The sequence below is a fragment of the Mobula birostris genome, chromosome 3, assembly GCF_030028105.1.
Source record: "Mobula birostris isolate sMobBir1 chromosome 3, sMobBir1.hap1, whole genome shotgun sequence".
Lineage (NCBI taxonomy): Eukaryota > Metazoa > Chordata > Chondrichthyes > Myliobatiformes > Myliobatidae > Mobula > Mobula birostris.
The window spans coordinates 69,139,974-69,269,844 of record NC_092372.1 but is presented as its reverse complement, the minus strand read 5'-3'; the positions used below and the strand labels follow the sequence as shown (position 1 = coordinate 69,269,844).

Sequence of the window (129,871 nt, the reverse complement as noted above, 5' to 3'; positions counted from 1 at the left end):
CTTTGCGCTGGCTGTCTACTCCCTTTCCCTCTCTTAACAGTCACTTCAGTTACCTGCCTCCTGCAACTTAGGGGTGACTACCTCCCTGTAGGCCCTATCATTTTCCCATGTGAGCCAAAGGTCATCAAGGTACAGCTCCACTTCCTTAACAGGATCTCTAAGGAGCTGCAGTTTGATGCACTTCATGCAGATGTAGTTAACAGGGAAACTGGAAGTCTCCCACAGCTCCCACATCTCACACAAAGAACAATATCTCTGGACTCATTCTCAGCGCACCAGCTATGTACTAACAGGGGGGGAAAAAAACCTTACTAGAAACTTACTTAGAACCTCTGCCTGTGCTTGCCCAAACCTCTTCTCACCTAAGCCTGTTGAGCCAAAGCCAGACTACTCTTACACTGTCCTACTCACACAATGACCGCAGCCGCAACAGCAATCTTTCTTTTTATTGGCCGAGTGCAGTTTGTAGCCTGCTGAAAAAGAGCCAAAAAGCACCTGAGCTCTTTTTAAACCTCGCTCTGTGTCACCAATGAATGACCTCTCGCACTGATTGAAGCCTGCCGAAGTGCCTTTGATTAACTTGTATAAGACATTGGTGAGGGCAAATTTGGAATATTGTGTGCAGTTCTGGTCACCTAACTATAGGAAGAATATCAGTAAGATTGAAAGAGTGCAGAGAAGATTTACTAGGATGTTGCCGGGTCTTCAGGAGTTGAGTTACAGGGAAAGATTGAATTGGTTAGGACTTTATTCCCTGGAACGTAGAAGAATGAGGGGGGATATGATAGAGTAAATGCGAGTAGGCTCTTTCCACTTAGATTATGAGAGATAAATATGAGAGGACATGGCTTTAGGGTGAAAGGGGAAAGGTTTAGGGGGAAGATTAGATTAGATTATGAGGACACACTGTCCTCTTTTATTGTCATTTAGTAATGCATGCATTAAGAAATGATACAATGTTTTTCCAGAATTAGGGGGAACTTCTTCACTCAGAGTGGTGGGAGTGTGGAATGAGCTGCCATCTGACGTGGTAAATGCGGGCTCCAAGCTTCAATGCTTGCAACTGCAGTGAACGAAACAGTTCTGAACTGTCTTGCTGCTCATTTCTCACCAACTATCAGTAACAAGAATCACTGCTTTTTGAACACAAACGCACACAATTGATGAAAAACATTCACTCGAAGCACAGTGTAGTGTCTAACAATCACACAAGTGCGTAACAAACAAGCCCAAAAGCAGGAAATGAATGGGTGACTGCCAGGCAAGGTAGAAAGCAGCAAATAAAGAAGTCCCCTGGAGCTGCCCCTCTAAATGACTTGGCCTCTACAGCCATACATGGCAATTAATTCCACAGATTCACCACCCTCTGGCTAAAGAACTTCCTCCTCATCTCTGTTCTAAGGGGATATCCTATTCTGAGGCTGTGCCCTTTGGTCCTAGACTCTCCCAGTTTTGGAAACATTCTCTCTAGGCCTTTCAATATTTGTTATGTTGCAAGAAGATTTCCTCCTCCCCCCCCCCATCCCTCCACAACTCTTCTAAACTCCAGTGAGTACAGGCCCATACACCCCTTAATTGTTAAGCATTCCATTCCTGAGATCATCCATATAAACCTTTGCAGGACCTTCTCCAATGCTAGTATATCCTTTCTTAGCTAAAGAGCCCAAAACTTCTTACAATACTCCAAATGTGGTCTGGCCAGTGCCTTATAAAGCCTCAGCATTACATCCTTGCTTTTATATTCTAGAAGTCTTGAAATGAAATGGTAACATTCCATTTGCCTTCCTTACCATTGACTCAGCCTGCAAGTTAACATTTAGGGAATTCTGCACGAGGACTCTCAAGTTCCTTTGCACCTCTGACTTCTGAAATTGTTTCCAATTTAGGAAATACATCAAGGATTCAAAGATTCAAGATTCAACATACATTTATTATCAAAGTATTTATACAGAATACAGCTCTGAGATTTGTCCTCCCATGAGTAGCCACAAAAGAAAGAAAAACACCTTGGAATCTGTTCAAGAAAACATCAAACATGCAAAGTGTGAAAAAAGAACAAATTGTGCAAATGTCAAAAAGGGAGTGAACACAAAAAATATCAAACATCAAACCAGGTGTCCAGAAGTATTCAGTTCATTGCCGTCGGCTACAGGGCTTTCTTTGCTGAAGTGCCTCAGTCTGCACCGATCGCCCAGATCAAACAACTCAAAACAGCGAAAAGAAAGTGACCAGAATGCTAGGCTTTGCCTTTATCCCTTCCACCAAAGTGCATGAGTATACACTTACCTACACTGTATTCTGTCTGCCACTTCTTTGCCTGTTCTTCTAATCTGTCCATGTTTTTCTGCAGACTCCCAGCACCTCAACACTACCTGCCCCTCCACCTATCAGCTTGTCAGCCACAGTTAAGATAAGGAAGATAAGCTTCCTTTTAGAATGCTTCTTCTTTGGGATGAACTGATCCTGTGTCTTCCGAATTACTACGAAAACCCCCACCATTGCTGTTCTGATGTCATCCCTGCAGGTATCCCCTGCTGATCAACCCTGGCCAGCTCCCTGCTTTTTCCCCTTTATTTCATTGTCATACCGATACATCTGATTTTAGCTTCACCCTGTCAAACTGCAAGGTGAATTCTATCATGATCACTGCCTCCTAAGGGTTTCTTTACCTTAAGCTTCCTAATTAAATCTGGTTCATTACACAACACCCAGCGCAGAATTGCCTTTTCCTAGTGCACTGACCCATGACCCAAAAGTAATCTCATTGACATTCTGCAAATTCCTTTTCTTGGGATCTAGCACCAACCTGACTTTGCCAATCTACCTGCATATTGAAATCCCCCTTGAGCATCATAACTTTGCCCTTTTTCCTGCCTTCTCCAGTTCCTATTGTAATTTGTACCCCACATTCTGGCTGCTGTTTGGAGGCCTGTATATAGTTCCCATTGGATCCTATATGTTCAATCCTTTGTCAATTCTTTCAAAGGACTTGATTTCATATTTTACTAACAAAACCACTCCATCTCAATCAGATAACATAAGTTCAAGGTGAGGTTGAGGAGGAGCCAGAGGAATATTATTTTTCACTGAGAAGGTGGTTGAATTAAAACATAGAATATAGAACCTAGAACAGTATTACACAGGAATGGGCCCACAATGCCGAGCCACATAAATTAGTAATCAAGTGGCTAATTAATCTAATCTCCTATGTCTATACAATGTCCATATCCTTCCATTTTCCTCTTGTTCATGTGCCTATCTAAACATCTCTTTAAAAATCTGTCATGCATTTGCCTCTACCACCATGCCAGGCAGCACATTCCAAGCATCCACCACTCTCTGTCTAAAAACCTTGCCCTCACATCTCCTTTGAAATTACCCCCCTCACCTTAAATGCACACTCTTTGGCTTTAGATATTTTAACCTGGGGGGAAAAGATACTGTCAATCCACCCTATCTATGCCTCTCATAATCTTATAAACCTCTATCAGATTTCCCCTCAGCTTCCGTCACTCCAGAGAAAACAACCTACGTTTGTCCAACCTCTTGTTATGGCCCATGGTCTCTAATCCAGGGTGCATCCTGGTAAACCTCTCTGTAGCTTCTCCAAAGGCTCGACATCTTTCCTATGATGGCGCTACCAGAAATGTACACATCACTCCAGATGCAGCTGAACTAGAGTTTTATAAAGCTGCACTATAGCTTACTGATTTTGAACTCAATGCCTTGACTAATGAAGGCAAGCATGCCACATGCCTTCTTAACCATCCTATCAAGCTGTGTAGCCACTTTCAAGGAGCTGTGAGATTGGGTCCCAAGATCCCTCGGCTCCTGAACAGTAGTAAGGATCCTTTTCTTTGTAGTGTACTCTCTCTTTGAATTGACCTACTAAGGTGCAACACTTCACATTTGGCTAGGTTAAACTCCACCTGCCATTTCTTTGCCCATATCTGCAACTGAACCATATCCAGCTGTATTCTGTGCCCGTCTTCCAGGTCATCTACAGCACCACCAATCATCATGTCATCTGCAAACCACCCATCTACAATTTCATCCAGGTAATTTATATATATCACAAACAGCAGAGGTCCTAGTACAAATCAGAATCAGGTTTATTATCACCGGCATGTGACATGAAATTTGTTAACCTGTGTAACACCACTAATCACAGACCTCAAGCTACAATAAGTCCCTTCCACCACTATGCTCTGTCTTCTATGAATAAATTAGTTCTAAATCCAAATTGCAATTCACTGTTGATCCCATGCATTTTAATCTTCTGATGAGCCTCCCATGAGGGACCTTGTGAAATGCCTTACTAAAATCCATGTAGACTAGACAATCATCCACTGCTCTACCTTCATCAATCACCCTCGTCACTTCGTCTAGAAACTCAATCAAGTCAGTATGATATGACTTGCCCTGCACAAAGCCAAATCAGCCCATGGTTTTCCAAATGTTCATAAGTCTTTTTCGTAACAGTTCTCTCCAGTAACTTTTCTGCCACTGCCAGAAGACTCACATCGGTCTATGGTTTCCAGGATTATTCTTCGATCCCTTCTCCTTTTCCAATATTTTTTAATCGATCCCTTCCTGAATGGATAAACATTAGCAAGTTGCCAGTCTTCCTGGACCTCTCATGTGGCAAGAGAGGGCACAAAGATATTGGTCAAGGCCCCGGCAATCTCTTCATTAGGCTCTCTCAATAACCTGGGGGATATCCCACTTTAATTCTCTTTAGGAGACCCAACACTACATCTTCCTATACTTCAAAATACCCTAGCATATTAATAATCTCTGCACTGATCTCCCTATCCTCCATGTCCTTTGTCTTGATAAATATTGATGTAAAGTACTCACTAAAGACCTCACTCACATCCTCTACAACCAAGGAAATGTTCCTCCCCTCCCTTTATCCATGAGTGGTACTGCCATCTTCCTAGTTATCTTCTTGCTTTTGATGTATATATAGAATGCTTTGGAATTCCCTTTAATCCTACTTGTCAAGTACTTTTCATGGCCCTTCTGTCTCTCGCAATTCCTTTCCTGAGTTCTGTTCTGGCTTCTTTATAATCCTCAAGGCTCTGCTTGTTTTTAGCTTCCCTAGATTTACATACTTTTCCTTTTCAACTAAATTCAACACCTCCCTTGACATCCAAGGCTCTCTTACCTTGCTTTGCTTGTCCTTCCTTCTTACTGGACTTAAACAAAAACAGCTTTTCTTTATTAACTTTCCCTAATTCCTGCTTAGTGCTCTCTAAATTTGCCCTGCTCCAATTTAATACTCTCCCACTAGGTTCATACTTAGCCTTATCTATAGTTTCCTTAAAACTTAAGGAGCTGTGGTCACTGTTCCTTAACTGCTCATCCACTGAAAGGTTGGTCACTTGCCCAGGCTCATTACCCAACACCAAGTCCAGTACAACCCCTCCTCTTGTTGGACTATCTACATATTGATTTAAGAAATAATCATGAATGAACCTAACAAAATTTGCACCACATAAACCTGTTTCACTAAGGCCCTGTTTATATTAGGGGAACTGAAGTACCTCATGACAACAACCCTGTGGTTATTACACATTCCTGAACCTACCTGGATATCTGTTCCTCGATGTACTGGTGGCTATTGGGGGTCTGAAGTACAATCCCATCAGAGTGATTTCACCTTTCCTATTTTTGATTTCTACCCATAGAGACTCAGTGGATGAGCTCCCCAATATGTCCCCTCTGACTGCAGCTGTGATACTGTCCCAGAGGGTTAGTGCAACTCTGACCCCCCCCAATCTTCTCTAAAACATGAAACACTGGAGCATTAACCACCTATTCCCTCTCCCAACCAAGTCTCTTCACTAGCCACAACATCATAGTTCCATGTTCTACATTCATCACCTTTACCCATAATATTCCCAGCAATAAAATACAAACACTTCAAACTATCCATCCCATCGTACCTATTACTTTGCTCCTGTCTGTTCTTATTGTCCCGACATCTGCCTTCCTCTCCATCCCTCTGCTTGCTGACTTGGTGCTTTGGATCCCAACTCCCTGCCAAACTAATTTAAACCCTTCTGTGTAGCACTGGAAAACACCTAGCCAGGATATTGGTTCCCCTCCAGTTCAGGTGCAACCCATCCCTCTCGTACAGGTCACTGCTGCCCCCAGAAGAAGTTTCAGTGATCCAAGAACCTGAAATCCTGCCCCCTACACCTGTTCCTCCAACACTCATGTACAGTATCTGTGCTATCATCCTATCCTGACCTGATTAGCACGTGGCACCAGGAGTAATGCAGAGATTACTACCTTGGAGGCATTGTTCTTCAGCCTCTTTCCTAACTCCCTATACTCTCGCACAGCACCTCTTTCCCCCTTTCTACCTATGTCATTGGTGCCAATGTGTACATTTGTACATACTGACTGAGAAGATGGTTGAGGTAGGTACTCTTACATTTAACAAGCATTTGGATAAGTGCCTGAATTGCCACCATTTTGTAGCCACAGATCAAGTGCTGATAAATAGGTTTAATACAGACAGATTGTTGATGATCAACATCTAAATCTTTCCTATCTATCCACCAGTCCACATGTCTTTTAAATATTGCAATTGTACCTACCTCTACCACTTCTTCTGACATCTTATTCCTTATACCCACTACCTTCTGGGTAATAATGTTCTTGCTTAGGTCCCCTTTAAATTTCCCCCCTCTCATCTTTAACCTATGCTTTCTTGTTTCCCCTTCCCTAGGAAAAATAGTGTAACCATCCATTTTGTCTATGTGTCTCATGACTCTATAAACCCCTATACAATATAGTCACCTATTAGTCTCCTTAACACCAGGAAAAACAGTCCCACTCTATCCAGTTTTACCTTATAGCTCAAGTCCTCCAGTCCCAGCAATATCCTTGTGTATATTTTGTGTCCCGTCTCTAGCTTAGTTACATCTTTCCTAAAGTTTGACAACCAGAACTAGGCACAATACTCCAAGTGTGGTTTACCAATTTCTTGTATAACTGCCACATGACGTTCCAATCTTGTATTCAGTGTCCTGACTAATGAAAGCAAATATGCTCTATGCCACCTTCCCCACCTGTCACCACTTTCGAACTATGTACTTGTACCTCAAGGTCTCTCTGTTCTACAACACACCCCAGGGCCCGTTCATTCATTATGCATGCCCTGCTTCAGTCTGGTTCCTAAAATGCATCACTTCACACTTGCTTGAATTAAATTCCATCTGAACTTCTCTTGTCCACTTTCCCGGTTGATTGGATCCTATCTTCACTGTCGTCTTCACTGAAGAAGCCTTCTTCACTGTCCACTACACCACTGATTTTGGTGTACTGCACAAAAATACTAATCATGCCATCTACATCCTTATCCAAATCATTATTATGTTTGACAAACACATATAGAAACTGAATACTATGCCCTTGGATAATATTGATAAGAGGAAAGCATACAATTGTGAAATTGAAAGAGGTGAGATTGAACTTAGAAGATAAATGGCGCATGAGTCAAAAGGGACCCATTAGGAAGGTCAGAGTGGAAGCAAATGAGGTCCGTCTAATTGAGCTGGACAAGAGAAGAGTGAAGTTTGAGGTGTGTGTCAATGTTGCAAAGGTTCCAAAGAGGGTCATAGAGGACGAGGAAGGAAAGAGTCAGTAATGGTGGAGAGCAGTGGATCTCTTTGTTAACATCAAAGCAGTCCTTGAGTAATTTCACCAGTTACTGAAGAGGATGAGAGTGGAGGATACAGGGAAGGTATTGAAGGAAATGTTCAGTAGTGGAAAGAAGAACTTGGAAGTATTTTGCTCTGTAAAATGATCCTGAAATATTGAATGATTTTGGCAGAGTAGAGTTTAGTTTGATAATACTTACCATGTTGCAATTTTTAAAAATGGTCTCAATTTAGAAACTTTCAAACGACCCAGCATCCAAGCGTCCCAGGTTTCCGCAAATGTTCATGAGGAAACATGCAAATGACTTCACTCTTCAATGGTATTGCTCTAATTTTCTGTTTGTGCTTCCTTGTTCTACACTCCTGCAGCAGAGCAAATAATTTAGCTGCATCTACCCAAATGAATTATTTTAGATAGTACAGTTCCAACTCTAAACAATCTTCTAAATTCAAGAGCGCATAAACCTAATTCAGACAATCTGTCCTCACAATTACTCCTTTTATGTATATTATCATTGGTTTGACTTGTCCTTAAGCAACTTGAGGACTGAGATGAAATTCCCTGATGTGGATATGTGCTCCATTTGATGCCTTTTGGAGGACAGATAATGGGAAGTAATTACCACACATTTACAGAGGGAAAATAAAATGAAATTTAAGTTTAGAAAATATTTGAAGTGATGGTTGCCGAACAAGGTTCCCTCTAATTTTTTTTACAGTTGCGCGGACCAACTATTACTCTGGGCAGGAAATTTTTACAGGGTCTGAAAACTGCGGTATTTTAAACGTTTTCTTTTGTAATATGCATACAAAGTTACTAATCATGCCATCTATATGATGTTACTGGTTATATTACAGATTGGAGCATTTGCTGAATAGCATAATATCACTCACTTGGTCCAGCATGATGTTTACGTGCAGCGCTGACAAACTGCTATATTATCTGAGTGCTGTCTTTTGAATAAGACACTGGCTTCTAATTTAGATACAATTATTAAACCCAATTTAGCTAAACTATAAAGAGCAGGGGAAATACTGATTCTCCCAACCTTACAACCTTTTGTTGTATGGTTTATCCATGCAATGTTAAAATAGTGAAGCCAAAGAATACTGTATCCATTTCTGGGCAGCAAACCCCCTATGGCATGGTATCAAGGGCTGGGAGATAGAGAAAGTGAGTTTACTAAAAAGACATCGATAATTATAGACTGCTATTGGTGTCTTTGTAGTAAGGAAGGGCACATTAGGATGAATTGGAGGTTAACATTTTGAGAAATTAAGTCCATTGAATATTGAATGCTTTGTAAAGTGTTGCAGATATGCAATAACATTTCAGGTGTTCTCATTTTACAACCTTACAAAAGCTGAACTGGTTAAAATATAGAATTTGTATTTTCGTCCTAAAGTCAAGATACCATTAGTTTTCACATGGTTTAGTTACACCCACAGATTTAGTGAATTATATATTTGTGTATAAAGAAATGACTCATTACTTAGAAAAAGGTCATTTCTAAGGAAACTATTAACTGGCATGAGTGCTTATGAGTGGATAATTATGATGATGTCATAGAGTACAACCTAGCTCTAGCGGGCTGTCATGCTCTGACTTCTAGAATATTTCAAAACTCAGCTGATTTAAGAGATTGGAGGTAGATAACAAGTATAGATTTGATTTTTTAAAATATTCTGTTAATGGGTTTCATTGGCAGTGCCTGGATTTAATTCCTGTTCATTATTTGCTCTTGAGAAATTGTAAGCTACTTTCTTGTACCTCTTCTAAACTCATGGTGAAAGTACTTCCACAGTGTTGTTATGTAAAGAGTTTCAGGATTTTGTAGCTCATGCTGTTGTAGTTTTTATTTGTGAAATATGAGAAGCTGGTAAAAAGAGTCATGCAATAACCATGCAGGATTTTACAATTCATAGAGCAGGCATAACAATCTGGCAGAGGTAGTGGGGAAACTGAAAGCATAGAAAGCATTCAAGCATTAAAGGGAGCTTTTAGCACATTGGTCTTCATAAATCAGAGTTTTGAGTGTAGGAGTTGGGATCTTATTTTAAAGTTGTATGAGACTTTGGCGAGGCCGAGTTTGGAATATTATATGCAATTCTGGTCACCCACTTATAGAAAAGGTATCAATAAGCTTGAAGGAGTGCAGAAAAAACCTACAAAGATGCTGCCATGACTCAAAGACATGGGTTATAGGGAATAGTTGGGTAGATTAGGATTTTATTCCCTGGAACACTGGAGAACGAAGGTAGATCTTATAGAGGTGTACAGAATTATGAGGGGTATAGATGGAGTAAATACTGTACATGCAGGCTTTTCCTCCTCAGGTTGAGTGAGATTAGAATTAGAAGTCATAGGCTTAGGTGACAGGCAAAATATTCAAGGGGAACTGGTGGGAAACCTCTTCACTCAGAGGGTGGTGAGAATGTGGAATGAGCTGCCAGTGGAGGTGGTGGATGCAGGTTCAATTGCAACATTTAGGAGAAGTTTGGATAGGTACGTGGATGAGAGGGGTATGGAGGGCTCTGGTCAGGATTCATGTAGATGGGACTAAGCAGAAGAACAGATGGCTAAAGGAACTGTTTTTGTGCTGTAGAACTTTATGACTTTATGACTCTATTGACTGGACAATTATGGAATCAACTAGACAGCAGGCTACTTTTTATATGGTTTTGTGAAATATGAGTTATTTAGTAATCTTATAAGTGATCCTCTGGACAATACTGATTGTCATATCACATGATAGAATTTTACACACATTTGAAGCTGATGTCTGGCTTAGAGTTAAATCTATTAAATACATGTATATGAGGGGCGAGTTGGCTAATATAGAGTGGAAAATTAGGTCAAAGTGACTGAATGACTTTTTTTTAGGTGATCCCTTGGGTTCAAGGGTGGTGACTGCTTATGTTGTGGTTCTGAGTTCAATCTGGAAAAGGTAGATTGTTCCATTGATGGGGCAAGGGGTAGCTGAAAAGCTGCATAGACTTCATAGTTTATAAACTGATGTGCTGCTTCTGCTGTCTATACAGGGTCCCCTTGTGCTTCGAATGCATGGTCTCAATGCCATCTAAATGCTGCTCCTCCTCTTTGAGAGGTCATGGACTAGAGGTTCCCAGGACTTAGTGGGGATGTTACGTTTCTTCAAAAAAGCTTTAAACATACCCTTGATTTCATTTTCTTTTCTCCACTGCTAATCTCTTCCTTCAAACAGAGCTTGGTGTAGAGTGACACACACAAAATGCTGGAGGAACTCAACAGGCCAGGCAGCTGACTGACCTGCTGAGTTCCTCCAGCATTTTGTGTGTGTTACTTTGATTTCCAGTGTTACGTACCCCGTAACTGGGTTGCCAAACCAGCAGAAATGGACCACTCAGTTGGAGTCTGGATTACTGGAACTAAGAAAGTTTTATTAAAGAAATAAGCCACACAGTACTCTAATAGTAAGGATATAAATGTAACCGGTTAGCAATGAATAAACACACATGTACACAGAACTAGGATAATAGGATCAATCAAGCTCTATCGCAGTCTAGGGGTAAATGACCAGTTTCAAGTGACGCAAAGTTCAGTTCAATTGAGTTCAGTTCAGTTCGCAGTAATCACTGTTGTGCCGTTGGGCGGGGAAAAGGAGAGAGAGCGAAAGAGAATGAATATTCAAAACGGATTCCACACAGACCTTCGATATTCCTCGCAGTTAGCTTTCGGGCGAGCCCTTTGTAATGTCTTCTGAGGTCACCGACTGTGACCCCTCCGTTCCAGACACGATCGTTCTTCAGCGATGAACCCGGCACCCAGGCAAGGGCGGACACACACCAGGTTCCCGCCGACCGTATCTTTCCACCCTGTGCGTCTATGGCTGCTCCTGCGATCAGACCTCCAAAACTCCCACCGACTTGTGGGGGCGCACCGCTTCCAGGGTCTCGTTACCTCGTGGTGTCGTGTGTGGTGTCTCAGCGAACCTGCCCCTTTTTATCCCCCTGCTGGGGTATCGCCTGCCCATCACACTTCAAACAGTTCAGGTTTCAAAAGGAGCCGGTCTTGACAATACTCAGACCGGTGTCTCCTTCCGTTAAACTCTCTTGTCTCTTCATTAACATTTCCAAATGCTGCTCCATTGTCTTACTTATCTCTCTCTCCTGAAGACAGGTGGCAGATCAACTGTTGATCCCACTGGTGCCAGCACAGGACAGTTAACATCTTAATCTATGTGTACTTTTGTAACCCTCTTTCGTCACACCAGCATCTGCAGATTTTCTCTTGTTTGTAGGTATGGTGTGTCTGCTTTTGGGAAGCTAGTTTGGCGTGCAAGTAATGCCAGACAAGCAATGGCTAATATTTAAAGAAAAATCTGACATTTTGTAATATACAATTTTTACTTTGACCACCTAGAAGTAAGAAATCTCCACAGGAAGTGAATCATCAGCAGCTAATTCAAGAAGCTGAGTTTAGTATTAGTGTAAAAGAAAAGGCTTATACTGTTGACAAGAGGAGCAGTAAGACTTAGTGCTGGGAGATTAAGATAAAAAGTAAAGAGAATAAAAATAAACCAGAAATAACTATAAAAACAGAACTATGAACACTTCCACAAGCATATAAAATGGAACAGATTGGTTAAGTAAATGTGGGTCATTTCGATGCAGATGACAGAAAATGCTCATCGGAAATATAGGGGTCAGAAAGGTCAAATGAGAATGAGAATTTAGACAAAAGACCATAAGACATGAGCAGAGTGAGGCCATTCAGCCCTTTGGGTCCATCATGGCTGATTTATTATCTCTCTCATTCCTGCCTTCTGCCCATAACCTTACTATCAATCTCTGCTTTAGATATACCCAGTGACTTGGCCTCCACAGCCACCTGTGGCTATGAATTCCACAGATTCACCACTCTGAGGCTAAAGAAATTCTTCCTCATCTCTGTTCTAAAGTGATATCCCTCTATTCTGAGGCTGTGCCATCTGATCCTAGACTCCCCTCTATAGGAAACATTATCTCCAGGTCGACTCTGTGTAATCCTTTCAAAATTTGATAGGTTTCAAAGAGATCTCCCCTCATTCTTCTATTCTTCAGCAAGTACAGACCCAGAACCATCCAATGCTCCACATACATTAACCCTTCATTCCTGGGATAATTCACATGAACCTCCTTTGGACCCTCTCCAATGCCAGAATATCTTTTCTTAGATAAGGGGTCCAATGTAGTCTGGCCAATGTCTTATAAAGCCTCAGTATTACATCTCTGATTTTATATTCTAGTGCCAGTGGAAGTGGTTGAACAATTACAATGTTTTAAAGATAGTTGGATAGAGATATAGATAGGAATGGTTTAAAGGGATATGGGCCAAACAAATGGGACCAGATCAGGTAGGCGCCGTGGTTTGCATAGACTTTGGGTTTCAGCGCCGTACAGCTCTATGCCTCTAATATTAGAAAATACATAAATGCTGAATAATTAATGTAAATGAAAACCACCTCAAGACCTGATGACTTGCATATGGATCTATAAAAAAATCTGCAAACTTTGTTGTTACGACACTAGTCAACCAGTTGACTTATCTCTTTCTTGTATGCCACCTCATCACCATCAGTGATTCTGCCCACAATAGCAATGCCATTGGTGAATTTGTAGATTGTTTTGCCATGCAGCTGTAGGTATATAGAGAGTAGAAAGTTGGGGGAGGGGTTCCACCCACAACCCATGTTCAGTGTGAAGGAGGTCAGGCTTCCTGTCTACAGGGATTGTGGTCTCCCAATGAGGAAATTCAGGATCTAATTGCAGAAGGGAGTACAGGGGTCCAGGTCTTGGAGCTTCATGATAAGTTCAGAGAGGATAGTGGTGTTGAATGCTGAGCTGTAGACAATGAACACCAGCCTGCTGTCTGTACCTGTTGGATAAAGGCCGTGCAAAAAAAAAGTGGAAGAATACGTTCTCAGTTTGGCATGCTGCAGCTAGTGGGTTGTTAATAAGGGTCCCAGCAATCTACAATTCATTGTAATGACATAGATGAAGGGACTGTATAATTGATCTAAGTTTGCCGTTGATGTAAAACTAGCTAAGAATGTAAGATGTGAGGACAAAACAAGGAGTTTTCAAAAGAATCAGTTAGAGCGAGTGGGCATGAAGCTTGATAAATGGATTGCTTTGAGATGAATCATAACTTCTAAAGAATTGAGAATCAATAAGCTTGCCAGCTACAGGAAACCAAAATCTTTAGCAGTGCTTTGTTTCAAAGGTTGCAATGACAGGGCACATGATTCAATTTCAGCTTAGTTATGTAAAGAAACATTGCAAGCATTGTACTTAATGTACTACGATGTTGCCTGCTGTAGAGGAGAAGCACATAGACTGTAGACATGTCAAGTATGGTTCTCCGGATGTCATGGAAGATGGGAGAACCTTGCAGCTGACACTAAGTAGGCGTAGGTGAAGGTGGCCACAGATGTCGAAAGCAGGCCTGTGTTCGATCATTCCTCGATTCAGTTCCTGAAATGATTTAGGTTAGATTATGAGGACACACAGTCCTCTTTTATTGTCATTTAGTAATGCATGCATGCATTATTGTCATTTAGTAATGCATACAATATTCCTCCGGTGTGATATCACAGAAACACAGGACAGACCAAGACTGAAAAACTAACAAAATCCACATAATTATAACATATAGTTACAACAGTACAACAATACCATAACTTGATGAAGAACAGGCCATGGGCACAGTAAAACAGTTCAAAGTCTCTCGAAAGTCCCACATCTCACGCAGACAGATGAATTTAGTTCATTAAATCAAGAAAGGAAAGCAAAATGGAACGTTTTCCTTATGTCTTCAATATGCATGTTAATCAAGTAACTTCACTTTAGTTTCTTAACTCAGTTTTAGCATATCATCCCTCAAACCTGCTCACCCTGATAGGTACATCCTCTCAGGCACCGGGTCTCAACTTAATGATGCATTATACCTCTTCTCTCCTCCAAAACCATTCAACCCTGCACCAGAGGCCTCTTCTTACACAGTAAGAGAGCACAGCACGTCATGAAGAGGTGGAAGAAAGTGTGAGGTTTGGCAGCTGTGCTTTGCTACTTGGTTTTCAGTGAACAAGATTCATAAAATGATGTTCCTCCATGGAAAGGAGTGGTGTTCTGTAGCACCACACATGCCCTGCCCTGTCCGAGGGGCTCATGATAGGAATGCCATCTTCAATAGAAATGCAGGCATTCTAGTTCTGTCCACTGGCCTGCAGCAAAGTGCTCTGCATACTTCCCTGCAGCTCACTGCCGGCTGGGAAATGTGGGAGGGACAGAGGGTGTGGATGGGTGGGTCACCTCCCCTGCTCACTCATTGTCAATGATCCCACCTCACAACCTCACATTGTGCTGGGTGCTCTAATGGCTGAGCCTTCCTCCTCACAATTACAGTGGATTATGGAAGGCCCTTCATTTAACACCTGGATAATATTGATCGAGAGTATCATAGCTGGCAGGCAGGATCTGAGCATCTTGCCACTGGGGTTTCAACACACAAGGCTTTTATGGAGGGAAGGTACATCTTAGTACAAGCAAAGCTGATAATTTTACTACTAATATCCTCTCACAATATTCTCTAATGTTTCCAAAGACCCAGTAGAGCTCTTGTTATGACAACCTTTCACAGGGCCATAGAGCGAAGCAGCTATGAAGCCACCACATTTATTGTCAGATTGGAACATCAAACCTGCCCATCTGATGGGGCCCTACTGCTGGCATGGTGAATTTCAAGGAGGTCAAGAAATTTGAAGGCCTTTGTCTAAATTTACAAACCACTGTAACCTTTTCTTAATCAGCAATTAACATAATTAAATTGGAAATCTGTCTCTCTCAAGGAGTAAGTAGGACTTGCTTGCTACCTTGGTTCCCTGGGCTAAATCTCAATGTCATCAGCTTCAGGTTTTTCCAGCAGAACCTGATGTTTCTGTGGATTTATTGAGAAGTTCATCCATACTCTGGGATTAAAACTACCTCCTGCATTTCTCCTGTCCTCATCAAAATCACCACAATGTGAGAAATACACGGAAACATGAAGTTACTTTCATGATGGAAGATCAGAAGCACAGAATATTTTTTAAATGATGAGTAATCATTTAACCTTGGTATACCAGCTTTGGGTCTTGCATACAAAGCACAGGAAGTTAAGATCAGGTATGGCAAACAATTAAGAAAGGGGTTGTTAGGTCAACCTTTATTGTAAGGGGCTTGACTGCAAGACAAAAGAATTCTTGTTACATTTATATACTCCTTTAGTGAGCACTTGTGTCGTTGGGCCTCCATTTCTAAGAAGCCATGCAACCAAGACTCATTAGGTTGATTCAGGGAGTTAAATTGAATTAACCAGTAATCCTTTAACTTTCAAAGAATGAGACATAAAATTGTGACTCAGCAGAGTACATTATAAAGGGCTGCTTACCTTAGCTGGAGAGACTAGAACTGAGGGGCATTGTTTATATATGGAATATGTTTGCTAAAAGACATGACACGTATGGCTGTATCAGTGTAATCAATACCATGCTATACTTAAATCTGCAAACAAAATTTACTCTAAAATTGTTTGTAGCTTTTTTACACCTTTAAAAATAGTGAGCTCATAACAGTAAACTCAACACAAAATTGCTAATTATATTTGTTATTTGGCAATTTGAAATATTTTAATATTTTATGTTCACTGTAAGTAAACTGTAATCACAATTAACAAGCTAATTATTATGCAATTTATTATGTATATTAGCCTCAAATAGCCTCTGACAACCAAGTCCGAGGACTTAGTAGCTAAGCAAGTGAAAGCCAGGAGAAGTCCAGCGGAACAGTTTCTACAGATAGGAGAGGGGGCAAGGGTGGGTTATTGGTGCCTTAAAACCAGTCACTTTGGACAGATGAGGCTTATCAGTCGTGGTTGGCAGCTCATCTAGGAGAAGGAAAACTCTGATCTCAAATCTCTGCTGCCTTGCGGCTATACGCACTCATGGGGAAGGCTTTGGGAGTAAACCCCAAGGGAAAAATTCAGAGCTGGAGTCCCTGAAGCAGTCAGTCTTACACTGAATTCAATATTGACTGGCAACTCCCGTGACGCTGCTGGTACCAAACTGTATCGGTCTTTGCCATTCATTTGGGTTCCTCAGCTGCAAGGAGAACAGGAGCTTGCTACAGGGGCAACAGCTTGCTCTCCATATTGTAATGCCCAGGCTTGCGTATCTGGACAGCTAGGATGCAGTACCTGTGGTCACCTCTGACTGACAGAGGCCTCAACTCAGCAGATTAAATGTGTTAAATTAGCATCCCTGGCTAAAACAAAACTTTGATAGAGGAGAATGAATACCACAAATTTAATTTTGATAGTCCTTGTGTCTGATTTATAATACTCACAATTTTCTGGTCATTATTTATACAGTTCTTATATTAGGTGTGTTAATTTTAGCATCTAAATTACTGATAATGTATTAATTTTCTGAATTTGATATGTTAAATAATGGAATAGTATTCCTCAGACTAATTATTGAATAGAAAATTTAATTATGAGATAAAAATAATAAAAAATGGCTAGATATGGAATATAAAGTCCAAAAAGAAAATGTTGGAAATGAATGGCAAAATCTTCTATAAACTCTATAGATCATAATCCATTTATCCTGTTTAGTGCATTTTGAGTAAGATTTCTACACAAAGTATGAACCTCATTTCAAGTGCAGACTATATATATTCACTATTTTTAAAAATTTTAGTTTTGCCTTTTGATAATGCAGACATCAGTGCGGGATTTCTTCCATTATCGTCTTCTGCTGCATTGATGTTTAAAGACGTAGTCAATTTACTGCAGATGTTAGAAATTTGAAACAAAATAGAAAATGCTGGAAAAATCTAATAAGTCAGACAGCAAGAGAGAGTTAACATTTCAGACCACTGACCTTTCAGTAGAAATGGAAAAAAATAAGAATTTACGTGAGAGTAGTGTTATGGAAAGAAAATTTTACACATTTCAAAGAGTAAACATTCGATACTGCTTCATTTCAATTTAAAGAGTTGGTGAGGGATATTTATTTATTTATTTAGAGTGCAGGTAGAGCTGGTAGGACCAGCAACCCCTACCCTTCCCTGTTGAACAGAGTGACTGGCTAGATTATTTCTGAGAGTCAGTTGCATCACTGTTGGTCTTGACTCACATACAGGCCATTCTTCCCTGAAACATCTTTAGGTGGTAGAAAGAGAAAGCTTGCACTAATATCTATAGTACTGTAATGCAAAAACAATTGAGTTATCTCAATTGCATTTCTAACAGCACATGTGAGCTCCCATAAGCAAAGGTTTGAGATTTATCTTCAGTTTTTATCATGGATGTTGAAACAGCTGCAGCCACTGAATTCAGTTCAACCTTTTGTTTCTTCATTACAATGTTTTCACCTGTTGTGAAGTGGTGTAGTCCTCACCACTGTTCCACTAACTTTGAGTACAGGTTTCAATCTCGCTCTGCTGTTCTGGGCAGGAAATTGGTTAATTTGTCGCTTCTCTCATAAGCCCCAATTATGCCAATGACTATAATGCTAGCGCTTCTGTTGAACAGCTTTGAGAAACCGCAAGAAAAGTTATGCTTAACAGTCAGTTTAACCCACCTCTTGTCAGCTTTTTCAGTAAAAACTGAATTCATGTTTTGAGCCTCCTTCCTGTTTAATGAGGAGGTTAAATAAATCATGGATTTTAACTATTTCACCTGTTTTTTAACCATAATTTATTATTTCTCCTGTTTTACATTACGTTTACCTGCTTTAACCTTTCTCATTAATGAGTGATTCTGCAGGTGCTGGTAATTCATCATGACCTGCCTAAATGACCTTTCCTTTTCCAGGAGGAAGAGGTCAACATAACTGAATTCACCACCCTGGATCAGAGATTATTGATAGCGAAACAAGATCCATAACTGAATTTACCACCCTGGATCAGAGATTATTGATAGCAAAACAAGATCCATAACTGAATTCACCACATTGGATCAGAGATTATTGATAGTGAAACAAGATTATTGCTGAATCTTCAAAATTGCAAGCCTGAAACGTTTCAAAAATATTTGAGAGATCTGTTTTGCTTTATTATAACTGATTGTATATTATTGTGTAGTTTTTAATATCTGTAAGAGTTCAATTCCTTTCATTCAAAGTTATTGCATTGCATTTTACAAACCTCAGAACCAACAATAGAATACTAAAACTAACTAACAGGAGCAACTTTCCTTAACTATTAACAACATACATGTAACTTCATGTTTGTAGGTGTCTGAGTGTACAAGTGAAAAGAGGTATTTGTTAAATTTTCACCTCTGGCATTCCAGCGCATTTATCAAAAGGACAGATCAGGAATTACGGCATTCACTGGTTGTAATTTTCTTTCTAACATATGCAGAAAATGTTTGCCCAAGTTCTCAATATACATGTCTGAACATAGAACATAGAACATAGAATAGTACAGCACAGTACAGGCCCTTCGGCCCACAATGTTGTGCCGACTCTCAAACCCTGCCTCCCATATAACCCCCCACCTTAAATTCCTCCATGTACCTGTCTAGTAGTCTCTTAAACTTCACTAGTGTATCTGCCTCCACCACTGACTCAGGCAGTGCATTCCACGCACCAACCACTCTCTGAGTAAAAAAACCTTCCTCTAATATGCCCCTTGAACTTCCCACCCCTTACCTTAAAGCCATGTTCTCTTGTATTGAGCAGTGGTGACCTGGGGCAGAGACGCTGGCTGTCCACTCTATCTATTCCTCTTAATATCTTGTATACCTCTATCATGTCTCCTCTCATCCACCTTCTCTCCAAAGAGTAAAGCCCCAGCTCCCTTAATCTCTGATCATAATGCATACTCTCTAAACCAGGCAGCATCTGGTAAATCTCCTCTGTACCCTTTCCAATGCTTCCACATCCTTCCTATAGCGAGGCGACTAGAACTGGACACAGTCCTCCAAGTGTGGCCTAACCAAAGTTTTATAGAGCTGCATCATTACCTCGCAACTCTTAAACTCTATCCCTCGACTTATGAAAGCTAACACCCCATAAGCTTTCTTAACTACCCTATCTACCTGTGAGGCAACTTTCAGGGATCTGTGGACATGTACCCCCAGAACCCTCTGCTCCTCCACACTACCAAGTATCCTGCCATTTACTTTGTATTCTGCCTTGGAGTTTGTCTTTCCAAAGTGTACCACCTCACACTTCTCTGGGTTGAACTCCATCTGCCACTTCTCAGCCCACTTCTGCATCCTATCAATGTCTCTCTGCAATCTTTGACAACCCTCTACACTATCCCAACATCACCAACCTTTGTGTCATCTGCAAACTTGCCAACCCACCCTTCTAACCCCACATCCAGGTGGTTAATAAAAATCATGAAAAGTAGAGGTCCCAGAACCGATCCTTGTGGGACACCACTAGTCACAACCCTCCAATCCAAATGTACTCCCTCCACCATGATCCTCTGCTTTCTGCAGGCAAGCCAATTCTGAATCCACCTAGCCAAACTTCCCTGGATCCCATGCCTTCTGACTTTCTGAATAAGCCTACCATGTGGAACCTAGTCGAATGCCTTACTAAAATCCATGTAGATCACATCTACTACATTACCCTCATCTATATGCCTAGTCACCTCCTCAAAGAACCCTATCAGGCTTGTTAGACATGATCTGCCCTTCACAAAGCCATGCTGACTGTCCCCGATCAGACCATGATTCTCTAAATGCCCATAGATCCTATCTCTAAGAATCTTTTCCAACACCTTTCCCACCACAGACGTAAGGCTCACTGGTCTATAATTATCCAAGCTATCCCTACTACCTTTCTTGAACAAGGGGACAACATTCGTCTCCCTCCAATCCTCTGGTACCATTCCCGTGGACAATGAGGACATAAAGATCCTAGCCAGAGGCTCAGCAATCTCTTCCCTCACCTCATGGAGCAGCCTGGGGAATATTCCGTAAGGCCCCAGGGACTTATCCGTCCTACTGTATTTTAACAACTCCAACACCTCCTCTCCCTTAATATCAACATGCTCCAGAACATCAACCTCACTCATATTGTCCTCACCATCATCAAGTTCCCTCTCATTGGTGAATACCAAAGAGAAGTATTCATTGAGGACCTCGCTCACTTCTACAGCCTCCAGGCACATCTTCCCAACTTTATCTCTAATCGGTCCTATCTTCACTCCTGTCATCCTTTTGTTCTTCACATAATTGAAGAATGCCTTGGGGTTTTCCTTTACCCTACTGGCCAAAGCCTACTCATGCCCCCTTCTTGCTCTCCTCAGCCCCTTCTTAAGCTCCTTTCTTGCTACCTTATATTCCTCAATAGACCCATCTGATCCTTGCTTCCTAAATCTCATGTATGCTGCCTTCTTCCACCTGACTAGATTCCTCACTTGTCACCTATGGTTCCTTCACCCTACCATTCTTTATCTTCCTCACCGGGACAAATTTATCCCTAACATCCTGCAAGAGATCCCTAAACATTGACCACATGTCCATAGTACATTTCCCTGAAAAAAAATCATCCCAATTCACACCTGCAAGTTCTAGCCTTATAGCCTCATAATTTGCCCTTATCCAATTAACAATTTTCCTGTCCCCTCTGATTCTATCCTTTTCCATGATATTTCTAAAGGCCAGGGAGCAGTGGTCACTGTCCCCCAGATGCTCACCCACTGAGAGATTTGTGACCTGACCCGGTTCGTTACCTAGTACTAGATCTAGTATGGCATTCCCCTAGTCAGCATGTCAACATTTTGTGACAGGAATCTGTCCTGGACACACTTAACAAACTCTGCCCCGTCTAAACCATTGGAACTAATCAGGTGCCAATCAATATTAGGGAAGTTAAAGTCACTCATGATAACAACCCTGTTATTTTTGCAACTTTCCAAAATCTTCCTCCCAATCTGCTCCTCTGTATCTCTGCTGCTACCAGGGGGCCTATAGAATACTCCCAATAGCGTAACTGCTCCCTTCCTGTTCCTGACTTCCACCCATACTGACTCAAAAGAGGATCCTGCTACATTACCCACCCTTTCTGTAGCAGTAATAGTATCCCTGATCAGTAATGCCACCCCTCCTCCCCTTTTCCTGCCCTCTCTATCCCTTTTAAAGCACTAAAATCCAGGAATATTGAGAATCCATTCCTGCCCTGGTGCCAGCCAGGTCTCTGTAATGGCCACTACATCATAATTCCGTGTATGTATCCAAGCTCTCAGTTCATCACCTTTGTTCCTGATGCTTCTTGCATTGAAGTACACGCACTTTAGCCCTTCTGCCTACTACCTTTACACCCTTTATTCTGCTTCTCTTTCCTCAAAGCCTCTTTATATGTTAGGTCTGGCTTTACTCTATGCACTATACTTGCAGTTCTCGCATGACCTTTATCCTCCTCCACCTCACTATCTGCTCTAACACTCTGGTTCCCCTCCCCTTGCAAATCTAGTTTAAACACCCCAGAGGAGCACTAGCAAACCTTCCCACAAGGATGTTAGTCCCCCTCCAGTTCAGGTGCAACCCGTCCCATCAGAACAGGTTCCACCTTCCCTGGAGACACGGCCCAATTGTCCAGAAACATGAAGCCCTCCTTTCTGCACCAACTCCTTAGTGACATATTTAGCTGCATTATCTTCCTATTTCTAGCCTCACTAGCACGTGGCACGGGTAGCAATCCTGAGATTGCAACCCTGGAGGTCCTGTCCTTCAACTTTGCACCTAACTCGCTAAACTCTCTTTGCAGGACCTCCTCCTTGTCTGGTCTATGAAGCTATAAGCATTGGCATTCAAAATGTGTTAGAGACTAAAGTGAGACTAAACTTCAAACTTAGCTCTTGGGGAAAAACAGCAAATGATTGCACATCAAACTCTTCTTAACCAGGTAACTTAGTGGTCAGTACATTTTGTCTAATTGTTAGTTGAATTGCAAATAAATATTACTATTAATATTTTAATTATAATTTGATAAAATCTGCAAATGTTTCACATCTACCATGTCTAGGTCTTTCAATATTTGGAAGGTTTTAATGAGATTCCCCACCCCCATCCTTCTAAATTGAAACATGTACAGAACCAGAGCTATCAAGCGTTCCTTGTATGATAACCTTTTCATTCCCAGGGATGTTCAATATATACTAGTCAAAAACTCCAAATAAAATCATTATAAAATTATTTATTTTAATTTTCATTAATAATATAAAATCATATTGCAGACTTTCTCTCACTATGCCAACAGTTATTCCAATTTCACTCCTAGGTATGGTAGATGGAAATAGATTTGGAATCACAACTGATTTCTCTTCACTTCTGCCCCATCATGTTCTGTTAGAGACACAATCATATCCTTTCCTGTCTCCTAAGCTGCTACACCTGCATTGTGAATGATAAAGATACCATCAAGGTTCTCTTTATCAGAGATTAACCACACAGACTGAATAAGTCTTCAGGTTGTCATCAACAGTATCCTGTCAGCATTGATACACAGACCTCTAATATTTTTCAGAGCGATCTGCTACTTTCTGAAACTGCTTAGTGAAAAAGCATAATGGATTCTTTTCTGCCTGACCATCCATAACACCAAATACTCCAGATCAACAGCTTTCAGATAACGTGATTAGAAATTAATGTAATATAGAATGACCCTGTGGCCAGAGTAAGGTTTTGTATTGTTGGAGTTGCAATACAGAATGCAAGAGTATTGATCTGGAGATATGCATTTGAATGCCGTTGGGAAATAAATTCAAGTAACTTAAAAATAGAATTAAGAAGTTCAATTAGTGAGCTTTTTTTGGGTTATTCTTTTCTACCATCACCCAACTTATAATAAGTATATAGAAATGCTCCCTACCGAATTTATTTATCTTTTGTTCTTAAAATTCAGATCTGTTGCTAAATTACAATAAATACCTGGCACAAAATAGCATTGCTAATGTTCCGAGTATTTATTTCCTTGTTCCTAGATGCCAGGAGGGGATTAAAAGTCCCATCATAAGCAAGAAAAACTCTGCAGATGCTGGAAGTCCAAGCAACACACACAAAATGCTGGAGGAATTCAGCAGGCCAGGCAGCATCCTGCTGAAGGGTCTTGGCCTGAAATGTAGACTGTACTTATTTCCATAGTTATGCTGCCTGGCCTACTGAGTTCCTCCAGCATTTTGTGTGTGTTGCTGTGGTCCCGTGTAATGTAAACTGGGTTGGTACATGAGGAAGACATAAAGCTGTGAAATATAATTGTTGAGTGTTCTTTCAAAAACCTAGAAAAGCAACAGTTAAACTTTAAAATGTGAAAACAAAGAACTAAAATTAACTTCAGGATAAAATAAACAACAGAATGTCCAATATAATGCATGTAATATACTAAAGCCTGGCTATGCTGTTGGGTGAGGTAATGAATAGGGGAACCAGGTCCTTCACGTGGAGATGGTGAAAGAACGAGGGTACTTGAAACTGAACTGTACAACCCTTCAACCTCCAAAAGATGGGTGACACTCTCATCTACAAGTTGAGAGGTTAGAACATAGAACATAGAATAGTATAGCACAGTACAGGCCCTTCGGCCCACAATGTTGTGCCAACCCTCAAATCCTGCCTCCCATATAAGCCCCCATCTTAAGTTCCTCCATATACCTGTCTAGTAGTCTCTTAAACTTGTAGGTTCAATTCCCACTCCAGAGGATCAAATTCAAAATTCTTGGCTGACGCACCAATGCATTACTGAGGAAGTTCGGTCCAATTTGTCGTGCTCCTCTGCCTATCAAAATATTAAACCATGGTACTATTTCAAAAAACACATAACTTATTCCCAGTACTGCAGTGATAAAGCAGGAAAAGATAGGAAAAGGTAAAATTCATTATTGGCAAAGACTACAGATGATCTAGGAAAAGTTTGTTAACAATCGACTCAAATTCAGCTTATTTTATTGACTGGTAAACAGGACATCAAAAGTGAAGGTACATAATAACAAAATAAATTTTGGAAACTAAATTGAGCAGGGTTTTCCAAGGATTTTTAGAAAATTGTTCCAATTTCCATCTTATTCACTCAATAGAAAGCAGAAACTATGCGTTCATAGTTTCTGAAACAACCACATGTCAAATTAAAGAGGTTAATTTGAACCTATTAACATACATACTGTACGATGTAGAGCCAGAGATGAACTGGTCCATCAAAATATTCTATCATATATGAAAATATGGATTTAAGTCATTATAAAGTCTAAGATGTGGGAAAGATCATTTTACTTAAAATATTAACCCATGTATTTAATGAATATGATAGGACGATCCTAATTGTATGGCCAATTAAATTAAGAAATGTACTTAATCCAAGACTGTCAATTAATATCTCAGTTAATGAAAACAATTCACATGAAGGTGGGATGTATTAAAGGGTTAACAATCGTTTTCATTTGAAAAGTTACATATTTGTATAAAAGTTACAATAAATACGGTTGCATTGCACACTTCTTCAATCCATCAGGCAGCAGGCTAACTCTGGGCTCAATCTTGCAATCATTTGTAACTAAGGGTTTTTGATTGCCCTTAGTTCCTCCATGTTAAACAGTTTGTTTCTTTTTGACTGTTACACAGCAACAACATTAAGTCGCTCTATTTCAATGCTGCCACAATCTGCAGTTCCACTTCCGGCTTCGCTGCAAAACACTTTCTTCCTCCCTTTCAGAGATTACAGACAGCTAATTTGCCTACACCTCCTCACCCTGCTGCCTACTGAGGACTCCATTCCATTCTCCCATTTTCTCCGGCTCTAACATGCATGTTCTGACGATGAGACATTTCACACAGGTACTTCTATGATACTTTCTTTTTTTCTTAACCGTGGTTTCTCTTTTATCATTGTTGATGGTTCTCAATTCTATTTCCCACACATCTGTGCCCTTCCTTTTTCCTCTCATCCAGAGCAGTGAAAGACCTCCCTTTGTTCTCACCTTCTACGCCACATCCAGTAATCATCTTTCAGTGAGACACCATCACCAAACCTGTCTTTCTCTTGCCTTCTCTTCCAGCATTCTGAAGGGACTATTCCCTCTGTGACTCCCTGGTGCACCCTTTCATCTCCATTTATTCACTTTTCCATGCCACTGCAGGATGGTCAACAAATGCTTTTCTCCTTATCATCATCCTGCATCCAAAACATTCATTCCAGATGAAACAGCAATTCACTGCCACATCTTCTAATTTATCCAACTGTATTTGAATGGCACATTGGAGAAACCAAACACAGAATAAGTGACCATCTTGCAGAATGCTACTGTTCAGACTGCAGGGGTACCCCTGGGTTTCCGGTCACCTGTCGCTTTATTCTGCATCTTATTCTCTTACTGATCTCTCTGAATTTGAACTTCTGTGCTGTTTCAGTAAAGTTCAATGCAAATTTGAAAGGTCAGCTTCTCATCCTCTGTTTAGGCATGTCACAATTTTGGAGACTGAGTAATGAGTTCAACCACCAAAGATAAATGATCTCCATGTTTATGTTAAAACCGTTCTCATGTACAGTCATCAACTCCTACCATTAATTCAAGTTTTCCTCTCTCTCTACAGATGCTATCTGATCTTCTCAGTATTTCTAGCTTTCTCTCTTAGTTCTAAGTTACATGAACTGCTGTTTTGTGTCTAACAGTTTAAATGCAGGCAGATAGGACTTGGTCAGGAAGACACATTGTTTGACATTGATGTGTTAGACCAAAAGGCTGTTTCTGTGCTGCATAACTTTATGACTCTGACCAAGTTGAAACCTTATTTTTTCTTTGCTTTACTTATTCTTCCCTCTCTCCAACCCTTCACCAGCTGTCTTGGGCAGCACTATCAGTATTTATGTTATCTACGTCCTCTTGGTCATCACCCTATCAAATATTCTTTTTGCTTTCACCACTCATCCCCCTCTCTGGAATGGGCTTGGTGTCTCACTTTTCCGGGTCTAACTGAGAACTCACCAACATGCAATCCTGTCTCTCTCTTCACTGACAGAACCTGACTTTTGTGGATTTCCAGAACTTTCAGGTTTTAGTTCAGATATGTAGCATCTGCAGTTTTTGAAGATTTGTGGTGATAGAGCTTCTACTGATCATGAAACACCAGAGAAATTCATTGATGAGTTTGCCAAGATCATCGCTGATGAAAATCTAACACGCTGAATGACTGCATCACTATAAATGTGTGGTGAACAAGAGTAAGACATAGACTGCTTACCGGTAACACATAAATTCAGAGTCGGGAACGATGGCAATGCCAAACAGGCACTGACGGTCCACTTGGGTGGCAGAGGTAGTGGTATTAATATTTTTAATTATTATATAAAACTACGTTCATGGTATACGTATATGTAATCTAAATGAAGTTTGTGTTTAGACTTAGGTCCCACCCTCAAGCTATCTCATTATATTGGTGCAAATATTCCAAATCCAACAAAATCCAAAATCTGAACGTTCGGACAGGCATGTGGATAGGGAGAGAATGGAATTAGAATCAGAAACAGGTTTAATATCATTGGCATATGTCATGAACTTGTTGTTACATGACAGCATTACATTGCAATACATAATAATCAAAGCTGTAAATTATGGTAAGAAGGACATATATATTAAAGAAGTTAAATTAGTTAAATTAAGTAATTAGTACAAAAAGAGAGGAAAAAAAGTAGTGATGTAGTGTTCATGGGTTCAATGTCCCTTCAGAAGTCAGATGGCAGAGGGCAAGAAGCTATTCCTGAATCATTAAATGTGTGCCTTCTGCCTCCTGTACCTCCCCCCTGATGGTAGCAACGAGAAGAGGGCATGCCCTGGATGATGGTTGTCGTAAATGACTTATGCCACCATCATTAAAGAAGGATATATAGACCATGTGAAGACAATGGAATTAGTTTCAATTGCCATCATGACTGGCACAGATATTATGGGCCAGCGGGCCTGTTTCTGTGCTAAACTGTTCTATGTTCTATTCTTGAAATCCAGTGTGGCTAGCTTCTGACCAATTGATTGACTCTTGAACTGATGGGTGGTATTGCTGACAATGCTGTTGAGTAGCACATGTCAGTAACGCGCTCACCAATGACCAGGCTGAGCTTCCCTTAGGCCACTCACCTGCACACCTCATCATTGTGTCCAAACATGTATCAGAGAGCTGAGTTCCAGTGGTGAGGGGAGAGTTAGTGCCCTTTGCATCAAGCTGGTATATGGCCCAGTATGGCATCGAGGAGCCTTGGTGAAACTAAATTTGGTGGAATTAACTGCCACACTCAGAGTATTTGGTATCTGGAAATAACTGCCTGTGGAAGTGGTGGAGGCAGAAGCAGTAGCGACATTTATGACCCATTTTGACTGTTACTTGAATGAGACAGGCATAGAGCAGGGACTCCCAACCTTTTTTTATGCCATGGACCCCTACCACTAATCCAGAGGTCCATGGAGCCCTACCTCTAACCGGGAGCTCCATGGAGCCCTACCACTAACCGGGAGCTCCATGGAGCCCTACCTCTAACCGGGAGCTCCATGGAGCCCTACCTCTAACCGGGAGGTCCATGGAGCCCTACCTCTAACCGGGAGCTCCATGGAGCCCTACCACTAACCGGGAGGTCCATGGAGCCCTACCTCTAACTGGGAGCTCCATGGAGTCCTACCACTAACCGGGAGGTCCATGGAGCCCTACCTCTAACCGGGAGGTCCATGGAGCCCTACCATTAACCGGGAGCTCCATGGAGCCCTACCTCTAACCGGGAGGTCCATGGAGCCCTACCTCTAACCGGGAGCTCCATGGAGCCCTACCTCTAACCGGGAGGTCCATGGAGCCCTACCACTAACCGGGAGCTCCATGGAGTCCTAGCACTAACCGGGAGGTCCATGGAGCCCTAGCACTAACCGGGAGGTCCATGGAGCCCTACCTCTAACCGGGAGGTCCATGGAGCCCTACCTCTAACCGGGAGGTCCATGGAGCCCTACCTCTAACCGGGAGCACCATGGAGCCCTACCTCTAACCCGGAGCTCCATGGAGCCCTACCTCTAACCGGGAGGTCCATGGAGCCCTACCTCTAACCGGGAGGTCCATGGCGCCCTACCTCTAACCGAGAGGTCCATGGAGCCCTACCTCTAACCCGGAGCTCCATGGAGCCCTACCTCTAACCGAGAGGTTCATGGAGCCCAGGTTGGGAACCTCTGGCACAGAGGGATATGGAATTAGTGCAGACAAGTATGAATAGGCACTGTGTCTGGCATAAACATGTTGGGCCAAAGGACCTGCCTCTACACCTTAAAACCCTGCGTTTATGATTCCACAGCAGGTATCACACACCAAACGCCGGAGCCATAAACTGATTACCTGCTGAGTGCTTTTCATCCTGCAATGCAAACACGTCTAGGTACTTACACCAAAGTGTATTTCCTGAGATTCATTACTACTGTGCCAGCACACTGGTCCAAACTCTCACTTCAGCTGGAGCTCCTGAAGCAATGGACATGGAGCATAGAACATGGAACACTACCCTTCAACCCACGATGTTTTAACCGTCTCTAATGTCAATCTAACTCTTCCCCACCACATAACTCCCCATTTTTCTTTCATCCATGTGCCTATCTTAGAGAGTCTTTAATGTCTCTAATGTAACTGCCTCTATCACCACCCCAGCTGGTGCTTTCCAAGCACCTTCCACTCCCTATGTAAAAACACTCTGATAGCCTCCTGTGCTTTCCTCCAATCGCCTTACGATTATCCCCACCCCATCATATTTATCATTTACGGCCTGGGAAAAAGCCTCTGGTTGTCCACTCTATCTATGCCTCTAATATTGTGCACCTCTCAGCCTCCCTATCTCCAAAGAGAAAAACCCTAGCTCACTCAACCTGTCCCCATAAGAGATGCTTTCTAATCCGGGCAGTATCTTGTTAAATCTCCACTGCTCCCTGGAATGCCCGTCTCGCTGCTGCTCAGCTTGGTTCTCAGTGAGCCTTGCCTGTTGGCTGGTCCGTGGTGAGCAATGTAGCTGCAGAAAGTGCAGTAAGTGTGGGTGTTGCGGGGAATGACAGTGACTGCCCATGTGTTGATGGGACTGACCAGATCCCGACAGTCTATCACACCAGCAGCTTACATTGCATCTAACAGGAGATGGGGGTGGGGGCGACCGTAGAATCCAGGCTGGGTGTCTCTGCATGTAACTGGTACCGCCAATCCTCAGCAAGCCCCAAAGTTTTCTGAAAATATTTCTGAAAAATTGTCAACTCTGGAAATAACATAATTGAAAAATAAATATAACCAGAAAGTTAGAGCATAGAGCATAAAACATTACAGCTCAGTGCAGGCTCTTTGTCCCACAATGTTGCACAGACCTCTTAACCTACTTTAAGATCATTCTAACCCTTCCTCCTACATAGTTCTGCATTTTTCTATCCATGTGCCTATCTAAGAGTTTCTTAAATGCCCTCATGTGTTTGCCTCTACTACCAGCCCTGGCAAGGTGTTCCGTGCACTCACTATTCTCTGCATAAAAAACCTCCCTCTGACATTCCCCCTAAACTTTCCTCCAATCACCTTAAAATGATGTCCCCCCCCAGATTAACCATTTCCGCCCTGGGGAAAAAGTCTCTGGACATCCAAAATTTTTTGAAGATACTCTATTTCAAGGGAACAAAAGAAGTAGCTAACTCAGTAGTATAGCTACTCAAAATCTCCCTTGAATGAGACTAAAGAAAGCTGTTACTTTCATGACAGCTCTCAAGAGAACAGTTGCTTTTGCTCCAATTCCCTCTACTTATTTCCCTTTACCCTTGTCAGTTACACTGGACAAAGTGCTGCTTCCTGAGAATTTTTTACTGTTTATTACAGACAGCCTGAAGATGAACACAAATATAATTTCAGACTACTTGTATCACATAGGAATTTGGGGAAATAGGTAATTAACTTTTATTGAATTATAATTGCATAATGGTGCTGACGTTTTGCAATAGTTCTACTAAGCTAAAAATGTTTTGTTGATGATTTTCATTTGTATTCAGTGTCTAAGGCTTCTCACTTAAGTTTACAACAATAATCAGCCAGCAATGATGGATTCCATTTGCCCTGATACCGTTTTTCCATGGCCCCAATGTCCTGATGAAACCTTTCACCATGTCCATCACCGACAGCGCCAAGATTTGCAGGGAAGAAGTCTAAGTGGGAAGGCAGAAAATGGATCTTTAGTGACACTTTGCACTTCATAGTTTTATATGCTTGAAGCATGGTTTCAACCAGCTATGCGTAGTCGATGCTCTTTAGTTGCCAAGAAAATTCTCAATAACATCGTTGAATATCTTCCATGCAATTTTCTCCAGTCCCACTAAAAGTTCTTTGAATTGCCTGTCATTGATGACCTGTTTGACTTATGGACCAACAAAACTGCCTTCCTTATTCTTGGCATCAGTTATTCTGACTTGGATTATGAATTAAAATAACAAATATAGACGATTTAAAAAAACGGTGCTTGATAGGGAAATTTCATGGTGATTTTCATGATCAGCAGCCTAAAATCCATAAGATACACCCAAAAGTCTTCAGGGAGCACAATCTTTGTTGTCCATTGTTATTCTCTGGCACATCCCTATCTATTCCCTTTTGATTTTTTAAATGTTTTTAATTTTTTTAATGGGAGGAAATCTACACTCAGGATTAATACACAGTTCCCAATAAACCTGCCAGCTACTTTTGGGATTTTCTTCGAAATAGGAGCTTCCAGAGGAGATCCTCACTGTAAAGGAGAGAACATGCAAACTCTGACACAGACAGATTCATACAGATTTTAAATACTGAAATATTCTTTCAGCTGTTTAAAATCTACCAGTGCCCCAAGATTCCAATTATCTATTGATCCACATTTACTGATTTATTTTATTTAGCAATACAGTGCAGAGGAGCTCCTTCTAGCCTCTTGACCCATGCTGCACAAGCAATCCCTGACAATCCTAATTTAACCCAAATGTAATCACAGGATGATTTACAATGACCAATTAACCCACCTGGTGTGTCTTTGGACTTTGGGAGGAAACTGGAGCATCCGGGGGAAACACACACATTCCACAGGGAAGACGTGCAGGGACTCCTTGCAGAAGGTGCCGGAACTGAACTCTGCACTCTGACACCCTGAGCTGTAATAACGTCGCGCTAACCACTAAGCAACCATGGTATGTTCCTGTCAACCCGCGTTCATTTCCAGCCGCTGCCCGTAGGAGTCTGTACATTTTCCCCATGACTGTGAGGGTTTTCTCCTGGTGCTCCAGTTTCCACCCACAGTCCGAAGGTGTGCCGGCTAGAAGGTTAATTGGTCATTGTAAATTGTCCCATCATTAGACTAGGACTGAATCGGGAGATTGCTGGATGGCGTGGCTCAAGGGGCTGAAAGAGCCTATTCTCTCCTGCAGCTGAATAAGTAAATACGTAAACAAATAAATAAACAAGGTGCCATTTGGCTGAGTAAGGGAAAAAAGTGAATGGATTAATTGAAAATTCTTGAATTATGTATTTTAGAGTAAATCTAACATTGGCACTTGAACAGAAATTATCTTGACAAAATAATTGAATGGATAAATCATTTAATTACCTTGGCAGTACAAACATTTGGAATAAAACAACGTTCAGCTCTTCTCTGATAAAACCACAATATCGACATCAACTCACAAAACTACTCTCTCTTTAAGATTCTTAGTTTCCTTTTACTGAGATAAATCATTCTACCGTTACAGCCCTGCCTGTTTGTTCTCAAGTGTTCCTTTTTTCATCATTATGACCTGATTTAAAATAGATCTTGAATGGATATACTGATCACATTTTAATATCAATCTAAATGTCTTGAGGATTTCATCATTTGCAAGCATCTGTCTGTGTTACTGAAGTATTCCCTGGACTGTTCTCTGACTTTATGAAGCTTCTTCCTTGTAAGTATAAGATGCATGCAGTCTTTCAATGCTGCAACACTTTATTGCTGAGTTTTTGGTCCCACATTAATTACTCTATGAAACTAAAACCAATTATGTTGTTTGTCGTCTGTTCAATATTCACTTTACGAAAAGGTAGCTGCATCTTAACTTAATGGCTCAGATCACTACCAATTTGCCTGAAACTGTTTTCTAGTGTATTGGACTTAAGTGAAATTTGATTAGAAAATGAAAATAAAAAAAACTGTTAAATATTTCATTAGGATTTGTTATAAAACTGTGATTAATACAGTGAACACAATATTTAATGTAAATTTTATTTGAGAGCATATATTTTATGTAATTCACAATACAAACTTCTTTTTCTTTTTTAAAAAAATCATCACAAACTTAGTAAAAATAATAGCTTTCACTCTCTGAAGTGTTCACAAATATATTAATTTACTGCTAAATTAGTGAAAACATCAAGATAATGTTAGATTTAAAAATTATTGAGTAGGAAAGATTGATTGGTAAAAAAGTACATTCTAATATACGTGGTAGTGATAAGCAGTCAAGTTTAATTAACACTGCATATCCTGTAATTCTTGACATGTGTCAACAATTGCTGTAGTGAACTGCAATTACTAATAATGCACATCAGCTTTCTTAAATGATTTTAAATGATTTTATGTTAAAATACATTTTTTGGCATTTTAAAGTAGTGATTAATTAGTGTAATAGTGATTGATTGATTAATTAATTAATTAGTGATTAAAGTAGTGTTATATGTACGTCATACAATAAATGAAGATTTTTATACAAAGTGCTTATGTGATGGCGATAAGATTATTAGTTCATAGTACTAATACCCTACTTCACTACTTCATTTCTTCTGAAATAGCTTTATCTGGATTTGAGAGTTTTATATTTTAAATGATTTGAATGAAATCTGTTGAACAATTAGAAAGAGTATAATAGATAGATGTTAGAAAGAATATCTTTAATGTTGGCTGAGTATTTAGATCTCTCATTTAGGAATCTATATATTTTATTTTCTATCTTTGATAATTAGATTGTATCTATTAAATATAAAGTTTAATTTAGTTATTTCAAGTAAAATGTAGATAATACAGAGTGAAATAAAAAATGCAGTTGCTGGAAATCTAAAATAGAAATAGAAAATGCTGGAAATACACAGCAAGTCGCATCAGTGGGAAACAGTCACTATTACAGTTCAGAGACCCTTCAGATAATATAAAAATCTGCTCAGTTTTAGTGGTCTAATATATTTCAACAATATTTATATTTTCAGAACTTAAAATGATTCATACATTTTTTTCCAGTTGCAGTTTTAATTGAGGAAGTCAAGGAGACTTCTTTCTTGTGCAGCATACACAATGCTGGAGGAACTTAACAAGTCATTGTGTTCTGGTTGTATGATTTGGAATACGTTGGCTGAAAGGGCACTGGAAGCTATTTCAACAGTAACTTTGAAAAGTGAACTGGAAATATAACCAAAAAGAAATAATTTCCAGGGCTATGTGGAATGCCCTGAGGAACTAAAGAATTAGCATGGTGTAGGTTCAGATGTCCCAGCTTATGCTGTATGATGTTATACTACTACAAATATTTTTGGGATCAGAACCTGCTTTTTAATCCCTGACATACAGTATGTCATGTCATTTGTTGTTATGTGGCAGCCATACAGTGCAAGGGATATTAATTAGTACAACAATACCGTGAGTTAAGTTTTCTTTGTTGTCATCCCTCTGTTTACATGCCATTAGCTGGAAATATTTCTGTATCAGTTGCTTTTGTTGCATAACATAATTGCATTCCCATCTTTCATGCTGCTCATATGTTACTAACTTTTTGATAAAGTAACTTGGGAAGAAGCACATAGTCAGCACTTTTATTGACAGAGAGGAATTAGTTTAAATGGTCACTAAAATAGCCAATATTTAAATTGCTTTCACTAATTGTCTTTTAAAGATGAGATGCCTTCTTACACCACTCTGGTCAGTCTGAAGATATTTCCACAGTGCTGCTCTCCCTGCTGGTTTTCCTGGTGGCAGATGTTGGGGTTTTGTGAAATGAGAGTGAAATGCGAATGGCAAGCTGCTATAGAGCATCTCCTAGATGAGCCCAGGTGTGTTGTCAATACAGAGAATGAATATTTAAGGAGGTGGACAGATACCAATTGAGCAGGGCGTTTTATCCAGAATAGCACTGAGACTCTTGTGTGCTATGGAGATACATGCATTTAGGCAACTGAAGAGTATTTCATCACACTGCTAAATTATGCCTTGTAAATGGTCTGAGGTATCTGGAGTTTTGTCACATTTACAAAACACAGAGTCTTTTGCGAACTCTCCATTTATGTGCTGGTGCAGTTAAGGTTCTGGTAAATTGTGACCTCCAGAATGTTGGTGTTGATCTCTAGAGATTTGGCGATCGTTAGATAGTTACTGCAGGTTCAATCTTTTTGGGACTGATTGTTACCTGGCGCTTCTGTAGCGTGAATGTCACTTGGTTGAAAGTTGACTATAAAGAGAATTAAATGGCCGAAGTTTGACAACTGTGATAGCATGGACTAGAGGAAGAGGTTGAGATAGCTCAACCACTCAGAACCTCAGTTTGAAATCACTACTGTGCAAAATTCAAATGTAGCATATTGACTGCAAATAATATATTACAGGTGTTTTAATGTGAAAAGTAACATTATAAAATGTCCCACATTTTATGGTTTGTTAGATGAAGAATATTTTTTCATTTCATTAGAAAAATCTTTAAAAAATTCTCAATGGCTTGTTAATTTAAATTTTTAGAAATGATTAATGTGTTTAAAAGAATTTGTTTTCATACATTTTTAATAATTAAATTAAAAAAAAAATTTTGAATACTTGAGAATTGCTGATAAGTGAGTAAAAGTTATAAGCCTTTGACAATTCCTGCTCAGTCTGTAGATGCCGCTTAACTGACTGTCGATTTATTTCTATTATTTGGATCAGGATGGTTTTGTCCTCACGTTTTGTCCTGTTTATGCCTCAGGTTCCGAAATCATTGAAGGTCTCGGCCTGGTGATTATTCATGTAAGATCTTTTCTAAAACTAATATCAGCAGCAAACAGTGATGGATTGCTGTGCACTGCAAGATCCGGATGAAAATGACTTTTCTACCAAAATTGATTTTTCACTGCAGTGAAGTGTGGATTGCTTTCCATTAAGAAATTAATCTGGACATAAAATGATAGGATTCATGTCTTGTACTGAGGAACATCAGAACAACAATGCCATAACCACTGTAATTTTGTATGAAAAAACATTTTCTCAGCTTTAATTAACCTCATTAGAGTTAACTTTTAAAATTCGATAATTTAACCAAAACAAGAAAAAAGCTAAAAACCATTAGAACCCATTAAATAATCTGCACATTTGATATTTACTTAAATAATCCAGAAATCTGAGAATGCCTGTATTTTACAAATATTTTTTCACTACAGTGTTAAAGCTGTCACAAAGGCTGAATTATTCACATCTATTTGTGTAGTTAAAAGACATGATCTATTTTATGCCTTTAGTTCTGCTTGTTAAAATTTCTTCTGTTACCTACTGTAAACTATTTGTCACATTTAATTATAAGTAGAAATGCAAAAAAAAGCTTCTTTATTTATTGTACATTTACATTAGTAGGGATATGATTTGTAAAATACTCTGCTGTTCACTTTCATAATTAGGTATTCAGTAACCACAGAATCCTTTGCTCGTTGTTATCCTCCCTAATAAGTAGGTGTTTTTTGAACCTCCCCCACTGGATGCTTTCAATGGGTTGGTGACATTTCCTTTTTTGTTACTGTATTTGTGTTTAATTCCCCTCAAATTCATGCTGCCTCAGCTCAATCAGAGTGTATGTTCATTCTACATTTCCCATGGAATGCCCCATCTCATAGACTGTCTTGAATCTTCAACTTTAGCATTTTTACAAACTTTAGGTTCAACTTCCATAAACTTCTGAAATCAGTCCAACATTTTAGGTATAAAGTGCACATGCTTTCTGCTCCAAAATAATTCGCACATTCTACCTTACTCTTGTGAAAGTCTCCCTCTGTCACTTCTTTTTTGTGTATGAAAGAACATTTTGTGGTGTTAGCAAATACTGTATAGTACAAAATATTAGTTTGATCACAACCCAGGTACTAAATTCAGAACTGGGTTTCCACTATGGAAATTACAATACATTTACAAGATGAGCATATTGTACATTAACTAATTAAGGTCAGAAATGATAAGTTATAGTTACCAGAAGAGTTGGTGCGATTGTTTTAAACAGAAAAAGCTAAGAGGAGAATTAGACCAGTTTTTAGAAATCATTCTAAAGTGAATGGGGGAAACCTATCTCTTCCATTGAGGGGAGAGTGATGAAGAGGGAATTTAGATGAAATTTCTTTACACACATAGGAAATGTACTTTAATTGATTTGAAAGGAATGAATTTCAGAGGGAAAGTACAATGCGCTATGCGACTATCCCAGGTGTTTGGCTCTGCCAGCTGGGGATAAATTTCTCGGCACCAACATTTTGCTACTTGAACTGGTTGATTCAGAGACCATTACATCTTTCAGGGAAACTGAGAAATATCTGAATCACAAAAATATGCAGGATTGCTGCAGAAATGCAGGCAGTGCTTTTAATTCCATGGAATTGTAACCGGGTGGCACAATAGCAAAGCGGTTAGTGTAACGCTACTACAGTATCAGCAATCACAAATCAGGGTGCAATTCCCGCCACTGACTGTAAGAAGTTTGTTCGTTTTTCCCGTGACCGCATGAGTTTCCTCTGGGTGCTGTGTTTCCCTCCAACATTCCTAAGGTACACGGTTAAGGTTAGTGAGTTGTGGGCATGCTGTGTTTGTGCCAGAAGCTTGGCGACGCACGTGGGATGCCCAGCGCACTCCTTTCTGATTTGGTTTGACGCAAACAGTGCAGTTCACTCTATCTTTCGATGTTTCAATGTACATGTGACAAATAAAGCCAATCTTTTTTTCTTTCTAATTTGTACTGCTTCAGCATTACTCAAACATACACAGTTTTCATTATTATTAACGTTTCATGGATCCATCGACTTTCAGCAGGTGCAAGTTTTTCCTGACAAGAGTTGATACTACTTCAATGTAAGTTTTTAAGTGGCATTAATTCCCATGGTCAGAGCTTAATTAACAAGTGGTATATGCTCAGCCCTTTCATTCTGCCTGATGTTTTGTAGCAAAACTGGAAATTTAAGATGTGCAGTAAATAGCACATTTATATTCCATAAATATATTTGTATCACACACAAACATCTCACCCTGCAAAAACTCATTTCAGGGAGGTAGCACCATCAATTTGCGGGAGACTCCCAGAACTTCCGGGAGAGGTGAGAAGCCTGCGATAGAGTAGCTCCTTAGCAGCTAGCCAGCTAGTTTAAATAACGTTAGCTATGCTAATGAATGAATGACACCTGTTAAACTCACCTCAACATGTCTTTTACAGTCTTAACCCACCATGGACAATAGAAAAGTCACTGTTGCAAACAGTGCAGCGAGCAACACTGTCATTATTTTTGACCCCTGTTAGGCAGGGGTACACTTTAGTGTAGTCTGTGGTGACGTACGTTTTATATTTTCTTTTTTTGGAACACTCTGCCATGGCACTCTCTCTCTCTTTCTCTCGTGCTCACTCTCTCTTTCGCTCTCTCTCTCACTCTCTCTCACGTGCTCTCTCTCTCTCTCTCTCACTCGCTCTCAAAAAAATCGATTTCCAGTATATTGTATATAATTTGCGGGCATCAGGAAGCCACTATCAATATGTGGGAGACTCCCAGAACTTCCGGGAGAGGTGGGATGTCTGCACACACAAAATGCTGAAGGAACTCGGCAGGCCAGGCAGCATCTACGGAAAAGAGTACAGATGATGTTTCGGGCTGAAACCCTTCAGTAGGATTGGAGTGAAAAAAAAAGGGGTCCGAGTTAGAAGGTATGAGAAGTGGAGGTGGGGGGACGGGTGAAGTAATGAGTTGGGAAGTTGATTGGTGAAAGAGATACAGGGCCAGAGAAGAATAGGAGAGGACAGAAGGCCAGAACAAAGAGCACATGGTTGAAGAGTCAGAGATCACAGCGGGGGAGCAGTGAGAGAGGGTTTCACTGAACTCCCGTTGAAGGGAAGATTTAAACTTCTTCAGTGTAGGCAACCCTGGAAGAAACTTCACAGTGTAGTAATCCATCACAAAAAAGAGAAAATCTGCAGATGCTGGAAATCACAACACACACAAAGTACTGGAGAATCTCAGCAGGACAGGAAACATCTATGCGAAAGAGTACAGTTGCATTTCGGGTTGAGACCCTTTATCTATGGAAAAAGGTATAGTCAACATTTTGGGACAAGACCCTTCGACCATGTGCTCTTTCTTCCCTGGCCTTCTGTCCTCTCCTATAGATCCCGCCCCCCCACCCTTCTCCTGCCTAGTATCTCTTTCACCGATCAACTTCTCAATTCTTTACATCACCTGTCCCCCTTCCCAGGTTCACCTATCACCCTGAGTTTATCTCTCCCCTCCCCTCCCCTCACCCTCTAACTCTGATTCCTCTTTTTTCTTCCACTCCAATCCTGCTGAATGGTTTTGGCCCGAAATGTTGACTGTACTTTTTTCCAAAGATGCTGCCTGGCCTGCTGAGTTCCTCTAGCATCTTGCATGTCTTACTTGGATTTCCAGCATCTGCAGATTTTCTCTTGTTTGTGATAAATATATTTGTGACTGGTTTTGAAAGTTCTAAGTTAGGTCAATGATCTGCAGTCCACGTTGTACTGAAGAACACAATATCCATCATACAACCTTAAAAACTGATGTAAGCTTAAATTCTGAAATGAAGTGTCAGATCAGCAAGGATTTACATGACACTTCAAATTAACTTTAAGTGTCTGGAAAACCAACCAATAAGATAAGATCATGGAAAAGGTGCCCTAGGTTTCAAGACAAACATATAGAGGAATGTTTCCTTGCTTAAATATTTGCAATGAACTTAGTAAAACAGTTTTTCCATTTTCATTGTTTGCCCAAGCCAAAGAACTCATCACTAATGGAATAAAAAGAGAAATTGCTGTACTCATCATGTCTGACAGTATCAATGGATGGAGATCAAAGAATAGGGAAAATTCTGGGGTCTTGGACATTACTCTCCTTGCGATCAAACCACATTATTTAATTGGTCATTTTGCTGCTGTTTGCGAGCTGCTCTGGCTTTTACCTGTGTTGGAATATTAATCACTGGCATAGTTCACTGTGTAATACAACTTGAACAGCTTTAATATTGTGAAAAGGTGAAATGCAAATGTACGCCTTTTCAAAAAATTGATTGCTGTTTCATACTTGATGATTTCATTTCAATTTCTGTGGTCATCCCACCCTTAAATTCACAAAACTGACTGTTGTCACCTCCCTCTATCCATAAGCTCATCATTGCCCTCTCAGAACTTGGCTTGGTGATGGAGCTAGGGGGTGGTAGTTGAGGGTTGTTTAACAGATTGGAGGCCTCTGACCATGGTGTGCTGCAGAGACTGGTGCTGGGTCACCTGTTGTTTCGCATAAATATTAAAGATTTGAATGAAAATGCATGTGGTATGATTAGTAAGTTTGAAGATGACATCAGGTGGTGAGATAGCGGACAGTGAAGAAGGCAGTATAAGGTTACAACTGAATATTGATCAACTGGGAATGTGGGCAAGGGAATACAGATATAATTTAACTCTGCCAACTGTGAAGTGATGCCTTTTGGGAAGTTAAACCAGGGCAGAACCCACACTATGAATGTCATAACAGACAACACCGAAACAATGGGATACACGTACATATTTCTCTGAAAATGGGAACACATGTAGGTAGGCTGGTGAGAAAGGCAAATGGCATGCTTGTATTCATTGGCTGAGTTATTGCAAATAAGAGTTGGGACGTCATGTCACCAACTTACAAAATGGTGGTTAGGCCGCACATGTTAAGAAAGTTGTAATTAAGCTTGAGAGGGACCAAAAAAAAATTGACAATGATATTGCCCGGATTAGGGGGCTTGAGATATCAGATGAAATTGGATAGTTAAAAATGAGAGGGAATAAGCTTAAAGGGCACCTGGGGAATATCTTTTTTTTTTGACACAAAGAGCAGCTGGTATCTGGAATGAGCTGCTGGAGAGTTGGTGGAGGCAAGATTTAACAACATTTAAAAGGCATCTAGACAGTGAGAAGACCAGAGAGGGATACGGAAGTAATGCAGAAAAGTGAGATTAGTACGATAGGCATAAATACGGTTGGCCAAAGGATCTGTTACTATGCTGTTCAACTCTCACGCAAACCTGCAGTTTTTGAGGCCCCTCAATTTTTATTTTTTGGTATCTTCTCTACCTATAAACTCTTCTATCATTTCCAGCTCCACTGTTAGATCTGACACTGCTGGAAGTTGTTTGACTCTTTGATCTGTGTCCTATGAAACAAGTGGTGGAATCTGCAAAATTTTTGGCTGTAATAAAAACTGGGATTGAAATGAGACATATAGGTCTTTCGAATACTTTAAGATCTTCAGCAGTCCTTGCTTCTCGTGAAGCCACCTTAGATGAGTGAGGGGAGAACCTGTGGAAAATTGGACAAAAAATTAAGCAATGTTTAGTTTAAATATATTGTGCTCCTTAAATAAATATTGCAACTTAATCATTTGAATTAGCAGCCTCTGTGAATAGCATTATTGTTGAAACTTTAGTAAGCTCAAGCTGGCTGACCACAAGGGGAGATGCTTGTCTTGTACAGGAAACACCTGCTACAGTGTTGAGTGGAGATAAAAAAAACTGCCAAATGTTCTTCGGAGATCTAAGACACAGTAATCGTTTTTATACAAGTTCATAGATAGAAAACAGAGCATTTTGAGGTGTGATGAAGCTTGCTATCAATGAAAAAAAAAGTCTGAAATTCAGAAGTACTCTTTTGTGTTACGTGTTTCACATGCACCACCAATGGTCAAGAAGATCAAGTGGGGAAGAGAACTGAAACCCATCCATCATCTGTTCAATGCCTGAGCCTCTATTTTTTGATGCTAGAAATTTCTTATTACTGGAAGAAAGCAGTAGAGTTCTTCTGAGAAAGCATCTGCATTCACAATAAGCGTCTGTGTCTGACATGGAGTCACAGAGCACCATAACACAAATACAGGCCCTTCGGCTCATCTAGTCCCTGCTGAACTGTTATTTTGCCTAATCCCATTGACCTGCTACTGGATCATAGTCCTCCATACCTCTCCCATTCATGTGCTTAAAAAAAACTTCTCTTAGAAGCTTGCAATCAAGCTCACATCCACCACTTTATTTGGCAGCTCATTCGATACTTGCACCACCCTCTGACTGAAGAAGATCCCCTACAGGTTCCTCTCAAATATTTCTTCCTTCACACTTAATCTATGCCTTCTAGTTCTCGTCTCGCCCAATGGCAGCGGAAAAAAGCTTGCTTGCATTAGCCCCATCTATACCACTCATAATTTTGTATACCTCTATCAACTCTCCTCACATTCTCCTTTGCTCTGGGGAATAACATCCTTACACATTTTCTTTATTCAGAGTGAACTTTCACTAGGCCGCTCAATGGAACTTGTTTAAAACAGCCAGTGACCATAGAAATGGTGAGACTGTCACTTATAATGCTAGAGAGCTGCGCCTTGAAGTCCAGATTTTCTGTTGAGTGATCCAACACAGCTGAATTTACCATCGGTGAGCTAGGGATAGCACTACAGGGTAAAAGGAAGGTGTGCTGTCACTTTCAGTAATGAGAATACTGAAGCTGCAAACCGCAGATGGCCACGTGAATGCAATATCAGACACACTGAAACACACATAAAAATGCTGGAGGACCTCAGCAGGGCAGGCAGGGTCTTGGCCCGAAATGTTGGCTGTTTATTTCTTACCATGGATGCTATCTAACCTGCTGAGTTCCTCCAGAATTTCGTGTGTACTGCTCTTGACTTCCAGCATCTGCAGAATCTCTTGGGTTTATAATTTCATCTCCAACACCAAGTGGCAGATCAGGATAAAGTAACTGATACATTGGTGCTACTTTCTAAGTTCAGCAGATCTCCAAGCACAGAACAGAAAAAGCTAAGAGTACTTTCAGCAGAATTCTTGGTGTGTTATTTTCCAGAAATTTCAGCTTTATTTGAAATTTCCTTTGCTAGATGTTCTTCATAAGTTAAACACTCTCTGAGAACATATGCCACAATCTGGCTACCAAGGTAGCAAAGAATCACAGCCATTGAAAGTAATGAGGATCTGACGGGATAGTGTGACTGTATTATTTATGAGAAGTTTAGATAGGGTAGATAGTCCTTTTCCCAAAATGGAAATGTTTAATGCTAGGAGGCATCAATTCATGGTGAGGGGAAATGTTAAAGGAAATTAGTGAGGCAAGTTTTTTACACAGAGCATGGTATATGCACTATCAGCAGAGGTGGTGGAAGCAGATATGATGATAATGTTTCAGATCGAGCAGATAGAGAATGGAGGGATATAGGCTGATTCAGGTAGTTTAAATTAGCATCATGGTCAACACAGACATGGTGGTTCAAAAACCCTGCACTGGACTATCCTGTGTTTTATATTCTGTATTCATACTCAAGAATGGAGGAAGTGAAAAAGATACTGCACTGAAAATGAGTGTGGATAAAAAACCAAAAATGGTAATTGTTGAAGTGGTAGACAACACAAGATAGGAGGGAATTACCAATCAGTGATATCAGAAACCTCAGTGATTACAAAAAGACATAGGAGATCTTCATTGTTAATCTATTATCATGGCAGAGTCCATTATTGAGGACCTCCAGCACCCAGGGCATGCCCGTTTCTCACTGTTACAATCAGGTAGGAGATACAGAAGCCTAAAGGCGCACACTCAGTGATTCAGGAACAGCTTCTTCCCCTCTGCCATCCGATTCCTAAATGGACATTGAAGCTTTGGACACCACCTCACTTTTTTAAATATACAGTATTTCTGTTTTTGCACATTTAAAAAAATCTATTCAATATACGTATTGATTTACTTGTTTATATATTATCATGTTTTATTTTATTTATTATCATTGCTTTCTCTCTCTACTAGATTATATATTGCATTGGGCTGCTGCTGCTGCTGCTAAGTTAACAAATTTCACGTCACATGCCAGTGATAATAAACCTGATTCTGATTCTGGTTCTGAGATAGAGAGGGTAAAGGTGCTTCGAATGAGGCCTTATGTGAGTGCAAAAAATTAACCCTGTTAATAGAAACAGGATTAGAAACTTGAGTGATAATGGCAAAAATTCAGCCCTGCCAAAGGGTCTTGGCCCAAAACGTCAATTGTACTCTTTTCCATAGATGCTGCCTAGCCTGCTGAGTTCCTCCAGCATTCTGTGTGTGTTGGCAAAAACTACTTGCTAGTGGGACAATTAACATTCTATTTAACTAAGTTACGCAGAAATCACAAGCAACACACATCAAAGTTGCTGGTGAATGCAGCAGGCCAGGCAGCATCTCTAGGAAGAGGTACAGTCGACGTTTCAGGCCGAGACCCTTCGTCAGGACTATCTGAAGAAAGAGCTGGTAAGAGATTTAAAAGTGGGAGGGGAAGGGGGAGATCCAAAATGATAGGAGAAGACAGGAGGGGGAGGGATGGAGCCAAGAGCTGGACAGGTGATTGGCAAAGGGGATATGAGAGGATCATGGGAGAGGAGGCCCGAGGAGAAAGACAAAGCGGGGGGGACCTAGGGGATGGGCAAGGAGTATAAGTCAGAGGGACAGAGGGAGAAAAAGGCGAGTAAGAGAAAGAATGTGTGTGTATAAATAATGGATGGGGTACGAGGGGGAGGTGGGGCATTAGCGGAAGTTAGAGAAGTCAATGTTCATGCCATCAAGTTGGAGGCTAACCAGACGGAATATAAGGTGTTGTTCCTCCAACCTGACTGTGGCTTCATCTTTACAGTAGAGGAGGCCGTGGATAGACATGTCAGAATGGGAATGGGATGTGGAATTAAAATGTGTGGCCACTGGGAGATCCTGCTTTCTCTGGTGGACAGAGCGTAGGTGTTCAGCAAAACGATCTCCCAGTCTGCGTTGGGTCTCGCCAATATATAGAAGGCCACATCAGGAGCACCGGACGCAGTATATCACCCAAGTCGACTCACAGGTGAAGTGTCGCCTCACCTGGAAGAGCTGTCTGGGGCCCTGAATGGTGGTAAGGGAGGAAGTGTAAGGGCATGTGTAGCACTTGTTACGCTTACAAGGATAAGTGCCAGGAGGGAGATCAGTGGGGAGGGATTGGGGGGACGAATGGACAAGGGAGTTGCGTAGGGAGCGATCCCTGTGGAGAGCCGGGGGGGGGGGAGGGAAAGATGTGCTTAGTGGTGGGATCCTGTTGGAGGTGGCAGAAGTTACGGAGAATAATATGTTGGACCCGGAGGCTGGTGGGGTGGTAGGTGAGGACCAGGGGAACCCTATTCCTAGTGGGGTGGCGGGAGGATGGAGTGAGAGCAGATGTGCGTGAAATGGGGGAGATGCGTTTGAGAGCAGAGTTGATAGTGGAGGAAGGGAAGCCCCTTTCTTTAAAAAAGGAGGACATCTCCCTCGTCCTGGATTGAAAAGCCTCATCCTGAGAGCAGATGCAGCGGAGACGGAGGAATTGCGAGAAGGGGATGGCATTTTTGCAAGAGGCAGGGTGAGAAGAGGAATAGTCCAGATAGCTGTGAGAGTCAGTAGGCTTATAGTAGACATCAGTGGATAAGCTGTCTCCAGAGATAGAGACAGAAAGATCTAGAAAGGGGAGGGAGGTTTCGGAAATGGACCAGGTAAACTTGAGGGAGGGTGAAAGTTGGAGGCAAAGTTAATAAAGTCAACGAGTTCTGCATGCGTGCAGGAAGCAGCGCCAATGCAGTCGTCGATGTAGCGAAGGAAAAGTGGGAGACAGATACCAGAATAGGTACGGAACATAGATTGTTCCACAAACCCAACAAAAAGGCAGGCATAGCTAGGACCCATAGCTAGGACCCAATCACAAAATCATTCCAACCCTGTGCCGTGAGAGATTCTGCAAAGTTGTAAGTCTGAATTCTATATTCAGGGGTCATGAGAAACAACTGCAGATATATAGTTGCTCTGTAAGATCTGCTTTGGCTTTCCTGCTTCAGTTCATTTCTTGACCATGCACTGCTGAACAAATTTGCATGTAGACTGAAGGATGAGCACACCCAGTTTAATACGTAACATTGAAGATTCAATATTCAGTTAAGCATACAAAATAGCTACCTTTGTACATCGATGGAAATGATCTCTAAAAATGGGAAGGAATTTTGACCTTAAAAGTGGTGTAGCTTAACGTAGTAACTCCCACACTAGTTTGGGCTGGGTGAATGTGAATAGTATGAAGAGCAGATTTTGTGGGAAGAGCTGCTACTACTTCAATGAGACTCACTCAGGTCACCCAAGTTCAGAGCAGCCATGTGGTTAACTTATGGGAAGCAAGAACATGTAGCTGGAAGATGTATAAATAAGATGTGATTAATGGATTCTTAACCTCTAAGGGTGTCCAACGTTGTCCGACATTGTCCAACATGAGGATTTCGGATGAAGAGTATACATTTATTCAAACATTCTTCACAGAGTATATCTCGTATTTACTATAAAAAAAGGTGTAACTCAGAGAGCAGTTAGATACATGATACAATCTGCAGTAACAACCACGGTTTACAACTGATAATACAGCGACTGCCGGATCTGCACTCTACCTCCTTCCATACGCACAGCAGGTATGTATCAGCATGAAGAAAGGACTGTTGTTATGAGAACAGCCATTCTATCAGTGAGTGTCAGCTGCAAAGGTTATGCTTGATGAATAGGATGCAATTGGTGGTCAATGGCCGATTTCATTTTGACGGATTTAATCCATTTCTATTTACACTGACAGTTGTGGAGTGGCTTTTGGGGTTGAACTCTTGAACTCTGGGATATATACATTGATTGTATACAACCAGTCTTCAGCAATGAATATGATGAATCTGCAGAACAAAGTTTTAATCACCTATATGAGCTGTGGGACTTCAATTCGGCTAGGACTGCAGTTGTGTTAGACAGTAGGGAGTGTAAATGGTGACAATTGTTTGTTATACAGGCTCTTGGCCACAGTGATAGACAATGCTCTAGGTTTTTTTAATCAAATGGCAGAGGCTAAATTCTACTTCCTTGCTGAACTAGAGCCTCTGCAAAGGCATCTGTTCTCTTTCATTGCTATGTGGCTGTTCTTGGGTCTGGACATACAGCATGTAACATTGGGCCTCCTTGGGTAATGAAAGGACCGACCTACAGAAATCTGACCTTAAGCTGATTCTCACATCATTTTTAAAAGAATTTTAGGATAGGAAAAGTAACTACAAAAATGCAAACGTCTTCTGAAGTTATGGAATAGGGGAAGGAGCTGGTTAATTCACACGACAACCAGTCTTCAGAAACTGCTTACGTGTAGTCTCTCCATAATAGTCAAACAGACACCATTGTCTTTTAAGACCAAAGCTGCCAGTTTACAGCAGGAGTTAAATGGAGAGATTTACTTTGGGAATAAGTTAAAGTAAGTTATCTAACAATGTGACATCCCTTGGTACATTAATGCCATTGAACTTCTCTATTGGATGTGGGACACTTCTGATTCTGTATCATTGTAATTACAAAGGGAAAGATAATAAATAAATGTTCATGTTAATTGAAATTGTTCCTTAATTTCAGAAAATTGGTCTATGGACAGTCCTCAGTATTAGAACCTTATTGTGACCTTGAGACTACTGTTATATGAGCACATGGTCACTGTCACTAACTTTAAGAAAAATAAGCTTTGTCTTTAGGGAAATAGAAAGGTGATATCAAACTCCCAAAGCAATATTACGTATAGCCAATGACAATAGTTTACAGACTGACAACAGGCATCAATCAAACAATACAAGAGCAGGAGTTTCAATCTGGTTCTGAAACACAATTTTTTGCATGACCTGCTTTAGTTTTCCGTCAGTGTAAGCACTTACAATGGTAGCAGCTTTAAAGCTTATAAGCAATTGCTGTTTTTAATTGTCAAATCCCATTAAATTCTTGTCTTTTGCATTTTTAATAGTAGTTTTCATCCCCCAAATCTAAGCATTTTATGTTATTCTTCCTTCCATTCTCTCCGTTTTCTCCCTTCTCTCCCTTTCAGTAGCTGAGTCTTCAATTGGTCAAAGTCCTGCTTCCACCAGTTCTCCTCTGGTACTTCATTTCAACCTTGCAGGGAGGAGAAAACTAGACAGAATTCTATCTGATGCTGTTGAACTACACCCACTGCTAAAGTGTGTTTAAAATGATATCGGCAACTTCCTGCTGATCAGGCTTTTACTTTGTAAATCATAAATCAATATTAGGAAGGCAGGGAAAGGCAGGAGAGTATGTTTGTAGAGCAATGGAGTTCTAATAAAACCTGGGAATATGGAGGTTTAGCTGAATTTAACTACAGGAAGTCCACTTTTATAATCTCCTTCCTGCCTAGTTTTCATAACTGTGAGATTTATACAGGTTTATATGAACTATACGGCAATATAATGTCATCACATTGGCAGATCTGGGTTAACAGGTTTCACTTCAAATTCTTTGGCTATCCCCAATGCTGAGAAACATTCACAAACTGTTAAAAATCAATAAAGCAGTTCAGTAAAAATAAAATTATTATAAACATTAAATAAAATAGAAAACTTTAAAATATTTCAAATAGTTAGCAGATTTATATACATTCAATTAAATAAAAAAATTAAAATGACATATATTATGCATGACCTTCAGAAGCAGAATCAGTGGGCAGGTTTGCCCTCTGGGGAGTTTCAACAATTTCATTGCCTCTTTACAACTCTGTTCTTAGTATTAATGTTTCATTTGCACATTTTGTCTTCTTTTACACATTTGTTTGTCAGTCTTTGTTTATATATAGATTTTAGTAAATCCAATTATATTTCTTTATATTCCTGTAAGTTCCTGCAAGGACATTAATCTCAAGTTAGTATATGATAATATATATGTACTTTGATAAAAAAAATTGGACTTTGAATTTGAAATGTGTTTGGGAATGCCTCAGCATACAGCAGCCAGCAAGCTCAGGACTTCAGTACTGATAGGAGAATCACATGTCAGTGGTGCTTACGCTGAGAAACACAGGCACTTCAGAACAGTTAGCATTACCTGGAAGTTTCTGGCCCTCATGTCAATCTTTCTATGTGATCTCTGCTTGTCAAAAAATCAATCATAACCATACATAGCAAGCTTAAGGTAAAGGAACCCTTAGGAGACAGTGATCATAATATGATAGAACTTGCATTGCCATTTGAGAAAGAGAAGCTGAAGTTAGATATATCAGTATTATGGTGGAATAAAGGGAATTACAGAAGCTTGAAAAAGGAGCTGACAAAGTTGATTGGAGGGGGACACTTCCAGCGATGACAGCAAAGCAGCAATGGCTGGAGTTTCTGAGAGCAATTTGGAAGTGTCAGGATAGATACATCCCAAAGAAGAAGCAGTATTCTAAAGGAAGGATGCTGACAAGGAAGAATGCCGTGGCTGACAAGGGAAGTCAAAGCCAACATAAAACCAAAAAAGAGTGCATACTTCCTCAGAATTTTTTTTGTTTATGATAGACCGCTTGAAGCTGAGCACAAATATAATTTCAGACTACTTGTATCACGTAGGAATTTGGAGAAAAAAGGAAGTACCTTTTAATAAATTATATGTTTAATTGCACAACAGTGCTGGTGCTTTGCATTAGTTCAACTAAACTAAAAATGTTTTGTCAATGATTTTTGTTTGTACTCACTGTCTGAAGTTTCTCGCTTAAGTGTCCAACAATAATCAGGCAGTATTGATTAATTCCAGTTGGCCTGACACCGTTTCTCCATGACTGCAATGTCCTGGTGAAACCTTTCACAGTGATCTTCATGTTCGGTAGCCCATAATCCATAAGTTGCACTCAAAGGTGTTCAGGAAGCATAATCTCTGTTGTCTAGTGTAATAAAACAAAAATTAGTGAGAAGTTAGAGAATTGGGAAACTTACAAAAGACAGCAGGAGGTAACTATAAACAACCATAAGAGGAGAAAAGACTAAATCTGAAGCTAAGCTCGCTAATCATTTCAGAGAGGGTACCAAAGGTTTTTTCATATATATAAAAAGAGAAGCGAGTGTAGATATTGGACCCCTGGAAAATGATGCTGGAGAGGTGGCAACGGGGGACAAGGAAATGGCAGATGAACTGTATCAGTCTTTGCTGTGGAAGACACTAACAGTGTGTCAGAAGTTCGAGAGTGTCAGGTGGAAGAAGTGAGTGCTGTTACTATTACTAGGGAGAAGGTGCTTGAAAAACTGAAAGGTCCGAAGGTAGTTAAGTCAACCGGACCAGAAGGACTACACTCCAGGATTCTGAAAGAGGTAGCTGAAGATATTGTAGATGATTTAGTAATGACCTTTCAAGGACCAATAGATTCTGGCATGGTTCCGGAGTACGAGAAAATTGCAAATGCCATTCCACTCTTCAAGAAGGGAGGGAGGCAGAAGGAACGAAACTATAGGCCAGTTAATCTGACCTCAATGATTGGGAAGATGTTGGAATTGATTGTTACGGATGTGGTTTTGGGGTTCTTGGAGGTACATGATAATACAGGCCAAAGTCCGCATTGTTTCCTCAAGGGAAAATCTTGCCTGACAAATCTGTTGGAATTCTTTGAAGAAATATTAAGCCGGATAGACAGAAGAGAATCAGTGGATATTGTGTACTTAGATTTTCAGAGGCCTTTGACAAGGTGCAGCACATGAGGCTGCTTAACAAAATAAGGGCCCATGGTATTGCAGAAAAGATACAGGCATGGATAGAGCATTGGCTGATTGGCAAGAGGCAAAGATTGGGAATATAGGGAGCCTTTTCTGATTGGTTGCCAGTGTCTAGTGGTGTTCCACAGGGGTCAGTGTTGGGACCACTTCCTTTTACATTGTATGTCAATGATTTGGATGATGGAATGTATGGTTTTATGTCCAAATTTGAGGACAATACAAAGATACTGTAGGTGGAGGTGCAGGTAGTGTTGTGGGAGCAGGGAGGATGCAGAGGGACTTAGACAGATGAGGAGAATGGGCAAAGAAGTGGCAGATGGAATACAGTGTCAGGAAGTGTATGGCCATGCACATTAGTAGAGGGAATAAAAGCAAAGACCATTTCCTAAACGGGGAGAAAATTCAAGAATCCAAGTTGCAAAGGGAATTGGGAATCCTCGTGCAGGATTCCCTAAAGGTTAATTTGCAGGTTGAGTCAGTGGTGAGGAGGGCAAATGGAATGTCAGCATTCATTTTGATAGAACTAGAATATAAAAGCAAGGATGTATTGCTGAGGCTTTATAAGACACTGCAGAGGTCTCACTTGGAGTATTGTGAGCAGTTTTGGCCCCTTATTTAAGAAAGGATGTGCTGAGATTGGAGAAGGTTCACAGAAGGTTCATGAGAATGATTCTGAGAATAAAAGGCTTAATTATGAGTAGTGATTGACGGTTCTGGGCCTGTACTCGCTGGAATTTAGAAGAATGAGAAGGATCTTATTGAACCCTATTGAATGTTGAAAGACCTAGCCAGAGTGGAAGATGTTTCCTATGGTGGGAGAGTCTAGGATCAGAGGGCACAACCTCAGAGTAGAGGGATGTTCATCAGAACAGAGATGAAGAGGAATTTATTTAGCCAGAGGGTGGTGAGTTTATGGAATTTATTGCCACAGGTGGCTGTGGAGGCCAGCTCATTGGGTGTATTTAAGGCGGAGGTTGATAGGTTTGTGATTAGTCAAGGTGTGAAAGGCTGTGGGGAGAGGGCAGGAGATTGGGGCTGATAAGGAAAATGGATCAGCCGTGATGAAATGGCAGAGCAGTCTCGATGGTCTGAATGGCATAATTCTGCTCCTATGTCTTATGGTCTCAATGGTCTTATAACCAACACTACGTATGACTGAAAAAGAGTAACAGGAGACACAAGAGCCTGGAATGTGGAGGGCTCTATCTCGAAAATAGCCAAACTACTGGAGGAACTAGTTAAGCAATGAACTCAAATATGGACTGTGGATTAAATCTGAAATGCATCGCTGAACAACAGGTGAACTAAGTTAATTGGAAAACACTGCGGTTAATTGGAAGACCTGACAATGCTGATTTAAATTCACTATTTGGGTGCCTGTGGTGTGGATGTGAAACTTGTGTGCAGTTCAAAGGAAGCATTGTGGATGAATTGTAAATATGGAATTGTCCTTTGATCTTTAGCCCATAAAATGTTGTGTAGCGTTGGGTTGAGGAGGCCTTTCCCCCTGAGAGGAGTACCAATATGATGACTGCTGTATCTCATTTTGTCAAATAAAGAGAGTGCCTTGTATCTATCAGTACTTCTCTCCAGTGACTTTGTTCATGCAACAATTTTTGTGTCAGAAGTGGGATATCTTGCGACTCATCGTGTGGAAAGCATTCTCAGCAGTCTAAGTGGGTGATTGTTTTTAAAATGAGCACTCACACTCGGACCTGCTCAGGTCGGTGGTTATGGGGTTGCTAGGTATCATGAACGTGACAGAGAGGTGAAATTGTAGGTAACGAAGTTGTGTGGTGAGCGAGCGTGCATGTGTGCTTATGTAAGAGATAAAACTTTGTGTGTTAATTTGGTGAGATGGGGCCTCTAGTTGAGAAGGGTGGTTACTGAAGGTTCAGAACACTAGTGGACCATGTATACTCATTCCAGGAGCTCTATTTTAGCATAAGCATTAGTGAGTGTTTGTGTGTGGGGGTTTTACCAATAAGTCTGTAACCTTGGTGTAACAATTAGATATCAAGGAATACAGCAGGCATCATGAGTTTAGTCGCACAGAAGTGGCAGACTGTGGAGTACATACTCTGCAGTTTTAAGTGTGTACTGTTTAACTTGGATCCATCATTTATGTTTGGCATTGTGTGGACTTAGTGTGGAGATATTTCAGAGAGAGGTTTTACAAAGATGTATCTGTCAGGATGGCACCTATTGAGATCAGGCAACATCTGGTCAAGAACCCTGAAGACTCAAACCAGCCCTTGACCCTGATTACGGCCATCCATAAACTCTTCATTCCCCCCTCCCCCACCCCGGGAGAAACAGAGCACTTTGTCGGTGTTGTCCTCACTTAAATTTGCATGTGGGATTTCAGAATTCTGGTGCAAGCTCGAGGAAATGATTGAAATTCACCACATGCACCCTAAAGATATACACGTGTTGGTAAAAGTGAAGTGCCCGAAGAATATGTGGGACAGTATGGCCTGGGGGTGCAGGATGGTACATGGACAACCACCAGGAATGCCAGCCATGAAGAAAGATGTCGCTTCTTTAAGGGGGAAGTGAGGCAGCGACTGGGGAGAGGTGAAAGTAAAAGGGGAACGACAATGGCAGTGATTCAGAGAGCTGATGAGACAGCCATGGATTATGCCGAATGTAAATGCTGAATGTATGAGGAATATCCAAGGTTGGGTAATCCAGGGAGGAATGACGCAGTCTTCCTGAAAATGCTGAAGTAAGGCCTGAGCTCAGCCCATCAGGAAGATTTAGATTTGGTGATAGCGGTGGGATCGACCTACTCCACCATGGTTTCATGGGTCAGTGAGATAGACTAGAGGAAGGGCAAGAGAAGTGGCTATAACAAATGTTGCTGCTGTGATATCACAGAGAACTTGCTTTGTGTGCCAGCAGCTGGGGCAGGTAGCAAGGAACTGCTGGAATAGAGATGGGAGGTAAAGGAGGTGATTTGTTACAGCTGTGGCTTCTCAGGCCATGGTTGGAGGCAGTGCTCTGAAAAACAAGTGAAGTGTAAAACTCACTGACTAGAGCAGGCAGAGTCCACAGCAGCACCCTCTCTTTCTGATTTGGCTGCTGACCAGATTATAGAACTGGTGAGATCAGACAAACGGCTGACGGCCACCTCTGTTGTCAGTAATGGTCATCCATAGATGTACACAAGGTTTATTAGGTGGCTGGCAAGGTGAAAGGTTAATGGACATGGAGGGGTCAGTATCTACCCTTGCTCACGGCTGGGATGCAATTTTTAAAGGTCTCTTTTTAAGGATGGTACAGTCTATTGTTATAGAGGATCTGATCTTATAAAAGCTGATGCCCTGACAGCAGTTCAGAATATAGCGAAGGAACTAAAGCACCAGGGTCTACAAAGAGAGACTGCATTATCCACTCACTTCCCTTTCAAGGAAGCCAGTTGGATCATATCACTATTCCACCCTTAATAAGACCACGTCAAAATTGCATCCCATTGTGGTGAGCCCTGCAACAATCTTGAATGGCCTGTCTTCAGAACAAAGTTGTTGTGGTCCTGGATATTGCTAATGGATTTAGGGATCTTCCCTGAGTACCTGAGTCCCAAGACTGGTTCGCCTTCACCCTGGGTGGGCAGCAGAATACGTGGACCAGACTCCCCCAGGGATTCCACAATAGCCCAGCTACTTTCCATAAGGTCATGGCGCAGACTTCGGAAAGGTTCAATCTAGCGCCCTACCGGTCGACCAGCTTACAATACGTAGGTGATCTACTTAATCGCTTTGGAAGATGAAGCAGGTCTTCTAGGGGTGATAGCCAGTGTTCTAGAGATACTGTGAGATGAGGGGACTAAAATCAGTCCACACAGATCTCAGATAGGAAAGCAAATCGTACACTGCCTAGGCTACACCACCTCTCAGGGGAGGAAGGACATTTCAGACGTTCTGCAATCAGCTTCATGCCCCAAGGGGAACGGGGAGGGTAACTGGTCTTTTCAATTACTGCCGTAATTTTATACCAGCATTCTCAGCTCTGGTGGCCCCGATACAGGCCTTAATTAAAGGAGGAAAGCCTTCTCTGGAGGAAGTAAGATGGGGGCCAGATGAGGAAAGCCCTTGCCTACGCCAGCACTAGGATTTCCCGATGCAGCTCACCCCTTTCACCTATACTGCAGCAGTGAGGGAGGGTATTACAGTGTAGTAGTGATGTAGGACCATGGGGACACAAGAAGGTTAGCAGCATATTATTCAATGAAACAGACCTCTGTGCCGCCTGGGCAGTGTGAGCAAGGAAACCAGTTGTGATGATGGGACAACTCATACTACACACACCCATACCATTGCAGAGCTGCTGAACACGGGAGGGCTGAGAACAGTCTCCGACAGCAGGCGGGCACTTCTCATCAAAGTCAGTAACGATGGTAAGGGACACTGGAATGAATCCCGCGAGCGCCATCCTAACAGATGGGGAGGCACATGAGTGCCAAATGGAAATAGAGCAGGAAGAAGATACCGGTGTGAAGGAAACTCGTCTGGAAGGGGAAGCAGAGGGAATTTTTACAGATGGGTACATAGACAGGAAGCTATGAAGTGGGTGGGCCGTGGTGAAGGAAACAGGTGAATTAGTTTCAGGAGCACTGCCAGGGGGTTACTCAGCTGAGGTGGTGGAATGGGTGACCCTGATAGAAGCACTGTGCTACAGTAAAGGCAGACAAGTAAATATAGACAGCTGGTATGCCCTTGGGGTGGTGCATGATTATCTGGCGGCACGAGCTACAGTAAAGGCAGACAAGTAAATATAGACAGCTGGTATGCCCTTGGGGTGGTGCATGATTATCTGGCGGCACGAGCACATCGAGGATTTGTAACCTCATCAGGAGCAGGTGTTCAGCACTGGCACCTGATACAAGAACTGCTGGAAGCAGCGAGTCTGACAGCAGAGGTGGCAGAAAGCAAAGTGAAAGCTCACCAGAGAGGGGAGAGTAGAGCAGAAAGGAAAGGAGTGGGCAGATATCAGTGTGAAGAGGGCAGCAAAGGAACGAGAGGTAATTGAAATTGCAAGTGTGCAGGAAGAAATAACTGAAGCCAGTTTAGTAAATCATATGAAGAAGCGGAGGCAGAGGAGAAGCAGGAACTGAGGAGAAAGGAAAAAAAAAGGAGGGATTGGCCACTAGTCTTCAGATTCAAATATGAACGGTGGATTAGATCTAAAACACAACTCTGAACAGCACGTTCTGAAGAACCGCGGACCAAGTTAATTGGAAGAACAGATTAAATTCGTTATCTGGGCTCTGAGGTGTGGGTGTGAAGTGGAGGGTTTCTCTTGGGTCTAGGCAGTGCAGAGGCCAAGCAATATATCTACTTTTACTCATTCAATTTCCCAATTTCCTGGAAGAGTTCTGTACATTTCACTGACACACCTCTTATTCTTCTAGACTAAATGCCCGGTCTGGTTAATCTTTGCTTGTATGACAAATCCGATTTTTAGTGAATTTTTGTTCACCTCCCTCCAACACAAGTTTTTCTTGTGTTAAGTACAAAGTATTGACTTCACCTTTATATTCCAGATGCATCTCAGGAGGACCTTTTTTATTTGAAGCAAGCCATTCCTATTCTTGGTGAATGATATTTAAGATCAATAAGATCACTACTACTTAGCGAATCATGACTTAAACAGAGCAGATCTGGGCGGCATAGTTAACTATCAAATTTGCTTAAATGATAGAGTGCAGGCTCGTAGAAGTATGAAGCCGCAAAGCCCTATTCTAGATTTCATGTTCTGGTAACATTTAAAGAAATAAAGGGGGAACATCCATTTCGCTTAGAACTTGTAAACTAAAGACTTCTGCCCCCTCAATTTAGTATTATAATGTGAAAGGGAAACTTCAGTCGTCAAAATAAATCTTCTTCCCTGGTTACTGACTCTATCCCTCTTCCTGCTGGCTTTCCAGAAATTAATCAAATTAACCACGGTCTTGGACTTCTCTGAGTTGATTTCCTGACCTCATGTCACCAATCTCACTCATTTCCTAGGTCTGTAACTTTGTCTAGAATTGGCTTGCCACGGCCCCTCAGCTGTTGAAAGTTACCTAGAGCTGCAATTCAGGAAGTCACTTTGTTAGCTGGTGGCTGTGAGGGCCAAAATGACAGAAATATTTAAGAGGCAGATGAATGTGGATAGAATGGAAGGTTTTAGATATTGTGTAGGCAGAAGGGATTAGTTTAGTTAGATGTTCAATTAGTTCAGCACAACGCTGTGGGCTGAAGGACCTATTCCTGTGCTGTACTGTTCTACTTTCTGAGTCCGAATCACCCATCCCCCCCAATATATACCCTGACTCTCTCAACGATAAGTTTAACGTTTTCACCTTGTTTTACAAGCCACCACCTTTCTAAGCAATGTAATTTTATCTTGTCCTGAGCTCCATCCTTTCTTTTGAGACTCTTGCATTTTCCTAATTTGATCTTCACTAATTTTTATTGATGCATCATAAAAAGCACCCTATGCAGATGTATCACAGCTTGGTATGGCAGCTGCTCTGCTTGTGATCACAAGAAACTACAGAGAGGTTTGGGCACAGCTCAACACATCACGGAAACCAGCCTCCTCTCCATGGATTCTGTCTGCAGTTCTCCTTGCCCCAGTAAAACAGCCAGCATCATCAAAGACTCCACCCATGGGCAGAAGATACAAAAACTTTAAAGTACATACCACCAAGCTCAAGGACAACTTCCACCTGCTATTATAAAACTATTAAACAGTTCCCGAGACAGACGATTTACCTTGCCTTGATCTAGCACCATATTGTCTATCTGTACTGCACTTTCTCTGTAACTGTAACCTTTAGTCTGCACTCTGTTATTGTTTGACCTTCAACTACTTCAGTGTACTGTTGTGATGAATTGATCTGAATGAACAGTATGTGTACAAATACTTCACTGTACCTTGGTACATGTAATAATAATTTACCTTTTTACCAATTCACCACCGCTACTAGCTGTCAGGGCTAAACTCTTGAATAAGTTTCCTTTCTTACTACCTCCCCACCTCTCTCTCCTTGTTTAAGACTGTACCTAAATACTGCCTCAGTGTTTAGGATTATGTTTAGTTGTATCTTTAGCTTCTTATGTGCCCCAGTATTATACATTGTTTGATAATCTTCAATACGTAAAACACTATGGACCCTCAGCAGGCCAGGCAATATACAGTATGTGGAGATAGGAACATAGTTAATGCTTCAGGCCAAAGAACTGTTCTGATCAAAAGTCACTATCTGTTTTAATTTCAGATTTCCAGCAATTGCTTTCTCCCTTTGCTATTTGATCACCTTCCTATAAAGCATCTTGGAACATTTTACCAAGTGTAAATCTCTGCTGTTGCTGTTGCACAGCTGATGGGCCAATGTGTAGTATGTAAAAGCTACCATGATCTATCCATTCTTCCCTAGTTGAGATTCTTGCACCCTTTGCTTTACCGGAGATCTGGCTCAGCACATCAATGTGAAGAATAACCAAAGAAATGGATGAATACTACAAAGAGGTTCACAAACTCAGCTGGACTGCAGAAGAGAAACGCCAAATGGACATTGGGGTGTCCAGCAGTGTGCTTCACATTGTGGTGACACAGCCTGATGCAGGGTCTTGACCCGAAACATTGACAATCCCTTTCTCCATACAGATGTGGTTCAGCCCGCCGAGTTCCACCAGTGGTTTGTCTTTTGCTATAGCGATAACTAGAATACTTCACAGTATCAGGGCAAATCTGCTGGGCCAGCACTGATGCTGGGACTTAGCCAGCTATCCCTGTGGAAGTCCTTACTTTTTTACTGTTTGCCCTGAGGCTGCTGTTCATGAAATCCAAAACCTTATGCAAACTTTCCAGCTCTCAGGTCGGGAATCTGTCCACTGAGCAAGAGCCTGTTTTAAACTTGGCACCATGATTGTAAATCATATTATTTTGTTACTCATTTCAAATAGGCTTATTGATTTTAATTAATATTTTGTTTGTATATTTCTTTCAGCTAGTTAACTAATTCATTTCAAAAAATAACATTTTTATTTTTTTAGATGTTCCCTGAATTTCTCAGTGTCAGAAATGTTCACAAGCTTTCGTTGACTCTGGTAGCTGACAGCTGGCAACATCCATTCAGACATCAGGATGGAGGACCAGTGGAGCAGGATCTCGTTGAGCCAGCTTCCCTACAGGAAATAATGTTAGGACCATGTAAAAGAAGTAGTGTCCAACAGGGGCTGACATGCAGAAGTTTTAGGGTCTCGGCCCGAAACGTCGACTGTACCTCTTCTTATAGATGCTGCCAGGCCTGCTGCGTTCACCAGCAATTTTTTTGTGTGTTGATATAAATGTAAATGTTTTGTTTCTCTTCCCTCACTCGACCAGAAAATTGATTGCCATTGATCTGCAGAAATTCCACTTTGTTGTTAATAACTCTTAATTTATGGTATTGAATGCTCTGCAAATTCTATATATCATTTGAAATCATCCCTTTAGATATTGTATTCCAAAAAAGACTGTCATTTCCAAAGAAGTTAACTCTGAGCAAGATACTGATGTACTGTAAATGCTGTGGGTGCAGCTCGAGGATTTAGAGGCTGTAACATTAAGAAGTGATGCTGTTTGTGAAATCCTGTATACAATGGAGGCATTAGAGTATATTAGATGCAAGATACTGCTTTCACTGGACATAAAGCAGGCAGTAATACGTCTGCTGCTCATTTATATACATTAATGGGTGCAGAATTTTTGCCTGATAAGTGTAATAAAACCTACTATGAAGCTGAGGATTTCAAGGTAGTTTGTTTTGGGCACAATAAATAAAAGGAGAGAAATACTCGATTAACTGAACTAATTGAGGATATAAGATTTAATAGTCTGTGTATGTGAAAAGGGGAAATACAGGAACTCAATGTTAAATAAAACTCACTATTTCCTTTGGAGCTTTAAAAGAGGAAAAAGGTTCCTTGTGTAAAATACCCACATGAGTCACCTACACCCACTGCAAGAAATGCTATGAAGTTTTGTTGTCACTTGTAATGCTTACTCTGATGTGGTTAGTTGCTATTTTCCTTACTGTGAGGAAACAATGGTCAGTTGCTGAGGAAGGTGTTTTCTCACGGAGTTATTTTTTCTCTGGTCCGCAAGGGCAAGCGTATTATTTTCCTTTAAAGCGGTTTGGGACAATTTGAAAGAGGACTGAAGGGGAAATATATAAATATAAATTCTTATTTTTCTTCGTGTTGTATACAAATCAGGCATGTAACTTACTTTACCAGACTATGGCCCAATCAATGCTTTTATCAAAACTGGAAGTAACCAGCAGCTCAGGCAGCTCTTATGGAGAAAGGTCTCTACAGAACCTGCCTGCCTTGCTCAGCTTTGTCTCCTGCATTTTCTGGTTTTAATTTAGATTTCCAGCAATCACAGACTGTTGCTTTTGTTTGATGAGAATTGGAAGTGAGGAATTGACTTTATTCACAATTTTCTTTCTGCTTGTGCAGATGTAGCTCTTAATGAAGCAGATGCTCCCTTTTATGCTCCAAAAAGCGAGGTTGAAAGAAAGAATGCAAGCCTTCTGGAAAGATGATTTACTGAATTCAACACTTGGGATTGCATGGGAGAACATATGTATTCTACATTCCAACGTAGAGTTGTGGGGTATTCTATTGCTGTGTATTTAATATTTCAATAATATTTGAGTAATCTGGTGTATGTGTGTGTGTATATATAGTTATTAATTATTCATATTCATTTGTAATCCATTATTTGTTATATATAAAATATGTTAATTACATACATCATTACGCTACCACGTGATGCGTCTGTGCCTCGTTTAAAGTAACCTCGAAGTATACACCCATATTTTTGGATTTCCCTGAGTTTCTTTGAATTAATTTCATGTTTTGAAGTTACAGAACATAACATTGGTGACGAGGTATTTCTGAAACAAATCTGAGATGGCTGCCGACCTGTCAGAGTGCAGCGAGATGTTCAAACTAAAAAAGTCTTCGCAAGGGTGGCGGCAGGTAAAAAGACAGCCCAGCACGTGGAGAGTCCATTTTCAGAAAGAAAGTCAAGATCGAGTTTTTTATTAAAGCTAGTAAACAGAAAAATTCACAGTATCATAAAGAGTGAGTATCAGGTGATAATAATCATTTTTAAACAAAATCAGAAATGGCTGGCTACATCGGGAAGATTGATGACTTTGATTACACAACGGGTAATCGGTTCATGTATACTGAATTTTTGGAGCAGTATTTTTAAGCAAATGAAATAGGCAATGAGAAGTGAATGTCAATTTTTCTGAGTTTATTAAGTTTAAAGGCATATAGTTTGCTTCCGTTTGACTGGTCCAACCAAACCAGCTTTCCTAACATTTTCAAAGTGATGTAGGAACACTTAGAATCAAAGCCACTGTTGATTACAGAATACTTTACGTCTCACAAGTGGAATTAAACAGAAGGGGGAGTCCACTAAAGCTTATATGGCTGAATTGAAGAGGTTGTCTGAGCATTGTCAGTTTGGTAATGGGCTGAATGATACACTGAAAGATCGTTTAGTTTGTGGAATCTTATGTCATGCCCTGGTTAAAGACATGTTTCATGGTATTTCTACTGCAATACTGTTAGGTATTTTATTTTAGCAGTTTCCTGCAAACACATTGTGGTTCTGTTAGTTAAGCTTCATAGACTAGTGTTTTAGCTTCAAGTGAGATAAGGAGCCATTTGCTCAATTTAGGAATATCGTGTCAGCCAGTTGGGTTTGTCTTGGTAGCATGTTGTAACATTCTGTCCAGTGGGTTGCCATAGAACATTCAAGAGGAGTCAGATTTCTGAAGGACAGTGATCTGGCTTTGGGTCTTTTGTTGGGAGGCATTGAAAGAGAAGGAGGTGCGGAGAAGAGCACAAAGGAAGAACCTATTGCGAGAAGTACTTTGTGTAGACTAATGATTCCAAGGAGGAAGCGCTAATACTTCTAAGTTAACCAGTTAGTATGTAATGTTCTTTGAGAGAAGTTCAAACTGTGGCTGCTGATGTGGCTTCAGCGCTGTGAGTAAAGCGATACACCAAACTACTCCAGAAATGAGCTCCAAACGTTTATGTGCACATTAGACAGGTTTAACCATAACGGGTCCTTTTTCTTTTATTTCTCTGTTAACTGTTTGTTAAAGTTGAAATATTGGTAAATATACTACCATTTTAATTTTATGCCGGTGTACGATCTCTTATTTCCTGGAGAATGATAACTTTGCACGGGGCAACATTTACACAGTGTTCACCGTAATTTCTGTTTCCTTATTGGAACCTTGCAGCTTTCCTGTTTGGGTGCACCTGAGTCATACCGACCCTAGACGTATGTTGCTTATTGGAGGTGGGAATCTCACCATTACCCATGCAATGCTGAGTTACGTTAACTAACGAACTCAGTCTGTTACAAGTCATGATGAGAAAGCATTAAAAAATGGCTCCTAACTGAAGCACAGCTTACATTCAAATGAGCTGTAGAAATCGCTGTTTCAATGGAAACCACAGACAGAGATGCAGTTGAGTTGCATTCAGGAATAACAAAATTACAGCATCTGAGCAGAAACCAGTCTGGCCAAACACATTGTGTTGTCACTGTGGCAGGGGCTTACATACACCAAACAAATGAAGATTTAAAGGTGAAATTTGCAGAAATGCAACAAAGTAGGACACATGCAAAGTGCATGTCAGGTACACAAAAATAAATGGACTGCTCAGGGAAGAGAAAAAGCTAAAAAATCAAGATGCAGTTTCAAGAAGAGTACTAATCTGCATGCTGTTGGTGAAATTTCTGATAATGATGAGAGTGATATTGGGTTGTGTGGCTTTGAGATTTACAGTGTGAAAAATAACAACAGACAAGCAATATGGCTTACCCCAGAAGCGAATGGCAAATTAATTAAAATGGAATTGGACACTGGATCAGCTGTTTCAGTCATTCCATAAAATGAGATTGAATGACATTTCAAAAATACCAAACTGAAGCCTGTAGATATCCAGTTAAGAATTCATACTGGAGAAAAGATAAATCCTATTGGAATGATATCCGTAACAATGAAATACAACAACCAACAAGCCTCATTGAGCTTTTATGTGATAAAAACAGGAAGATCAGAATTATGGGGACATGAGTGGCTGAGACAACTACAACTTGATTGGAGATTCACCTACCATTTTCATGCCACGTTCCCTGCAATGGAGCCAACTGAAAGTGAATTAAGAAAGATACTGGATGATGCCTCAGCTGTCTCCATTCTGTACACCATGAACCATTGTCCAACAGAAGCCAAATGGGCGTTCGTGCCAACCTCTGTAGTTCTGGTTAGAAAGCATAGTTGACCAAGGAAGGACCATGCTGCTCAGAGGAATCATGAAAGTGACAAAAGCAGTGGACTGACTACAAAAGTTTTTGTAGCCAACCTATCTGAGAAAGATTCTGATATGTTAATCAGGCAGTTACTTGTGAAATGTGGCTTGGTTTTAAGCTGGAAGAAAGTTCAAGGAGCTTCAGGAAAGTTGCAAACAGTTGGCTTTTGTGAGTATAAGGAAGCAGAAGCTACTCTGCGTGCATTAAGGTTATTGCACGAACTTTAAGTGGGAGACAAAAAGCTGCTTGTAGAGGTAGATGCAAAGATCAAAGCCCAGCTGGATGAATGGAAGACCAAGAAGAAAGGAGTCAATGGAGATATGAGAACAGAAGATTTGTCTGATGATGTTGTGGATGAGGAAACCAAAAAGAGGAATCGGATTGTAAAAGGAACAATAGAAGCATTATTAAGAAAATACTCCAGTGAACTAACTGGACCTTCCCGATATAAAGATGCACAAACTAGAAGAAGAAAAAGGAGGGGAAAGATAGAGGGAAATAATATGAATGAGAAAGAGGTTAACGTGAAAGAGAAGGAATGTGAGAAAGAAAAGGAAAGGGATTGTAGTAGACCCAGAGAGAAGTAAGGTACCCAGAGTTGTCAGAACCATTTTCTACAGTCTTAGAGTCAACTCCTACAAGCACCACAGAGGAGGCCCCAGAACTTGAGATTGTTTTCACAGGCACAGGTCTCTGGCTTTAGTGATACACCAAAAGTTATATATTTACTGTGAAACAGAAGGAGGGCATTTGACCCTTGGGTCTGTACCAACTCCAACAGAACTGTCCCACCAGTCCAATCCCTCCTTCCCCTGGTAACCTGCAACTTAATCTTTGTAACAAAAATGATTATTAATTTATGTGTTCTTTCCTTATTCAACTCAGGGTATTTGCACATGCATCCACAAACAAAGGGGACACCTCACACGTGTTCAACCACAAGAAAACACTTTATTAGGACTAGCACAAATGCAACACAGAAGGAAAAACAAGTCTACAGTAATAGCAGCATAGATTTCAAAATCATACTAAACAAGCTGATAGCCATACTAAATAAAAATCCAACAAGTTATGGCGGCTTTCGTTGTTTGTGATCTTACAAAATTTCCTGTTGGTTGTTCAGCTATTGCTGCAGACTTCCTGCCTGGTGGAGTGGTTTGTGAGAGGGGTCCTGTTATTGCTGCAAAAAGTTGTGAGAAAATTAAAAGGAAGTGACATTAAAATATAATGAATGCATGGGGGCAAACAATGTCTGGAATCTCTGCTGAAGTAATGAATGAATCCAGCATTCAGTCCTGCCTTTGGTGGTGGTTGAGACGTCTGAGCTGCTGCATGATTGGGTGTGAGGCGGCGTTGCCCCAGGAACAACAGTGTTCACAAAATATGGTCAAGCTTAATGTTTTGTGCCTCACTTACATGATCAGAGAGAGAATCTAGAAGCCCACAAATGCAAAGAAAAACAGATCTAAAGCATCCATTCTCTTTCACTCTCCACAGAAGCTATGTACTTTAAATATATTGCCTTTTATTTCAGAGTTTTAGCCACTGCAATAAAGGCTTTGTAATATCAGGTGTGCACCTGTGTAAGGAAATTTGCCCGATAACCTGTTGCATATTTGCTGAGGTTCATGCCAAGCCCCTAATCACTTTGACCCCGCCCCCCCCAGCAGATTTGCAGGTGAAGTGTTGCCTCACCTGGAAGGATTATTTGGGGCCCTGAATGGAGGTGAATGGACAGGTGTAGCATTTCTTCTGCTAGGAGGGATATGTGTGAAGAGGGAGATTAGTGGGGAGGGACAAATGGATAAGGGAATCACGGAGGGAGAAATTCCCCCTGCCCACGCCCAACTCCTACTGCAGGGATCACTCCCTCAGTGACTCCTGTGTCCATTTGTCCTTCCTTACTAATCTCCGTCCTGTGACTTATCCCTTCTCGCAGAAGAATGCTAAACCTACCCATTCACCTCCTTCCTCACCTACATTTGGGGCCACGAACAGTACTTCCAGGTGAGGCAACACTTCACTTGTGAATTTGTTTGGGTTGTCTGCTGTATCTGGTGCTTCTGATTTTATTTCCTCTCAATTGGTGAGAACCGAAGTAGATAGGGGGACCACTTAGTCTGCAAAAAGCAGGATTTCCTGGTGGTCAACAATTTCAATCCCAATCCCAATTCCCATTCGGGCATGGTGGTCCACTCTCAGGTTGAAGTAACAACACCTTATATTCTGTCCAGGTAGCATTCATACTGATGGCATGAACATTGATTTCTCCAAATTCTGGTCATTTTCCCCCTCCCCCTCCCTTTTTCTTCTTTCCCCCACTCTGGTTACCCCTTGCCTAGTCTTCCTCACCTACCTTTCACCTTCTCCTGGTGCCCCTCCACCTTACCCTTTTCCCATGGTCCACTCCCCTCTCCTATCAGATTCCTTCTTCTCCAGCTGTTTACCTTTTCCACCTGTCACCTCCCTAAACCTAAACCTCCCTGTGGCCGTAAACCTAATGGACATTCAGGGAATCGAATCCTTTCCTGTAAAGTTGTCAGTCCTGGCGAAACCACATGTTGCTGTGCCTGCAGCTCTCTGCAACAAAGAACGACAAGCCATCAGCTCCCCTGAAATAGGGATTGTACATGGCCTTCATTAAGCAAAAGTCAAAGAACTACTGCATCACTTTGTAAATACACACTGCTTCACCCTGGAGAAGCTCACCATGCAGACGGTTACATTCACCGTGACAATGACAATCATTGTCAAAGCAGCTAGGTTATGGTTACTAAGATAATGTGTTCTTAACCTCTTCTCTTCTCCTCATCTGCCTATCACCTCCCTCTGATGCCCCTCTTTCTGCTCATTCTTCCATGGGTCCACTCTCCTTTCACATCAGATTCTTTCTTCTTTAGTCCTTTACCTTTTCTATCACCTTCCAGCATCTCACTTCATGTGGTCTCACCTATCACTTGCCAGCTTGTACTCCTTCCTCTAGCTCCACCTTCTTATTCCAGCTTCTGACCCCTCTTGTCCTTTCCTGATGAAGGGTCTCGGCTCGAAAATCAACTATTTATTCCTCTCCTGTAGGTGCTGTCTGGCTTGCTGAGTTCCTCCAGTATTTTGTGTGTGTTGCTCTGGATTTCCAGCAAATGTAGAATCTCTTGTATTCATAATCAATAGGCTACCTTTTAATTAACCATAGGTGAATGGTAGGTAAGTTCCTTCAGTCTGCCACAAATAAGTGATCAGATAGTGTGCATTTATTATTGTTGAAGCGAGAACATTGACCAGGACACAATAAAGTTACTCAGCAACACACAAAAAGCTAGGGGAACTGAGCAGGTATGAGGCCTCATCATTGGAGGGAAGTGGACAGTTGGCATATTCGTGAGTCCTATTGAAGGGTCTCTACCCAGAATACCGACTGTCTATTTCCTTTCATAGACGCCATCTGACCTGCTGAGCTCCACCTGTTTTATGTGTTTTGTGCTAGATTTCTAAGTACAGAAAAGGTATGTTTCTGTTAGAAGGAAAAATAGAATGGAAAAATAAGAGAACCTTGGATTTCCAGAGGTGATGAACTTAGTCAAGAAGAAAAAGGAGAAGTATTGGAATTCTGAATCAAATGAAGCACATGAGGAGTATAAAGCCAGAAAAGAACTAAAGAAAGGAATTAGGAAAGCCAGGAGGGGTCATGAAAAGTCCTTGGCAGGTAGGATTAAGGTGAATCCCAAGGCATTCTAGAAATACATCAAGAGTAAGAGGATAACTAGAGAGAGGATGGGATCACTCAAAGGATAAAGAGGGGGATATTTGCTTGGATGTGAAGAATGTGAGTGAGGTACTTAATGAGTACTTTGCTTCAGTATTTATCAAGGAAAATGATATGGAGGACCAGGAGATCAGTACTGACTGTATAAATACATTAGGGCTTTTAGAGTTCAAGGAGGAGGAAGTGTTGGGCCTCCTGATGGTTATTAAGTTGGATAAGTCCCCAGGGCCTGATGGGATTTGCCCCATTATTAAAGAAGGCAGGAGATGAGATTGCTGGGCCCTTCACCAGTATCTTTGTGTTCCCTCTAGCCACAGGCAAGGTCCTGAAGCACTGGTGAATGGCTAATGTTGTATCTCTATTTAAGAAGGGAACAAAGGAAACTCCTGGAAAAAATAGCTGGTGAGTCCCGTGTCAGTTGTAGGGAAATTGCTGGAGGAAATACTTAGGGATAGGATATAAAAGCATTTAGAAACCGATGGCCTAATTAGGGAGAGCCAGCATGGTTTTGTGCAGGGCAGGTTGTGTTTTACCAACTCGATTGAGTTTTTTGACAAGATGATGAGAGAGACTGATAAGGATAGGGCAATGGATGTTGTCTACATGGATTTTAGTAAGGCATTTGACAAGGTCCCTCGTGCGAGGCTAATCCAGAAGATTAAGATGTATGGGGTCCATGGGAAATTGGCTGCTTAGATTCAGAACTGGCTCACCCAGTGAAGACAGAGGGTAGTGGTTGAAGGGGCTTATTCAAGCTGGAGGTCTGTGATTGGTGGTGTTCCGCAGGGATCTGTACTGGGACTTCTGCTGTTTGTGATGTATATAAATGATCTGGATGGAAATGAAGATGGGTGGGTTAGTAAATTTGTGGATCATACCAACATTGGTGGAGATATGGATGGTGTAGAAGACTGGAAAAAAATACAGCCTGGTGCAGATCAGTTGCAGTTATCTGCAGAGAAATGGCAGATGGATTTTATCCCAGATAAATGTGAAGTGTTGCACCTTGGTAGGGCAAATGCAAAGAGATAGCACACTATCAAGGGTAAGATCCTTAAAAGTTTTGCTGAACAGAAAGATCTTGGGATCCAAGATCTATAGCTCCTTGAAGCTGGCTACACAGGTTGAAAAGGTGGTTAGGAAGGCTTATGGAATGTTTGCTTTTATTAGTCAGTGCACTGAATTCTAAAGTCAAGAGGTTATGCTGCAACTTTATAAAACTCTGGTTAGGGCACATTTAGAGTATTGCATACAGTTCTGGTCACCCTACTGTAGGAAGGATGTTGAGGTTTTCAAGAAAGCGCAGAAGAGTTTTACCAGGATGTTGCTTGGTTTAGAGGGCATGTGTTATCACGAGAGGCTGGACAAACTTGAGCTGGAGGCTGAGGGAGATCTAACAGAAGTTTATAAGATTATGAGAAACATAGATAGAGTTGACAGGGAGTATCTGTTTCCCAGGGTAGAAATGTCTAATACCAGAGGGCATGCATTCAAGGTGACGGGTTAGGTTCAGGGGGATGTGAGGGTTGAGTTTTTTACTCAGAGAGTGGTGGATGCCTGGAATGAGCTGCCCGGTTATGGTGTGGAGGTGAATACAGTAGAGGCTTTTGAATTGGCACATGAATGTAAGGAAGATGGAGGGATATGGACGTTGTGTAGGTAGGAGGGATTAGTGTTTGGGTGTTTTTGATTTGCTTTTTAGCTGGTTCGGCGCAACATTGTGTGCTCAGGCTGCGCTGTTCTAAGTTCTATGTTGTAGTATCCTGCATCTCTATAATAAAACACCCCAGTGTTCTATGTTTCCAAATAATGCCTTTGGAACTTTTATATTCATCTAATGAGGGAAAGTAATGAAAATTGGCACATCTAATTATGCAGGGAAAGTCTGTGTTAGTCAAGGGACAGAAAAAATAATGCACTCACTTTGCTGTAAACCTTGAACTCAGGAAATAATTTAGATGCGTCATCACAGACTCAGTACAGCCAAAATTTTAAGCCGACAGGCAGCCTGAAAAGGGTGAGGCTTATAAAAATTTCCCTGTAATGGTTAATCATAGTACTGAATCCATTATAGATGAATATTATGTGGTTTGTGGTTTTTGTGAACAAAATTGCTTATTTTTTGTTTCGTATCCACCAACATGCACAAGCAGTGGAAAATAGTAGTAAATACTTCAGAGCAAACTAAAACAAGGGGTGTAAAAAGGATAACAAGAGGTAAACAACTTACATTTCAATAAAATTAATGTAAAAGAATATGAATAAAATAAAACCAAACACAAAGAAAGGTCTGGTGTTCTCCGGAAGTAATTCCCAGAATTAGTATCACCTCAACTGGATTTTTTAACTTCGCTGGCAGTACCTGGGATTGTTGGATCCTGTGTGCTGTATAAGCGGACACACTTCCAGAGACCACAATGATCCAAATTAAACCATGTCCTAATGTAATTTCCTTCACTTTACCTGCAATATTTTAAACTTTAACGGCAAATTGAACTAGAATGATTTTTTTTCCATACCATTTGCATTGCATCCATCTTGAAAAGGAATTTGCAACATTATATTAGAACAAGTGAGACGTTGCCTGCTTTCCCCAGTGTTCACCTCATTTTTTTTTGTGCGCCATACTCTGCCAGAGCCTCGGTGACCGCTTTTCAAGTGGTTGTCATGGAGGAAAGATTCTGTGAGTGGTCCCCCAAGTCCTTCTCACAGCGCAGTTTTTTTTTATGAGGCCAAGTTGCGAGCTCGACACTCAACCCGGCACAGATGGAAAGCGTGACTGGGAGCAGCCGACTGGATTCGAACTCGGGAACCTTCACTCCAGAGTCCGGCGCTGATGTCACTGCGCCACCAGCCGGCTCATTAAAGTATATTTATTATCAAAATATGTATACTGTATAAACCCCGAGATTCGTCTTCTTGCAGGCAGCCACAAAATAAAGAAGCAAATTCAAGAGGATATGTATGTATTCTGTATCTTTACAAGTAGCTTTGCTCTCTTGATTCTAGGGAAAACTGATTTTCCAATAGCAAAGGAAAGGTGGATAAATATTTGTGACATTGGATTCCTAAATCCTTTGTGGAGTTTAATAATTTAATATAAATCTTAATGCAGTAAGTTTGTACTGAGCTCTGGTGAAAGCAAGGGCAGTAGTATTGTTGACTTGCCTTTGTTCTTAAAGGTATCGAAGGCATGAGTGAAGGAAATGTAACCAGAAATTTACAAGAAGATTGAAATGTGTGTTAACTGGTGCACTAACACAAGGTAACACGTGTAAAGCTGATGGCTAATAACGTTTAGGGTTCAATCATTTATTTTTAATGTAATTTAACATACTTAATTATGGAGGGGTGTTAATCACTTACCAACCAAATAGATTATATTAAATTGACTGGCAGTGATTTCCATTGAACTTATAAAATGCGCATCTGTTGGCCTACCTGTGACAATCACATAGTAGCAAAACAGCGGCATGCTCTCCCATGTGTGAAATCAAGCACATTTAACTTTTTTAACAGGAACAAATATTATACCTGTAGTTATGAAGCCTGTTTAAACGGACTGAGCACCATCTACTTTTATTATGAAGGCAGTTTTCAAAGAAGGGGAAGACAAGCCCAATCAGAAGGCAACTGTAGGCTTTGCTTCAGACTCAGGGCATTAAGAAAGGAAGTGACAGGAGTGAGAGAGGAGCTCGTGGATCAAGAGGGAAGAGCTTATTTTCTCGAAAAAAGGAACAGAAATGCTCCTCCACTGGCTTATGTGCAGAGAAAGCAAAACTATTCTTCTATGAAGGCCAAGCAGCCATGCAAAGCAGGCTGTGTCACTGAGCGAAGGTAAAGCAATCAGTTCCCATATAAGGCAATAAAAATTCTGTTGCAAGTTCCCCTTTATTTACTGAAACAAATGGAAAACTGATACAGGGTTTTCCAACTCATATGGAGGTACTAGGAAAAGATGCAAAAATGTTGGCTTCAATAGTACATTTTCTATCAAAGGAGGTCATTCTAATGATTTGGTTACAACTACAAGCATGTGGAGCAACTATCATTATTAGCTCCAGTATTTTTTGTAATATAAAAATGATTTGAAATAGCTAAGTATATATTTGTAGTAACATTCATGACTACGATTTGCTTTGTGGTCAATTATTATTGAAATATAATTGTGAACCACAGCTAAGGCATTATCTTTTGCCCTTGCTATACTCGGCACTGCCAGCTATGTCTTGATATTATGTGGAGCCAATGGATTGGCTAGAGACTGGCTTCTATGATAGTGGGAATCTCAGGACATCACAGAGGTGGGTCATCTATTTGGAATTTCTGGTTGAAGGTAGATTGCTTCAATCTTGTCTTTTGCTCTCATATTCTGGTTCTATTATCTTTGAGGATGGGGATGCCCTTGGAATCTCCTCATCCCATTTGCTGTTTAACTGTTCAGTACCATTCAGAACGAGATGTGGTAGGACAGAAGAGGTCTCAGAACAAGCTGAATCACTTAATTCTATTGACATGTTGCTTTTACTGATCAGCACGTTGTCCAAATTTGCAGCTTCGCTGAGCTGGCACTGTACCATCTTCAGGTACACATGGTGTGCCCTTCTGTAATCCTCATTGAACCAGGGCTGCCCCCACCCTTCTGCAGAGTGGCTGATACGCCAGGCCGGTTGCAGTCCATTGCTTTGCTGCTGCTGCTGCTGACAGTTCACCATGCTTCATGGATATACACTTCACGCTTTATCTGTTCTCAGGAGAAGAGGGAGATGGGTTAAGTCATGTTAAGTTAGGTACAAGGGGAATGTCAGAGGTAAGATTTTCCACACAGAGAGTGGCGGGTGCGTGGAATGTACTGCCAGAGAAGGTGGTAGAGGTGATACAATAGGGTCTTTTAAGAGCCTCTTAGATAGGTACCTGGATCTTAGAAAAATAGAGGGCTATGCAGTAGGGAAATTCTAAACAAGTTTCTAGAGTAGGCTACATGGTCGGCACAATGTTATGGGCCGAAGGGCCTGTGATGTGCTGTAGTTTTCTATGTTTCTATGTTAATTGTCATGTGCACTAGTACGATGAGGTAGAGGTACAATTAAAAACTTGCTAGCCGCAGCATCATTGTTACGTACATTCAGACTGTGTGCAGAACAGTTATTATACAAGACAGTGACGAGAAAAGACACGACCTTAGTGAAAAAGTAAAGCATAATATGAGACAAGGTCCGCAGCAGTGCACAGGCTGGTCTGTGATGTTCTGTGGCTGAGGTAGTTTTAGGGGTTGTGCAGGTCAGTTCAAAAGCATGACATTTGTAGCAAAGAGGATAAGATCTTGCACGCAGTCACTTGCTACGCGCCAAGTGGCCCAGTCTGTGGTCATGCTACCACTGCTGTTGGATGTTGATGACCCCACCGATCCAGCGATGACACCACTGAAACCATTAATCCTGCACCTTCAACCGGCTGTGCTGGTCAGAAAACATGAAGAACGACATTAGGTTCCCAGCTACAGCGTTCTGACCAACCCTGAGCAATTGGATTGGCACAGTGACCTCTTCTGAGGAGATCCTGCTACGCCTAGAGCCTCCACTCACTCCTCCACTGCTTGTGAGCACTCAAGTGCTTTGCACAAAACCCCAAAGCATGTGGGCTGCCACATCCTCCACGCTATTTGCCAGGTGTCACCCAGCATTGAACCTAACGATCCCTTGTTATCAGACAACTGTAGCCAAGTTCCTGGGTGGGGTGCGGCAGCAGCTCCTTTCGGTGGCTCTGCAGACTCCAGGTGCACCCCTGAGACCTAACCGGTCTCGCAGGTCTGCTTCAGCTGAAGTGTGCTGCCCAGTATCGTATTCAGGAGGCTGAGACGACTATTCTGCGTGTGATGAGGGAGACTGGAGTGTTATGATTTGAACTAGGGTGAACGGCACAGTGGCGGAGCCAGTGGCAAACTGCATTTTCCTGGAGTGGAGGAAAATGAGGGGAGGTTTGATAGAGGTATACAAAATTATGAGGGGTATAGATCGCGTAAATGCAAGCAGGCTTTTTCCATGGAGGATGGGTGAAACTAGAACTAGAAGTCATGGGTTAAGGGTGAAAGATGAAATGTTAAGGGGAGCATGAGGGGAACTTCATTACTCAGAGGCCGATGAGGGTGGAACGAGCTGCCAGTGGAAGTGGTGGATTTGGGTTTGATTGAAACATTTAAGAGAAATTTGGACAGGTCCCGTACATGGATGGAAGGGGCATGGAAGGCTGTGGTCCAGGATGCAGGAAACTATACACGATTTTTACAAGAAGAAACACAATTGGCACAAAAAAAAACAAATTCCATTTTACAGCAAAATGATCGGAGTTATCATAGAGTTGCTGAACAGTAATGATGATTAGAGCTTTGTTGGTGCTTTTGTTGTCCAGGTGGTCTAAAAACATGTGCAGAGCCATTCAGGTTGCATCTGCCATTGACCTATTGTAGCAATAGGAAAATTGCAATGGGTCCAGGTCCTTGCTGAGGCAGGAGTTCAAACTCTCAAAGCATTTTATCACTGCAGTGTTACACACCCCGTGGATATCTTGTGACTGTCTTATGAGCATGATGTAATGGTCTTGCGGAGGTCACATGATGTAATTTTCCCGCCAGTGTGAGGTCACATGATTACCTGTTCTCAACAGGTATATAAAGGAGACCCCTAGTGTGATGCGGTTAGTTTTTCAGTTCAGTTTTGTGTTAGTTCATCAGTTACTCCATATTGCTGCATATTCGTTTTATGATGCAGTTTCGTTTTAAAACGGAGTTTTACTTTCTATTGTAAGGTAAAATCGTTGTGCCGGCAGTTTCACAAATCACTGCCAGCTTTGTTGGTATATCTCTGATTTACCTTTTCAGTAGTATTGGAGAGTGAAGACTTTATTAAAGGACAGGAACCTGAAGGATCGGAATAAAGTTGGAGTCGTTCGGCGGCTTCATAAAGGATCGACCTTATTGAGGATGCGTTCATAAAGTGGTGACCTGTATCTGAGATAAATCCTGCAAGAGCGGGGAAGTTGTGCAGTGTCTCCTCGCCAGGAAAAGGTCAGTTCCTTTGTATTATTTCCTTCATCGTGAATGCTTTGGAGAATCAGCAGTAATGTCACATCTTCGAAGAAATCCATTTCCAGAGAAGTCTCTCCTTATTGACTGTGTAAAACATGTGGACTTTCGAATTTACCATTTTAAGACTGGGTTTGAATTTACCACTTTAAGAACTGTTTTCGCATTTACCCTTTTAAGAACTGTTCCAGAGTTGCCGTATAGCAGTTAACTTCCGGTTATGTGAGTTGTTTGAATACTTTTTGCTATTATTGAGCAGAGTTTAAATAAATGTTTGTTTTTATAAAACTTGCCTCAATTCATAATATATTGTTGCCGTTCATGTGACATAAATTAGGGGCTTGTCTGGGATTGTTCTGATTTTGAGCTTAAGTGCTTGTTTAATTAACAATCTGATTTGGAAAAGGTGAATTACCCAATTTTTTTGTTTGATTGGTCTGTGGGTGGTAATCGGCAGCAATGAATATTGACGACTTTATGGAATTGCCAGATCCGGAGTTATTAACGAAGGCAAAAAAGGGTGATGTATCCAAGATTGCTAGAAGGTTGGATCTTAAAGGAATTACGAAGGTTACAACAAAGCCCATAATTCAGAGAAAAATCGCGGATCACTATATAAGTTCGGGAAAGTTTGATGAAGATGTGTTAGATATGTTTCCAATGAGTAAACTGAAGATGCAGTAACATATCGAACAGATAAAGTTAGAGCAATTTTAATGGAAGCTGCAAATAAACAGAGGGAATTTGAAGAAAGAGAAGCATATAGAAAGAGGGAGTTTGAGCTAGAGATGGAGAAATTAAGGATGGAAAATCAGTCGTCTGGTTCTAGGAAACAGTTTGTTGCTAGTCGAGAAATTATTTAGCTCCTCCATTTAATGAAACAGAAGTGGACAAATATTTCCAACATTTTGAAATTATTGCTCTGAGTTTAGGGTGGCCGAAAGATCAATGGCCAGTGATGTCACAAAGTATAATGAGAGGTAAGGCACAACAAGTTTATATAGCTTTAACTGATGAACAAGCACTTGATTATGATATTGTGAAGCAACATATATTGAAAGCATATGAACTGGTTCCAGAAGCTTATGGAGAGAGATTCAGAAATTTGAAGATATCTGTGGAAAAAACTAATGTGGAATTTGCCTACAAGAAGTCTGTGTGTTTTGAGAGATAGGTTTCCTCTAAAAATGTGAATTGGGAGTATAATAAATTAAAAGAGTTGATTTTATTGGAGGAATTTAAAAGGAGCATTCCTGTTGAAGTAAGGACATACTTAAGTGAGAGGGACACTGCTACATTGCAGGAGTCTACTAAATTAGCTGATGAGTATGCTTTAATTCATAAGAGTAAATTTTCTCCAGGTAGAACTTTTAAAAGGAAAAATAGCACAGAGAGTCAAGGTAAACCAGAAATTAAATCTGAAATTAGTGAGAAAGGTAAGGATGAAGGGAGACGTGAAGGAAAGACACTTTGGTCCTATTTGTAATTATTGTAAGAAACCTGGATGTGTAATAGCTAACTGTTTTCGATTGAAAAAGGAGAAGGAAGCAGTCCTAGATGCTTGTGTGCAGCATATTGAAACACCTGTAAATCCACAGAGTTTGATAAATACAAATAAAGTTTTGTTAGAGTCTGACCAAGTTAAGAGGGGATATGAACATTTTATAGCAGAGGGATTTGTATCCTTGCAAGAGGGATCCACTCCTGTGCCAATAAAAATACTCAGGGATACTGAAGCTTCTCAATGACTTATATTAGACAGTGTTCTAAAGTTTAGTGATGAGTCTGACTCTGGTGAGGTAAACTATATACAAGGAGTTGGGAGTGCCCTTATGCCGGTACATCTGCATAAAGTAAATTTAAGGTCAGGGTTAGTTACAGGGCCTGTTAAAGTAGGACTACAACCCAGTTTATCCGTGAATGGTGTTTCTCTGTTGTTCGGGAATGACTTAGCAGATGAACAAGTTTTTCCTGAAGTGCATTTGACAGTAGAGCCCATAATCTGAGGAGCGACAGGTGGATTCTAACACAGATTCTTCCTGTGTTGTAACCTGAGCTATGGCTAAAAAGATTGATGTGCAGGATGGGTCTGTTACCCATGACTGTTCAACTTGGGATTCAAATTTCGAGGATGTGTCAGAAACTTTCTTACCTTCATTGTTTGAACAAGATTATTGTAGTAAGTCTGACCATGAAGATTTGTCTTTATCTCGGAAGGAGATGATAGCAGAGCAGAGTAGAGACCCTGAGATTATCAAATTAAAGGACCAAGTTCTTCCAGATAGTGAAATTGAGAAGGAGCCAGTAGGATAGTATTTTGAGAAGGGAGTATTAATGAGGAAGTGGAGATCACCTACAATTCCTGCAATTGAGGAATGGGAAGTTAATCACCAGGTAGTAGTTCCTAAAGTGTATCAAAATCAGATTTTAACTATGGCTCGTAGTATGCCTTTGGGTGGCCATCAAGGTGCAAAGAAAACTATGAACAAGATTTTTAAACATTTTTACTGGTCCAGTTTAAGAAAAGATGTAGCGACATTTTGCAGAACATGTCATACTTGTCAAATTCGGAGAAGGAAGTCTGTGAATCGGAGCGGGAGTGCGGCGGAAGCCATTTTGAATTTTCTGTTTTTTTTCATCGGAGTTCAGAGAGGTGGGACTGCGCAGGCGTGTGATGTCGGGTAGTGAAGCAGGAAGATTTAAAAGGGAACACAGCCTTATACAGCAGGCAGCGTTGTTTGCGTGCTGCAGAGTGAGCCGGGAACAGAGTGAAGGCCTAAAGGCTTTGGCTCACTGGGCTTAGGTGGAAACAGGCGAGGCGAAGAAGGTTTGGTTTTCATTTTTTCCTGGTATTTGAGGAGAGGGGGAGGTATGAGTGTGAGGGCAGCTTGTTGTTCTCGGTGTCGGATGTGGGAGGTCCCGGAGTCCCCCAGCTTCCCGGACGTCCACGTCTGCACCAGGTGCATCGAGATGCAGCTCCTAAGGGACTGTGTTAGGGAACTGGAGCTGCAGCTCGATGACCTTCGTCTGGTCAGGGAGAGTAAGGAGTTGATAGAGAGGAGTTACAGGTAGGTGGTCACAGCGGGGCCACGGGAGGCAGACAAGTGGGTCACGGTTAGGAGGGGGAAGGGGAAGGGTCAGGTACTAGAGAGTACCCCAGTGGTTGTGCCCCTTGACAATAAGTACTCCTGTTTGAGTACTGTTGGGGGGGACAGCTTACCCGGGGGAAGCAACAATGGCCGTGCCTCCGGCACAGAGTCCGGCCCTGTAGCTCAGAAGGGTAGTGAAAGGAAGAGGAGGGCAGTAGTAATAGGGGACTCGATAGTTAGGGGGTCAGATAGGCAATTCTGTAGACGCAGTCAGGAGACCCGGATGGTAGTTTGCCTCCCTGGTGCCAGGGTCCGGGATGTTTCTGATCGCATCCAAGATATCCTGAAGTGGGAGGGAGAGGAGCCAGAGGTCATGGTACATATAGGTACCAATGATATAGGTAGGAAAAGAGAAGAGGTCCTGAAAGGAGAATATAGGGAGTTAGGAAGGAAGTTGAGAAGAAGGACTGCAAAGGTAGTAATCTCAGGATTACTGCCTGTGCCACGCAACAGTGAGAGTAGGAATGCAATGAGGTGGAGGATAAATGTGTGGCTGAGGAATTGGAGCAGGGAGCAGGGATTTAAGTTTTTGGATCATTGGGACCTCTTTTGGCGCAGGTGTGACCAGTACAAAAAGGACGGGTTACACTTGAATTCTAGGGGGACCAAGGATGTACCAAAGATGTAGGGGACCTAGGATCCTTGGAGAAGGAAGAAAAAGATAACAAAGTTGTCTATTCCATTAAAGATAAACAGAGAGTAAGAGGTGGAGAGTTTCTTAGATGCATCTGTTTTAACGCTAGGAGCATTGTAAGAAAGGTGGATGAGCTTAGAGCATGGATTGATACCTGGAAATATGATGTTGTAGCTATTAGTGAAACATGGTTGCAGGAGGGGTGTGATTGGCAACTAAACATTCCTGGATTTTGTTGCTTCAGGTGTGATAGAATAGGAGGGGCAAGAGGGGGAGGTGTTGATTTGCTTGTCAGAGAAAATATAACAGTGGTGCTCTGGCAGGATAGATTAGTGGACTCGTCTAGGGGGGCTATTTGGGTGGAATTGAGGAATGGGAAAGGTGTAGTGATGCTTATAGGTGTGTATTATAGACCACCTAATGGGGAATGAGAATTGGAGTTGCAAATTTGTAAGGAGATAACAGATATTTGTAATAAGCACAAGGTTGTGATTGTGGGAGATTTTAATTTTCCACACATTGACTGGAAAGCCCATTCTGTAAAAGGAGTAAATGAGGTGCTCGAGGAATATAAAGAATGTAAAAAGAATCTTAAGAAAGAAATTAGAAAAGCTAAAAGAAGATATGAGATTGCTTTGGCAAGTAAGGTGAAAATAAATCCAGAGGGTTTCTACAGTTATATTAATAGCAAAAGGATAGCGAGGGATAAAATTGGTCCCTTAGAGGATCAGAATGGACAGCTATGTGTGGAACCAAAAGAGATGGGGGAGATTTTGAACAATTTCTTTTCTTCGGTTTTCACTAAAGAGAAGGATATTGAATTGTGTAAGGTGAAGGAAACAAGAAGGGTAGTTATGGAAAGTATGATAATTAAAGAATAGGAATTACTGGTGCTTTTAAGGAATATAAAAGTGGATAAGTCTCCGGGTCCGGACAAGATATTCCCTAGGACCTTGAGGGAAGTTAATGTGGAAATAGCAGGGGCTCTGGCAGAAATATTTCAAATGTCATTAGAAACGGGGATGGTGCTGGAGGATTGGCGTATTGCTCATGTTGTTCCATTGTTTAAAAAGGGTTCTAAGAGTAAACCTAGCATCAACCTGTGAGTTTGACGTCAGTGGTGGGTAAATTGACGGAAAGTATTCTTAGAGATGGTATATATAATTATCTGGATAGACAGGGTCTGATTAGGAACAGTCAACATGGATTTGTGCGTGGAAGGTCATGTTTGACATATCTTATTGAATTTTTTGATGAGGTTACTAGGAAAGTTGACGAGGGTAAAGCGGTGGATGTTGTCTATATGGACTTCAGTAAGTCCTTTGACAAGGTTCCACACAGAAGGTTAGTTAGGAAGGTTCAATCATTAGGCATTAATATTGAAGTAGTAAAATGGATTCAGCAGTGGCTGGATGGGAGACGCCAGACAGTAGTGGTGGATAACTGTTTGTCAGATTGGAGGCCAGTGGCTAGTGGTGTGCTCCAGGGATCTGTACTGGGTCCAATGTTGTTTGTCATATATATTAATCATCTGGATTATGGGGTGGTAAATTGGATTAGTAAACATGTAGATGATACTAAGATAGGTGGTGTTGTGGATAATGAAATGGGTTTTCAAAGCTTGCAGAGAGATTTAGGCCAGTTAGAAGAGTGGGCTGAAAGATGGCAGATGGAGTTTAATGCTGAAAAGTGTGAGGTGCTACATTTTGGTAGGACTAATCAAAATAGCACATACATGGTAAATGGTAGGGCATTGAAGAATGCAGTAGAACAGAGGGATCTAGGAATAATGGTGCATAGTTCCCTAAAGGTGGAATCTCATGTGGATAGTGTGGTGAAGAAAGCTTTTGGTATGCTGGCTTTTATAAATCAGAGCATTGAGTATAGGAGTTGGGATGTAATGTTGAAATTATATAAGGCATTGGTGAGGCCAAATTTGGAGTATTGTGTACAATTCTGGTCACCGAATTATAGGAAAGATGTCAATAAAATTGAGAGAGTACAGAGGAGATTTACTAAAATGTTGCCTGGGTTTCATCTCCTAAGTTACAAAGAAAGGTTGACCAAGTTAGGTCTTTATTGTTTGGAGGGTAGAAGGTTGAAGGGGGACTTGATAGAGGTATTTAAAATTATGAGGGGGATAGATTGAGTTGACGTGGATAGGCTTTTTTCATTGAGAGTAGGGGAGATTCAAACAAGAGGACATGAGTTGAGAGCTAAAGGGCAAAAGTTTAGGGGTAACATGAGGGGGAACTTCTCTTTACTCAGAGAGTGGTGACTGTGTGGAACGAGCTTCCAGCAGAAGTGGTTGAGGCAGGTTCAATGTTGCCATTTAAAGTTGAATTGGATAGATATATGGACAGGAAAGGAATGGAGGGTTATGGGCTGAGTGCAGGTCAGTGGGACTAGGTGAGAGTAAGAGTTTGGCACAGACTAGAAGTGCCGAGATGGCCTGTTTCCATGCTGCAATTGTTATACGGTTATAAGTTGTAGGTAAACCTAATCAAGTTACTCCAGTGGCCCCACTGCAACCTATTCCAGCATTTGGTGAGCCATTTTCCAAAATTATTATAGATTGTGTATGCCCATAGCCAAAAACTAAAACTGGACATCAGTATTTGCTGACCATCATGTACACAGCGTCTAGGTTTCTAGAGGCCATATCACTCAGGAATATAACAGCTAAAACTGTAATAAAGGCTCTTATAAAATTCTTTACTTATTTTGACTTACCTAAGGAAATACAATCTGATCAAGGTAGTAATTTTATGTCTGGATTGTTTCAGCAGAAAGTTTATAAACTAGGAGCAAAACAGATTACCTCCTCTGCATATCATCCAGAATCGCAAGGAGCCTTGGAGAGGTTCCATTCTACCCTCAAAACTATGATTAGGATGTATTGTGTGGAAAATGAAAATGACTGGGATGAGGGCTTACATTTACTACTTTTTTCAGTACGGGAGGCAGTGCAGGAATCATTAGGTTTTAGTCCTTTTGAACTTGTGTTTGGGCATAGAGTTCGAGGACCTTTGGCCTTGTTGAAAGAGCAGTGAATTAATAAAGAGGTACACACTAATTTGTTGGATTATGTTTCCCTGCACGTAGCCAAGTGGTTAAGGCATTGGACTAGCGACCTGAAGGTTGTGAGTTCGAGCCCCAGCGGAGGCAATGTGTTGTGTCCTTGAGCAAGGCACTTAATCACACTTTGCTCTGCGATGACACTGGTGCCAAGCTGTATGGGTCCTAATGCCCTTCCCTTGGACAACATCAGTGTCATGGAGAAGGGAGACTTGTAGCATGGGCAACTGCTGGTCTTCCATACAACCTTGCCCAGGCCTGCAGCCTGGAGAGTGAAGACTTTCCAGGCGCAGATCCATGGTCTCGCAAGACTAACAGATGCCTTTGATTTGATTTTGTTTTAAAATTTAAAGAAAGATGACATAAAGCTTGTAGCTTAGCCAAGGAAAATTTAAAATTGGCTCAGGGGAAAATGAAGACTTGAATAATAATGAATCTGATCCCATTGGGAACTCAATGGATGATTCATCTGAAACTCATTTTAAATCCAAAATTATTTCTGCCAGATTACCAAACTCAACAATTCTGGAAAATATTGATGAGAAATTAACTCATTTACAGCCAGAGCCGAGAGAGCAGATGAATCAGTTAATTTTTAAATATAGAGATTTATTTCTAGACACTCCTAAAAGAACTGCAGTAGCTTCACATGATGTAGATGTTGGAGATGCCAAACCCATAAAACATCATCCATGTCGGATGACCAGGGAAAAATGTGAACTTGCTGAACAAGAAATTAAGCCTATGTTAGAGAATAATATTATTAGACCTTCTAATTCGAATTGGAGTTCACTGTATGTTATGGTGCCTAAGCCAGACAATAGTATTCGGTTTTGTACAGATTACAGGAAGGTAAATGCTGTGACAAAAACTGATGAATATCCGATCCCTAGGGAAGATGATTGTGTGGACAAAGTTGGACAAGCAAAGTTCCTTACAAAGATTGATCTGTTAAAAGGTTATTGGTGTGTTCCATTGACAGATAGAGGTAGAGAGATTTCTGCATTTGTAACCCCATCCGGGTTGTATGAACATAATGTTCTTCCCTTTGGGATGAAGAATGCACCAGGTACTTTCCAGCAGATGATTAATACTGTGATTCATGGGTTAAAAGATATAGACGCCTAAATTGATGATTTGGTTACAGGAAATGATACTTGGAAAGCTCATATTACTGCAGTGGAGAAACTATTTGAAATACTTTCAAAGGCTAACTTAACTATTAACTTAGCTAAAAGTGAATTTGGTCATGCCACGGTGACATACCTTGGTTATATTGTGGGTCAAAGAAAATTAGCTCCTGTTCAGGCAAAAGTTCAGGCAATTTTAGAGGTACCCACTCCGACTGGAAAAAAAAATTCTCAGAAGATTCTTGGGAATGGTAGGATATCACCGTAAGTTTTGTAAGAAGTTTGCTAACATTGCTCTTCCATTAACTAACCTCTTGAAAAAAAAAGTTTGTTTGGACAGAGCCTTCTCAAGAGGCCTTTGATAAATTGAGAACTACACTATGTCATCAACCTGTGCTCAGATCCCCTGGCTTTGAAAAAAACATTTTCGTTAGCTGTAGACGCTAGTGATGAAGCTGCAGGGGCAGTGTTACTTCAAAGGGATGAGGGTGATGAAATTGATCGTCGGGTAGCTTACTTTTCTAAGAAATTTAATGTCCATCAAAGAAATTATTCAACTATAGAAAAGGAATTATTATCTCTTGTTTTGGCTTTGCAACATTTTGAAATGTGTGTTGGTACTACTCAGAAACCACTCGTAGTTTATACCGATGATATTCCGTTAGTGTTTTTGAGTAAAATGAAAAACAAAAATAGAAGATTACTAAATTGGAGTTTGATGTTACAGGAGTATAATATTTTGATAACTCATATTAAAGGTAAAGAGAATGTGATCGCTAACTGTCTACCTAGATGTTAAATGTACAATGTAAATTTTTTTAATGGAGTGGTATTTTAACATTTGTAACACTCCTACTGTATATTAGTTTGCAAGATGCTGTATGATAATACTATGTATATCATGTATGTTGTAGATTTTATACATTTGTACTTTTTTGTGTAAATAGTTGTTAAAAAGTTTCCTCCTAAAAGACCTAAATTTTCTTTTTTTGGAGGGAGGTGTTACATACCCCGTGGGTATCTTGTGACGGTCTTATAAGCATGATGTAATGGTCTTGCAGAGGTCAATGCTGTAATTTTCCTGCCAGTGTGAGGTCACATGATGACCTGTTCTCAACGGGTATATAAAGGAAACCCCTGGTGTGACGCAGTTAGTTTTTCAGTTCAGTTTTGTGTTAGTTCATCAGTTACTCCATATTGCTGCATATTCGTTTTATGATGCAGTTTCATTTTAAAACGGAGTTTTACTTTCTATTGTAAGGTAAAATCGTTGTGCCGGCAGTTTCACAAATCGCTGCCAGCTTTGTTGGTAAATCTTTGATTTTCCTTTTCAGTAGTATTGGAGAGTGAAGACTTTATTAAAGGACAGGAACCTGAAGGATCGGAATAAAGTTGGAGTCATTCGGCGGCTTCATAAAAGATCGACCTTATTGAGGATGCGTTCATAAAGTGGTGACCTGTACCTGAGATAAATCCTGCAAGAGCGGGGAAGTTGTGCAGTGTCTCCTCGCCAGGAAAAGATCAGTTCCTTTAAGCTGTATTATTTCCTTCGTCGTGAGTGCTTTGGAGAATCAGCAATAACATCACATCTTCGAAGAAATCCATTTCCAGAGAAGTCTCTCCTTATTGACTGTGTAAATCACTTGGACTTTCGAATTTACCATTTTAAGACTGGGTTTGAATTTACCACTTTAAGAACTGTTCCAGAGTTGCCGTATAGCAGTTAACTTCCGGCTATGTTAGTCGTTTGAATACTTCTCGCTGTTATTGAGCAGAGTTTAAATAAATGTTTGTTTGTTTTTATAAAACCTGCCTCAATTCATAATTCATTTTCGCCGATCACGTGACAGTAGATATGAGTGCTACCGGGTGATAGTCATTAAGGCAGCCCACATTATTCTTGTTAGGCATTGGTATAACTGTTGCCTTTATGAAGCAAGTGGGAACTTCCACCCACAGCAGTGAGAGGTTGAAAATGTCCTTGAATACACCATCTGGTTGGTTGGCACAGGTTTTCAGAGCCTTACCAGGTACTCCATCGGGACTTTCCACCTTGTGAGGGTTCACTCTCTTTAAAGACAGCCTAACATTGGCCTCTGAGACAGAGATCACAGGCTCACAGGTGCAGCAGGGATCTTCACAGCTGTAGTTGTGTTCTCCCTTTCAAAGCGTGCATAGAAGGTGTTGAGTTCATCTGGTAGTGAAGCATCGCCTCCACTCATGCTATTGGGTTTCACCTTGTAGAAAGTCATGTCTTGCAAACCCTGCCAGAGTTGCTGTGCATCCGATATCGCCTCCAACTCATTCGAAAATGTCTCTTTACCCTTGAAATAGCTCTCCACAAATCATACCTGGTTTTCTGGTACAGGCCTGGGTTGCCAGACTTGAATGCCACAGATCTAGCCTTCAGCAGACAACATACCTCCTGGTTCATCCACGGCTTTTGGTTTGGGAATGTACAGTAAGTCTTTGTAGACACACACTCATCCACACAGGTTTTAATGAAGTTGGTAACAACTGCAGTTTACTCATCCAGGTTCGAAGTTGAATCCCTGAATACTGTCTAGTCCACCGATTCAAAGCAGTCCTGTAGGCACTCCTGTGCTTCCCTTGCCAATACCTTCTTTGTCCTCACTACTGGTGCTGCAGTCTCCAGTCTCTGCCTATATTCATTGAGCTAGGTGATCAGACCTCCTGAAGTGGGGGCGTGGAATAGCACGGTAGGCATTTTTGTTGGTGGTGTAGCAATGGTCTACTGTGTTGTTTCCTTTGGTATTGCAAGTGATCTGATGATGGTAATTGCTTAGATCTCTTTTCAGACTGGCCTGGTTAAAATTTCCCAAAACGATGGTGAAGGCGTTAGGGTGTGCTTTTTCGTGCATGTTGATCCCATTGCTCAGATCATTTAAAGCCTGATTGACACTGATACATTAATATCCATTAGTTTAAAGCTGCTGTCTCACTCCACCACTTATTGCCCCCAATGTAGACTGCAGCATATTTACCTTCCTGCTCCTGTTGTGCACAAACAGCTCTGAATAAGGTCACCCTTAGTTTTACTGACGTTAAGTAAGAGGTTGTAGTTACAGACCACTCAAGCAGGTGTCCTACCTCACCCTGGTAGTCTGCCTCATTGTCACCTGTGATTCATCCAACAACAGGAGTGTGTTGATGAATACGAAGATGGCTTCGTCACACAGTTATGTTTGTACAGAGAGTAGAGCAGGGATGCACCTGTGTTGATGGTCAGCGAGGAAGAGATGTTGTTACCAATCCTCACTGATTGAGGTCTGCTGATGAGGAAGTTAAGTATCACGTTGCAGAGGGAGGTACAGATGCCTAAGCCTTGAAGCTCGATGATGAGTTTGGATGGGAATATTGTTAAGTTTTGTAAATCCAAAACATTAAACTAATTTGAAAGGGAAAAGGCAGGAGCCCAAGAGATGCGAGTCTTAGTTCATGTTTACTTTAAGTGAGGCATGTACGTATCACGTGGTAACATCATGACATATGCAACAATATACTTACAATATTACTTAAATATTACTGAAGTATTAAATACACAACACTGCTCCCTGCTTATCTATAAACTCCAACTCAAAATAGAATGCATCTCAAATTATATACAGTGTATTCTATATAATACAGCTAATGTTTAGATATCCACAGCATAGTATACTTTAAATTGCCCCATTCAGGCCTAAAGATTTAATCACTGTGGAGAAATTCTTACTCTTGTGGGTTAACGTCTTCCCCTACAGGGGATTCACTCTGCTTGACAGAAGAAACTTGTGGCAATGAAACAATCTCAGGTTCTGGGGCTCCTTCCATGGTGGTTGTAGGAGTTGACTCTGAGACTGCAAGAAGTGGTTCTGACAGCTCTGGACACCTTTTTTCTCATTTTCAATCTAGATCTACTTCTTTCTTTCTCACGTTCCTTCTCTCTTTCACACCTTTCTCTTTCTCATTCTTTCTAGGATGCGCATCTTGATCTTGGGAAGGTGCATTTAGCTCACTGGAGTATTCTCTTATTAATCCTTCTGTTGGTCCCTTTATGATCTGATTGCTCCTCTGGGTTTCCTCATCCACAACATCATCAAAGGTTCAAAGATTCATTTTATTATCAAAGCATACAATGCTGAAATTCTTCAGTTCTCTGGGTAGCCATGAAACCAAGAAAGAAAAGAAAAGCATCACCTGATGAATCTTCTGTTTTCATACCTTCGTTGACTGCTTTCTTTTTGACCTTCCATTCATCCAGCTCGGCTTTGGTCTTTGCATCAACTTTTGCAAGCAGCTTTTTGTCTCCCAGTTGAAGTGCATGCAATAACCATAATGCACATGGGGCAGATTTTGGTTCTTTATACTTACAAAAGCTGAATGATTGCAACTTTCCTGAATCTCCTTGAACTCTTTTCTAGCTTAAAACCAAGCACATTTCACAAGTAACTGCCTGATTAACATTAACAGATATGTTACCTACAAAAACTGTTGTAGTTGGATCACTGTTTTCATTATTTTCACGATCCCTCTGAGCCCTTTCTTGGTCCAATATGCTTTCCAACCAGAAGCACAGGGGTTGGGACCAACACCGCTATGCCCTCTATTGAGGATCAGTTCATGTTGTACAGCATGGAGACAGTTGTGGCATCATCCAGTACCTTTCTTAATTTGCTTTCAGTTGACTCTATCGCAGGGAATGTAGCATGCAAATGGTGGATGGATCTCCAATCAAATTGCAGTTGTCTCATCCAATCATATCCCATAATGCTGGTCACCTGTTTTGACCACATACAAGCCCAATGTGGCTTGTCGGTTCTCCTGTTTCACTGTTACAAATGTCATTCCCACAAGAATTTTCTTTTCTCCATTATAAGTTCTTAGTTGGATATCTGTAGGCTTCAGTTGAATATCTTTGAAATGTAATTCAACCTCATTTTATGAAACAGCTGAACCACTGTCTAATTTTATTTTAATTAATTTGCTATTCACTTCTGGTGTAAGTCATACTGTTTGTCTATTGTTAGCTTTCACATGGTAAATCTCAAGGCTAGCCAGTCCTGTGCAATATTCATCATTATCAGATTTTTCATCAACAGGATGCAAATTAGAGGTTTTTTCCAAACTGCAACTTGACTTTTTAGCTTCTTTACTGTGCAGTCTATTTATTTTTGTTGCTTGACATGCTCTTTCCATCTCGATGCTACAATTTTCTTCATGCTCACTTTCATTCCTGACTGCAACTTAATTGCATCTCTTTCTGCTGTCTCCATTGATATAGCTATTTCAACTGCTCTTTTAAACGTTGTGCTTCAGTTAGAAGCTGTTTTTGAATGCTTTCTTGTAAGATTCCACAAACTAAATGATCTCTTGGTGCATCATTAAACCCATCATTGAACTTGCAATGCTCAGATTTCTCTTCAATTTAGCCAATTACGATGAAATAGATTCCCTTTCCTTTTGATTTTGCTATGTGACCTAAAGCGATCCATAGTCAACAATGGCTTTGGTTCCAAATGTTTCTGTATTACTTTCATGATATCTGCAAAGTTCATTTTGGCTAGTTTGGTTGTAGCAGTTAAACTTCAAAGCAAACTGTATGCCTTTAAACCCAATGCACTCAACAAAGTTGGTACACATTGGCTATTTCACTTGCTTCAAAATACTGTTCAAGTAGCTCAGTATACATGAGTCAGTTACCCATTGAGCAACTGACTGCGTCTGTCTTTCTGATGTAGCCAGCTATTACTGGTCTTATTTTTCATGATTACTATCACCCAGTACTCACTGTTTATGAAAGCATGAGTTCTTCTATTTTCTGCCTTGTTTAACTTAATTGCGTTTTCCCTTCCAAAATGGCTTATTTTTAAGTTGAAAGTTTTGCAGTGCTTCAACGGGTAGGTAGTCATCTTAGGTTCATTTTAAAAATCCTCGTCACCACTGTTATGATTTGTAATTCCGAAACATTAAAGTAATTTGAAAGGTAAAGATGGGAGATGTGAGTCTTAGTTCGTGTTTACTTTACATGACGTGCGCATGTATCATATGGTAGTGTCATGACATATGCAATTCGCTTATTCTTACACAGTAATCCATAATGAATTATTTAAATAAACAAGAATGCTTAATCCTCAATATTACTCAAATACTACTGAAATATTAAATACACAAAAGATTGTGTTGAACACCAAGCTGTCTTTGATACATGTTCTGATGATACTATGAATGTGAAGAAAGATGTACTGTTTCTATCTATTTCCTGCATAAATATATTTATGAAAATGTTTTTTTTAAATAAACAAAAGTAGAGAACTGTCTCACAGTTCCAGAGAATCCGATTTGATCCTGACCTTGGATGCTGTCCATGTGGAGTTTGTACATTTACCTTATGACCACATGGTTTTGCCATGGAGCGCTGGTTTCCTCACATAACCCAAAGTCATGCAGGTTTGTTGGTTAATTCACTACTGTTAGTTGTTCCTGGTGTATGGTGGGATCTGGGAGTTGAGAGGACAGTGGGGAGAATAGAATGAGATTAGTGTAGGTTTAGTGGAAAGGGGTAGTTGATGTACGGTGTGGTCTCAGTAGGCCAGAGGGTCTGCCTCCACATGCTATGTCACCGTGACATCATCTAAGACATTGGATGATCTTGTGTGGGCATTTGGAGTAGGGAAGGGGTGCATTTAAGAGGGCATGGTGGCAAAGAAATAGGTGACTGTGAAGGATTGTCACGGTGTGGGTATGAGAAAGCTGGAATCTGTGTTGAAGGGTGGTTGACAGTATGAGGAAAGACTTTGGGGGCCTGCTATGATAAGGAAATGAGGAGATGATCAGTTGACCTGGGTGATGGGGTGGAGTAGGCAGGAAGTAGGTTGGGCAGTGATAAGAGCCAGTTAGTCCAGTGTGGTTGGAAGGAAAAGCATGCGTTAAGTAGGGGATTTAGCTAAGGAGGCTTGACATGGTGGCTGCAAACATGCTTCACCAATTCATGAGTCATCATTTCTGAACGGCCCATGAATCCATGAACACTACCTCATTATTCCTTTTTTTGCACTATTTATTTTATCATTTATACTTGTAATTTATACATTTTGTATTTTATAGTATTTTTATATATGTCTTTGTACTGTATTATGGCCACAAAAATAAATTTTACATCATATAAGACAATGATAATAAACTTGATTCTGATGAACAAAGGGACATTGTTTTAAATTAAGATTGAAGCCCAAAGGTTGATCGGAAGTCCAGAAGTCAAAGCCTGATGACCAATGCCTGGAGACGGGAGGCTGGAGATTTGGGACGGAAGGTCTGTCCTGGAGTTGGTAAATGTCCGTATGGGTGGATGGGGGTGAGGAAAGAAGTTTCATTTGCTATTGTTGTTCCATTACTTGTTGAGTTCTGTCTTGTTCTGCCAGGCATTGCAAGTATGCTATACTAGAACATGTGGTGACACTTGTGGGCTGCCTCCAGCACATCTGTTGTTCATGCAAAAGGTGCATTTCACTGTATATTTCCATGTACACATGATAAATAAATCTGAATATGAGTTTGAAAGCCATTTCAACTCAATAAATGCTTAAGAGAGGACGGGGATCTATGAGCCAATGTAAAGAGATGGGACTAGATTGTTGGGCAACACAGTGTGTATGAACAAGTTGGGCTGAAGAGCTTGGTTTTCTAAAATGGTGGCTCCGAGAGAGACAGAGAGAGAGATGCATAAACTTACATTTCCTTTGTACGTGTAAAATTTGTCAACCAGCGGAAACCCACACAGTCATTGGGAGAATGTACAAACTTGTTACAAACCGCGGTGGGAATTCAGCTTGGGTCGCTGCACAGTAAAGCGTTATGATAACCACTAGGCTACCGTGCCTATTTGCTTATCAGATCTATTTGATAGATCAAGGCAGACCAAGAGGGTTAATATCTTATTATTGTATTCACAAAGTATATCATTTGTGACTTCAAAATGTGCATTCTCAATGCTTTTGGATGCACTAGTCTTGGATTCCAAACACTTCTGTTTTCTTCCTCCTCACTGATGGTCTGTGAATTGGACAATGTACTGAGTAATTGCCTCCTGGTAGACAGCTATGCACCACTGATTTCTAAATGGGGTGATCTAGTGCACTGTGCTTGTGAAAAAAAGAGACGTCTTGCCAAAGGGTCTCGGCCCAAAACGTCAAGTGTACTCTTTTCCATAGTTGCTGCCTGGCCTGCTGAGTTCCTCCAGCATTTTGTGTCTGTTGCTTGGATTTCCAGCATCTGCAGATTTTCTCTTACTTATGATGTATCAAACATTTTATTAATGAAGGAGAAACCAAAATAGCATAACTTCTAATCCTCACTATCCCTACAAAGAAATGTCTGCACATGCATCAACGTTGATGGATTTGAAAATACATTGAGTTTAGGAGGAACATTGGGAATGTGTAGATTTGATTATGCAAAATTTACAGTGTCAGAGGAATGTAGAAAATTATATACTTGTTTTCTTCAATGAATGATCTTACCCCAGCAAACAAACAATGCCTCTGTTACCTTGTCACCCTGATATCACACTGGCAATGCAACATGATACTACATTTGTATTATACAACTTAAATAATTGTTAGAGATTAAAAGTGGCAGTGATGCCCACTCATTATTAATTAGAGCAGATAAATGAGATTCAGAAACATAAAACTTGTTGATGCACTCTGTGCTAAAATTGACCTCTGATGAAAGCTTGTATGACAGGTATTTGGCCGATCCACTAATAGTATTAAAAAAGGCAAAAGAAGAACCTCCTTTTGTCCTCCTGGAAACTCAATTAAAAGCAAAGGACTTTCAATAACATTTCATTTGGTGCTGTAGTTGCACAATTAGGCAATAGTTCTTTTTCTTAAATTCAAATTCAAAATATACTTAGAAGTATATTTTCAGTTTCCTAAAATAATTTTTTAAATTATTACTCTTGAATCATGGAATTATTTCTAGCAGGCTCAGGGAAAGGGAGGCTGATTTACATGATAGACTTGACTGTGTTGACAACTCTGCACATAGTTGCATTCTTGGGTAGAGCAGTTGCCGTGACAAACTGTGATGCATCTGGACTGGATGCTTTCTGTGTTGCAACTATAAAAGTTAGTGAGGGTCAATGGGGACCTACTGAATTTCCTTAGCATTCAGAGGAAGTAGAGGCAATGATGTGCTTTCTTGGCCATAGCATCGATCTGGTTGGACAAGATAAGCTGTTGGTAATATTTGCACCAAAAACATGAGCTCTTAACCATTTCCATCTCAGTGGCTTTGAAACATAGAGGGGTGTGTGCTCCACTCTATTTCCTGATGTCAAAGTTTTGCTGACATTGAGAGAGAGGTTGCTGTCTAGACACTGTATCACCTGACTCTCTATCTCCTTCCTGTACTCTGTCTCATTGTTGTTTGAGATCCCACCCACTATGGTGGTATCACCTTTGAACTTGGGGATGGAGTTAGAGCAGAATCTAGTCACAGAGTTGTGAGTGTATAGGGACTAAGGTAAAATATGTAACTCACTTATTAATGATACTATGGAATCTGCTTAAGCTACTTTCTAGCCATGTGTTCTATGTCACACTGTCTTGCTACTTTAATAAACTTATCTTTTTCTGGATCAGTTGCCAATTTATCTTAATTCAGTTTGATTTTTAACTTCTATTTGAAGAAGGTGTACTATCTACATTTAGCAATCCATATAATGTAGGTTTGAAACACTACATTGACTGTAAGATTGTCTTCTGTGTCCATTAAATCCTTTGCCTTGGGAAGCAGCTAAAATGATCAAAAACCCCTTCTTCCCAAGTCATTCTCTCTCCTTCCCCCTTCCCTCAGACAAAATACATAAAAGCATGAAAGCACATACCACAGGTTGAGGATAAGTTTCTGTCCTGCTGTTAAGACTCTTCAAGGGAGTTTTTCGATGATAAAGATGACTTACAGAGCACAACAGCTCAAAAACAGGGCCTGTGGTCCATCTAGTCCACACCGAAATGTTATTCTGCCTAGTCCCATCAACCTGTAACTGGACCATAGCTCTCCATACTTTTCTTAAATATTTCAATTGAATGTAGATTCACTGGCAGCTCATTCCACATTCGTACCACAGGTTCCCCTTAAATATTTCATCTGTCACCTTTGGTTCTAGTCTCACCTAACCTCAGCCTGCTAGTACTTATCCTATCTATAACCCCATAAATTTGTATACCTCTGTTAAATCTCTCCTCTTTTTCCAGCGAAAAAAGTCCTACCTATTCAACCTTTCCCTCTAACTCAAGGCAACATCCTTGTAAATTTTCTCTGTACTTTTTCAATCTTATTGATGTCTTTTCTGCAGGTGGGTGACCAGAATTGCACACAGTGCTCCAAATTTTCCCTCACCAGCATCTTGTATATCTTCAACATAACATCCCAGCTCTTGTACTCAATGGAGCACACACAAAATACATTATTTTTTAAAGAAATCATTCGGATTTTAATCAAGAAACCTAGCTGGAATTTTAATCAAATCATCAATTTCCAGAGATTCATTAAAATAAATTGTTTGCTTTCTGATATTTATTGATCTGATGGGTCGGCTCAATCCCATCACCTGCTTGATTTTTTACAGAATTTTCTGTTTCTGTATTTCGGTATTTTCCTCTTATATTAGCTTTAGTGATTTTAACGGACTCTCCCGATACATGCGATTTGTCTTTTAAATACAGCTTTTGTTGTGTGTTTTCCACGTGTTTCATCTCAGTCTGCACCAACCGAATAGTATTTCAGGAGTGGTGTGCTGTATTAAAGGAGTAACTGAAAATGTACACCGCTGACCCATAATCCGCGCCATGTTCCCGTCTTCGCATTCACTTGAATAATTCATTGACTGGAGAATTTTACCGCTTGAGTGTCCGTCTCTTTGTGCATTTCTCCTTCTTGCTCCAAGACCGTTTTTAACCAGTTGATTCGTTAACCGCAGTTAGTAGATCACTCGCCTCGAGAACGCAAAATAAATCAACATTGAAAAATGACGCCCAGTTGTTTAGAACTACAGGCTAAATAACCATAACATTACGAACGAGTATCTCATCCACCTGCTCGTGGTCTTAAGGCAAGAATTATGTTAGTCTGTGACACCGAGCTGCATTATTTTCCTGAAGCGAGTTTAACAGATTAGCCCGTTCGATTCATTCGCCACCCTGCAGCCTCCTGCCACTCACTAGTTGGACCCCTGCGTGGAACCGCCTCACCTGGTCGCGCGCAACGCTTGCGTCTCCTGTAGCACAGGCCAGCTCTCACCTGGAGCACTTCGGGGAGTTACGGAGGACTCTTCCTGCAACCGACTATCTTTAGGGATTATGCCCATCAATTTAAGGACTTTATTGGTTCGATAAAAAGTATTACATTTTTGATAATATTTCTTTCTGTAAAGGCATACTCTTTCTTAGTGGATCTGAAGTGAAGATATTGGAGAATGAAGTTATCAACCTGCCTCTTGGCTTATGAATTTATTTTCCTCTTTAATGCACTGTTCATAATTGGTAAGACTATATTACATACTGGCTATTTTCATTTATGCAATTTTTGTACAGTAAGTTAATGGAAATATCAAATCGCATTTCTCAAACTTGGTCAGGCCAGATTCATTGCTGGTCTCAAAATATACAAAAAGAGGAAAAAAGTAGTCTGGAGAGAGAAAAATAATTTAAAGGTTTATTGTTTTCTTATATAATATTGAATTTCATTGGATAGTTTTGAGTAAGGAAACTATTTTATGCAGAAGCCATTTAAAGAACACTCACAAAATGCTGGAGGAGCTCAGCAAGTTAGACAGCATCAGCAGAGGAGAGTAAACTGTCAATACTTTTGGCCAAGATTGATGAAGAGTTTCGGCCGGAAATGTGGGCTGTTTATTCCTCTCCACGGATGCTGCCCGACTTGCTGAGTTCCTCCAGCATTTTCTGCATGTTGCTCAAGATTTCCAGCATCTTCAGAATCTCTTGTGGCAGATATTTAAGGTCTAATTTTTAAGCGTCTTTCCAGACTTGTCATTTCAAACTTGTTTCTATCTAAAAAGGACAATAATTTTCTTTAAATCACTAAGTGCATTCCTCAGAGCAAACTTACAGAGTAGAATTAAAATGTTTCTGATGTTGCTTTTCAAGGAATTGTTTCATTGGTGGATGTTGGTGCAAATTTTTATCTTTCCAGAACACTGAAATAATTAAAATATGTGTTTTTAAGTACTACTTAATTACTGTTGCTTTATATTGTAATTTGTGGAAAGTTGCCTAAAATCTAGCAATGACAGTGGAGGAATGTTCATGATTGGCATAAGTTGTAACCCAGTGTTGCTTGTGTGACAACATCAGCCTTCTGTGGTATTGTCTGAAGTGTGATAAGAAACTAGGAGGAAGAAGCCATTCAGCCCCTCGTCTACCCTGCCTTCTATATGATCATTGCTGATCCATTACAACTTCCCCTTCTGTGGCAGTTCCCTGCAGCCGTCAATTCCCAAATCTACTTCCTTTTCATATACCCACAATGATCTAGCCTCTGCAACCCTCCATTTTCCCTTCCTGCTAGATGGCAATGATAGTGGACCTACTGCCTCCAAAGACAACATGCTCTTTGACTAACACACATCAAAGTTGCTGGTGAACGCAGCAGTCCAGGCAGCATCTCTAGGAAGAGGTACAGTCGACGTTTCAGGCCGAGATTGGCTGATTGGCTGATTGGTCTTGCCATCACATTGGGAGTCAAATGGTTAGGACAGGTTTACATTGCTCTCCTCAGTTCTACTGTCAGTAGAAGTAGAAGGAGTAGAAGCATCAGGAGCCTGACTAACTGAAGCAGAAAGGTGGGAGATTGCTGCTCAGGATAATCTGTCCCAGCTACACAAGGTCATACCAGACATAACAATCAATTACTAACACTGCACATGCAACACAATCAGGCAACTGGTTCACTCACAGTGTAGTGTGGCTTCTTCAGGACTGTTGGAAGCTGTGTATCACATCACCTTACCTACCCATTTTGACCTGGAGTATTAAATACTGCTTATTGTGGCCTTTTAATCTTCAACCAAAGTTCGTAGCAGTCCACCCACATTAAGTTACAATTTTCCTTAACAGTTAGTAAATGTTTGCCATGTGCATCAAGAGGCACATGCTGATTTGTAAGCCTGGAGGAAACCAATTCCAATGACTCTCAAAAGGTTGACACTGTCCAGCTCAAAGCAGCCTAACATAAGGATTCACTCCTACCATTAACAGGTAGAGTGGCTGAAGATTGTGCCATCTAAAAAATCCTTGGTGTTTACTCCTTCTGGCTACTCTGACAGCAAAGAGGAAGTGGATGAGACAGGTACAATAATAACATTTAACGGACACTTGGACAAACAGATACATGGATAGGAAAGGTTTGGAGAAGCATGGATCAACAGGAATTAATTTAATTGTGAATCTAGGTCGGCGTGGACACCAGTTGTATCATATTAGTTAATGAATCTGTGACTCTGAGAGAACAAAGATACCAAGTGCACCACTTCCTACAAGTTCTCGCTAAGGCAGACGGCATCCTGATTTGCAAATATTTCACCAGCCCTTCTTTTCAATGAGTTTAAATCTTGGAAATCACTACTAATAATATTACAGGGATATTTTCACCAACACAGCTCACCACTGCCTACTAGATGGCACTTAAGGAAAGGCATTTAAAGTGGCCATGCCAGTAATAACCAAATTTCAGAAAATGAATGAATTATAAATAGCCAGCCATTTCACACAGTTAAAAAAGACATAACCATTTTCATAATCCAATTATCATATGTACTATTATCATAAGCACCACCATAAAATGTATTTTTAGTGATCATTTGGAAAGAAATAAATGAATTGTATTTTCAATAGAACTTGCTCTTGTTGGGAAGCAGTGAAAGTATCAGCAGATTAACCAATGGATGTACACTATAATTATGCTGGCACTATTGTAACCCATCAGTCTCTTGCACAAATTGCATATGTTGGCCCAATATCTAAGATAAGCATAATCTCATTTTGGTGACCTGAAATGACTGTGTCTCACTTGCACTGTTCCAAACCTTGGACTAAAGGTGGACTGAACTAGCTTAGTTTAACAGGATATTTATTGATAAGCTGAAAACGTGAATTAGGTTTTGACTTAGCTTAGGTTAAATGAGCTAAAAACCACCTGTGGTTTTAAAGGAAAATGCAAATGCATAAGATTACTCATTACCTCATTTTAGAAGATTAAATGAAGTTTACTGTCTTCTCATTTAACCACTTCTGGATTTGAATTGACTATCAATGGTAGAGTTTGAAAAATGGAAGTTTCCTAAGGCATTCTGAGAAAAGTGATGTGCACAAAGTGTTTCTTCTTGTAGGAAAACTGAAAATTAGGGTTTGATGTTTAAAATAAAAGGATGGCACACTTAAGACAGGTTCATGGTTAAAAATAATACCCTTGTGGATGATGAGTCTTTGGAGCTTTATTCTTCAAAGAGCAGTAGAGACAGAGTCTTTGACTTTTTTAAATTCTGGGATCGATAGATAGACATAAGACAAGACAAAGGAGCAGAAGTCGGCCATTCGGCCCATCGAGTCTGCTCCGCAGTTTTATCATGAGCTGATCCATTCTCCCAATTTAGTCCTACTCCCCCGCCTTCTCACCATAACCTTTGATGCCCTGGCTACTCAGATACCTATCAATCTCTGCCTTAAATACACCCAATGACTTGGCCTCCACTGCTGCCCGTGGCAACAAATTCCATAGATTCACCACCCCCTGACTAAAAAAATTTCTTCGCATTTCTGTTCTGAATGGGCGCCCTTCAATCCTTAAGTCATGCCCTCTCGTACTAGACTCCCCCATCATGGGAAATAACTTTGCCACATCCACTCTGTCCATGCCTTTCAACATTCGAAATGTTTCTATGAGGTCTCCCCTCATTCTTCTAAACTCCAAGGAATACAGTCCAAGAGCGGACAAACGTTCCTCATATGTTAACCCTCTCATTCCCAGAATCATTATAGTGAATCTTCTCTGTACCCTCTCCAACGTCAGCACATCCTTTCTTAAATAAGGAGACCAAAACTGCTCACAGTACTCCAAGTGAGGTCTCACCAGTGCCTTATAGAGCCTCAACATCACATCCCTGCTCCTATACTCTATTCCTCTAGAAACGATTGCCAACATTGCATTTGCCTTCTTCACTACTGACTCAACCTGGAGGCTAACCTTAAGGGTATCCTGTACGAGGACTCCCAAGTCCCATTGCATCTCAGAACTTTGAATTCCTTCCCCATTTAAGTAATAGTCTGTCTGTTTATTTCTTCTGACAAAGATCGTAACCATACACTTTCCAACATTGTATTTCATTTGCCACTTCTTTGCCCATTCTTCTCTCTGCAGACTCTCCGTTTCCTCAGCACTACTGGCCCCTCCACCTATCTTCATATTGTCAGCAAACTTAGCCACAAAGCCATCTATTCCATAATCCAAATCGTTGATGTACAATGTAAAAAGAAACGGCCCCAACATGGACCCCTGTGGAACACCACTGGTAACCGGCAGCCAACCAGAATAGGATCCCTTTATTCCCACTCTCTGTTTCCTGCCAATCAGCTAATGCTCTATCCACGTATGTAACTTTACCGTAATTCCATGGGCTCTTATCTTGTTAAGTAGCCTCATGTGTGGCACCTTGTAAAAGGCCTTCTGAAAATCCAAATATACAACATCCACTGCATCACCCTTGTCTAGCCTACTGGTAATTTCCTCAAAAAATTGTAATAGGTTTGTCAGGCAGGATTTTCCTTTAAGGAATCCATGCTGAGTTCTGCCTATCTTGTCATATGCCTCCAGGTACTCTGTAACCTCATCCTTGACAATCGACTCCAACAACTTCCCAACCACCGATGTCAAGCTAACAGGTCTATAATTTCCTTTTTGCTTCCTTGCCCCCTTCTTAAATAGCGGAGTGACATTTGCAATCTTCCAGTCCTCCGGAACCATGCCAGAATCTATCGACTTTTGAAAGATCATCGCTAATGCCTCCGCAATCTCCACAGCTACTTCCTTCAGAACACACGGGTGCATTCCATCTGGTCCAGGAGATTTATCTACCTTTAGACTATTCAGCTTCCTGAGTACTTTCTCTGTTGTAATTGTGACTGTGCACACTTCTCTTCCCTGCCACCCTTGAGTGTCCGGTATACTGCTGATGTCTTCCCCAGTGAAGACTGATGCAAGATACTCATTTAGTTCCTTTGCCATCTCCTTATCTCCCATTACAATTTCTCCAGCATCATTTTCTATCGGTCCTATATCTACTCTCACCTGTCTTTTACTCTTTATATACTTGAAAAAGCTATTAGTATCCTCTTTGATATTATTTGCTAGCTTCCTTTCATAGTTAATCTTTTCCCTCTTAATGATCTTCTTAGTTTCCTTTTGTAAGGTTTTAAAAACTTCCCAATCCTCTGTCTTCCCACTAATTTTTGCTTCTTTGTATGCCCCCTCCTTTGCTTTAACTTTGGCTTTGACTTCTCTTGTCAACCACGGTTGCATCCTTTTTCCATTCGAAAATTTCTTCTGTTTTGGAATATACCTGTCTTGCACCTTCCTCACTTCTCACATAAACTCCAGCCCCTGCTGCTCTGCTGTCTTTCCCGCCAGTGTCCCTTTCCAGTCAACTTTGGCCAGTTCCTGTCTCATGCCACTGTAATTTCCTTTACTCCACTGAAATACCGACACATCAGATTTCGGCTTCTCTTTTTCAAATTTCACAATGAACTCAATCATGTTATGATCACTGCCTCCTAAGGGTTCCTTCACCTCAACCTCTCTAATCACCTCCGGTTCATTACACAATACTCAATCCAGTACAGCCGATCCCCCAGTGGGTTCAACAACAAGCTGTTCGAAAAAGCCATCTCACAGACATTCTACAAATTCTCTCTCTTGAGATCCAGTGCCGACCTGATTTTCCCAATCCACTCGCATGTTAAAATCCCCCACAATTATCATAACACTGCCCTTCTGACAAGGCATTTCCTGTTGTAATTTGTAGTCCACATCGCTGCAGCTGTTTGGAGGCCTATAAATAACTGCCATCAGGGTCCTTTTACCCCTACGATTTCTTAGCTCAACCCATAAAGATTCTGCGCCTTCCGATCCTATGTCACCTCTTTCTAATGATTTAATATCATTTCTTACCAATAAAGCCTCGCCTCCCCCTCTGCCTACCTTCCTATCCTTCCGATACACCGTGTATCCTTGGACGTTCAGCTCCCAGAGATATGCATCCTTTAGCCACGTCTCAGTGATGGCCAAAATATCATACCTGTCAATCTGTAGCTGTACGACAAGATCATTCACCTTATTCCTTATGCTGCGTGCATTTAAGTATAACACCTTAAGTCCAGTATTTCGTACTTTTTGCTTTGATTTCACTGCAACTTTTTTGCACTGCAACTCATCCCAATGGCTACAAATTTGCCCCATCACCTGCCTGTCTTTCCAGACATCTTTACTGCTCACTATCTTAGATTTATTTCTGTTTTCCCCTTCCTTCGCTCTGTCATTCTGGTTCCCATCCCCCTGCCAAGTTAGTTTAAACCCTCCCTAACAGCTCTATTAAACTTTCCCGCCAGGATATTGGTCCCCTTCGGGTTCAGGTGTAACCTGTCCATTTTGAACAGGTCATACTTCCCCCAGAAGAGATCCTAATTATCCAAGAATCTGAAGCCCTGCCCCTGCACCAGTCTGTCAGCCACGCATTCACCTGCCTGATCCTACTACTCTTGCTCTCGCTAGCACGTGGCACAGGTAGCAATCCCGGGATTACTACCCTGGAGGTCCTGCTTCTCAGCTTCCTTCCTAACTCCTGGAAATCTCTCTTCAGGACCTCCTCCTTTGTCCTATCTATGTCATTGGTACCAACATGTACCAAGACAACTGGCTGCTCACCCTCCCCCTTCAGAATATTCAGGACCTAATCCGAGACATCTCGTACCCTGGCACCTGGGAGGCAACACACCATGCGGGTATCTCTATCAGGCTCGCAGAATCTCCTGTCCATTCCCCTGACTATGGAATCCCCTATGACTACCGCATTCCTCTTCTCCGTCCTTTTCTCCTGCGCAACAGCACCAGGCTCAGTGCCAGAGACCCAGTCACCGTGGGTGTCCCCTGTCAGGTCATCCCCCTCAACAGCATCCAGAACAAGATATTTGTTGCTGAGGGGGACAGCCACAGGTGTGGTCTCCACTATCTGGTCATTTCCCTTCCCTCTCTTGACAGTGACCCAGTATTCTGACCTCTGTAGCCTAGGGATGACTACCTCCCTGTAGCTCTTGTTTATCACCTCTTCGCTTTCCCTGATAAGCAGTAGGTCATCAAGCTGCAGCTCCAGATCCCTAACACGGTCTCTGAGGAGCTGCATCTCGGTGCACGTGGTGCAGATGTGGCCATCAGGGAGGCTGGAGGTCTCCCAGGATTCCCACATCTGACACCCTGAACAAAGCACTAACCCTGCAGGCATGCTATCTAATTCTACAGGAATGAAACAGGAAAAATAAGTCTACTCACCCACTTACCTTGCCAAACAGACAAGCTTCTTAAACCGTTAGCTCGTACCGTTAGCTGTGAAAGCCCTGCTGTTCCTGTCTGTCCGGGCCAATTTGCGAAAAGGGGGGTGGGGGGGAGAAAAAAAGAGTTGGTGCTTTGCTCTTGCCTCTTCCTGTTTACCGCCGAAGCCTGTTGGAGCCAAAGCCCTACACTCTGCTACCGCTCACTCCGCTGCCCGCTCCGACAGCTGCCCGCTGTATAGGGTGGTCTCCTTTTTAAACTCTCTGCACTGTCCTGTTGACGTCACGTGCCTGAACAGTCTCATCCTTCTTGCACTCGAAGAAATTTTTTAAAAAACTGCCTTCCTTCAGAATTCAGCTCCCACGACGCTCTGTAGTCCCGATCCAAAAGACAGCTGTTGGTAGCAACTTTCCTTTTTAAACTCTCCGTGCTTCCAAGAAACAAGACTATGAAATAAATAATCTAATAAACAAGTCCATGAAAGTTTATTCCAGGTAGACTGGAATGCAAAACTGAGATTACCTTTGAGCATGGCTGATTGTCACCTCAACTTTGAGTTCTAAGGTGCGAGCAGCTTGAGGGACTGAGTGGTTTGGTCCTGTTGCTAAATCTTACGTTTGTATAGTTAAAGACTAGGAAGATACTATTTTCGTGGGGCAGAAATGAGTTTTAATCTCACCAGGACAGATTGGAAATCTGAATTTAATTACTTTGAAATTAAAAGCTAATTACTATGAAATTATTGCTTTCTTGTAAAAAAAACACTATTTTATTCACTTATGTTTTTCAGGGAAGGCAAATCTGCCATTCTAATTAGGTTTAGACCATAAGGCCGTAAGGCACAGGAGCAGAATTAGGCCACTTGCCCATAGAGTCTGCTCCGCCATTCCATCATGGCTGATTTGTTTTTCCTCTCAACCCCATTCTCCTGCTTTCTCTCTGTAGTGTAACCTTTGATGCCCTGGCTAACCAAGAACCTATCAACCTTTGCCTTAAATGTACCCAATAATGTGGCCTCCACAGCCGATTAATTCAACTCTCTATTCAATGAATTCACCAACCTATGCTAAAAAAAAATTCCTTCTCATCACTGCTCTAAATGGATGTCCCTCTATTCTGAGGCTGTGCCCTCTGGTCTTTGGCTCATCCACTGTAGGAAACATCCTCTCCACATCTGCTCAATCTAGGGCTTTCAATATTCAACAAGTTTCAATGGCACACCACCTCATTTTCTTTAACTCCAGTGAGTACAGGCCTGGAGCCTTCAAATGCTCCTCATATGTTAACCCTTTCATTCCTGGAATCATTTTTGTGAACCTCCTGTAGACACCCTCCAAAACCAACATATCTTTTTTTGGCAAGGGGCTCACAGCAGCTCACAATACTCCAAGTGCAGAGTGACCAATACCTTATCAAGACTCAGCATCCCACTTTGCTCTTATATTCGCGTCCTCTCGAAATGAGTGCTAACAGTGCACTTGCCTTCCCTACCACTGACTCAAACTGCAAGTTAACCTTTAGGGAATCCTGCACAAGGTCTCCCAAGACCTTTTGTGTTAGGTTTTGTAATTCCAAAACATAAAGATTCATTGAAAGGAAAACATAGAGCTGGGAATAACCCATGTATGTTCTTAGTTTTACTTTTTTTACTTTGTGAGGTGTGCGCATATGATGTGGTGGCATGATGACGTATGCCATTCATGTACTATTATATATAACCCATAATGAATTATCTAAACAAAGAATGCCTAATCAAATAATATATTTACAATATTACTCAAATATTACTGAAATATTAAATACACACTTTGCACATCTTAATTTTCTTGCTGATTAGAAAATAATCTACACCTTTATTCCTTCTACCAAAGTGCAGGACCATACACTTCCCTATACTATATTACAGCTGCCACTTATATGCCCATTCTCTCAATCTGTCCAAGTCCTTCTGCAGACTCCCTGCTTCCTCAACACTGCCTGACCCTCCACCTACTTTTGTATCGTTTGCCCAAAGCCATTAATTTCCGTCGTTCAAATCATTGACAAATATGATAAAAGCAGTGGTCCCAGTACCTTGTGGAACACCACTAGTAACCAGCAGACAGAGTAGGCCCCCTTTATTCCAACTCTTTGCCTTCTGCAAGTCTCCCAATCTTCTATCCATTTTAGTATATTCATTGTATTAACATGGGCCCTTATCTTAAGCAGCCTCATGTGCAGCACCTTGTCAAAGGCCTTCTGAAAACCCAAGTAACCCACTGACTCTCCTTTGTTTATTCTGCCTGTTATTTTTCAAGAAATTTTGACTTTATCTCCTCCCCCTCAAACTTCAGTGTAAATTATATCATATTATGACCACTGTCTCCTAATGGTTCCTTCGCCTTAAGCTCCCTAATCAAACCTGGTTTATTACACAACACCCAATCCAGAAATGCCTTTTTCCGATTGGGCCTAATCACAAACTGCTCTCAAAGCCATCTTGTAGGCATTCTACAAATTTCCTCCCTTGTGATCCAGTACCAACCTGGATGTTAAGCTCCCAACTACGATCTTCCTTCAGCAGTGACTAACTCCACTACAGATCATCTACCTTATTCCATATATATATATAGCATGCATTGGAATATAATACATTCAGTGCTGTATTCATCACACTTTTTGACTTTGGGCTCCTGTTACACACTGCATCTAGTTGTATACCAACTGACCCATTCTCACCCTTGTCACCCTCCAGTTCCCACTCATTTTGGTTTGAACAATATATAACTCCAAATAAATCTATGTGGTTGACTAAACAGAAACTTGAATCATGTTTGAACAGGTACTGAGTCAGCAGATGGAAGATACGCTCAAATGCTGTTTAAGAACTTATTTGAAGATTATACAGATGCACTCAGGCCTGTAGAAGATACAGATCTAGCACTAAATGTCACTTTGAAAGTCACCCTTTCACAAATTAAAGATATGGTAAGATCTGTTTGGATAGCTGTCTCTATAAGTTCTCATAAGATATTTTCAACTTTTGAAGATACAGTTCTGCAAGATTACTTGTCTTTTCCCTGCTCAAGTGGACACCATTCACTTCTGAAGCTTGATAGTAACTGCCAATGGGTTGCTCATTTATTGAGTTTTGGGTAATTGGACACGGGATTTTTCCTTTTCTGTTTTAATGGCCCAGGGGGTGGGGACTAACCTTGCGGCATCTCCCCAGTTTGTTATGGGGAGAGAGTGATATCTGGATAGCTGTGTTCAGCACGTGTATGTGCAAATGGCAAAGTTACTTCATTTATGTGGGGTAATGATGGTGAACAACTCTTCAATACTCTGTAAAATACAGGCCGATCAATTACTCATGTATGCTTTACTGTTTGGATTTTCAGCTGTAATAGAAAAGGAGACGTAACTGCTAGTTAACTTGTGTCATTGTTGGATAGATCCAACAGTTGTAATGGTAGAATGCCGTTAAAGTCTTGATTTCAAACTGTAAGAACAACAAAAACTAAATACTGTACCTGTTAAAAAAATCTGAAATACAGACAGAAATATTGGAAATTCCCCACTGATGAGGCAGCATCTATACTGAAGGCAACAGGGTTAATATTAATCAATCCAGTGTCTTTTTCGTCACAACAAGTAGGCCAATATAAACTGCCTCTGGTGTGTGGATGAGTAGCAGAATTTAGAGGGGGTGAATGGAAATGTGGGCAAAATAAAAAATGACTGATGTAGGATTAATATAAATGGGTAATTGTCAGTATTGACTCAGAGGGCCAATGAACCAGTGCGTTGTCTCCCTAACTACAATAAGACTATCAGTTAGAGTGCTGGAAAAGGTTTCCACCCATTGTGTATGCCTCATTGGTGTGGATTATTAGAAAGGATAGTTTACAGTGTGAATATAAATTTGGAAGTAATGATAATCATGAAGAAGAGGGTATATAAGGTATGATGAAGAATGTAAATATATTTTGTAGTGGTATTGATTTAAATTTCTGATTTAAGAGATTATATTTCTTGCACATAGGATGAAAGGAACCAAATTCTGACTGCTTACCTTTGGATTCGACAAATCTGGTTTGATGCTTTCCTCAAGTGGGATCGGGATAAATACGATGGACTTGATGCTATTCGAATACCTAGTAGTTCTGTATGGAGACCTGACATTGTTCTGTATAACAAGTATGTGGAACGTCATCGATTATTGGCATATTTCATTTTAAAATCCTAAATTCATTAGAAATTTAATACCATATTTTCCTGATGTTATACTTCACTTTATATTAGAAGACATTTTGTTGACGTGCATAAGAACAATTTGCATTTTCACACACGTGTATAGGTTATAATTAATTTGTTGATGGTTTGCTGGTTTTGTATAAATGAATTGGTGTTGCAGTTTAACTAAGCTGGCCCAAAGTTATGTAATTGTATCAGCCCTAGGCTTTATGTTAAACTAGAAATTTACATTGCATTGTGCATTTTGAACATAAGGGGTTAACTTTAGGTCCATTTTTTTGTGTGGTCTACTGACTTTTACTGGCATGGTCCACTCTGTTTAAACCCTTCCTACCACACTCCCCTCTTTTGCAGGTCCCAGCCTTCTGTTCTCCTTTGTTGGGTTTTGGATTGTCAGTAGCCATTTTATAACTTATTGAATGTGTTTGGTGGAATGGGCATTGGACATTAAAATCATTACATTCCAGAGAACAGTAGGATGGCTGAGGTTTTTTCCATATAGGACAATTGTGTACAGTGCAGAATAATTATAAAACTTCCTAATATGCGTGAGTCATGAAGTGTAAAATACTCTTTTTGCAACATCAGCAAAATGAGCAACAACCAGATCACACTGGTCCTCATTGATCTGTGTCTAACTTTGTAGAACAGGTGAATAATTGGTGAATAATTGGTCTAAGCTCTCTATAGTTCTGACTCTGTTCCAGCAGGGAAGCTAACATAATAAAATTCTGGTAATAATTCAAACTCACTAGATGTGCGCAGAAAAAAATCTATTATTTAGTTTATCCTTCATTGAATCACTAACACTTCTTCTAGGAGTCCCACTTCGTGTATAATTCAGTTTTGCTGATTGATTTGTAGAATGCTGTAAAGCTTCATCTAAGACCATAAGACTATAAGATATAGGAGCAGAATTAGACCATTTGGCCCATCGAGTCTGCTCCACCATTTCATCATGGCTGATCCAATTTTCCTCTCAGCCCCAAACTCCTGCTCTCCCCCCGCATCCCTTCATGCCCTGACCATTCAAGAATCTATCAACCTCTGCCTTAAATATATATAAAGACTTGACTTCCATAGCTGCCTGTGGCAATGAATTCCACAGATTCACCACTCTCTGGCTAAATAAATTTCTCCTCATCTCCATTCTAAAAGGGCGCCCCTCTATTCTGAGGTTTTGTCATCTGGTCTTAGACCTTCCCACCATAGGAAATATCCTCTCCACATCCACTCTATCAAGGCCTTTCGCCATTCGATAGGTTTCAATGACATCACTCCTCATTCTTTTGAATTCCATTGAATACAGGCCTAGAGTCATCAACACTCCTCATGAAAAGCCATCCAGTCCTGGAATCATTTTTGTGAACCTCCTTTGAACCCTCTCCAGTTTCAGCACATCCTTTCTAAGATAAGGAGCTGAAAACTGCTCACAATTCTTCAAAGTGAGGCCTCATCAGTGCTTTATAAAGTATCAATTTTACATTCTTGCATTCATATTCTAGGCCATTTGAAATTAATGCTAACATTGCATTTGCCTTCCTCACTAAAGACTCAACCTGCAAATTAAAAAAAGGACTCACAAGTCCCTTTGCACCTCAGTTTTTTTGTATTTCCTTCCATTTAGAAAATAGTCTACCTTTTCATTTCTTCCACCAAAGTGCAAGACCATACCCTTCCAGAACAGTATTTCATTTGCCACTTCTTTGCCCATTTCCCTAATCTGTCTAAGTCCTTCTGTAGCCTCTCTACTTCCTCAAAACAATCTGCCCCTCCACCTATCCTCATATCGTCTGCAAACTTTGCACAAAGCCATCAATTCCATTATCCCAATCACTGACATGTAACATAAAAACACAGACCCTGTGGAACACCATTAGTCACTGGCAACCAACCAGAAAAGGCTTCCTTCATTCCCACGATTTGCCTCCTGCCAATCAGCCACTGCTTTATCCATGCTAGAATCTCTCCTGTAATACCAAGTACTCGTAGTTTTTTTAACAGCCTCATGTGTGGCACCTTGTCAAAGGCTTTTTGAAAATCCAAGTACACAACATCAACTGATTCTGTTTTGTCTATCCTGCTTGTTATTTCATCAAAGAATTCCAACAGATTTGTCAGGCTAGGTTTTCCTTTGAGGAAACCTTGCTGACTACGTCCTATTTTATCTTATGCCTCCAAGTACCCTGAGACCTCATTCTTAATAATTGACTCCAACATCTTCCCAACCACTGAGGTCAGACTAACTGGCCTATAGTTTCCTTTTGCAATTTTCCAGTCTTCTGAACCATTCCAGAATCTAGTGATTCTTGAAAGATCATTACTAATGCCTCCACAATCACTTCAGCCACCTCTTTCAGAACCCTATTGTGTACACCATCTGGTCCAGGTGACTTATCTACCCTCAGATCTTTCAGCTTTCCAAGCACCATCTCACTAGTTATGGTAACTTCACACAATACATGACTCCTGACACCTGGAACTTCCACCATACTGCCAGTGTCTTCCACAGTGAAGACTGATGCAAAATACTTATTCAGTTTGTCTGCCATTTCCCTGTCCTCCACTACTACCTCTCCAGCATTGTTTTGCATCAGTCCAATATCCATTCTTGCCTCTCTTTTACACTTTATGTATCTGAAGGAACTTTTGGTATGCTCTTTAATATTATTGGCTAGTTTCCTTTCGTATTCCACCTTTAACTTCTTACTGACTTTTTTAGTTACCTTCTGATGGTTTTTAAAAGCATCCCAATCCTCTAACTTCCCACAAATTTTTGCTATATTATATGCCCTCTCTTTGGCTTTTATATTGGCTTTGACTTCTCTTGTTAGCCACAGTTGTGTCATCTTTCCTTTAAAATACTTCTTCCTCTTTGGGATGTATATACCCTGTGCCTTCCAAATTGCTTCCAGAGATTCCAGTCACTACTGCTCTGCTGCCATCCCTGGAAGTGTTCTTTTCCAATCATTTCTGGCCTACCCCTCTCTCATGCCTCTGTAATTCCCTGTCCTCCACTGTAATACTGGTACATCTGACTTTAGCTGCTCCTTCTCAAATTTCAGGGTGAATTAGATCAAATTATGATCACTTTTCCCTAAAGGTTCTTTTACCTTAAGCTCCATAATCAATCCTTGTTCATTGCACAACACCCAGTCCAGAATAGCTGACCCCCTAGTGTGCTCAACTATGAGCTGTTCTAAAAATCCAACTCATCGGCATTCTAGAAATTCCCTCTCTCGGAATCCCACACCAACCTGATTTTCCCAATCTACCTGTATTTTGAAATGCGCTATGACTATTTTACATTGCCCTTTTGGCATGCATTTTCTCGCTCCCATTGTAATTTGTAGGCCACTTCATTACTACTGTTTGGGAGTCTGTATACAACTCCCATCAAGGTGTTTTTTTACCCTAGGTCTACCCACAATGTTTCAACACCTTCCAACCCCGTCACCTCTTTCTAAAGATTTGATTTCATTTTTTACCAGCAAAGATATGCCGCCACCTTTGTCTTCCTGCCTGTCCTTTTGATATAACGTGTATCCTTGGACATTAAGCACCCAGTTGTAACCTTCTCTCAGCCATAATTCAGTGATGCCTACAACATCGTACGTGCCAATCTGTAGCTGTGCGAGAAGTTCATTTACCTTATTCTGTATACTGCTTACATTCAAATATAACACCTTCAGTCCTGTATTCACCCTTCTCGATTTTGTCCGCCTTTTATGTTGCAACTCACCCTGTTGACTACAATTTTGCTCCATCCTCTAGACATATTGCCTCTGTTGTAAACCTTATCTTCAGCACTATCATCTGCCTTTCCTACAACATTTCTTGCATTGAAATATACACAACTCAGGACACTAGTTGCACCATGCTCAATCTTTTGATTCCTATCTTTGTCTGAGGTCTTATCAACATCTGCTTCAACAACCTCTCCACTAAATGTTCTGAGGCTCTAATTTTCAATACCCTGCAAACCGCACCGTTTAGCATTAACAGACCTTTCCACTAGGATGTTAGCCCCCTCCAGTTCAGGTGCAAAACATTCCTTCTGTACAGGTCCCACTTTCCCTGGAAGAGAGCCCAATGATCCAAAAATCTTATGCCCTCCCTCCTACACCAACTCCTTAGCCATATATTAAACTGTATAATCTTCTTAGTTCTGGCCTCACTAGCACGTGGCACAGGTAGCAATCCTGAGATGACAACCCTGGAGATCCTGCCCTTTAACTTAGCACCTAACTCACTGAACTTTCTATGCAAAACCTCGTCACTCGTCCTACCCATATCATTGGTACCTACATGGACCATGACCTCTGGCTGTTTACCCTCCCACTTAAGAATGCTGAGGACTCAATCTGAGATGTCCCAGGCCCTGGCACCCGGGAGCCAACATACCATCCAGAAATCTCATTCTCTCCCACAGAACCTCCTGTCCGTTCCCCTAGCTAACAAATACCCTATTGCCATAGTATGTCTCTTCTTCCCCCTTCCCTTCTGAGTCACAGAGCTGGGCTCAGTGCCAGAGACCCAACCACTGTGATTTTCCCCTGTTAGGTCAACTCCTCTGCCCCCCAACAGTATCCAAAGTGATACACCTGCTGTTGAGTGGGATGGCCACAAGGGTATTCTGCACTGGCTCCATAACCCCTTTCCCCTTCCTGACTGTCACCCAGTCTCCTGTATCCTGCTCCTTGGTGTAACTACCTCTCTGTATGTTCTATCTATCACCCTTTCAGCCTCCCGAATGATCCAGAGATCATTACAGACTTCTCGCAGTTGTAGTAATCAGGAATACTGGAGGTCTCCCTGCCTTCCACATCCTGCAAGAGGAACATTCAATTAATCTGCCTGTCATCTCTACTGTCCTAACTGAGTAGGTATAAAGAAGGGAAAAAAACTTAACCTAGGGCTTTTCTTTTCTTTGCTTTCTCTGACTGAAGCCTCACTTCGCTGAAGTCCCGAAGAGCTAAAGCCTCAAGATCACCACTCTGACTCTGTCCACTCAGATGATAGCCAGTGTGCTTGCCCCTACCTTCCTTTAACTTGCTGTTGTTAATCAATCCCAGACATGGATTGGTGGCTGGTCAATGCTTTATTACACTGCTGTGACCCGCTTGATGCTGCCTTTTTCTACTTGGGCAGTGGACCTGCTTGAAATCCAATCCTCTCAATCTTGTGATGTCCGGATTAGTTACTCATCAATGCTTTGTTCAATACATTCTGGTGATTCACTTTCTTGTAGTCCCTTCTCAGATGTCTTTTCTTTTATTTAACATTTGTTTTTCTTACCTTTATCGTCCTTCTGAGCATTAAGTGATAGTTTCTTCAGTTTTGGTAACTTTTTAACCATTTAATCCTCGTACTCAGTATTTGAAATTTCATTTCCTCTGTGTCACAAATCAAATTATGAATATCTAGAATAATTCTTACCTTCATCAATATCACTATTTCTTCAGATTTACCAATTTCCCAATAAAGTAATTTCACTATATTTTGCTTTCATTGGTAAATTAAATGAAATTGATAAATTTATTCACTATTGTCACATGTATTGAGATACAGGAACCTTAAGGTTGTCATAGTTGGGGGTGGGGGTTAGTGAGGATAATCTCCCACTACCTATTAAATACTCCCCATGGTGTGCATCTCAAATAGCCTCTGACAAACAATCCAGCTCCTGGCTTTCATGTGTGGCATAGCTACAAAGCCCAGTGGAACCATTTCTACTGACAGGAGAAGGGGCAAAGGTGGGTTCCTGGTGTCTAAAACCCAATCACTTCGGGCAGATGGGGCTCATCAGCTGTGGTTGGCAGCTCATCTAGGAGAAGGAAAACTCTGACCTCCAACCTCCGCTGCCTGGTGGCTATACCTAGTCATGTGGGTAAACCCCCGAGGAAAAATCTGGAGCTGGAGTCCCTAAGGCAGTCGTACGTTGAGTTCAACATTGACTGGCAATTCTTGTGAAGCTGCTGGTGCCAAACTGTATCTGCCTCTGCCGTTCCTTTGGATTCATCAGCTGCATGGAGAGGAGGAACCTGCTGCGTGGCCAGCAGCTTGCTCTGGCTTGCGTATCGATAACGTAGACAGCTAGGACGCAATATACATGGCCAACACTGACCAGCAAGGGCCTCTTACTAAGGTACAGTGAAAACATTTGTTTTGCATGCCACCCATACAGATAATTTCATCACATCAATGCCTCAAGGTAGCAGAAGGGGGAAAGACAATAACAGAAAGCAGAATATACTGTAGTGTTACAGTTACAGGGAAAAGTGCAGTGCAGGTAGGCAATAAGCTGCAAGCCATGATGACATAGATTGTGAGGTCAAGAGTCCATCTATTCCATCTATTAGTTCCATGCATTGAGCAGCTAGAGTTTTAAAAACTATATCTATTAATTCTCTATCATGTTGTAATTGTTTCTAATTTCTCCAATATACTTCTAAACTCTTGATAAATTCTCAATCATTTTATTTGACCTTCAAGTATTGAGCAATGATATTATTGAAATTTTTAATGAAGTTCTGTCTTTGTAACCAACTGTAAGTTCTGTTGGTAACTTATTTTAGAGCTGATGATGAATCTATTGGATCCATGGAGACTAATGTGGTCTTAAGATACGATGGGCAGATTACGTGGGATTCACCCGCAATTACCAAGAGCTCGTGTGTCGTAGATGTGGCCTACTTCCCATTTGATGATCAGAGATGTAACCTTACTTTTGGCTCGTGGACCTACAATGGAAACCAGGTTGATATCATAAATGGACTTGATAGTGGAGACCTGACTGATTTTGTGGAGAATGTGGAATGGGAAGTACATGGAATGCCAGCAACAAAAAATGTGATAACATATGGCTGTTGTTCAGACCCCTACCCAGATGTCACATACACCTTAATTCTCAAAAGGAGATCTTCCTTTTACATTTTTAACTTGTTGATCCCATGTGTAATGATTTCATTCCTGGCTCCATTAGGGTTTTACCTACCAGCTGACTCTGGAGAGAAGGTGTCACTTGGTGTGACTGTTCTGCTGGCACTGACTGTGTTTCAGCTGATGGTTGCAGAAAGCATGCCTCCATCTGAAAGTGTTCCATTGATTGGTAAGTGACTATTCTAGAGTACTATTCTCAGCTCTGAAGTAGTCGGTGCATACAGTACATTTTTGCAGTTTGTTAGTTCCCATAAATGTAGAATCTCTTAGATTCTACATTCTAGGTTTGAAAAAACATTGTGGCAGTTTGAGTTTCAGAATTAACCTTTTAAGTGAAGCTTGGACATGTGGAATCATTAAATTTGTTTCAGATAGACCTTGTAGAATTTGAACGTAACTATTGATATCTAGTTTTACCTGAACAGTGGTCATAGAAGGTTCTGTTCTTTGGGCTTCTTATGCTGTACTTAGGCTGTAATATTATCCTTGTACATATGTACACTTTCTGGTAAGTCTCAGCAATGGAATGAAGTAATGAAAGTAACTCCAAACTTTTGTCATCAATATTCATATATTACAGTTCTTTGAATGAAATGGACTATCTTGCCTCTTTAATAATGTAGACTTGGCTTAACGGTGTCTGCACTCACAGCTAAACTATGGGCATATCCAAACTTGGTTTGTACAGATTCCTTCTGATTGGCAAGGACCTTGGCAACGCTGTGATCTTCTGAGTTGTAACTGGGTCACCGGTCTGAGCCAGAATAAGAGCTGACAATGAAACCATTGAAAATTCCTTTGGCAGATGTCCTTATCATGCTCCCAGCTTTCTGTCAGTTCTCAGTGTTCCTCGGAGTTTCTTAATGTCCCAGCAAAATCTGGTTCAATCTCTTTCTGCCTGTACTCAGCACAGTTGACGATTGGGGTATTGGAGTCAACAGGTTAATTTGCAGTACTGCAGTAGCCTTGAGTGAAGATTTCTCCTTACACGATGTGAAGACATATGTTATTCTAACACCTGTGGCCTTGATTTTGCTTCTCTAGCAAACATACATACCTATGTCATCCAGGAAAGGAATAGAGGTCATCTAGAAATATGCCTTTATAATATAATCTCTCCTTCCTTTGTTTATATTGATCATTTAAGTTTTACCTTCATCCATAATATATGGCATGGTAAATTTAAGTAGATATCCTTTGAGACCGTTGATCAGCTGGTCAACTTTCTGAATTGCTGTTCATCTGCGTTTTATCTTCTGGGTGGAGCTCTGCGGGACAGTGTCAGTGAGCTGACAAGAGGATGGTTTTGAATGTAAGGGCTGAGGTGGTTTCAGCTTATCTTGGCCCTCAATCAATGACATCAATCTGGATGTGACTGTGTTAGAAATAATTTCATTGCCCCAGGCTGATTTGCATTTAGAATTGCCAGATAAAATGTCTTAAATGGTTGCAATCACATTTCTCTTTTCAAAACAGCTTTCAACTATTTCTTCACGAGCACCTTTTCCAAATTTCTCTTTAACCTACTTTGCTCTGAGAACAACCCTGATTCCTTCTTTCTCAAGATTTAGCCTGAAGCTTTCAATCCTGGCATTGTTCCAATAAACAACTTCTCCTTCATCTCAAGGCTTTGATGAGGAGGGTTGTAAGTGTGTGAAATCCTTTAGCTTAAAGGGCTCTATAGGCTTAGTCATTTAGTAATATCATAACTGATAAGAGTTTTAGGTGCTTGAAGTGACTGAAAGATATCAGGATTGAATATGAAATTGTACTTGAAATGCAGGATCAATTATGCTCGGTGAATGATCAAACAAGCTTCAGGAGCCATTTGGCTCATTCTTGCTTCAATTGCTAATACCCTTATCTTAACTGTATTGTGCCGACAATCAGCTGCAATATTCCAGCACTGGTTTAGTCACTGTTTTATAAATAGTATGTGTACTTTACTTTTGCACGCTCTATCTATGCGTATAAGGTTCAACATATTGAATGCTCTTTTAATAGCATCTCATCCTTCAAAAATTTGTCAATATTTCACAGTTCTTCTATCTCCTTCAGAATTTTTCAGACAATTTTTTCTTACTTGTCAAGGTGAATCAATATGTACCGCTGTGTGAAACTTAATCTGCCACGTCTGTTCGTTTCACCTGACTGATACATCTGTCCTTATTCATTATACTGCTTCTGATTTGTGTGTCATTTGGAAATTAAGCCTTATATACCCACTTGCAGTTCAGTTCGTAAGTGGGCTGGATTTTACTGCAGAAACAATAGCTATTCTACTGTTTATACTGTTAAAGTGAAAGATAGTCGGCAACATATGGCGACTGAATGCACAACTAAATACAAACTTTTGGAAAACTGTGTGGGTTTTATGCTACTTCCAAAGCTATGAAAAGATGGTGATTTAGAAATTGTTCTAAGCCCTGATAGATTGCTGTATAGCTGTTGTGTCATACACGCACCAGCAACTGTTTTGATTATAGCCTGCAGACTACTGTCATGTTAGGCTTACTAGTGAAAGGCTGTTGCTCATTTTCTTTTATGTGTAGCAGTGTGCATAATTAAAATGGGTTGAGGGCCAGGTTTGGGGAATGCAACCTTTGGGTGGCATTTGGGACCTGATCAAGACCTGCTGAGGATGTGGATTTGTTGATCATGATGTTTGACTGGAAGTTTACACTTTGTCGGGAGGAAGTTGAAGATTGGGAATTAAAGACCATGGACAATTAGAGCCTATGGTAGGTAGTGCAGTTTGCAGGTGGAAGGGTTGGTATCATTTGTATTGTGGGGATACAGGGGGCAACAAAAGGAGTAGAGATAAGCGAAGGGTTACCTGGTGTGGGTTATCTAGTAGTTCAGAATCACATTGTGGCTTTGGAGTGTTGAATAACAGATGCTCCCAGGACAATGAGCACTACCTGCCAAAGGCACACCACTGGAAATTGAAATCATTTGATATTGAAACTGCAAAGATGACTCTTCAGAAAAAGTAGTCTATTGGCTATCATCATCATCATCATCATCATCAGGTGCCATGCCCAGTTTGAGCTTTGGCTGCCATGGCCCACACACTCCTGTTTCGGGTCAAGTGGATTAATTCATTGGTATTCATTTCCAGTTCTCTGGCTGCTGTCTCCATCATCATTTGTCTTTGTCTCCCTCTTGCTTTCTTCCCTTCAATCTTTCCCATAATTACCGTGCATTCTAACTCGTCTTTCCTAATCACATGTCCAATGAAGTTACGTTGCCTTTTCATGATCTCATACATTATTTCTCTTTTTGTGTTTGCTCTGTTCATGACATCCTCATTAGATATTTGTTTCGTCCATGATATTCTTTGCATCCTCCTCAAAAATTACATTTCTGCTGCTACACTTCGATTCCTCATGTTACTAGATATTGTCCAACATTCTGAGCCATACAACATAAGCTGGATAAACGTAACATTTCAGTACTCTGAGGCGGGTTGTCATGCCTAGTTTAGTATTGGTCAGTATACTCTTCATCCTCGTAAAGGTGTCTTTTGCCGTCCCTATTCTTCTTTTGATGTCCAAGTCGCACCTGCCATCTGATGTTACACAGCTTCCTAAGTAGCAAAAGTTCTGTACTTGTTTTATGTCTTCCCCATTTATTCTTGGCCTGCAGATAGGATTCTCCTTCTTTTTGGATATCACCATACATTCTGTCTTTTTGCAATTGATAGATAGACCCATTTTTGCATTTTTTTCAACAATTATATCAAGTAGGTTATATAGTTCTTCCTCCATACTTGCAATTAACACAGTGTCATCTGCATATCTGAAATTATTGATGTTTTCACTGCCAACTTTGATTCCCAAGGTGTTTCTTATTTTTTGTAATATTGTTTCACTGTACACATTAAATAAATCGGGAGAAAACACACTCTTGTCTAACACCTCTCTCGATTTTCGTAAACTGACTCACTTCTCCATCTATTCTTACAGCGGCAGTTTGTTCAGAAGATCACAAGACAGAGGAGCAGAAGTAGGCCATTTGGCCCATCGAGTCTGCTCCGCAGCTCCCCCATGAGCTAAACTATTCACCCATCTAGTTCCAATTTCTGGCTTTTTCCCCATATCCCTTGATACCCTGACTAATTAGATACCTGTCAATCTCCTCCTTAACCACCCTCAATGATCGGGCCTCCACAGCTGTATGTGGCAACGAATTCCACAAATCCATGACCCTCTGGCTAAAAAAATTTCTCCTCATCTCTGTTTTAACTGGGTACCCTCTAATTCTAAGACTATGGCCTCTTGTCCTGGACTCACCCAGCAAGGGAAACGACCTTTCCACACTTACTCTGTCCAACCCTTTCAACATTCGAAATGTTTCTATGAGATCCCCTCTCATTCTTCTATACTCTAATGAATACAGTCCAAGAGCCGACAAACGCTCTTCATATGTTAGCCCCTGCATTCCAGGAATCATCCTCGTAAATCTTCTCTGAACTGTCTCCAACATCAGTACAACCTTTCTAAGATAGGGGGCCCAAAACTGCACACAGTATTCCAAATGAGGTCTCACTAATGCCCCATAGAGCCTCATCAACACCTCCTTACTCTTATACACTATTCCTCTTGAAATGAATGCCAACATAGCATTCGCTGTCCTTACTGCCGATCCAAACTGGTGGTTAACCTTTAGGGTATCCTGCACGAGGACCCCCAAGTCCCTTTGCACTTCCGATTTTTGAATTTTCTCCCCATCTAAATAATAATCTGCCAGATTATTTCTTCTTCCAAAATGTACAACTGTACATTTGTCAACGTTGTATCTCATCTGCCATTTCTTTGTCCACTCTCCTCAACTGACCAAGTCTCTCTGCAACCTTTCAGTTTCTTCAACATTTCCTGCTCCTCCACCTATCTTGGTGTCAACCGCAAACTTAGCCACAAAACCATTCAATCCATAATCCAAATCATTGATATACATCGTAAAAAGAAACGGCCCCAACACTGACCCCTGTAGAACACCACTGGTAACCGGCAACCAATCAGAATAGGATCCCTTTATTCCCACCCTTTGCCTTCTACCTATCAGCCAATGCTCCACCCATTTCAATATCTTTCCTATAATTCCATGGGCTCTCATCTTATTAAGCAGCCTCATATGCGGCACCTTATCGAAGGCCTTTTGAAAATCCAAATACACAACATCCACAGCCTCTCCCGTGTCAATCTTATTTGAGATTACCTCAAAAAATTCCAATAGGTTGGTGAGGCAGGATCTTCCCTTCATGAAACCATGCTGGCTTCAGCCTATCTTGTCATGCACCTCGAGGTATTTCATAACCTCGTCCTTGATAATTGACTCCAATATCTTTCCAACTACCAATGTCAGACTAATAGGTCCGTAATTTACTTTTTGCTGCCTCCTTCCTTTCTTAAATAGCGGAACTACATTTGCGACCTTCCAGTCCTCCGAAACCATGCCAGAGTCTATCGATTCCTGGAAGATCATTTCCAATGCTTCTACAATCTCCAAAGCCACCTCCTCCAGAACCCTTGGGTGCACCTCATCCGGGCCGGGAGACTTATCTATTCTTAGTCTACTTAGCTTCCCAAGCACTTTCTCTCTAGTAATCTTGACTGTACCTAATTCTATTCCCTGATACCTCCGGCTATCAGGTATATTGCTCATGTCTTCCACTGTGAAGACTGATGCAAAATACTCATTCAGTTCCTCCGCCATCTCTTTGTTATCCATTATAATTTCACCAGCACCATTTTCAATCGGTCTCGTATCTACCCTTGTCACTCTTTTGCTCTTCATATATTTAAAAAAACTCTTAGTACCCTTTTTTATGTTAATCGCCAACTTCCTTTCATAATTCATCTTTTTTTCCTAATGACTTTCTTAGTTTCCTTCTGTAAATTTTTAAAAGTCTTCCAGTCCTCATTTTCCCCACTAATTTTTGCTTCCTTGTACGCCGTTTCTTTTGCTTTTATTTTTGCCTTAACCTCTCTCGTTAGCCACATTTGTGCCATTTTTCCATTCATGATTTTCTTTTTTCTTGGAATATATTTTTCTTGAATTTTCCTTATTTCTTGTAGGAATTTCATCCAATTCTGCTCTGCCGTCCCTCCATTTAGCTTACTTTTCCAATCAACTTGGGCCAGTTCCTCTCTCATACCACTGTAATTTCCCCTGTTCCACTGAAATATTGCTACACCTGATACCAGCTTCTCCATTTAGAATTTGAAACTGAACTCAATCATATTATGATCACTACTTCCAAGGGGTTCCTTTACCTCCAGCTCCCTAATCGCCTCAGGTTCATTACACAGCACCCAATCCAAAACAGTCGGTCCCCTGGTGGGTTTATGGACAAGCTGCTCCAAAAAGCCATCCTGTAGGCATTCTACAAACTCCCTCTCCTGAGATCCATTACCTTCCTGACTTTCCCAATCCACTTTCATATTAAAATCCCCCATAATTATCTTGACATTTTCCTTCTGACATGCTTTTTCTATTTCCGGCTGCAAATTGTAGTCCACATCCTGGCTGCTGTTTGGAGGCCTGCATATAACTGCTATTAGTGTCTTTTTACCCTTGCCATTTCTTAATTCTACCCATAAGGATTCTACCTCTTCTGATCCTATGTCCCTTCTTTCTATTGATTTGATATCGTTACTTACCATCAGGGCCACACCACCCCCTTTACCTACCTTCCTATCTTTCCTATACACTGTGTATCTTCGGACATTCAGCTCCCAATCACATCCATCATTTAGCCATGACTCGGTGATGGCCACAATGTCATATCTTTTAACCTGCAGCTGTGCAGCAAGGTCATCCACTTTATTTCTAATGCTGCGTGCATTTAAGTACAGTACATTTAGATCAGTATCTGTTGCCGATTTTGCTATATTTCTATTTTGCAGCAAATTATCCTGTATATTCACCGGCCTGTCCTTCTTGCCATCTTTGCTGCACAGTATTTTTGACTTATTTCTATTTTCGACTTATTTCTATTTTCCTCTTCCTCGACCCTAACAACTTGGTTTCCTTCCCCTTGCCAACTTAGTTTAAACCCTCCCTAACAGCTATCTTAAACAATCCCACCAGGATATTAGTACCTTTTGAGTTCAGGTGTAATCCATCTTTTTTGTATAAGTCATACCTTCCCCAAAATAGATCCCAATGATTCCAGAATTTGAAGTCCTGCCCCCTGCACCAGTTACTTAGCCACACATTCATCTGCTTAATTCTGCTATTCTTACCATCATTAGTGTGCAGCTCAGGTAGCAATCCTGATATTATTACTCTTGTTCCCAGTACAGATTTCTGATTAGGCGGAGGTCTTTCGAATCTAGATCGAGAATTTTCTGTGATATTTCAGATAACTTATTGTGCTTCACCTTATCAAATGCTTTTGTGTAGTCGATAAAACAAAACAATTCTTTTTGCACTTGAATAGCTCGTTCTGATAGTATCCTTAACATCAATATTGCGTTTCTTGTACCTTCGTCTTTCACAAAACCACATTGTTCTTTGACTGTTTAAGCTTGTATCTTACTTTTGGCTCTTGTCATCAAAATTCTTAGAAGTATCTTGGTGATATGACTCATTAAACTTATGGTCCTATGTAATTCACATTCTATTGCTCCAGGTTTCTGGAAGGTTGATGAAGAGTGATCATTAATGATTTTTTCATCTCTTCTGGTATTATTCCAATCTCATGATATCCTTGCCATAGAGGGAGTACAAAGAAGGTTCACCAGATTGATTCCTGGGATGGCAGGACTTTCATATGAAGAAAGACTGGATGAACTGGGCTTGTACTTGTTGGAATTTAGAAGATTGAGGGGGGATCTGATTGAAACGTATAAAATCCTAAAAGGATTGGACAGGCTAGATGCAGGAAGATTGTTCCCGATGTTGGGGAAGTCCAGAACAAGGGGTCACAGTTTGAGGATAAAGGGGAAGCCTTTTAGGACCGAGATTAGGAAAAACTTCTTCACACAGAGAGTGGTGAATCTGTGGAATTCTCTGCCACAGGAAACAGTTGAGGCCAGTTCATTGGCTATATTTAAGAGGGAGTTAGATATGGTCCTTGTGGCTACGGGGATCAGGGGGTATGGAGGGAAGGCTGGGGCGGGGTTCTGAGTTGGATGATCAGCCATGATCATAATAAATGGCGGTGCAGGCTCGAAGGGCCGAATGGCCTACTCCTGCACCTATTTTCTATGTTTCTATGTTTCTATGTTTCCTTTCTTCATCTTATTTACTGCATTACGAACTTTAGATTTTAAAATACTTGGACCTTCAATGTTTTTCTTAATTTCTGGTTTTTTGCCTTGATCGTCTTCAAACAATTCCTGAATATACTCAGTCCATCTGTTCATAATCTCATCTTTTTCCATGATAATGGCACCGTCCTTTGCTTTCAAACATCCACCTGAAGAACAGAGGAGCTTTTTACCGGTGATATTCTTGATTTGTTGATGTAACCTTTTTGGATCAGTAATAGGAATTCTTTCTATTTGCTCACATTCCTGGTTTAACCATTCTTCTTTGGCTTTTTGAGATAAGCTTTTAACTTTTTTATCTAAGGACTTATATTCTATAGGATATGCTTTCTTCTGTCTCCTTTCTTCCATTAGATTTTTGATTTCTTCTGTCATCCATTTAATTTTTGTACTTTTTTCTTTTTTAGGAATCACTGACTTTGCTGATTCTACCAAGGCATACTTTAGAGAGTTAAATTTCATTTCTACATGATTGCTATCATCTTCAACAGATTCTATTTCTAGACTTTGAAATCTATTCCTTACTTCAATTGTAAATTTTTGTCTTAAGTTTTCTTCTTTAATTAATTGCAGGTCGTCAAGGGATTGTTCAGGTATTTGCTTCTTTAGTTTTTTAAGTTTTACTTTTACATGACATACTACTGGGTTATGGTCACTATTACAGTTTGCACCTGGATATGTTTTGCATTGAGTCACTGAGATTCTAAATCTTTGGTTTATTGTAATAAAGTCAATTTGATTTCTGGTGTTATCTCCTGAACTCTTCCAGGTCCACAAGCATCTTGGATGGTTTTAAAGTAGGTATTCATAACGATCTGATTATTCATCTTGCACCATTCTACCCGTTTCTCACCTTTCATTTCTTTCCCCTAGTCCAAATTTTCCTATGGTATTTCCATCAGTAGCTTGTCCTGCTTTAGCATTTAGATCTCCCATGACAATAACAATATCTTGAGATTTGCATCCATTCTTTGCTTTTTCAAGCTCTTCGTAGAATTTATCTATATCCTCATTTGTTCCATCTGTTGTTGGTGCATATACCTATATAATTGCTAAATCAAATGGTTGTCCTCTGAATCTAACAAGGAGCACTCTTTCTGATATTGCCCAATGTCCTAAAACACTTTTTGCCATGTTTTCATCCATAAGAATTCCTACTCAATTAGCATGGGATGTTCCACAAGAATAAACTAGTGTTTTATTTCTAACCTGACATGTTCCAGCGCCTATCCAACGAACTTCACTAATTCCCATGATGTTAATCTTTAGTCTTTCCATTTCATTTATCACATTGTCCAATCTTCCTGCTTGGTATAGGGTTCTTACATTCCAAGTGGCAATAATTTTCTTTTGTGTTACTTGAATTTTATGAGCAGTAGCTTGATGACGGTTGGGGATCCCTTGCTGGCCAGAATCAACATTACCGAGCGAAGCAGCTTCAGAATTGTCTTGAAGATCCTCTTGACGCTGTTGGTGTGTGATACATTTTGTGAATTTGACCATGGTTTTCTTAGCAAATTGCAATTGTGGTTTGCTATTGCCTACCGTTGGGCGAACTAAAGAAATCACCATTTCTCTCCCCAAATGTTCATCCGCCTATACTATAGCCATTGACATTTGAGGTCGTAGCTCATCCGCCTTCTCTGTCATAAATTCAGTTACTGAACCTGCCGGATCTGCCGTTGGCCTTCGCTGGTATCCTGAGCAGGAACCCTTGCAGGTGCTACCGTTCCGGGTCAGAGCGGCCCTGGGAGCAATGAATGACTAAGGGGTAACTTCACTTTCCCCAAAGCTCTGAAAGTCTCCAATCAGAGCCTCATCACCAGATGCAGTTTAGAGTCACACCCAGGACTGTATTGGCTACCAGGGTTGTAAAATTCAACATGGAAATGAACTCTCAGATGACAGACGACATGAGGAGGAGTAAAGCCACAAGGACTCTCATTCCTGCCCCACCATTTGGTATGATTGTTGTTGTTCCTGTTCGTGCCTTATGACGCATCAGGCGACATTTTTGCTGTTTTGGCAGCATTTGACCGTTTTTTACAAGGCCGAATTGCTATCTTGATGCTCAACCCAGCATGGATGGAAAGCTTGAAGGGAGCCAGATTTGAACTCAGGAACATACGTTGTTGATGCCAGTACACCACTGGCTGGACAATGCAGTATGATTATCGCTGCTTTACAACTGGCCTCAACTCCTGTGCTATTTCTCCATATTCTTAATTTCTCAATCTTTCAAACATTTATCTGTTTCCACCTTAAATAGTTTTAATGATCTAGTCTCGAGGACTCTTGGGGGCAGTGAATTTCAGTAATATATTCCCTCTGAGATAAACAAATTCTATCTCCTGTTTTAAATGAATGGCACTTTGTTTTGCAGTAACTCTCCCACTTGTGAAACACCTCAGTGTCTATCCTGTCACGTCTCCTTCAATCTTCAATGTTTTAAACTCCAGGGATTAAGAAGGAAAGCAGCATGTTATCTTTCCTGCCAAAGGGCAAACATGCTGCTTTCCTTCTTAACCGCTTGCTAACTAGAATGCCATAATCCCTCTGAACTTTGCTCACTTGTAGGTTCTATTTTAATAACCTGCCTTTTGTTTCCCCTTACTGAAGAACATGACTTCATTAAATTCCATTTGCCAGATTTTCACCCACTCACTCTATCTATGCATTTCTCAATGCATTCAAACAGGATACTTTCTATTGTACATCTATAAAAGGGTAAATGGGAACATGCTGAATTTCCTTAGTCTTCTGATAGTGAACAAACAGCTTATATATAAATAAAAAATAAGTCCATCTAAGTGTATTCCTCCAGTCCGAGAAGGGCACATTTAATTGAATTCCTTGTTTTCTGCAGTATGTGATAGCCAGTTTTCAACCCAACGTTCAGAATAATGTCCTGTTTAAAAAAGTTTTCAAATGTGTGGGGCTGAAAAAAAACCCTATAAATTTACGAATTTTAAAGCTAATATATTGATGAGACATGAAGTTGCTGTCCTCTCTCTGTATGAAACATACTAAGCAGAAAAAAAGTTGTGTCTCATTCCTTCCAGTTTGATGAAATTGCTAATGCTGCATCAGTTCCTAATTACTGTCGAATGACCCATCGCATTGGAAATCTTTATTTATTCTTGATGATAAACACATGAATTTCACAGTTTTTGGGATGTTCTGAAACCAGGCAAGGCACTAAGCAGGTGCAAATCTTTCATATATTTTGTTTCTATATTTGCTGTCGGTGATATCATTTAGTAGAAAACTGTAAATTAACAATATGGATTTCCCACAAAGATTTGCCTTCTTTACATCTTATGATAGATGAACAATGTAAAACATGCTCATTCTTGGTGTATGGTGATTATAGAAGTCGTGTCGCAGAGGAGGTTGATTTCAAGCAATCTATTTTGGCTGCTTAGTACATTTTGTTCAAAATAGGTGGCTTCGCTTTAAGACTGACCACATCCTACCAACAGTATGTATACGTGGCAATTTGGTGAAAGCTTTCTTGGCCTCAAAATATCTTCCCAAAGTGTTCATATACAACAAGTTTTAAATTTTACTTCATAACCAGAATAGACTAGCATTAAAGTTACCGTAAAATAAATGTAAATGTCGATTTTTATCTATGACTTGGGTGAGCAGTGGAAGAGTGGGTTAGTAAGTCAGCAGATGACACGAAGGTTGGTGTTATGGATAGTGTGGAAGGTTGTCATACATTACAACCCATCATTAACAGGATGCAGAGCTGGGCTGAGAAGTGGCAGATGGAGTTCAATCAAGAAGTGTGAAGTGATTCACTTTGGACAGTCAAACGTGAAGGCAGAGTACAGAGTTAATGGCAGGATCCTTAGCTGTGTGGAAGAAGAGGAGGATCTTGGGGTCCAACTCCATTGAACCCTTAAAGTTACTGTGCAGGTTGATAGAGTGGTGAAGGAAGTATGGTGTGTTGGTCTTTATTACGAGGGGTGATTGATAAGTTTGTGGCCTAAGGTAGAAGGAGTCAATTTTAGAAAACCCTAGCACATTTATTTTTCAACATAGTCCCCTCCTACATGTACACATTTAGTCCAGCAGTCATGGAGCATACAGGTCCCTTCTTTGTAGAAGTGGTCCTCAGCAGGGGTGATTGATAAGTTCGTGGCTTAAGGTAGAAGGAGATGAATTATTAACTTCAAACTTTCTGCATTTTCACTCAAACAGTTGAACTGCATGTGCATGTAACAAGAGCGTCTTGGACCTCCAGGTGGTCCATAGCAGGGGCGATTGATAAGTTCGTGGCCTAAGGTAGAAGGAGATGACTTATACCACTCTCGTTGTATGCACGTGCAGTTAAACTCTTTGAGTGAAAGTACAGAAAGTTTGAAGTTAATAACTCATCTCCTTCTACCTTAGGCCACAAACTTATCAATCACCCCAGCTGTGGACCACTTCTGGAGGTCCAAGACGCCGACCCCTGGAAAAAATAAATGTGCTAGGTTTTCTAAAATGGACTCCTTCTACCTTAGACCATGAACTTATCAATCACCCCTCGTAGTTGAGTAATTGAATTCAAAAGCTGTAACGTAATGTGTACACCACACTTGGAGTATTGTGTTCAGTTCTAGTTGCCACGTTACAAGAAGGATGTGGAAGCTTTAGAGAGGGTGCAGAGGATATTTACCAAGATGTTGCATGGATTAGAGAGCATGTGTTATGAGGAAAGGTTGAGCAAACTAGGGGTTTTCCCTTTGGAGTGAAGAAGCATGAGAGGTGACTTCATAGGGGTGTATAATATGATAAGAGGCATAGATAATCACTTTAAAATTATGCCCTGTCATATTAGTCATTTCCACCTTTTCCCAGGGCGGAGATGGCTACACAAGAGGGAATAATTTTAAAGTGGTTGGAGGGAAGTATGGGGAAATGTCAGAGGTAGGTTCTTTGCACAGAAAGTGCTGGGTGAATAAAAAGTTCAGCCTAGGGTAGAGGCAGATGGATTAGGAACATTTGAGAGACTCAGGAAGAAATATGGAGGGCTACGTGGGAGAAAAGTGTTGGATTGATTTTGAGTAGGTTAAAAGATCGCCATGACACCGTGAACCAAAGGGCCTGCACTGTGCTGTACTAATCTGTGTGTTGTGTTCGACGTATACATGGCATCTTTCCCTACCCAAAATGCTTTCCAGCCACTGAAGCACTTTAAGTGCAATCACTGTTTATAATGTTAAACTCATTGTAGCAAGTTTCCTCATGTTGCAAAGTGTCAATAGTTAGATACATTGTTTTTATTATTGAGAGTTTCAAGTATTTAAATTTGTCTTAGATTGTGTTTTATTGGAACAGCAATATGCTTTCGAGTTGAACTGTATGTTTGCTCATTGAACATAAATTATTTATTATGTATCATTGTTAAATAGAGAGTCAGACACCAAAGTAGCTGTCAAATGAAGATGATTCCACTACAGCATGCATAAACTTCCAAATCACTTGCCCATGCATCAAAGATTCAAAGTAGATTTAATATTCAAGTATGTATGCAGCATACAACCCTGATATTTGTCTTCCCACAGACAGCCACAAAACAAAGAAACACCCTGGAACCCGTTCAAAGAAAACATCAAACACCCAACATGCAAAAAAAAGAACAAATTGTGCAAGTAGCAAAAAAATGAGCAACTAACACACAGAATATTGAACATCAAACCACAGAGGTCCCGAAACTGTCCAGGAATGTTCAGTTTGGTTCAGTTTAGCGCTGTGTTGTTAGTTGACTGCATGCCTCAGAGCCAGATCACACTGAGCAAGATTGCACAAGATAGCAATAACAAAAATGGAGTAACCGGAAACACATATAACATGAACTAGATGAGCGGAGGTTTCGAGCAAAAGGTCTGCTGGAAGCACTCAGTGAGCCGAGCAGCATCTGTGGATGGAAAGGAATTGATGATGTTTCAGGTCGAGACCCTGCACCAAGATGGAGAGTGAAGGGAGAAGATCGTTTGCATAAAGGGCCGGTTTTCAAGTCAGTATCCAAGCTGAATGTAATGCTTAGCCTGACTGCTTCATCCACCCATCATAACATCATAAAGTTATTTAAATTTTCTCCATTGTGAATATCACAGTTTAAATTCTTGGGGAAGTTTTAATCAACGCGGACCATGGATCTGACTCTGTAGTTCACGTTATCATGTGCTTCTAGTCGCACCTCCTTTTGTTGTTGTTTTGAGTGACTTGGAATCAGGATGGCTTTCAGATAACGAACACTGAGCCGAACTGAATACGCCTAGGCGCTTTCGATTTTGTGTTTTTCTGCTCGTTTTTTTTTGTTGTTGTTGATTGAGCAATTTGTTTTTTTTCTGGCGCATCGGGGGAAGGGTTTGCTGTTTTTGTTTGAATGGGTTGTCTGTCTGTCTGTGGGGAAGACAAATCTCAGGGTTGTATAGTGCATACATACCTTGATAATAAATGTACTTTGAATCTTTGAATTTCCACCTCTTAGTAATTTTAGCACAATTTATATGTTTAAACTGTAACTGTAATGAAAGCAGTCATACTTGCTTCTGTTTAATGATTGCATTGCAGTAGTTAAGAAGTTTGATTTAAATGAGCCAAGCAGCATGCTACAGAAGGGATTGAGGAAACTAACCTAATTTACATTGATTTTAGACTACCTGCTCTTACATATCAATAAATTGGATTTATATACTGGTTTTAACAAACAAAACGTCTTCCAGAGAGCTGATCAACAGATTTGACATTATGAGCATACAATGATAGATCAGATGATCAAGATCATGTTTTAAAGAGTTGGTTTTCAAGATGGGAGCAGTGTTCAGCTGTATTGAATCTCTGCTCCAGACCCATCGTCGCTTATCTTCATCACCCCTCCCCGAACTGGTTCCATCCACCTATGAGCCACATACTTCACCACAGGCATCCCTCCCCCATCCGGTTCCGACTGCTCTTCATCTCTCCCTTAACCCTTATCACCATCCTTATCAGATACCAAACTTGTAGTCTTTTGTGTCCCATTTATTCCCTCAAGCCTCTGTCACCTTCCTTTCATCTGCTTTTCATTCCTTGTTTGCACTCACCTATCACACCTGCCTGCCTCTTTCTGCCCATCATTCCTCACGTCACCTCGGTCCACCTATCCCTTACTGGCCCTGGTCAGAAAGAGCCAAGTGGGGGGGGGGGGAAGAGCGGGTGAAGGTGGAGACAGAGGCTAGAGGGAGATGATTGGGGACACAAAGGCTACAAGGGATGGAATCTGATAAGTAAGGAAGGCGATAGTAGGAATAGTAAAGAGAGAGGTGACGGGCAGACGGAACCGGCTGGAGTGGGGTCCGGTTGGAACCAGGAGGAGAAGGGAATGAAACAGGGTGATGGGTGGATGAAGTGGAAACTCAGTCAGGCTAAGCACTACAATCAGCTTGAGAACCTACTCTTTATACCAACTATCTTCTCCCTCACTCTCAGTCCTGGTGCAGGGTCTCAACCTGAAACATCAGCAATTCCAGTTGCTGCTCGACTCCCCAGTGCTTCCAGCAGACCTTTCACCCTAAATCTGGCAGTTTTTTAGGGATTGAAAGTTGTTGGTTAGGTAGATCAGCAAGTATAGGGGCTAGGGCTTTACTCTTTGGAGAGAAGGAGGATGAGAGGAGACATGATAGAGGTGTACAAGATAATAAGAGGAACAGATAGAGTGGATAGCCAGCGCCTCTTCCCCAGGGCACAACCGCTCAATACAAGAGGACATGGCTTTAAGGTAAGGGGTGGGAAGTTCAAGGGGGATATTAGAGGAAGGTTTTTTACTCAGAGAGTGGTTGGTGCGTGGAGTGCACTGCCTGAGTCAGTGGTGGAGGCAGATACACTAGTGAAGTTTAAGAGACTACTAGACAGGTATATGGAGGAATCTAAGGTGGGGGGTTATGTGGGAGGCAGGGTTTGAGGGTCGACACAACATTGTGGGCTGAAGGGCCTGTAATGTACTGTACTATTCTATGTTCTATGTTCTATATGGACATTGGTCGTGGTATGAAAAACACTTGAGTGAAACCAACATGATAATAGGAATCGAGTGAAGAACTTATGGCTGGTATCAGTGGTTACGATAGAGGAACACAAAGAGAAACCAGTACGTGTGATGGAGTGGATGGATAAGAATGGAAGTGGGTAAATAAGCCCCCATCCAAATGGACAATTGGGAAGGTGAGGTAGAAGAGGCTTTGTGGTCAGCTCTGTCAAAGGTTACCAATTAATTGAGAAGGACCTGTCATATCACATACCAGGTTGTACCTTTGATGCTATGATTTTTGGTGTTGTAACTATTTTGGTAGACCCCTGAAGGGACTTAAAAATTGTGACGATGATTTAGAACAATAAATATGAAGACAGAAGCGAACGTACATTTAAGGTCTTGACTCAATGTCAACCTACACATCTTTGCCACAGCTTGACATGCTGAGTTCTTCCAGAGCATTCTGTTTTTGTTCATAACACTGAGTTGGACACACAGATGTGGTCCTGTGAATATCTCATGGGTTTATAAAGTGAATAGTACCATAAGGACCAAAACATTACAGACCTAGTCTGGAATGAATTAGATAGTGTTGGTGGGGGCAATATTACATGCATTTAAGAGTCTATTGCATGCTGGCTACATTAGGAAAACTATCTGATGTATTGATAACTATAGTTGCTTTCAGCAATGACTTGTGACATTAGACGAGGAATTTCTGATGATACTCTAGGTAAATAAAAGTGGTCCTAATTTTAGTTAATTTCAAAATCTAGTCACGTCCATGGCATTGGGAAGTGGTGGCCTTCAAGGAGAAATCTGAGACAAAATCCATGTCTTTGAGAGAGAGGAAAGAGGAATAAACAGCAAAGCAAATAAAAATCAAAACACAGGCCCTTCAGTGAAGGGAAGACATGAATTGATTGTGCTGACAAAATAAGAGAAAATATGTGTTTAATAATTTAGCTTCCTTAAATTTGGGAGAATTAAATGAATGAATTTGCAGTTTTATTTTCGTGAAACATTGTTCACGCATTACACTGAAGGCAACAGATTTGATGAAAATAATGTTTCTTTTTAATCCTGTGCATGATTTTGAAAGAAAGGTGATTAAATCATTCTAATATTTATTTCTGTTCGCTTTCAGGTAAATACTACATAGCAACAATGACAATGATCACTGCCTCGACTGCACTGACAATTTTCATCATGAATATCCATCACTGTGGTCCAGAAGCCAAGCCAGTTCCAAAATGGGCAAAGGTGGTCATACTGCAGTACATGTCAAAGATATTTTTTGTATATGACATTGGTGAAACTTGCACAACGATACAAAAGGAAGATGAAAAAAAGAACTGTAAAATGCAGTCGGATAACTCCAAAACAAATGTAAAACTTAAAAAAGAGAAAGAGCTAACAATAAAGGACCAACTTTCTAAAAATTACCAATGTAACAATACAATGCCGAAGGAAGATTCTGTACTGTCTGTGATACCAGTGCATCGATGTCCAGTTTGCAACCTCAAGGAAAGTAATGGACATTATGAAGGAAGCACAGGGAATAGTTGTGCCAGTGAAGAGGATCTGACCATGTCCTCTTGTTTCTGTTACTTACATAGAGGTAGGGTGGCAAGAAACATTGAATTTATAGCAAATTGTTTTAGAGAGCAAAAAGCAAACAATGCAAAATCTGCTGAGTGGAAGAAGGTGGCTAAAGTAATGGATCGTTTCTTCATGTGGATTTTCTTTATCATGGTATTCTTTATGAGTATTTTGATTGTTGGAAAGGCAACATGACTTTATGTTGATATGTGTTATACAATGTTTAATTGGTTTGTCAATTACAATTCCAGTAGTATTGTAGTTTCACATGTAGTGCTGATGAAATTTGGAAATTGAATAACCCTTTGACATTCATAAATTAATAGATTCATGAAATGTTAAGTTATTTCCCTGAATCTGAAGTTAGGGCATATGGAATTCATCTGCAAACACTGTCAGCTGTTAGGTTTTACAGGTTTCATTGTATGACCAGATTATTGAATCATGAC

The 129,871-nt window shown here is 40.8% G+C and overlaps 1 protein-coding gene and 1 long non-coding RNA gene across 14 annotated transcripts; both read left to right on the top strand.

Moving 5' to 3' along the window:
- The first annotated feature begins 25,383 nt into the window (after positions 1-25,383).
- LOC140195099 (uncharacterized) lies at positions 25,384-83,545 on the top strand. Of its 13 annotated transcripts, XR_011885356.1 has the most exons (9): positions 25,386-25,524; positions 30,550-30,616; positions 32,550-32,630; positions 34,605-34,761; positions 35,664-35,704; positions 60,016-60,645; positions 69,848-69,930; positions 73,543-73,728; positions 83,072-83,545. It is a non-coding gene; the product is annotated as an uncharacterized lncRNA (long non-coding RNA). The 13 variants fall into 13 exon arrangements; XR_011885357.1 differs by lacking the exons at positions 34,605-34,761; positions 35,664-35,704 and adding an exon at positions 26,707-27,003 and having other exon boundaries at positions 25,384-25,524; XR_011885358.1 differs by lacking the exon at positions 32,550-32,630 and having other exon boundaries at positions 25,387-25,524.
- An 11,347-nt stretch (positions 83,546-94,892) lies between these two features.
- Positions 94,893-129,617, top strand: chrna9a (cholinergic receptor, nicotinic, alpha 9a). Its single transcript, XM_072254392.1, has 6 exons — positions 94,893-94,920; positions 103,177-103,322; positions 104,380-104,534; positions 111,170-111,702; positions 128,968-129,304; positions 129,353-129,617. The coding sequence occupies exons 1-6, from the start codon at positions 94,893-94,895 to the stop codon at positions 129,615-129,617; spliced, it is 1,464 nt and encodes a 487-aa protein (XP_072110493.1).
- Positions 129,618-129,871: the final 254 nt, after the last annotated feature.

Excerpts from the sequence above, each read along its gene's own strand:
- chrna9a (XM_072254392.1), top strand. The coding sequence starts at position 94,893 with ATGTGCATCAAGAGGCACATGCTGATTT. Across the intron at positions 103,323-104,379 it reads TTTCACAAATTAAAGATATG|GATGAAAGGAACCAAATTCT; the intron begins GTAAGATCTGTT and ends TCTTGCACATAG. Across the intron at positions 111,703-128,967 it reads TGAAAGTGTTCCATTGATTG|GTAAATACTACATAGCAACA; the intron begins GTAAGTGACTAT and ends GTTCGCTTTCAG.